General features: G+C 42.9%; 2 protein-coding genes across 6 annotated transcripts; both read left to right on the top strand.

Moving 5' to 3' along the window:
• The first annotated feature begins 28,090 nt into the window (after positions 1 to 28,090).
• Positions 28,091 to 54,715, top strand: LOC139171404 (phosphoglycerate kinase). Its single transcript, XM_070759625.1, has 11 exons — positions 28,091 to 28,421; positions 31,381 to 31,431; positions 33,803 to 33,958; positions 34,041 to 34,185; positions 39,815 to 39,918; positions 41,521 to 41,640; positions 46,467 to 46,581; positions 49,158 to 49,337; positions 49,432 to 49,609; positions 49,937 to 50,035; positions 54,276 to 54,715. The coding sequence occupies exons 1-11, from the start codon at positions 28,357 to 28,359 to the stop codon at positions 54,314 to 54,316; spliced, it is 1,254 nt and encodes a 417-aa protein (XP_070615726.1). The 5' UTR covers positions 28,091 to 28,356; the 3' UTR covers positions 54,317 to 54,715.
• Positions 54,716 to 55,710: 995 nt separating this feature from the next.
• On the top strand, positions 55,711 to 123,332 carry AMOT (angiomotin). 5 transcript variants are annotated; one of them, XM_070759618.1, is made up of 14 exons: positions 55,787 to 55,897; positions 56,348 to 56,443; positions 85,755 to 85,895; positions 87,618 to 88,500; positions 97,947 to 98,394; positions 99,729 to 99,873; positions 102,908 to 103,000; positions 105,460 to 105,605; positions 110,183 to 110,332; positions 112,548 to 112,741; positions 114,045 to 114,167; positions 115,382 to 115,614; positions 117,780 to 118,007; positions 122,221 to 123,332. In XM_070759618.1, exons 4-14 carry the CDS (start codon positions 87,674 to 87,676, stop codon positions 122,319 to 122,321), a joined length of 2,688 nt encoding a protein of 895 aa, XP_070615719.1. In that variant the 5' UTR covers positions 55,787 to 55,897; positions 56,348 to 56,443; positions 85,755 to 85,895; positions 87,618 to 87,673; the 3' UTR covers positions 122,322 to 123,332. The 5 variants fall into 5 exon arrangements, with proteins under 5 accessions (XP_070615718.1, XP_070615719.1, XP_070615720.1 ...); XM_070759619.1 differs by lacking the exon at positions 55,787 to 55,897 and adding an exon at positions 56,052 to 56,131; XM_070759617.1 differs by lacking the exon at positions 56,348 to 56,443 and having other exon boundaries at positions 55,711 to 55,897.
• The last annotated feature ends 5,395 nt before the right edge of the window (positions 123,333 to 128,727 follow it).

Below are 128,727 nucleotides of genomic sequence, written 5' to 3'. Positions count from 1 at the left end.
TGAAAGGGGAGAGTAAGAGAGGAATGAGTGAAGGGAGGGAGGGAGGGAAGAAGGTGGGAAGGAGAAAGAAAAGAAGAAATAGAGGAAGGGAAGGTAAAAGAGAGAAAGAAAAAGAGCAAGCAAGAAAGCAAGAAAGGGGGAAGGGACAGGAACAGAGGAAGGAAGCAAGGAAACCTATGAAAGGGGAGAGTAAGAGGAATGAGTGAAGGGAGGGAGGGAAGAAGGTGGGAAGGAGAAAGAAAAGAAGAAATAGAGGAAGGGAAGGTAAAAGAGAGAAAGAAAAAGAGCAAGCAAAGCAAGAAAGGGGGAAGGGACAGGAACAGAGGAAGGAAGCAAGGAAACCTATGAAAGGGGAGAGTAAGAGAGGAATGAGTGAAGGGAGGGAGGGTAGAAGGTGGGAAGGAGAAAGAAAAGAAATAGAGGAAGGGAAGGTAAAAGAGAGAAAGAAAAAGTAAGAAAGAAAGAAAGAAAGGCAACTTCAAAGAAAGGCTCACTGAGCATCTCTCTCTCTCTCTATCCCTCTTTCTCTTTCTCTCCCCCTCTTTCTCTCACTCTCTCTTTCTCACTTTCTCTCTATCTCAGTGTTTCCCAACCTTTTTTGAGCCGCGGCCGTTAGCCCGGCTGATTTTTCCCTGCTGCCGTTTTCGCGCAAAACTGTCCTGGATTCCCGGATCGCTCGCTTCTCCGGCATCGCGCCTTTTCAATGCCGTCAGAGGGGCGCGTCAGCGGCTTCCGGAGCACAGGGAAGGGCTTAAGCCGCCGTCTTTTCCCCGTGGGAGCGCCAGACCTCTTGTCTGCCCGGCCCGAGGCACGAAAACGCTGCTTATGCCAGGCGGCTCGCCTGGAACACAAGCAATGCCGCCTGGCATAAGCAGCGATTTCGTGCCTCGGGCCGGGCAGACAAGAGGTCTGGCGCGTCAGAGGGGCGCGTCAGCGGCGGGACCCGGCCGCCGCCCCCCCCCCCCCACGTAGAAGCCAAGCCCCCCCCAGCCGAGCCTGGTGGCAAGCTCGCCCCCAACCCCCGGAGATCGAGCGCACGAAGAGGCATCTCTCGCCTTCTGCCGCGGCGGAGGAACGCGAATGCGGCTTGGAAGCTGGGAGGGGGGCAGAAGAGCTTCCAAGCCGCATTCGCCTTCCTCCGCCGCGGCAGAAGGCGAGAGATGCCTCTTCGTGCGCTCGATCTCCGGGAGTTGGGGGCGAGCTTGCCACCAGGCTCGGCTGGGGGGGGCTTGGCTTCTACGTGGGGGGGGGGCGGCGGCCGGGTCCGGCTCCCGCCACTGACGCGCCCCTCTGACGGCATTTGGCGGCTTCCCCGTGGGAGCGCCAGACCTCTTGTCTGCCCGGCCCGAGGCACGAAACCGCTGTTTATGCCGGGCGGCTCGCCTGGAACACAAGCAATGCCGCCTGGCATAAGCAGCGATTTCGTGCCTCGGGCCGGGCAGACAAGAGGTCTGGTGTGTCAGAGGGGCGCGTCAGCGGCGGGAGCCGGACCCGGCCGCCCCCCCCCCCCACGTAGAAGCCAAGCCCCCCCCAGCCGAGCCTGGTGGCAAGCTTCCGCCCCCCTCCCAGCTTCCAAACCGCATTCGCCTTCCTCCGCCGCTGCTGGGCTGCGCGTGGCGGGAGAAGCCCAGACAACGCCGGAGCGCTTTCCCGTCGCGCCTTCCAAAGCAGCGCTGGGCGAAAGAGAGCCTTCCTCCGCCGCCGCCAGCCGCGGTTCCGAGTGGGGCTGCACCCTCTCTCTCTTCTTCCCCGCGACTGCCCCGATGGCGTGCGAGGGGAAAAAGGCGAGGGGAAGCCGGCAAGGTGGGGGGGGGGACTCGTGAAGCAGGAATCCACCCCCCGACCTCACCATCGCCTTTTCCCCCTCTCGCACGCCATCGGAGCAGTTGGCTGGCGCCTTTGCTGGAGCCAGGGAAGGGAAGGCACCTGCAAGAAGACTGAAGCTCCAGCTCTAAGAGCAAAGGCAAAGGGCTGGCGTCTTTGCTAGAGCTGGGGAGGAGGCAACTGCCCCACTCTTGCCACAGCCGCTTCGGTTGGAGCGCCCTTTGCCGCCGCACTTTGCCCTTTCCCACACCCACCCAAGCCAGCAATGTCTGACAGGCTCCCGCGGTGCACCCTCTTGTGGTGATCCGGCGCCCTCTTGTGGTGACCCGAGTATAAGCCGAGGTCGGGTTTTTCAGCCCATTTTTGGGGCTGAAAAACTCGGCTTATACTCGAGTATATACTGTAATTGGGCTACAGAAGCCTGGATCTTGCAAAATTTAGACCAATTAATGGAAATCACTGCAAAGTTTAATGGCTATCTGACTCACTTTTGATTCCCTTCTCCCTCTCTTCCTTTCCCCCCTTCTTTCCACTCCCTCTCTTTCTCCCACTTCCTTCCTCTGCCTTCCCCACTCTTTCTCCCTCTTCCTCCTTCTCTCCCCTTCCCTCTCTTTCTCTGCCTCTGCCTTTCTCCTTTCTCACCCTTCCTCTCTTTCTTTCTTTCTCTCTCCCTCCCTCTGTCTCCCCCTCTGTTTCTTTCTCTCCCTCCTCCTTCCCACTGTCTCTCATACAATTACTCTCCCTCATCCTCCCTCTCTCCCAAGATCTCACCCATTCTCATCTTTGTTTTCTACAACATTTATATCCCTTTTGCTTCAAACCTTGCATTTCTTTATTTCGTCCACGTCCATCCCACATTCCTGCAGGATCGAATTCAGCACCAATCCTGCAGCCTGGAAAATATTATTTTCCATGTTTGTCAGATCTTCAGTGGCTTTTAAGAACACTTCTGTTATCTGGAAGGGGCCGAGATGCTCACCAAAGGCCTATCAGAGACAAGGAGACCATGAAGAGATGCATCAAGGTTTTGATTCCTTTCCCTTGACAAGCCAGAGACTTTGACCCAGATTTGGTGACAGCACACCATGTAGAGAGGCAGGCCTTATTCCATGTCATCCATCACCTGACATTAGGATGTGGGTCACAGAAGCCAACAGGGCAGCTACAATTGCCTGCCGGTAAACATTGTGGGGGATTGATATCCAAGTTCCAGTCATTGGAGCATGCCGTCCTCACTGTTATATTGACTTTTTGTCAGGAGCGAAAGGAAGGCAAAATGCTGAACTAAAACGTATCTTAGTTATTTTGGGGAAAGGATCCCCTTTTGCGAACTTTATGACAAGCAAAGTCAATGGGGAATCCAGATTCACTTAACATCAGTGTTTCTAACTTGACAGCTGCAGTGATTCATTTAACAAATGTCATATCTTTTAAATGTCATTCCCATCTCTTCCTCTATCTCATGCTTTCCTTCAAAATACAAAGAAACCTAGTGTTTTATACCAATATGGGAAAACAACATACAATATTAAGGCGAAAAAAATCCATTCACTCGCTGTCTTTCTTCCTATTTACCCAACAATGTAGCCCACAGGCTGTCACCTTCCTGCCTCTTAATCAGCTCTCATCCAAAAACATTACTAGAAAAAAATGGGAAATGAAATTTTGTCTCAGGCACAAGCAATTTTAAAACCAGTTTACAATTGATATATGACGTTGTGACATAAAATAACATAAGCAACAGGCCCTAGTCTTAACATTAGGTAGAGTTTAAGGGTACTGATTGCTTACTTGATATTTGAAAACAGGCAGCACTAGAATTAAATGACATGAACTTAGAGTGACACCAAACTCCACAGCTCAGGTCAACCTTCCATAGAAGTCTCTGGAGACAAAAGACCACATTGAAGGATAGCAGAAGTCAATTCTCTTGCTATAGATATATATTCCCCAGCATCACTTTCTGGACATGTCCTAATAGGAAGGACCCCACAATCACCATAAAACAAGGCCTCCTGGGTGAGCCTTTGATTTTTACTAGTATATTTTTCTCCAGCTGCCCTTCTGCACATGGAGCCCTGAAAGAAGTTAAGAAGCTCCATAGAGCAAATTGTTCCTCTCTGTAATTATCACAATAGCAGACACTGAAACCTCTTGTAATTTCTCCAGTGGTTGCCTTTAATGTTAACATCAGACTGAAGCAACATGAAAGGGATCTTGTATCAGAAAAAATATAAATGCCTCGGATCACGCTCTGTGTGGCACAAGTTTTGGGACAGGCAGGGACTATGTTCTTCATTGTGCCTTTCTCTCCTTTTCAGGTGCAACTCAGTTGATCTCTGGCTGAATCAGGAAAGCCACTGGCATTTCCTTCTTTTGGGAGGGCTTTGAAATCTTCTAAATCTTGTTCATATTTAGAAACAGGACACGGATTGATTCCCCCCTATGAAATATGGCCCTCCTGCTTCTACTTCTGATGCTGCTGGCGTCCCTGCCAATTTCTGGGAAGCTTAGAAAGAAGTGCCCACCGAGTTTGGAGCACCAAAAAGAGAAAAAACCATGGAGCTTTTACAGGCCAGGAGACCACCTCATTGGTATTATCACCTCTGCAGCAACAATATTGCGTACAACATTGTCTTTCAACGCAACCCCTTATATTCAGTTTCATTTGTAAGTCATTCAGTGTGTTGGGGTTCAGTGTGATGGGGTTGCATTCCCTTTACTTGTTCTCCCCCCCCCCCTTTTATTTTACTTACCGTATTTTTCAGGGCAAGAAAAATATCTGGCAAGACACACCAGATAATAAGACACACCTTAGTTTTGGGGGAATAAAATAGGGACAAGAATCTACTTACCAGGTATTCATCTGGCTAGCATCCTTAGTCTTGTCAGCCTCAGCACATTATTTTATCCCCTGGTTAGGGCTTTAAAAAAAACCTTAGAGAGAGTAACAATGAAAGAGCTTGCAAGTCAGTAAGAGCTGGGAACATCATTAGCACCTGGAAAGAAACATTCAGAGCAAGTAGAACAATGGAAAAAACCCTGCAAAGGCCTAGGGCTTGAAAAACATTCTTCGCAGAGAGCTTGCAAGCTGGTAAGAGCTGGGAACATTGTTAGCATCTGTTTAAGGCTGGAAGAAACATTTGGAGCAAGTAGAACAATGAAAAAAAACCCTACGAAGACAGGGCTTGGAAAACATTTTTCACAGAGTAACAATGAAAGAACTTGCAAGCTAGTAAGAGCTGGGAACATCGTTAGCACCTGGTTAGGGCTGGAAAGAAATTTATTCGGAGCCAGAGCAATGAAAAAAAAGACTTATTTACTATTCATTTAACCTCACATTTAACTTCTATATTTTTTAATATATTCTTCTATATTCTCTTAGCATATACACCCACTATTGTACTACACTACCTTGTCGTATCTCCTGAAAACATCTGCGATCTCGCAGATTCCCCTTTCCCCATCCCTTACTTAGCTAACTTCTCTCTATTTATACTTCCTCTCCCTCAATATTTCCCCCTCTATTCTTCAATTTTTTCCCCTTCCTTTTGTTTTGTACAAACCAATCTTACTTACCTACCCCCAGGCAGTATTTATATATATTTTATCTTATTTGTTACAAAATGTAACCTGACTATAACATAACTATTTCAATGGGAAATACAACTTTTTGTACAGTTTAACACACACACAAAAAGAAGAAGAAGAAAAAAAACCTTAGGGCTCAAAAAACATTCTTCACAGAGTGAAACAATGAAAGAGCCTTCAAGGTAAGACCTGGGAAGATCATTAGCAACTAATTAGGGCTGGAGGGAAAAAAGCTACATTCAGAGTATAAGATGTACCCAAATTATCAGCATTTTTTTAGGGAGGAAAAAAGTGTGTCTTATACTCCGAAAAATACAGTACTTCTGTATTGCAGGATGTCTCTTAATTTCCATGGGTTCAGTTTTTGGTCTTATTCTGTGGAAGAGTGAAATCCAAATATAAGACTAAATAAAAACTGTAATACAGTAACTCCAAATTATTTTCCTTTCTCCATCCAAACTTGAATTCATCACTTGAATATTAACTTTCGTTTAAGGTAGTGAATGAAAAGGTTGTATTGTCCCTGCATAGCGCAGTTTCATTTTTTTTCCATATTTTTATAACTGCTCATTAGTATACAATTCCTGATCCTTGTTTAAACAATGATGTTTTTAAAACTGCAATTTTTTTACTTATCAAAAATCCTCTTCTTTTTTAAATTGTTCTACATTAATGATTGAATTAGTCAGGCTGTTTTCCAAAGCACCAGAAGGTCAGACAAGGAATAATGGATGGAAGCTGACCAAAGAGATTCAACCTGGAAATAAGTAGAAACTTTCTGACAGTGAGAGCGATCAACCAGTGGAACAGCTTGCCTGCAGAGGTTTTGAGAGCTCCCACACTTGAGACTTTCAAGGGGAGACTAGGCTGCCATTTCTCCTAAATGGTGTACGGACCCCTGCTTGAGCAGGCGGTTGGACTAGATGACCTACAAGGTCCCTTCCAACTCTAATTAATAAATAAATAATGCAATCCTTCTAAGTGAGCAGATAAAAATTAGTATTTGTACAAATGATGGTATATTTGTGATGCATAACCTTAGTGTAAGATTATCTCCATCCATCTTCTCAATACCCACAAATATTCAATGATGATTGAGGACTATCATTTGCCTCTGGTTTTTGTATCAGTATTGGCTTTAAGTAAATTGATACAAAGAATTAAATTGGGGAAAAAAATGTGTTTTTCACTCTGTGATGCTGATAATAATTTGAACACCTTTTTTTAACAGTAGGAATTCCCAAATATATATATATATTTATTTTATTTATTTATTTATTCTTTGTCCAATATACAATACATATCGAAGAGAATAGACATTAAGTAATATATATGACAATAGAAAGTAAAAAGAAGAGAATAGACATTAAGTAATATATATGACGATAGAAAGTAAAAAGAAGAGAAGTAGATGGGAGGGAGAGAGTATATATGATATAAGAGATAAGGAGAGAATATATATGATATATATATATAATAGATAGATAGATAGATAGATAGATAGATAGATAGATAGATAGATAGATAAGGAGAGAATATATATGACATATGAGATAAGGAAAGACAATTGGACAGGGAACGATAGGCACATCAGTGCACTTATATACGCCCCTTACTGGCCTCTTAGGCACCTGGAGAGGTCAATCGTGGAGAGTCTAAGGGAGAAGTGTTGGGGGTTGGGAGTTGACACTATTGAGTCCGGTAATGAGTTCCACGCTTCGACAACTCGATTGTTAAAGTCATATTTTTTACAGTCAAGTTTGGAGCGGTTAATATTAAGTTTGAATCTGTTGTGTGCTCTTGTGTTGTTGCGGTTGAAGCTGAAGTAGTCATTGACTGGAAGGACGTTGCAGCATATGATCTTGTGGGCAATACTTAAATCGTGTTTTAGGCGCCGCAGTTCTAAGCTTTCAAGACCCAGGATAGATAGTCTATTTTCGTAGGGTATTCTGTTTCGAGTGGAGGAGTGAAGGGCCCTTCTGGTGAAATATCTTTGGACGTTTTCGAGAGTGTTGATGTCTGAGATGTGGTATGGGTTCCAGACAGATGAGCTGTATTCGAGAATGGGTCTGGCATATGTTTTGTAGGCTCTAGTCAGTAGTGTGAGATTGCCAGAGCAGAAGCTACGTAGGATCAGATTAACAACTCTGGAAGCCTTTTTGGCGATATTGTTGCAGTGGGCTTTAGCACTTAGGTCGTTTGATATTAGTATTCCAAGGTCTTTTACTGAGTGTGGGTTGGCTGCGAGAATTTGTTTATTCAGTTCATATGTGAAGTTTGGATTCTTTTTGCCAATGTGGAGGGTAGAGCAGTTGTTGGTTGATATTGGAAGATGCCAGGTGTTAGACCAATCTGAAACAAAGTCAAGGTCTTTTTGGAGAGTGAGTGTGTTGTCAGTGGTGTTGAAAAGTTTCACATCGTCGGCAAAAAGCACACAGTTGCTTGCGATATTATCACAGAGGTCATTGATGTATAGGATGAAAAGAGTAGGACCTAGTACGCTGCCTTGGGGAACGCCGCTTTTGACAGGGACGGGGGTGGAAATGGCGCCTCCGATTTTGACAACTTGTTGCCTGTTTGACAGGAATGCAGTAATCCAGTTGTGGAGGAGTCCTGAGATGCCATAGGATTTGAGTTTTAGGAGAAGTTTGTCATGAACCACTGAGTCAAAGGCTTTGCAGAAGTCGATATAAATTGCATCAATGGATTTTCCTTGATCAAGGTGGGTAGTCCAGATGTTTTTGCAGTGAAGTGGTTGTAGATTGCAGGACAGTTTCTTTCTGAATCCAAATTGTTTTTTTGATAGTAGGTTATTAGATTCTAAGTAAAGGGTCATTGATCGATTTATAATTGATTCCATGATTTTACAAGGGACGCAGCATAGTGATATTGGTCTGTAGTTGTCAACTAGTGATGGGTCTCCTTTTTTGAAAATGGGGATGACTACTGCTTTTGACCACAGCTTGGGGAGAGTGCTGGTCCTGAAGGATTTTTGGAAGATAATGCTTAGGGGTTCAGCTATGGCAGAAGAAAGTTTTCTTAGGAAGTATGCACAAAGACCGTCTAGTCCGACAGATAGGGAAGGTTTGAGGTCACGGATTGCTTTTTCAACGTAGTCTATAGTGAAGATGATTTGGGTTAGGTTTTTTAATGAGTTTGGAATGCGATTTGCGAAGAGGGGGGATGAGCCATTACTGTTAACAAAAACGGAGCCAAAAAGGAGTTGAAGAGGTTAGCTTTGGATGGGTCATCGTGGTATTCTTTGTTGTTGGGTCCTACGAGAGGTGGAATAGGTCTGGAGTCGTTAAATTATCCTATATTTTTGCCTTTCAACTTGTCAACAAGAATCCCCAGCTCTTGCACAATCTTACATTGGTCTACAACATCCACAACAACTATTTCAACACACTGGGCACTTCAGATGCCTTGCTGGACATTTTCTCTACTGGAGAAGCCAATGTTCCCAACTACAGCTGTGGAAGGAAGGACAACATTTTGGCCCTGATTAATTCAGCTGGCCAGGACATCTCCATCCAGATGTCAACATTAGCCAACACCTACAAAATCCCACAGGTTTGTGTGTGTGCGTGTGTGTCTATATCTGGTAGACTGAGGTTCAAGTTCAAGTTTCAAGTTTAATTGGATTTGTATGCCACCCCTGTCCAAGGAGTTGAATTGTAAGAGTGAGTAATAGATCCAACCATATCTTCTGTATAGAATTCAAGAGCTGCTTTTCTCCATGGCTGTTGTAGATGTCATGGCTGGCAATTGGGAACCACAATGGGGAGCAGGAAGGATCAAAATAGACATATTTTATCAGGACACCAACCCTCTTGCTTTGAGGATTTTTTCCTGTACATTTGTGAAGCCATAAAACAACAGTGCATAGATGAACCATAGTTATTTTGTCTAGATGTGATTTACTAGGACTAATGAAAATTTCTGAAGTAAACATGCCTAAGAAACTGAATGACTCTTATACGCTGACAATATTTATTTATTTTGACAAGTACCTATTGGTAGTATACAAAGAAATAACACTGATTATATACATGTTATTTGTTAGTATGTCTAGGCATTAACCCTTCAAAACACTTTAAAAACAGAGTTTATGTAGGAATGTGGGCTAGTCAGACAATGAATCAGACTTAGTATCAATATATATAACAATATTATTATTTACAAGTGGAAAAATAAGCAATACACATATAATACTATTAATAGTTTACAAACCATGCACACAGCAACAATATAGCACACAGCAAATATATCTCTAACAAATAACTCCCCCCAAGAGGAACCGTGTTGGCTCCCCCTTATGGCCAACCTGCAAATGTTTCTTAAAGGTAGAGTCTTTACATTATACAAACTGACATTGTTAGTTCCTGTATGGCAACACCCAACCAGGTTATGTACAGTATATTAACAATATTGGTATTAATACAATATGATGTGATTATTGTCTCAAGCTACATTGGATATTTGCTGAGAAGAGTTGATTCCTGCTGTCATAATAATTCCCTGATTATTGATAAACCAATGTCAAAAGTCATGATCTTTGAAAAATGATATAGCCATAGATAGCTAGAGTGAATTAACTTCTTCCTTTATTTAGGTAGTTTTCTCTGGAATTGGAAGTTAGCTCCCTATTTATCAATGAAGTTTGTTTAAAGAAAAGGACAAAGTGAATTAGCTGCTTGATTTTTTTAATCCAGTTTCCCTATGTATTAAAATCTCTATTGCCAAGGTTAACCCCAAGTTCTTATATTAAACTGAAGTTTGGTACTTAAAATACATCCTTACTAAAACAAACCTAATCACAGCATCTGAAAAGCATCTTGGGGAAGAATAAGAGGACTTGCTTCTGCCTTCAGAGCTCATTTGGGAATGTATATGGGGGTTTTTCTATAAAATCAGGGCATATTATTATTGATCTGAAAATAATGCTATGGGAACAGAGAGGATACCAAAATTTAGTTGTACTAATAAAGGAGAATAGTTGTAGCTCAAGGGTGAACTGAGGGCTTCTTGATGTTCTCTGAACTTGATCATATTTCATGACCCAAACTAAGTAGCATCATCAGTGCCAGATTGTTGATGTTACTAGAGTAGTTTGGGTAATGAAAATTCTGTAAGAAAACAGCCAAGCTCAGAAAGAACCAAGCAATTTCAAAATTCATTTGGTTAGACCTATCTCCCTGTCTCTTGTATACTTGGAGAAGCAGCTCAAGTGATCGCTATAGAAACAATGTCAGGGAGCAAAGCAAAGAAAGATATAACCATGCTCAGTAAGGCTGGAAAACTAAAATGGATGAGATGCTACAGACAGACCTTTAAATTGCCAGGTTTTGCAGAAGTACAAAAACATCTTACAGTGGTATTTACATGAGTTGCATGTGGAAAATTTTACCAAATCCTTTACAATGAACAGACTTTTCTTTGTGCAGCCTCATAAATAGCAAATACTGTACAGTATATCACAGATATTATTTATTATTTTAATGTCAGTTGTATAAGAAAGAGATAGATCAGTATCTTGGTCTACGCATTAGACAAATGGGATCCTTATATGTATACAACATATGTTTTTTTGCTGAATTTGAAAATTAAGGGAGACTAGGATGGCTCTCTCTCTATATATATAGCCTCTTATTTGGGGAAAAAACACAATTCATCTGAAATCTGCATGTGTGAGTCTGATGGTGTTCAATTTTAGGGGTGGTATGGAAATATCATTTGTAGCCTTTATTCTTATTTTTTGCCTTAATTTTATTTATTTGTTTGTTTGTTTATTTTGTAATGGTGGTATACAAAGATATAATAATATTTATATACATACTAGTAAAAGAGAAACATTAGGACAGGGGATGGAAGGCACTCTGGTGCACTTATGCACGCCCCTTACTGACCTCTTAGGAATCGGGAGAGGTCAACAGTAGACAGTCTAAGGGTAAAGTTTTGTAGGTTTAGTGATGATACTACAGAGTCAGGTAGTGAGTTCCATGCATCAACTACTTGGTTACTAAAGTCATATTTCCTGCAGTCTTGTTTAGAGCGGTTTACTTTAAGTTTGTATCTGTTGTGTGCTTGAGTGTTGTTGTGGTTGAAACTGAAGTAGTCGCTGAAAGGAAGAATGTCGTAGCAGATGATTTTATGGGCTATGCTTAGGTTGTGTTTAAGGTGACGTAGTTCTAAGCTTTCTAAACCTAGTATTGTAAGTCTGTTGCGAGTAGAGGAGTGGAGGGCTTTTCTTGTAAAGTATCTTTTGCTAGAAGAATAAGTAAAAATACTAAACAGTATTTTTACTGTATTTGTATATATAGGTTGGAATACTACTAGGGTTGGAAGGGACCTTGCAGGTTATCTAGTCCAACCCCTTTCTCAAGCAGGAGTCCCTATACCATTTAAAACAAATGGCCGTCCAATCTCCTCTTGAAAGTCTCAAGTGCTCTCATAACCTCTGCAGGCAAGCTGTTCCACTGGTTGATCGCTCTCATTGTCAGAAAGTTCCTCCTTATTTGTAGGTTGAATCTATCTTTGGTCAGTTTCCATTCATTATTCCTTGTCTGGCCTTCTGGAGCCTTGGAAAACAGTCTGGCCCACTCCTCTGTGTGGCAGCCCCTCAAGTATTGTAACACTGCTATCATGTCTTCCCCAATCCTTCTCTTTGCCAGACTGTCCATGCTCAGTTCCTGCAACCTCTCTTCGTATGTTGTAGTCTCCAGTCTACTAATCATCCTGGTTGCTCTCTTCTGAACTTTCTCTAGAGTTCTCTTTTGTAGTGTGGTGACCAAAACTGGATGCAGTACTCTAGGTGTGGTCTAACTAAGGCTTTGTAGAGTGGTATTAGTCCTTCACTTGATCTAGATTGTATCCCTCTGTTAATGCAATTTAGGATTGCATTGGCTTTTTTGGCTGCCGCTGCATTGCTGGCTCATGTTTAGCAGGTTGTCTACGGTACTAAGATGTCAAGATCTCTCTCACAGTCACTGCTATTGAGTATGGTTTCACCCAGTTTATATATATATTTTTGGTTTTTCTTATCTAAGTGTAGGACTTTACTTTTCTCAGCATTGAATTTCATTTCATTAGATAGGGCCCAGTGTTCAAATCTGTTAAAACCATCTGGAGTTTGAGCTTCTGGAATGTTAGCTATTCCTACCAGCTTAGTATCATCTGCAAATTTGGTCAGTTCTCCTTCTATAGCCTCATCTAGGTCATTTATGAAGATGTTAAAGAATACTGGGTTAAAGAGTAAAAGGTGGAACCTTGTTGTTCCCCACAGCTTACTTCTTTCCATGTAGATTTAGACCCATTAAGGACTATTTGTATGTGTGTTTTTGTCAGTTTTATATTTATATATTTTATATTTAACGGCTAATCAACAATTATTGTAATATGTTCAGTAAAATAATTAGATTTATTAAAAACAAATATTTAGGACTTGATCTGACCCTAAATATAACACAAAATCTTTCACTGCTTTTTCAGATCAGAATTGAAACTGCTTCAGAAGCTCTGAGTGATAAAAGTCAATTGCCCTTTTTCTATAGGATGGTCCCCAAAGAAGGATTCCACTATGCAGGAATTGTCCAACTGCTCATCCATTTCAGATGGACCTTGATTGTTCTTTTTGCTTTAGACACAGCCAATGGAGAGAATTTCCTGAGAACTTTCACTCCTGTGCTTGTCAGGAATGGAATTTGTGTTGTTATAGCACAAGTGTTCTCAAAAACTGGTCATGCAGTCCTCAGGGATGCCCTCTCTAAGTGGAGACAAGTCAATGTTTTTCTTCACTTCACAGAAAATATTTCAATTAATAGTAGGCTCATTTTTTTCCATTCAACACTGGAAAAATTGCCAGGACCCATTGAAAGGAAAGTCTGGATCATAACAGGCTTGGGATTATATGATAAGAAAAAGGAGAAAGTTTTGAAATACATACACAGTTTTTGGAGCTTTCCTTTTCAAGTGAAAAAAGACCTAAGGACGATGCCTTTCAACACAGTTTTTATCTGAAACTCAGCTTCAATACTATTTTCACTGTTCTTTTTCAAAGCTCCTCTTTTCTGTCAAAGTCCGGAGAAGACGCATCCAGAAAGCCCCTCTGGGGACCCAAGAAAAATATAGAACCATTATTATCACAAGTGATGAGTCTACTTATAATGTCATTAAGACTCTGTCCTGTACCTTGAGTGCTGCATATTCCTCCCAATCCAGTAAGAGTGAAGAGAAGTTGGAGCCATGGCAGGTATGGGATCCCAACAAGGATCCATCTACCTAGTTCCTTTAGAAAAGGAATTCAAAGGAGAATGAAGGGAACCATCTCAATCTCCTTCTGCAAAAAAAAGTTTTAACCACTTGGGGCACCAATGGAAGAGCATCATGATGGATTTACTTTGATATTAAACATTGCTAATTTTAAAACTGTTGACACATTTTTAAATAAATTATAGGAGTTTGGAATAACCACCTTATAATTACAGGCAGATTAAATGTAAAAACATAAGATATTGCACAGCGATGAAATCTACTTACCTTTCCTACTGGTTCAGAAGTGCACACTTTGCATGTGAGGTTTTTCACCCTCTGAGCATGCACAAAACGCTTTGCGCATGCACAGAGGGTTAAGAACAGGAAAATGAGGCTGTCCAGGCAGGAGGGTGGAGACTCGCACTGCCGACATTATTGGTTCTCCAAATCAGCAGCTGCTGCTGCTACCAGTACGCCTGGACCAGGCTAAACCAGTAGCATTTCACCCCTGATATTTAAAGAAGTGTAAGATTTTGTTTTATTTGAAATAAAACATTAATTATTTTCACTTAGATAGTATGCAGAAGTCTAAGAAAATCATATGGATATGTTTCAAAATTGAAAATGCTTGAATGACTGTAATTTTTGTAGCTCCCCTTTCAGCTCAATAAATCTTGCTAAAGAGAACTGAGTGAAAGTCATTGAAATGGATTTGATCTTCAGCAACTGACAATAAAAGAACTTTTTAAGAATGATTTGAGCCATTATTCTTACTGACCGCTGTTAAAAGTGTATGCTTGTGAGAGGATAAGTAGGAAAAGAGATAAGATAGAAGCTGTGGGAACCAAGCTCCAACCATGTTGTTTGATAATTTTCATGGAAGCTATTGCCTACCCTATCAAGCCAGATAGGGTTGGTGCTTCCAGGTCCTCCTGCTTAGAGCTTCTCTTCCAATGAGACCTACTTAGCTCACTTTTCCCATAGCTGCCCTTAGCCTGTGAAAGAGGAATTTTTATGAGATACTCCTGAGGGTGAATCATACCACATTATGACCAGAGGAGGCTACCTGTGGCCCCTCTGTGTGAATAGTTGCAAGCAGGCGACTGAGTGTGTTGCAAACACCGTTAGAGAAATGAGTGGCTTGCTCCAAGGTGGAAAGCCCAGCAGTGACCTGATCTCATGAGTTCATCTGTGTCAAATCTTAGGGAGCCTTGCAGGCATCCTGGCTAAAAAGAAGAATGCGGGAGAAGATGAAAGGGCAATAAAGCTTTGTGTGTGCATGATAGGAAATCAGGAGCGGGGAATGACGGGAGAGGACCAGAGCAGGTGGATCCTGTTTGAACCAGTATCCCACAGCCAAGCACCCTGAGAAATATGCGGATTATTCCCCAAAATCTCAAGAGTTCGCAAACATCTTTGCAAACTCTAGTTGGCTGGAAATGGGCTGGTTGGGGGTGAGGGCTGGGCTGGCAGCAAACTTACGCTTTATTATTGTGTTCAGCAAACGAGGTACTTTCAGAGGTGGCTTGACTTTATTGCAACTGACACTTTTTAATTTTATTTATTCGACTTCTATACCATCCAATTCCAAAGGACTCAGGACGGCTAGTAATAAAAGGATTCAGGGTAGCTGGGTTATTTTTTAAGGGAGATTCAGGTTAATGTCAGAGTTCCAATTAGCATCCAAAATTAAATCAGCGTCTAAGGCAAAGTATTCCTCCAAGTTCCAATTTATTAATAGAGCCATGTTGGTACATCTGGGTTATACCCAAGTCTGAAGTCCCATGGATTTCTCCACCCAGTTGAAAGTTCAAATCCTTGCCCCCATCCCCACATATCCATCAAGTTGTCCAATCTTCACTTGCTATGCTGGCAGGGTGCGCTAATCTCCTTCCATGCAGGGGCAGAGGTGCAGAGACAAAGGATGATCTTGGCTTTCTAGAAAGAATTAGTAATGGCTACATACAAACGACCTCATACAATCCCCTCTCCCATTTTCCCACAGTAGAAAATGCATAGTAAAATAGTATGTGTGGCAGGCCAAAGATCCCAAATAAAATGGCTTTGGCCTGACACTTTAAATAAAAGTGATGAAGTCAATTTGAACGGAGAGAGGAAAATAATCTGGAATGTAGAGATTTTATTCCACCCCATCTTTGGATTTGAGTCTCTTCCACAAAATAAGAAAAAAGAGGAAAGCCATGGAAATTGAAACAATTCAGAAAATTAGACAGATCCTGCAATATAGAAGTGAAATAAGAGGAAAAGGAGAATGTTAGATGGGTGGAATACAACTCTATCCCATTGAATGATTTACAAGTTAAAGTTGCTGTATTGAAAATCAACATGCTATGTAATATTTTTGTTACAGTGAAGATCAAACTAATGAGCTCCGTCTTCTTGATGCTTGTTCTCCATCCTGATGCTCCAAACTCTTTAGGCACTTCATTCTAAGATTCACAGAGATTAGTGAGACCATCGGAAGCATCAGAAGCAGAAGGAAGAGGACTATCATTCATAGGGTGGAATCTATACGATTCCTATTCTAAACGTGAATAACAGGAAGAGTTGGAAGAATTCAAGGCATGTTCACAGGATGAAAATGTCATCCTCCAGGTCAAGGATTAGCTCAATCCTAGGTGATATTCCATTATGTTACCATATAAGGTAAAAGATGCATGTTAAACAGTAATGAATGCTGAGTCATAGGGTGTAAACTGCAATCTGATTGGGCCAGAACATTATAAAATGCAAAGCAACTTTACAATGATAGTTGGCTGTTTATGTTGACTGTTGGTGGTGGTAATGTTGTTAGATGGCTGGAGCAGTTTTGAGCATGAGTTAATTATTGAGTTAGAGCTGTAGTGTTGATATGGAGATATGGAGAAACCTGGATTGATTTAGTATATACATGTAAGTTAAACTTTACTGCATATAGTTAAAGCAAAGTTTGTTCCTGTAAATAGACAGAAGATATTTTGATTGCACTGAAGAGTAAAACTGTTTACTACTGTTTTTCTACAAAAGTGTCTTCGTTATTTCTCTGCACTGGTTCCTAAATTGCTGCATTATAAATTCTGCTATCTTGTCAAGTCCCACTGCGTACCTCTGTATATCCGGACATCCCCTCCTCACCTTAAGGATGTATCCCCACAGCTACCCCTTCAGTCACTCCCCATTTCAATCTTATAGTAAAGTGTCCATATTGATGTGTGTTCCCCCCCAAAAAATAATGGTACTAATACTAATACTAGAATTAAGATCATGGTATTAGTACCATTTTATAAAGCCTTGGTAAAACCACACTTAGAATAGTGCATCCAGTTTTGGTCACCATATTATAAAAAAGATGTTGAGATTCTGGAAAGACTTTAGAAAAGAGCAACAAAGATAATTAGGAGTCTGGAGGCTAAAATGTCTGAAGAATGGTTAGGTATGTCTAAATCTACTTTTAACATTAGGCAGGTTTCAAATGTAGGGATTGCTTCCTTGCTGTTAGAAGAGAGGCAGCAATAGGATTAAGTGTAACCCATCTACAGTGGCACCAAACCCCATAGCTCTGGGTGACCTTCTCCAGCAGTCTTTGGAAACAAGAGAGCACGTTGAAGGACCCAGAAGTCATTTCCCTTTCTGACAGGCAGCACCAAATTCCACATTTTGGGGACACAAGCCTTTTCTTCAAACAAGAGACCATGTTCTCATTGGCAGAAGCCAATTCCCTGGGTGTTTAATTATTTTCCTCCAGCATCACTTTCTGGACATGTCCCGACAGGAAAGACAATAATCACTAAAGAACAGTGGCCCAGGAGTATATCTGTGAACTTTTGCTAATATGTTTTTCTCCAGCTACCTCTCTTCACATAGGTCAGAAACTCCAGAGGACAAATTGTCTCTCACTGTTTTCACACCACTAGTTTTTGAGCTGCTACTTCTCCAGTGACGGCCTTTAATGCAAACATCAAACTGAAGCACGTGGAAGGATAAATGCTTCAGGTCTGTCCTGTCTCACACTGCAAACGAGCAGCAATTAACTTCCAATTAAGGCTCAAACACAGGGTGTTGAAATGAAATAGTTTATTATACAATTAGGTTTGTTGAAAAACACAAATTAGAACAAAGGAATGTTCTTCAGCTGCCAAACTTCAAAGCAAGTGGGATAAGCAAGATTTCAAAACACAGTTGCCAAAGCAAAATTACTCTCAAGCTTCTTAACACTATAATTGTTCAGAACTGCAGAAAGATATGTACGAAAGGCAAAAACTCTCAACGTGCTCTTTTCCTTCGAAGGATCAAACGTCGATTTTCTGCAAAGAGAACCTCACAATCTCCTCCCCTTTTATACACCCTAGGATTATAGCCTGCACACCCGCTGTACTCAAGTCCTTCTGAGTCTGCATAACTGTTCTTGCCTCCCCTGCATCCTTTGCACTCATGCATCCAGAATAGGATCCTTCGCCTTCTCTTCCTTATCAGACCCAGATGAAGCCCCAGTTGGGAGCTCTGTAGTCTCTGCAGGACTCTCGCACACAATTTCTCCCTCCTCACTGTCTGACTCCTCTGACAGCCACACAGGCCGACTAGACGGACCCAGTTCATCTGGCTTGAAGTCTGTTATCAAAGGGCCTGGCTGCGATCCAACCACAATACTATCCCCTCTCCGAAAGGCCCCTCCCCTGGGTCCTTCACAAGGACCTGGTTTGGCCAGATGCTGCAAATGGAAAGAACGGATCAAGTCAGGAGCATCTACATAACCAGCATCCACCCACGTGTAATTTTCTGGTCCCCCCTTGGTCTACTCCACAAGATATTGAAAGCAGTCCTGAAGCCAATGAGAATTCCAGATGGTGGCGATCTCCACTTCGGGTAGGTAGTTTCGGACACAGGACACAGGCGAGCCTGGAACAACAGGTCGAAGCAGACAATCGGGGCTGACCGTAACCAGCAGGCAACGATGAAAGACCAGATGGACCTTAAGGGAGGTGGGCAAAATCAAGTGATAAGCCACTGTGCTTATACTATGCATATACCGGGGTGGTGCAGCAGGTAGAGTGCTATACTGCAGGCCACTGAAGCTGATTGTAGATCTGTAGGTCAGCGGTTCAAATTTCATCACTGGCTCATGGTTGACTCAGCCTTCCATCCTCCCGAGGTGGATCAAATGAGGGCCCGGACTGTGGGGACAATATGCCAGCTCTGTTAAAAAGTGCTATTGCTAACATGTTGTAAGTCACCCTGATTCTAAGGAGAAGAGTGGCATAAAAATTGAACACACAAACAAACAACAGATTTTATTAAGTAGAAAAATGACAGCAATTCTATCTCTTGTGATTCACTAGAGATTTTACCTAACTGAAATACAGAGACTATATATCTAATAACCATTTCTATCTCTATTTTCCATGGATGGTGAATCATAACATATTTTCTCTGACATTCCTATTTTTTCTACTTAGTCTCTGCCTGAATCCAGATGTGTGGAAAAATGACATCCTGGATTTGTCAAGAGGGCTTGAGAAGGAGAATCAGTTTGCTGCTACAACTTCATTCCTTGTTCAGAGGGAACCATCTCCACTCAGGAAGGTGAATAACAGTAGAGAAAAAGAAGACCTTGTGGAAATGGATTTACATAGAGTATTTTCATGATAGTGCAAACTTTAAAAAAAGATTGAAGCACAACTTTTTTCTTGTTTATGCAAATTGCACAATTTCTTAGCACATCTACCAATATCATAGATCTTAGCAATATAGGCTTTAGAAAACAATGTTCTGATTTTATTCTGTAGAATAGTTAAGCTATGCATCTTGGAAAATGTTCCCATTTTCATCTGTTGTCCCAAGAAAGGATTTCTTGAAATATAAAAGGACAGAATAGGAAGGAATTGATTTTTGGTTTTCTCAGATATGCAAAAATGTACCAAGTGTCCAGATTATAATTATCCAAATGAGGACTGAGTCCAATGTATCCCCAAAGTTGTAACTTTCTTGTCTCATGAAGAACATCTGGGCATCATTCTGGTCTCTTTTGGCACAGGCCTTGTTTTAATCACCTTCATTAAATACCTAGAAATTCCCCTTGTCAATGCCAACAACCTGGACCTCTCCTACATCCTCCTGATCTTCCTCCTGCTTTGCTTCTTGTCTCCTTTTTTCTTCATTGGCCAACCAAGGAAAGCCACCTGCCTTCTCTGACAAATGGCTTTCAGCATCATCTTCTCAGTGGCCATTTCTTTGCTCTTGGCCAAAACCATCACAGTGGTCCTGGCTTTCCTGGCCACAAAACCAGGAAACTGGGTGGAGAAATCGTTGGGGAAAAGCTTGGCCAACTACACCATCCTTTCTTGTTCTGCTGTCCAAATTATCATCTGCTCCATCTGGCTGGGAGCTTTTCCCCAGTTCCCTGACTCTGACCTCCACTCCCAGCCTGGAGAGATAATTCTGCAATGTAACAAAGGGGCTGTTGTCGTATTCTACATCACCCTCAGCTATATGGGCTTCCTAGCTGCCATCTGCTTCACAGTGGCAAATCAAATTCACAACCTCCTGATTATGAGGCAAGAGCTCCATCTCTAGGCCACAATTGCCTCTATCTTACTTCTTGGCTATGACATAGTTGTATGTTCCAAGTATCCAGGAATTTTCAGTCTTCACATTCCCTTCTTGGGCCTGAATGAATATGAAGCATTTTAAGCTCATACCATACTCCACCACCAAGGTAAATGAGGTGATTTTTAGGAACAAGGTTCCTTCAATTCCTTCCTGTGAAAAGTCTTTGGATCATCTTTCTCTTGGCATCTTGTCCAGTCTTGCATTGAAAACTGATGTTTGGAGTAAGAAACAGGAAATTCTTTATCTACACATTATAAAATTGAAGCTGAAAAGACCTAAATGCTACTACATTTTGTTCTTACAAAGCAGAGCTGAACTGGAAAAAAAGATGAAAAGGTCACATTAACAATGTGCGACAGTCTGATCTTCTTTATGCCAGAGCAAGAAAAAAGTAAAATGATTATAAAGATGGAGGTTGTTAAGAAGAATCAGGTTCCCCTATTGCAGATAAAACACTCATCTGTTGTTTGCTAAGTCATTGCATCTCTTCCTATTGACCCGTTCAGGGTGGGAAATAGGCTACACATTATCATGTACGTTCCTGTAGGATTTTGTAGGTGGCCAATGTGGTGGCAATCTCAGAGGAGATGTCAGTCCCTTCAAGGTCAATGAAAATGTCCTACTGCCTTCCACAGCTGTAGTTGGGAACATTGGCCTCCCCAGCTGAGAGCAAGTCCAACATAGCATCCCAAGTCATTCTGGGGTTCCAATAATTGTTATGGAGATTGTAACACAGATGGATGTTTTGGAAGGAACTGGAAATCCTGGTTGATCATTTCAACAGAAAAAAAATAAGATATTTCCAGTAATGGGTAAATGCTCTTCCAGAAATATAGGAGCATCAGATATTCATCCTACATCTACTAGTTCAGGGGTATGCAAAGTTGGCTCATCTACGACACATAGAGTTCAACTCCCAGAATTCCTGAGCTAGCATAATTGGCTGAGGAATTCTGGGATTTGAAGTCCACAAGTTATAGAAGAGCCAACTTTGCCTACCCCTGGACTATCTATTTTATTTATTTATGTATTTATTTGTTTGTTTGTTTGTTTGTTTTATTTATTTTGTCCAATACACAATGAGGGTTTTAGTGGGTATATATATATACACATAGTAAAATACATGATGAAGGTTACAGAGGAGATACTCATAGTAAAATATATCTAAGAAAGAATAGAAAAGAAGATATAGTAATAGAATATATCAATGAAAGAATAGAAGAAGAGATATAGGAATAGAAGAAAGATATAGGAGATATAGGAGAGCAATAGGACAGGGGACAGAAGGCACTCTAGTGCACTTGTACTCGCCCCTTACTGACCTCTTAGGAATCTGGATAGGTCATCCATAGATAATCTAAGGATAAATTGTTGGGGGTTTGGTGATGACACTATGGAGTCCGGTAATGAGTTCCACACTTTGACAACTCGGTTACTGAAGTCATATTTTTTACAGTCAAGTTTGGAGCGATTAATATTAAGTTTAAATCTGTTGTGTGCTCTTGTGTTGTTGTGGTTGAAGCTGAAGTAGTCGTTGACAGGCAGGACATTGCAGCATATGATCTTGTGGGTAATACTTAGATCTTGTTTAAGGCGTCTTAGTTCTAGGCTTTCTAGGTCCAGGATTGAAAGTCTAGTCTCATAGGGTATTCTGTTTCGAGTGGAGGAGTGAAGGGCTCTTCTGGTGAAATATCTTTGGACATTTGGACTAGATAACATCCAAGGTCTCAACTCTGTTATTCAATTGGCAATAGCATGAAAGCAAATTTTACAGAGTCTGAAGGATGTGTGTATGTTCAGCCTAACACTGTTCTTCAAACAATGAAGAATAAATGGCAATTAAAAGCTCTTATCTTTCTTCTAATATGCACTCAATATGCATGTATCACAAAATTAATACAAAACTCAGACACCCCAGAATAAATGGTGGGGGTATTATTATTATTATTATTATTTATTCGATTTGTATGCCGCCCCTCTCCGAAGACTCGGGGCGGCTCACAACATGTAACAACAAATCATAAATAATCCAACAGTTTTTAAAATGTTTAAAGATTTAAAAGACCCCATATACTAACAGACATACACACACGCATACCATATATAAATTAAATATGCCCAGGGGGAGATGTTTCAATTCCCCCATGCCTGACGACAAAGGTGGGTTTTAAGGAGTTTACGGAAGGCAGGAAGAGTAGGGGCAATCCTAATCTCCGGGGGGAGTTGGTTCCATAGGGCCGGTGCCGCCACAGAGAAGGCTCTTCCCCTGGGGCCCGCCAACCGACATTGTTTAGTTGACGGGACCCGGAGAAGGCCCACTCTGTGGGACCTAATCGGTCGCTGGGATTCGTGCGGCAGTAGGCGGTCTCGGAGATATTCTGGTCCAGTGCCATGAAGGGCTTTAAAGGTCATAACCAACACTTTGAATTGTGACCGGAAATTGATCGGCAGCCAATGCAGACTGCGGAGTGATGGAGAAACATGGGCATACCTAGGTAAGCCCATGACTGCTCTCGCAGCTGCATTCTGCACGATCTGAAGTTTCCGAACACTTTTCAGAGGTAGCCCCATGTAGAGAGCATTACAGTAGTCGAACCTCGAGGTGATGAGGTATGTATGTGTAGCCTGCATTTCCCACAGATAGAAGTTCAACTTTGAAAAGGACAGACATGATTTTAGAACTTCACAATTCTCTTCATTAGCATTTAATATTGCTAATATTGATTACAAGAAAAAGGTATTGAGACAGTGTTATAATTGACTTCTAGATTGCAGGGACAAATTTCATCTGGAAAGTTGTGCCCAACAATATTTGTAGCCCATTTTCTAAACTTTATTATTCTTTTTCTCTCCAAAAACATTTCTAAAACTTCCTACTCTCTTCCTAAAGACCAAACTTTCCAAGCACTGTTGCCTTTTAGCCACCTGGAAATCAGCTCCTCCCTCCTGGGAATCCAGAGTACATTCCACCACAAACCAAAAGCCCAGACCTCTGATGTTCCATGACAAGTGAAGAATACCAAAACCTCACATTGCATGCCTGTCTCTGTTCAAAACTCAGGAAAGAAAACTCCAAACTCCATTGATTTAGAGAAGAGGTACTTTAATTAAGTTTGAAATAGCAACGAAAGCACGGCAAGATCAGATTTAAAATGTTTGAATGTTATACATTGAAAGCCACCCCAAATTCCCCACTCTGAGGGTCCAGCACTGAGAGTCCAATCAACATCTAGTATGATGTTACGGGAAAGCTCCTCTTCAGGTATTTCTCACATCTGGAGTCTCAAGACGCTTGGCCTTGATTGAGTATAAACCACTCAGCAGTGCCTTGGTGGCGCAGGGGTTAGAGTGTAGCACTGCAAATTCACCAGTTCAAATTTCACTAGGCTCAAAGGTGACTCAGCTTTCCATCCTTCCGAGGTGGGTAAAATGACCCAGATTGTTGGGGGCACCATTCCCCGAAAGCTGTGCACACACACGCCCCCGCTCCCCCGCGCACCCCCCGCGCACCCCCCCGCGCACCCTTTTTCACGGCTGCGTGCTCCCCATCCCCCTGCCAGCCCGCGTGGGGGGCATGGAGGCGCTGGCAGCAGAAGGGAAGGGAGCCGCGGCCGCCCCTGCCTCCCCACGGTGCCTCCGGCCCCCTCGGCCTTTCGGCGCTGCCGCCCGCCCAATCCACCCCCTCTGCTCCTCCGCTGCCTCCTGCCTTTGGGCGCGGCTCCTCCCGCACCCAGAACGCACGCCCTGCCCGTCTCACAGTCCCTTTGCCGAAAGCACTTTCGTCCCGGGCTCTCAGCAAGGGGATTGCAGGAGAGGCGGGGCAGGCGTTCTCTCAGCGGAGGCCGGCGAAGGTGATATTCAATGTCGGGGGCGCGCGGACGGTTGCGCGCGCTCCCTATCTCCATACCAGCCCACTCGGAACATTCAAAATAAGAAAAACCTTCGCCGGCGAAGGCTTTTCTTATTTTGAATGTTCCGAGTAGGCTGGTATGGAGATAGGGAGCGCGCGCAACCGCCCCCGCGCCCCCGACATTGAATATCACCTTCGCCAGCCTCCGCTGAGAACAACAGAGAGAGAACGAGAGTGAGTGAGAGCAACAGACAGCAAGATAGAGAGAAAGAGAGAGAGAGAGAGAGAAAGTGGGGAGAGAAAGAGATAGCAAGAGAGAGAGAACAAGGGAGAGAAAGTGTGTGAGAAAGAAAACAAGAGAGAAAGAGTGAGAGAGAGAGAGAAAGCAAGAGAGAGAAAGAAAACAAGGGAGAGAAAGAGAGAAAAAGAGAGAAAGAGAGAGAGAGAAAGAAAGAGAGATGAGAGAGGAAGGAAGAGAGTGAGAGAGGAAGAAAGCAAGAGGGAGAGAGACAGAGAAAGCAAGAGAGAGAGAGAAGAGTGGAAAGAAGAGATAGAGAGAAATGATAGAAAAAAGGGGAGAAAAGAGAAATGAGAAAATTATTGAGGCAGAGAATGACAGGAAAGAGAGAGAAACAGAAAGTGACTCTTGATTTAAAGCATATGGTAAAAGCACTTAAATAATAACAGAGAAAAAAACCCAGCCCTCACCTGTTTTTATTAATAGTTACCGTATGTTTTTGGTTTTGCTGGTTGATTTAGTTTTAATAGTAATGGATTTTGGGGTTTTTTAAATTATTAATTTCTTTTAATAAAAAAGAAGGGATTTTTTCTTATTTATTTATTTATTTATTTATTCTATGCCGCCCAGTCCCAAAGGGACTGTCGCTCAGACACTATACTTTCCTGCCCACACCGAAAAAAAATTAGAGGGTACATTGGTTGGGGGTGTTATGCTGACTCTGTAAATCGCTTAGAGAGGGCGGTAAAGCATTGTGAAGCAGTATATAAGTGCTATTGTTATTGCTATTGCTATAATTTATGAGTGCAAGCATCTCTTCCAGTTCTCAAGGGACTACTACACATCAGCTTGCTTCTCCACCCCAAATGTCCATGCCCCCCTCCCCGTTTCTAAAGCAGCCGATAGCAAGCACATTGAAGAAGCCCATGCTGGAGATCCAGCTGATGAATATTGAACAACCAGTCCACATTTCCCAATTTCCCATTGCCCAACTGGTCCACATCTCCTGCGTGCCAACAAATATTCTGCACCAAAGTGATGCACCCTATCTTCAACTTTTTCAGGCCTCCTTCCTTTCCTTAACTTATCCGTATCCATCCAAAAGGCAATTGGGAGGGATTGAAGAGGAGGAAGACTTGGAAGGACCAAAATGGCCAGGATTGGTTAATTTCAGGGAGGAATGTAGTTTAACAATGCCAATGGGGAATGTTGCCAAGATTTTAATAAGCCTTTCTTCAATATCTACACCATAAATCTCTTGGATTGCTTTAAGTCTCAAACAAAATACCTTTTCTCTTAATTCCAAAGAGCCAGATTTTCCACTTCTTTTCAACTCTGTCTATATTATTCTCTAAAATGTTCACTTTTTAAAATTTTTTAGAACTTATTTTTTACAACTTCAAATACTTGTTTTACACAATTTATCATCTTCTTTCATCTCCTTTTTTGCTTTTATGAGTCTTTCCATTCCTTTTTCAAAATGTATCAATTCAGTTAGAAGTATTTCTAATATATTGCCCATTTGCTCAAATAATAGTGAAGGAAATCTGGTATAATTTCTCTTTCCCCAGGTTCCTCTAGTGAGTCTTTCCTCCCCTCCATTCCTCAAGAATTTCTGATGCAATTTATACAGTCAATAGTATCAAACATATCTAGTCAATTAACCAAGTAAGTATATTGAGTTTGTCATAAAATATGCAATCTACTTCACGTTTCCAAATAAATACATTATTTAGATATGCATTATGATACTCCTTTTACATAACTAATTTTTCAAGTGATGGTTACCATATAAATTATTTCCTGACTATTTTCATGTATGGAATTCATTTCATCTTTTAAACATTTGATTGTAAGCAGTAATTGTATATACAAGTATTACTATCTAAACATCAAATGACATTCTAGAAAGCTACATTCTAGATACATCAAGATGTGAAAATTGGAAATATCTCAATTTTAATCAATATTTTCCTGGCAACTAGAGTGTAAATTTTCTCCAACAGATGAACTAGGAATATTTCTGGTCTACTGTCAGCAGCTACACTCATCTGAAACAGCAACAATCATTGCCACAAATTTGGACTTATAAGGCACATCCCATTACAGTGATGGGACTATGTTCCTCTTTTTACAGGTGAATATTTGTTTATTAAATTTATATGCCACCTTTTGATTATATCAAAGATAACCAAAGCAGTATGTTAGTAAAACTGAAACATGTGAGTCCATAAAATAAGCGGATGCAAGACAATCTAGAAACTGCTGCTAGTGGAACTCGGGTTACTCAAAGCAGGGGTTCCCAACACCCCAGGTTGTGGCCCAGTGTTCATAACTGGGTTGCAGAAATGGTGGCTGAATGCACGCACGCACATCCTCATTCGCGTGAGCAACATGCATGTGCCTGCTGCTTGCGCAAATGGGACTGGCCAGGGGGACACACTTGCCTACCACTTGCACAAAGCCATCAACCCCTTCCTACGGCTGGTCCACAAAGTGGGAAAGATTGGGGAACTCTGGCTCAGGAAGCTCAAACTGCCCAAGGAGCTGCTGATACAGTTCTACAGAGGAATCACTGAGTCTGTAATCTGCACCTTTATAACTGTCTGGTTTGGTGCTGCAACCCAACAAGACTGACACAGACTTCAGAGGATAATCAGAATTGCAGAAAAAACAATTGCTGCCAACCTGCCTTCCATTGAGGACCTGTATACTGCACGAGTCAAAAAGAGGGCGGGGAAAATATTGACTGACCCCTTGCATCCTGGACACAAACGGTTTCAACTTCTACCCTAAAAACGTCTCTACAGAGCACTGCACACCAAGACAGCTAGACACAAGAACAATTTTTCCCCAAATGCCATCACTTTGCTAAACAAATAACTCCCTCAACACTGTCAGACTTTTTACTAAATCTGCACTTCTATTTCTACTAGTTTTTCTCATCATTCCTATCATCCTTTTCCTCCCACTTAGGACTGTATGACTGTAACTTGTTGCTTGTATCCTAAGATTTTTATTAATATTGTTTCTTCGTTGCTTATTTGACCCCTATGACAATCATTAAGTGTTGTACCACATGATTCTTGACAAATGCATCTTTTTCTTTTATGGACACTGAGAGCATCTGCACCAAGACAAATTCCTTGTGTGTCCAATCACACCTGGCCAATAAAAATTCTATTCTATTCTATTCAAGACTTGGCTGTGCTTATTTCATTATGTCTGAAATTGAAGAGGGCATTTTAAAAGTGTGTTAAAAAATGCAAGCTATTTTAAAGGATGCTATGGCATTTAGCTGTGTGGAAAGCTTTACCCATTCACAAAACAGCTTCCATGAATTTATGGGCACAGATCATGCAAGTTCCTCTATCCCATTTTTATGAGTTGTTTTCACTATTTCTCTTTTTCCTCTCAAAACAAGGAAGAAAGGAGGAAGAAAATGAGAAAAAGGAAAGAAAAAAGGAAGGAAAGAAAGAAAGGGGAAGGAAAAGAGAAAAAGAAAAGAAGGGAGGAAAGAAAGAGAGAAAGAAAGAAAGAAAATGGAAAGAGAGAAGCACGCCCCTCAAAGGGACCCTACAAGACGCGCAGAACTTTCCCACCGCTGACCTCCAAAAGCAACTCTATTGACGAGGAAAACCGTCCAACCTGAACACACATCGCCCCTGAGGAACGCCGAGGGCGACCAATCGGCACTCGGCAAAAGGAGGGCGCGAGGCGGGTGGGAGGGGAAACGGAGCTTTCCGGCCAGACCAAACGCGACTTTCCGAATCGGCCAAGCAGCCCCTTTGCCCAAGATTGGCAGTCCGGCTCGGCTAATCGGCGCGAAACCCGGGAGGCGGGTCAGCCTATCCAGAGGAGGCAGAGGCGGGGCGGGGCCTCCCCGACCTTGCCAAAGAGCCCCGCCGCCTCCGGCGCTCTTTCTCTGCCTCGCTCGCTCCCTTGCTTGCTGCTGCTCAGCCGGAGGTCCGTCGCTTTGCCGGAGGTCGCCAAGATGTCGCTCTCCCACAAGCTCACCCTCGATAAAGTCGACGTGAAGGGCAAGCGCGTCGTCATGAGGTGACGCTCGAGTGGGGGGGGGGGAGGAAGGGGATTTCGGGGGGGGGGGGCGAGACCCGCGTGGGCTGCGCTGAGCCCGGAGGCGCTGCTCCCCTTCGCTGCGAGGGCCGCCGAGCCCCTTTGAGGTCGCCGCAAAGAGCCCCCCCACCTCAGTCGGAGAAAGGGGCTCTTTGCCAATCCAAGCGTGGAAAAGAACTTTGAGGCCCTCCAACCTTGGCCCCTTTAAGACTTGTGGACTTCAACTCCCAGAATTCCCCAGCTAGCAAAGCTGACTGATGGATTCTGGGTATTGAAGTCCACAAGTCCTTAAAGGGGCCAAGATTGGAGACCCTGATTTAGATGACCCTTCTGGCCTCTTCTAACTGATATTCATGGCTGGCTGAGGGATTCTGGGAATTGAAGTCCACGAGTCTGAAAGGGGCCAACGTTGTCGAGACCCCTGCGAGAAAACCATACAGCCCTTTCATGCAATCCGGCGGATTTAAAGGGCAAGAGCTTTGCAACCAGCGCCTCCCAAATAAAAGAGGGAAGTGTATAGTGTACATAGGGCGTAGGGACCTTCCCTCATCAATAAGCCCGCATAAGGGCGGTAAAAGAAAGAACCAGAAATGCCAAGATGGGGGCAGGTGAGGGTGGCTTGGCTGGGGAGAAAGGCCCCTGTTTTTTATATATACTGTTTTTTATGAGATTATTAATTTAAATTGGAACTGGATGGGTGGGCATTGGATTTGGTATTGTGTACTGTACTGTTTTTTATTATTGTTGTGAGCCGCCCCGAGTTTGCGGAGAGGGGCGGCATATAAATCCAATAAACCTAACCTAAACCTAACCCTTCCTTTAGGGCTAGAATGACCTGCAAAAATCTCTGTGCTAGAACTGGGGAGGGTCTGTGCAAATGGGGAAGGGGAATCATCTCTTGTCTGAGACTTTAATTCAGAGAGAGATTGATATATCGATTATCTGGTTTGGACAAAACTCAGCAGCCCTTTTTTGTGGGGCTGTTGATAAAAATAGGATCACCAAGGTCGGATAACGGATTGTGGCACAAGAAGATAATGATCCATCTGCCATTGAAAATTAAGGGTCTCGTTAGCAAAATAAGACTCAGATGAAGAACTAACTAACTGCTTAAAAATTGCGCCTGAAAAGGAAACCAACAACTGCAGTTTTGTGTGGAATGGAGATGGTCTTTTAAATAGTTTTTAAGACTAAGACCTTAAAATAAATGAAATGTTCTCAAGGTCATTGAGGACTAGTTTAGGATTTTGCATTACAGTATACCATTATTCTCTTGAAGCCATTTCCCTACTCATGATGTTTTGACTCCTAGGTAAAGAAAGAAAAGCTCTTTGGATTTACATCCACCTCAGTATTTTTCCTCGCCTTAAGGGCTGGATGTTTTTCCTGTTGCTTGCTACACATATAAAATGGATGTGCTGCCAGATTTTGCAGTATCACTGACAACATCTCTCAGTATGGAACAGACAAGCGCTGTCTGCTATGAGTTGCAGTTTAACCACATCCGAGCAACAACCCCTTCTAATGCGTTGCTGAAACTGGGTTGGAGATTTGTCATACAAACTGCAAACTTCATTCTGGAACCTGCTTTGATTTGCCCTCAGTACAGATCATAAATTAACCTCCTATGACTCATGAGAATCTGATTCACAAAGCTCTGGGTTTCATATTTCACATTTCTGATCCTGTGGAGTACTGGAGTCTTGATTCAGATGTCAAAGGTCAACACCTCTTCATTTAGCACCTTCTCCATCTCACTTACACCTACATTTATAGTTTAAATTACTATCCAATTAATATTTAAGTTTATTGTGAATTATTGGCTTTTTTTTACATGTTTCAGTTGTCTCACCAAATAATTATTTTTGTTTCATTTACTGTTTCCAATTTTTATTTAACTATTATATTACGTAAGTAATGCTTACATGCTAGTTAATTAAGTGAAACTAAGGTATGATATGCTGCTTCACTTGACTCTTTGAAAATATGGGGATTGTTATTTTGAGATCAAACATCCAGAGCCAAGACATCTCTGGTAATTGCTTTTTTTAAAATTGCTCAAGACACAATTCAACTTTACAACCTGTGTCTTTGTGCTTATACTGTTCAACATAATTTCCTGTTGCTTCCACTTTGAGACAAAAAGCATGGCTTTGTAAAAACTGACTCTGAGGCTCCTTCAAGCTTTGTAGAGCAGGAGTTCTAGCTGAGACTGAAGTAATTAATGGCCTTTAAAAGCTGGCCAGTAGGTTTGATCCACATATTTGCCCTTTGCTTTATGTATCTATTTGCCCTCTGCTTTATGCATCAAAAGACTGGTGATGTGGACATATGGGGGAGGTACAACAAATAGAAAATTTAAACAGCCAAGAAAATTAGAGTTTGCAACAGAAATGCAATTATAATGGTACATTAAACTTTGACCATAACAATTTACCTGAAGTCCAAAACCTATCCTTTAATCTATCCACGTTTACTCTAATTAAACTAATAAACTAATTAAGAAAACTGTCAGAGTAACTGTCTATAGAGATTCTCAGTCATTCAGGTCGTGTTTGTCCCAAAGGTACTTTTTCAAGAGGCAACTGGACTTTATTACTTCTCTTCTCTGAAGAGTTGAAGAAGCTTCTTGGATGAGAAGAGAAGCATCTTCCAAGATAAACCGGAAAGTCCAGTTGCCTCTTGAAAAAGCGCCTTTGGGACAAACACGACCTGAATGATTGAGAATCTCCATAGACAGTTACTCTACTGATAGTTTTCTTAATTAGTTTATAAGGTATCTAGGAATGGCACTGTTAACATGATGCAATATGTGGTCATTTTGTATCCAGATATAATCTGATGTAGGCGCCTCTTTAAAAAATCTTATAGGATTTTATTATTGCCAATGCAATGCTTCAATCTGCTTATAACAGTAACATTTTATCTTATTCTTTTTAAGGGTTGATTTCAATGTACCAATGAAGGATAACAAAATAACCAATAATCAAAGGTAAGTGGTTATTATTATTATTTTAATTCCTAAGAGTTCTGGGTAATTCTGTTTATTCCAATGGATTGCAGGTCAATATAAGACCATAGAGGGTTTTTTAAATTTTAGTTTTAAGATGAGTTTCAAGAAGAGACTGGACTGCTATCTGTCAACAGTGGTTTAGGGTCTCCTTGAGGGCATTGGACTAGTTGACCTATAAGGTCCCGTCCAACTCTGCTAATCTGTTAAAAAGTTCTATCAGTATTGTCTCCAAATCAGGCTTTTAAATATTTTGCTGGTTCTTTTGTTCTGTCAAGTTTGTCAGACTTGACAACAATTGATCTGGCTTCATATGAGACTTCTTGTTTCTGGCTAACTTTTAAGCATAAAGATGCATTCTGATCCATCAATTTTTTAAAAAATCATCATTAAGAAGAAGTCCCTTTCCTTTTAATATTAGGTATGCTGCGTTGTGCATTTTTCTGTTAGGCTGACAAAAGAAGACGAGGCAAGGTGGCTCCAAATATGCACCCAGAATTTCTCTGAGAGAGAGCATCTTTCTTTTAGCTTAAAGAATTGAATCCTGCCTGTGCTGCAGGATCCAAATATAGGGTGGTTAAATAAAGTTTGAGAGGAAATCTTTATTTATTGAGAGTTACCTTTTTAAGCAATAGTTTGAAAATGTCTTTTTGTAGAGTTACAGTCACAAGAATAAATGCATAGTGAACTTGCACTTGGTTTACGTGTGGCTGAAACTTCTGAATTAGATAGTACTGATCAAAGTCCTTCCAGTAGTTCAAGATGTACTAATTAGCAGGCAGAGGAAGATTTAGTAGATAGGATTTGATGGCAAGAGACCATGTGATGGTATAATGCAATGAACCTTTTTTTCCTCAGGTGCCAAAAGAACATGCACATGCCCTATTGCGCATGCATGAGTGCCCTCACCCATAATTTAATGCCTGGGGAGGGCGAAAAAAGGCGTTCCCTGCCCCTCCTGGAGGCCGGAAATGGCCTGTTTCCCAACTTCTGGTGGGCCCAGTAGGCTCATGTTTCACCCTCTCCAGGCTCCAAAGGCTTCCCTGGAGCTGGGGGAAGCTAAAAACTCCCCCCCCCCCCCCGAGGCTCTCTGGAAGCCAAAAATTCCCTCCTGGGGCCTCTGTGCAAACCAAAAATTAGCTGGCCGGCACAACAAGCATGTTGGAGCTGAGCTAGGGCAACAATTTGCGTGCCAGCAGATATGGCCCCCTGTGGCACCTGTGCCATAGGTTTGCCATCACTAGTATAATGTATAGCATAAATTGGTGGGCCTTAGATATTTTGGTTTATACTGGTAATCCTCGACATACAACCATTCATTTAGTGACCTTTCAAAGTTACAAAATGGCACTCAAAAAAGTGACCTGGCCGTTTTTCACACAACAACCATTGCATTATCCCTATGATCACGTGATCAGAAAATCGGATTCTTAGCAGCTGGCTTGTATTGGTGACGCTTGCTGTGTCCTGGGGTCACATGATCACCTTTTGTGACCTGATGTGCGAAGTCAGTGAGGAAGCCAGACTCATTTAACCACCGTGTTACTAACTTAGCAACTGCAGTGATTCACAATAACAGTGGCAAGGAAGTTGTAAAAGTCACTTAACTGTCTTGCTTAGCAGTGAAAATTTGGGCTCAATTGTGGTTGTAAATTGAGAATTGCCTGTAATTCGGTTACAAACAGGCGGGCATGCTGGCTGTTGTTTATGGAACTACAGTCCTAAGTGTTTGTAAGCTTCATTATCTATTCATGATCCACAGCATTAGCACATAGACCTATATGTCACTTCAGAGTGCTTTCCACTCCTCTCTAAACGGTTTACATAGTCAGCCTATTGTCCCCAACAATCTGGTCCGCATTTTACCAACCTTGGAAGTATGGAAGGCTGAATCAACCTTGATCCTGGTGAGATTTGAACTGTAGACAGTCAGCAGAAGTAGCCTGCAGTACTGCACACTGCGCCACATGGCTTAGACTGTTATATTGCAGGCAGGGCCGATACATATTAAATACACTTCTAAAAAAAATAAATAAATAAAGGAAACACTCAAAGAACACATCTTAGATCTGATGAATGAAATATTCTCATTGAATACTTTGTTCTGTACTAAGTTGAATGTGTTGACAACATGTGAAATTTATTGTCATTCAGTGTTGCTTCCTAAGTGGACAGTTTGATTTCACAGAAGTTTGATTTACTTGGAGTTATATTGTGTTATGTTTTCCCTTTATTTTTTGAGCAGTATATTTACCTGCACAGGAGATGTAGGTAAAGGTATAGGAAGCGCTTCATAGATGCTTCCAATGAAGATTGTAAATTAAACTTTCCCGTTTTTCTTCTGAATTCATAGAATCAAGGCAGCAGTCCCAAGCATCAAGCATTGTCTGGATAATGGCGCCAAATCTGTAGTATTGATGAGTCATCTGGGCCGGCCCGACGGAGTTCCAATGCCTAATAAATTCTCTTTGGAGCCAGTAGCAGCTGAACTCAAATCACTGCTTGGCAGGTAAGATATCAAGGCTGTAATAGAAATGCTATAAAATATTTTCAGCTTCAAAAACTGAGTCTAAATCTTGGATCACCTCTAGAGACGTCGTATTCCTGAAGGACTGTGTGGGTTCCGAGGTAGAGTCAGCTTGTGCCAATCCTGCAGTTGGCTCCGTTATTCTCTTGGAAAACCTCCGCTTCCATGTAGAAGAAGAAGGAAAAGGGAAGGATCCTTCAGGCAATAAGGTGAGATTGACAGCTGCAAGTGTCATATTGTGTGCCTCTCAAGGAAGTTAGAAAGGTAATTCAGCCATGTTTGATAATTTGTTAATACTTCATTCTTCCTGTTAATGTAACAGGGAGGGTAACTAGTTTCTCTGCGGCACAATTCTAAGTCAGCTTTCTCATTCAGTTGTGTTCTCCTTTGGACTTTGGGAAGGGTGAGAGGAGAGGGTCGGTACAGATTTCCCTTTATAGACTTGTTTTGTGCAGAATTATAGAGTTCTGTTTCCACATGGCAGTGACACAAAAAAACCTCACATTCCTGGGTAAGGACCATGGGGTAAGCATGCACTATGGGACAGCCCAGTTTGAAAACACCAATACACTTTCTTTACCAGAAAGGAAGCTAGCCATGGCTGCTGTTTGGCATTGCAACTTAAGGGTAAATAGAGCTCTTCAAACAGTGCATCCTCGCATCTACAGCACTTATTTTTAAGGTGGAAACATTAGGGCCAGTATGAAGTGTGTTGGTTCATTCATTTACTGCTGGCTCTTTCCTTGTTCCTTTACCAGTGGGAGAAAACCAAGCAGTCAGGTCCCCATCTTCTATCCCACCTGAAGCCTGATGTGATGGGAAAAGATTGCCTTGTCAGACCTCTTAGTTCTTATCCTTTCTAGTAATGGATACTAAAAATCGTGCATAGAGTTAACATAATCTGGCTTGGGGGTCCAGGAGGAGAACCTTCTCTGCTGTTCCTCTTGCCCTCTGGAACATCATCCCCCACCCCCAATGTGAAGTTGACCAGAACCTTCCTGTCTTTACGTAAGGCCCTAAAGATCTGTAGCCTCTGTGGGGGAACAGTGCAATGGAGGTGTTGTTTGAGTAATAACAGATCCCACCCTTCTCCCCCACGCTCTGCGCCCTCCTCCCCCAATCTGTCCTTAGTTTTAAGGTTTGATTTTAACATTGTATGTTTTAACTGTATATGTAACTGTAAGCCTGCCTGAGTTACCATATGATAAGAGGGGCAGCCAATAAATTTTACAAATTAAATAAATTTATTTGGATGAAATTATAGTATAGTGGATTTAAAATAGATAGAATTTGGATTAAAACAAAGAAAGGAGTCTAAATTAAAAGTAACCATGCAAGAAAAATTTGACAAAATGCTCTATTCTCTGATGAAGTTTTGTTTGCTTAGAGAAACCTTTGACTGGGATCTACATATTTTTCAGACAGCCATCTGGTGTCCATGCTATCTTGCACCGCTGACATTTTCTTGAAGGTCACTGAGAGAACTTGGTTCCAGTCAGTTTCTTTTCTTAGCATCTCTGACCCCATTAAGCCTCAGGTTCCCCTCAGTCTTGTACTATTTTGAGTTTAAAATACTGTTATACAGTATGATGCCCTTTCACAGGTTGGTAGAGACTAAACTTGTGCAAATGAACTCCTGAAGGCCACCTTAATTCCCACTTGAACTTCTTCCTGTATACTGTTGCTTGTTCTTTCATATGAAGTGGTTCTTTCACCTTATGTTTGATCCTTTGCTGCCGTCTTTTCTCCTTCAGTTCTGGTTTGAAAACTCTGTTAGGCATCAGCTTCAGAGGTCATGTTGCCTCTAAAGTACCATGCACACCGATGAGCCTGAGTAATGACCCTTCAGTGGACCAAAAACGCGCCTTGTCACAACACGCTATGAGTCCGCGAGTTCCTGGCCAAACACCAGGTGCCAACGCTGCCCCACCCACCCCTTAGAGTCCCGATGTAGCCCCAGCAGACTTCTTTTTGTTCCATCGGATTAACGCAGCCCTGAAAGGAACCCTGTGGCTAGGTGTGTTTTTTGTCCGTAGAAGAAATCCAATAAGCCATGACGAAGACCTTTAGAGAGGTCCCCAAAGACACCTTTCAGGGTGCGTACCAGTCATGGCAGAGTCGCTGAAAAACATGTGTAAATGCCCAAGGACAGTACTTTGAAGAATTTTAAGTGTTTGTGTAATTTGTTCAATAAATTACTTTAAAAAATTGCATTACTTTTGGAACGCACCCTGTATAAGAGACTAGACCAGTGATGGCGAACCTTTTTCTCCTTGGGTGCCGAAAGCACGTGTGTGTGTGTGTGCTATCGCGTATGCGCAAGCGCCCACACCCATAATTCAATGCCTGGGGACGGTGAAAATAGCCTTCCGGAAGCCCTCTGGAGGTCTTAAGCAACCCATTTCTTTACCTCTGGTGGGCCTTGTAGGCCTGTTTTTCGCCCTCCCAAGCTTCCAGATGCTTCTCTGGTGCCTAGGGAGGGCAAATATGCCCTCCCTCATCCTCCCCGGAGACTCTTCGGAAGCAAAAAATGCCCTCCTAGAGCCTCTAGGTGAGCTGAAAATCAGCTGGCCAGCACGCATATGCACATTGGAGCTGAGCTAGGGTAACTGCTTGCATGCTGGCAAATATGGCTCCACGTGCCACCTGTGGCACCCATGCCATAGGTTCGCCATCACTGATCTAGACTCTTCTTAAAAACTTCCAGGGATGGAGCACCTACAACTTCTGAAGCCAGGTTCTACTGGTTAATTGTCCTCAATGTTAGGAAGTTTCTCCTTAATTACAGGTTGCCTCTTTCCTTGATTTGTTTTCATTCATTGGTTCTTGTCCTGTGTTATGGTGCTTTGGAGAATAATTTGACCCCCCCTCTTCTTTGTGATAGCCCCTCAAGTACTGGGTGGAATACTGCTATTATGTGTTCTGTCGAGCTCTCTGGTAGAATCCTCCCAAAAATGCACAGATACCATTTCAGACACACACACGTTTGAAAATTCAAAACAAAGTTCTTTATAATGAAAATTCACTTAAACCAAGCCCTCTTTTGGTATAGCAAAGAGCACTTGTCTCCAAACTAACTGGTTATTTGTACAAGTCCCTTATCAGTTCTGTGATACTTAGCTTGCAGCTGTGAGGCAATTCACAGTCCTTCTTTTTTCACAAAGTGAAACACACTTTGCCCTGGTTTAGTTTCAAAACGGGGAAAAATCAGCACACAAAAGGTCAAAGTCAGTAAAGCAGTCACGAAACACGATCAGATAATCCTCCACAATGGCCAAACCCACAGGCTGCTCTTTATAGCAGCCTCACTAATTACCACAGCCCCACCCAACCACAGGTGGCCTTATTTTCTTTAATAATAATTTCTCAGTTGTTGTTGTCTATGCATCGCTCTCCACATGTGTGGCTGTATCATTAACTCTTGTTCTGAATCCAAGGAGGAGCTAGATAATTGATCTCCTTCTGAGCTGTCTGCCACACTCCTCCTCCCTGTCACTCATGTCTTCTTGGTCAGAGGAGCCTTCATCAGCAGATTCCACGGGGGGGGGGGGCAAAACAGGCCTGCAGCATGTGGATGTCTCCCCCACATCCACAGTCCTTGGGGCAGGAGCTGGGCCAGAGCTAACCACAACATTATGTCACCCCTAATTCTTGTTTTCTTTAGACTAGCCAAACCCAAATCCTACAGCCATTCTTCATATGTCTGTCTCTAGGCCTTTGATCATCTTAGTTGCTCTTCTCTGAACTTTTTCCATAGTCTCTCAACAACTTTTTTGTAGTGTAGTGACCAAAATTGGTTGCAGTATTCCAAGTGTGGTCTTACTAGGGTTTTGTAAATCTTGATTCTAATGCCTCAGTTTATACAATCCAGGATTTAGGAGAAGGGAGCACCTCAAGTGTTTCTTTAATCTTTTTTGTTTTGATCAGGGGCATGATGGGTGGCTAGGTCAAAAAGCCCAAAGTGAATATGTAATATACAGTGATCCCTCGAGTATCGCGAGGGTTACGTTCCAAGACCCCTCGCGATAATCGATTTTTCGCGATGTAGTGGCGCGGAAGTAAAAACACCATTTTTGGCTGCCCCCGCCCCTCAGCGCCTCCGGCGCCCTCGCTGCTACCGCCCGCCCGCCTGATCCACCATGTTCCCCGTAGGCACCCGCCGTTCGCCCGGCCGCTCGCTCACTTTTATTTCAGAGGTGGGTAGCAAGAGGGACGCTCCCGGCTGTCGGATAACCCGAGCTTGCGCGCGGCGCTGTCGGGGGAGGAAGGTGAAGGCACTGATGCCGGGAAGACCGAAACGGGGGAGAGAGAGACAGCCTGGCTTAGCCGGAGTTCTCCTTCTCCCGCCGCCTCCCCGTGAGGCAACTTGAGGGGCTCCGCACCCGAAAAGGGAGGGAGACAGGCACCCGAAAAGGGAGGGAGACAGGCGTCTGTCTGGTTGTCTGCTACTCCTTGAATGAGGGGCGTGCGGTTCCCTAGAGCAGGGGAAGGAAGAATGGGAAGGGGGCAGCGAAGAACTGATCCGAAGTTGGGCTTTAATAATGTCTTCTGCTTTCTCTTTAAACTAGAAGAAGGGGGCGTCTCGGCCGTTCGGCTCGAAGGGGGTGGGAGAAAGAAGAGGGGAGCCGCCTCGGGGAAACGGGGGTGTCGCTGGCAGGGAAAGAGTTGTGCCTCCTCCTCTCAGAGGAGGGTCGTTCCGTGCAGAAGAGATTTTAAGGGGGTGGCAGCTGAAAGCGCGCCCACCTCTCTCTCTCTCTCTCCACGCTTTCCTCAGGGAGCCCCCTCAGGCATCCCCAGGCGAGTGCCAGAGGGACCGAGCCTGGGGAGCCGCATTGCTGCTTCGTGTTGCCTGGCTGGGAGGGGACGGCGGTGGGAGTAGTAGTAGTAGCGGAGGTGGAGGCGGCTCCCCGCAGCGCCTCGGCTGCGCTGGCCTCTCCGCTGAGCGGCCTAAGCGGGCCGGGTTTCTTGGGCCCTCTGGGTTGATGGGAGGCTTCCCGGGCGCCTCGGCTTCGGAGCCACCCGGGTGTTCCGGCGCCTCCGTGCGTGCGCGGTTTAGGAAATGGCGCGCCGGAGGCTTCCCTCTTTTGCAGCCTCACGTTTAAAACTGAGGCAATTTCCCTCAACAAAACGCTTGTGCAATTCTGCCCCCGCTGATGAAGAATGTCAGCTCGCTCGCCGCTCGCCCGCCCTTCGCCCGGCCGCTCGCTCGCCGCTCGAGAGCAAGAGGGGGAGAGATAGAGAAAGAGAGAGAAGGAAAGAAAGAGATGAGAGAGGGAGGAAGAGAGTGTGAGAGAAGAAGAAGCAAGATAGAGAAAGAAAGATGAGAAAGGAAGGAAGAGAGTGACGTCATCGGGTGGGAAAAAATAGCAAAAAAACCCGTGGAGTATTTTTTAATTAATATTTTCTGAAAAATCGCGATATAGCGTTTCGCGAAGATCGAGATCGCGAAGATCGAGGGATCACTGTACCTGCTATCAATAATCCCTCTAACGCTAGAAAATGGCGTGCGGCAATTGGAAACTGCTGTGCACTGTTCTCTAGTCATGTCACAAGGCCTCTGATATTACAAAATGGCGTGCAGCAGTTGGAAACTGCCGCACACTATTCTCTTGTTACATGCACAGCTGCGCAGCCATGCAGCTTAGAGGGAACATTACCTGCTATGTACTTTTTCTCTCATCATCCTTTTCCTGGTGAAAGTTTCCCCTTTGCCACTCTGCGTAGCAGTGTTCTATTTCGGGACCTTTTTGGAAACCTTGATGCTGTGGTAAAGGGGGGGTAGGGGTGGGGCTTGAGGAATGAATATCAATTAACTTGTTCTTTTTTATTTTCTTCCAGATCAAGGCTGATTCTGCAAAAGTAGAAGCTTTCAGAGCATCACTTTCTAAATTAGGAGATGTTTACATTAATGATGCTTTTGGAACCGCACATAGAGCTCACAGGTGAGCCGTTGTTGTCACACTGGTTCCTGAATTAAAGTTTCTTTGTGGTATTAACCATTCTTCTAGGACAGCGGTGTCAATCTGGCAGGCCAGATGTGTCAGGCCAAGCACACCCCAGCTCCACAAGTGGGAAAAACGTTATGTGACTTCAATGTGAGGCAGCGAGTTTGACAAACCTCAATATGCTGGGAAGACTCTTTCTATAATACTTACTATAATAAACTCTATTTATAATGCTTTACATTTGAGAAAATATATGTCAACCATCCCATTTGGTTCATACAGTAAATAAAGTAATGACATTTCTTTTATCAACAAGTATAATTTACTAGACCTGGGGATGGCAAAGTTGGCTATTCTATGACTTGTGGAATTCAACTCTCAGAATTCCTGAGCCAGTCATGCTCTCAGGAATTCTGGGAGTTGAAGTCCACATGCCATAGAAGAGCCAACTTTGCCTACCCCTATGCTAGACCAACATGGCTACAGAAATAACAATGCCAATTTTCATATTTTCTCATTCAAATAGCATGATTAACTTTCCCTTGGCTTCTCACCATTATTAATTACTGTCCAATGAACTGCATTCATTTTGCTTGGAAAACGGACTCTTCGTTTCACAAACATTCCCAGCAAGTGACCTTGGGAGGCTTGCATTATCCCAGGCTGAGAGCTGGTGTCCTTTGCCTTCGTGTGCTCATCATGATCTGCCTGCCTTCTAACCCCTTCCCTCGCACTGTTGCTGTTGTCAGGCTGTGAGTGGGGATTGTGAAGCCAGCTGACTTGCAGCCATGACAATATAATTTAATCTTTTCAAACCTTTTGATTCACAGAGAGTATCTGTTAGGTTGAGTTTTCTTTAAAGGTCATTCTTCGTCAAGTGGACCAATTTTCAGAATCTTCCGTACTTGACCATCTTCAATTTCAATGAAACTTTGCACATATTTATTTATTTATTTATTTATTGGATTTGTATGCCGTCCCTCTCTGACTGACGTGAGGTATGCAAATTTTTAGGTCTATAAGGAATATATGTGCAAAGGTTTCATTGAAATTGAAGGTTGTCAAGTGGGGACACCTGGTCCACTTGACAAAGAATGACCCTTCATTGTATTAGCAATGGTTCAGCTCAGTAAAAACATTGCTGTAAGTGATATGCTGCTCTTGATATTAAAAAAGCTACTAGAAGAATTTTAGTAAGGTACTAGGAGTACCTAACTGTCTAGCATACATATTGTAAATGTTATCTTTGTGAAACAATATTTTTAGTATAATTTTTTTATTTGTGGAGGATTTTTTTAAAAAAAATTAAAACAATTTTTAGAAAATTAAAAAAAATATTTAACAAAAAGGATTCTTGAAAGTCTATTTTCTTGTATTTTAATTACATTTTAATCCATGCAAAATCTGCAAATCAAAAATATCATTATGTCTTTGGGTGGTTTTGCTGATATTTTAACTGAATACTTTCCCACTTGTTGGACTTGAATAGATTTGATTCAATTGAATGACCTTTGTAGAATCAAACAAATGGACACAGGTATCTGTATTGCAAGTTATTGATTCCCCCCCCCCCCCCCCCCCCCCCTGCTTTTGCAACAGTTCCATGGTTGGAGTCAATCTGTCTCAAAAAGCTGCTGGCTTTCTAATGAAGAAAGAGCTGGATTATTTTGCTAAAGCTCTAGAGAATCCAGAGCATCCCTTTTTGGCAATCCTTGGAGGGTAAGAACAAAATTGTGTTTTTTTGTTTTTTAGCAGTTTGTTTTCCTTCCCTTAAACTTAGAAAAAAAACCCTCTAATTATTTGTTTGTTGGGATTTATGATGTGGCCAAATATTTGTAATTAATATTTATGCCCGTGTTATCTTTTGGTGACTTCCCCCCCCCCCCCAAAAAAAATCTTGCCCCAGGCTTAGTATATGCTATTATAAGTTGGATCAATTAAAATAGTCCTATATATATTTGGCCTTACAAGCAGAGTTAGCGCATAGTCTGCCTGTTCAGCAGTTGTGTGTGTAAATTGAAACTTTTGCCATTATGCCAGGATGGTACTGTAACTGGACACACAATTCCCTACAGCGTTCAAGGGAAATATGTTGGGCTTTTTTTTTACAAGGGAATGTATCAAATAGCAGATTAATAGTTCTAATTCAAAGGAAATATGCTGAATTGCAGTATAAATTCAGATGGGGTTTTTCTTAGCTTATCAAAACATTTATTTAATTCTTTGTAGTAAATTTGGAATAAACATGACACAGAATCCAAACTTTAAAAACAGTCAGAAAACACTTTCATGGTCCTAAAGAACCAGAAATTCTTACTGGAATGTTCAATATTGAGCAATATTTTTTAGACCAAATAGTAATTCCTCATTTATTATATTACAGTAGCATTTTAGTGGTTTTATATCATAATCTGAATTCCATACACATGCAAGAATCTTCTGTACAGATAAATTCAGTTTTATTTGACGTTTCAGTAGATAAGAGAATATTAGACCAATGTTGCTAAGTAGAGCCAGATTTTGAAATTAGTTGCACAAAACTGAAAGGAAGGGAATGGAATTCAGTGGCAGAACGGAACACACTACAGCTACAAAGGGGGAGTCAGTCCAGTCCAGTCCAGCCCCTCTTCCAGCACCTGGCCTAGTATTTTCCACCTAGCTCCATTCCACAGCAAGGAGTTCTCTTAGGGGATGTGACCAGGACAATTTTTCATTTCAAAAATGATCGCTTGGAATCAAAAGAGTTTCTGATGTATAACTTCAACATGGAAGTTGATCTATCCCCAGAGCCCAGCTTTTCCTAGAAGTTTTCAAAGAGAAGTTTTCAACCAAGAGCAGAATCTGACTCAGCTTCCCTTAAGAGTTTGGCTCAAGGAACAGCTGAAGTGCAGGAACCATTTGGGCCTCCCTTCTCAAGACTGAGAAGTTCCACGGCTCATTATCTTTTCTCTCTCAGGCATCAGTTGAGCAATAGATGGAGAGACTCCACTGGATGGGCACATGGAGTCAACTTGCCCTAACAGGCTTCCCTAACAGAAATCACCGGTGCTCTTACTATTATTGCCCAAGAGCATTGGTGGCCATCTTAGTGCCATCTGGAAAGACTTTGTGCTGGTATTCTCTAGATCAGTGTTTCCCAACCTTGGCAACTTGAAGATATCTGGACTTCAACTCCCAGAATTCCCCACCCAGCGAATGCTGGCTGGGGAATTCTGGGAGTTGAAGTCCAGATATTTTCAAGTTGCCAAGGTTGGGAAACACTGCTCTAGATAAAGGGCATCCTGTACAATCAGTGTTGGTTTCTGAGCAAGCCGCCATTCTGTATATTTGGTCACTTGGATCTAGTTATCTGTACATCCTGTCCACCAACAGAGTCCATTGACATGTTCATCTTATCTGGCATCCCACAGTGTATAAAATAGCAACTGTGTAACTGACCCCAAAATATAGACCAGTTATAATTAACTGATTAAACTGAGTTGGAAGGAAACTTGTAGGTCCAACCCCTCACCCAAGCAGGAGATCCTACACCATTTTGGAACAGATGGTAGTCCAGTCTCTTCTTGAAGTCCTCCCGCGATGAAGCTCCCACAACTTCCGAAGGCAACTTCTGTTCCATTGGTTGATTGTTCTCACTGTCAGAAAATTGCTCCTTATTTCTAGGTTGAATTAAATAATAATACTAATAATACTAATAATAATTTATTAGATTTATATGCCGCCCCTCTCCGAAGACGCGGGGCGGCTCACAACAACAAAAAAACAGTACAAATCCAATAATTTAAACAGTTAAAAACCCTTAATATAAAAAACAATCATACATCTCATACAAATTTAATTAATTGGTAATAATAACTAAATTGACCCAGATTGTTGGGGGCAATATGCTGACTCTATAAACCGTTTAGAGAGTGCTGTAAATCATTGTGAAGTGGTATATAAATCTAAATGCTACTGCTATTGCTAAAGAAAATACAAGCCTGCATGTAGAGAATAAAATATAATAAAGAGGAGATTTTAAAAACTCACAGTAGTTAGAAATCAAAGGTACTATAGAGCATAGTATAGAGTCCTGTGGTTGTGCTTAAACCATTTGCCAACAGAGATATTAAGAATTTCTGATAGGAAACAACGTTATATTTTACTTTGGAAGAAAATAAATCCATAATTCTGGCTATCTGGACTAGATTTCCAGATTGGCTTTATTACAGGCAGTTTACTTATGAACAATGTTCCCTCTATTTTTTTTTCGGTGTGGGCAGAAAAGTATAATGTCTGAGCGGCACATTTTCATGCCTGAGCGTGGATCGGTTAGAAACATAAGGGGGCCACGTGACCTCAGGACACACAGCAAAGGTCATAAATATGAAATGGCAGCAAATTTTTTGATCCTGTGATAATTAGGCTGCTGCAAAGGTCCTAAGTGTGAAAAGGGTGCGTGAGTCACTTTTTCAGGGCCGTTGCGACTTTGGACGGTCAGTAAATGAACCATTGTAAGTCGAGGACAACCTGCTTTCCTGCCTAGATGTTTTCTGTGGAGCTTCAAAATGGACTCCTGATCTGCTGATCTGCTTCTAAAAGAGTGCACTGATCAGTCAGATAATCCTCGACTTCTGTTCTGACCCCAATGGAGGACAATGTTTCTATCTCCTGAGTAAGACGGTTATTAAGTTAGTTCTGCCTCACTTTACCACCTTTCTTGCCAGAGTCATTAAGTGAATTCCTGCAGTTGCTTGTCAGAAGATCCCAAAAGATGTTCACATAATCCAGGGATATTGCCACCATCATAACTAGGTTGTCAAGTGTCCGAAGTTTGATCCAATAACCCCTTTATTTTTCTAACAAAGGGAGAATAGAAAGAATAAAATGGAAAAGGGGGTTAAAAGGGGATACAAAAAAAGGGGAAAAAAGGGTTCCATTCAAAGTTCTGCTTAGATTAAAGAAATTGGAGTTTGAGAAGGATTGATTAAGTTTGGAGTATTGTTTTGTTTGCTCTTTTTTAACTTTAATTATTTTTCCTATTTAGATATATGAATTTAGGAATTGCTGATCTGTTTTAATAAAGTTAGAAGTATTGATTATAATAAGATATGTAGTAGGTGATACTGATTTGGATTAATGCATAAATGGGATTGCATTTAGAATTGTTGGGATTAATGATGTTAATGATTTTTAATGGAAAATTAGATGGTACACTGTATTGTTTGAATGTATGTTGATAGAGAAAAAATTAACACCCCCCCCCAAAAAAGTCCTTCCTTCCTCTTTCTTTCCATTCTTTTCATTCTTCCTTCTTCCTTGTTCCCTCCATTTTTCCTTCCTTCTTTCTTTCCTTCCTTTTTTGTTCCATTTCTCCTTCCTACCTTCCTTGTTCTCTCCATTTCTCCTTCCTTCCTCTCCACTTCTGTCTTTCCCTCCCTCTCTTTCCCTTTTATTTCTTTCTCTCCACTTTTCTCTCTCTCTCTTTTCCCTCTTTTCCTTCTCTCTCATTCTCTCCTTCCAGGTATCTCTCATTTCTGTGTCCTCTCCCTCTCTCTCCCCCATTTGTTTCTCTCTCCTCCCTTGTGTGTCCAAACACACTTGGCCCATAAAGAAATAAAGGAGGGATTGCTAGTTTGCTGTGAAGCTTAGAGGGAACATTGCTTGTGAGATCTACTTAGTCCAGATTTGGTCTTTGCAGCTGAAGAACCATGCACAGCTTCAGCTGCTAGTTACCAGAGTGAGATATTTGGGCAGGAGAGGGCAGCCTAGCACAGCTAAACAACTTTGGGAGAGGACATATTGGAGTCTTCCTTAAAAAAAAAAAAAGCCAACCTTTAATACATTTCTTCATCCAAAGAGCCACAGTATGAACCCATTTTGTAAAAGGGATTAGAACAATAGAGTTACGGTTTACCTACCTCAATACATTCTACAAGTATATACAAGTATAAATTATTTGTATTGATAATTCATAATACTGCATTTTGATTTTTTCAAACCAGAGTGGAGATCAGATATGTCAAATCAATTTAGAGCTTCAACCCTTTTGGCTTGAAAGAGAGCCAAGTGGAAACACATCTATGGATGTGTGTCTGTGCAATGCCTTTCTTTCTATTTTAAGCTTTGTTTATTTGTTTGTTTGTTTGTTTGGTTTGTATGCCGCCCCTCTCCGTAGACTTGGGGCGGTTAACAACAGTGATAAAAAAACAGCATATAACAATCCAATACTAAAACAACTAAAAAACCCTTATTATAAAACCAAACATACATACCAACATACCATGCATACATTGTAAAGGCCTGGGGGGAAAGAATATCTCAGTTCCCCCATGCCTGACGGCAAAGGTGGGTTTTAAGAAGATTACGAAAGCTTTATTTTACTATAATAAGTCAAAAGAGTAAATGAATTTACATATTTCTCCCATTAACAATAAAACATGAAATCATGATTTTCATACTGTTTCTTCAGTTTAATTAGCTGTTTTCTTTGTCAAACATTTTTATTTCAAATATTCCACAGAAACATTTAACAACTTGGATCTCTTTTTCTCCCTGCTCTTTAGAGCTAAGGTTCAGGATAAGATTCAGCTAATCAATAATATGCTGGATAAGGTCAATGAGATGATTATTGGTGGTGGAATGGCCTTCACTTTCCTCAAAGTACTCAACAATATGGAGGTACGGTATTTATTTAATTTCTACAGGTGCCCATCTCAAACAAGTGGCTCTGTGCTACAATGTTGTCTTTAATTGGAAAAAGTAAATATATAGGAACAATTCTTTGCATTAATCGGTGTTAAATATTTAGTAAATTGTTGACCATATGTTTAAACAAGAACATTTTCCCTGGTCTCCTTTTTTTCATAAAAGTTCATATTTGACTAATACTGCTTCTTTGACCAAGCTACTGTAACCCTTCTAATTTAGATCTGAACTTTTATAAGTCACGCTGAAAATAATTGTCTTCAGCATCTTACTTCCATCTGTTACCAACCAGTCACTTCATAGAAACATAGAAAACTGATGGCAGAAAATGTATTAAAATGATTTTTATTTTGAAATGACAACTTGACTGACTTTTGAAGAAAAACAAAATGTTGAAATCTTCATCAGTTGTATTGGATGCTGTGGGAGATAGAAGGACACTTCTTGACAGTTGAGATTTGCTGGTGGGACACAATGAGGATGGGGGGGGGGGTTGTTTTATTTTTTGCAGTCAACTGGTCTTAACATTCTCTGAAAGCCATTGGGGTTGTTTGAGGGTTTATCTGTGATTCAGGGTTACCTGAACCAAGTGTGGAAACTTGGAACAACCAAAAGGACTGCATTGTAAATTGGGGTAGGTGGTATCTTATCCTTCCTCTGTTGAGAGAGGGCTGCTCAGTATTAACTTCAATGGCCTCTTTGGCTCCTCTTTCAAACAAATGTTCCTCTCTATCCAAATGTAGACATGGCTATCTTCAAAAGAGTGACCCTTCTCTTTCAAATGCAGATGGACTGCTGAATCGTTCCCTGATGGGTTAAATCTCCCATGTTGTGCCATGTGCTTCTGAAGTGGTTGCTTTGTTTCACTAATGTACAGATCTTCACACATCTCACTGCATTGTACACTTTTTCAGATATTCCAGCAACATATGGGACAGTGTTGCTTTGTTTGTCACTCTCTTCCTTGTCTGTGGTAGAGGAGCTCAGGCTGGGTCCTTTTTTGGATTTGTTGAAGGCCCAGCTAGGATAGCAACAAGTTCTCGGGGATTCCTGGTTGTGTTTTCCCTCTTTACTGGCATAGGGTTCTGATCACTCCCAATTTCTGTTCTAATGGGTAGTGAGAATTAAAATACAAATACTGATCAGTGTATGTTGGTTTTGTGTAAACTTCAATATTAAGGCTTCTGTCTTTCTTAATATGTACAGCACAGTCCAAGAAAGCCAGACAGTTTTTCTTAACATCTTCCCAATGGTATCTGTCCACAGAGTGGATATGTTTGGTGAAGAATACCACTTCCTGTTTTAATCTTGACCCAAGAATCATCCACATACCTCTAGCAGTGAGTTGGTGAAATTCCTGGGAACAAGTTTAGTGCTTCAGTTTCTACCTCTTACATGTACAAATTTTCCACAGTGGATGGACATAGGTGACCCCATGGCACAACCGGGGTTTTTTTTGTAGAAACCCTCATTGTATTTAAAATAGGTAATGGTCAGGCAGAGGCCCAACATGGCACATATGTGATCTGGACAGATATTAATTTTTCTACCGCTTGTAGCAGGCATTTCTTCATTATGTGACAGCTTCAGTTGTTCAGAAAAGTGAGGTCACTCCATAAGAAACCATAGTTTCACCTGGATCCAATTTTAGTCTCCAAACCTTGTCCTGTGAATTGTTGATGTGATGGAGGGTGTTGCCAACCGAAGGAGCCAATAATTTAGATGTTTTGCAATGTTGTAGGTGATGAGTTGATGCTGCTGACAATTGGTGAGTGGATTTCCCTCTTTGTGAATTTGGGGGAGTCCATATATGCATGGAGTGGCTTTCCAAGGGTAAATGCAAAAATATTGTGGGTTGTCAGTTTCATTGTTGTTAAGTTTTGCAGGAAATTGGTGACCATTTCTTATGAAATATATAGGGAAAACTTTCCATTTCTCTCCACCACCACCACCCCATCTGTCAGAACCTACTAATTTGAACTGTCAATAAATGTCCTTCCATAGCATCTAGTACAACTGATGAAGCTTCCAGAATAGGTAGTGAAACATCTTGTTTTTCCAATTGCCTCCTCAAAATAAAAAAAACACTTGATACAACTATGACCTGGATAACTGAGAATCTTCATAGACATTTGATGGCAGAAAAAAATCCTAGTGATTCATCAAATCTGCATTTTGAGTTCAATTTTATTTTTTAAATTTTTGTTGTAGGACGGAGATGTTTATTCCAAGCATGTTTAAACTCAGTTACTGATGATTGACCCATCAGTTCCATTAGAAGTTTGTTCCAATCTTACACTACTCTCTGTGAAATAATACTTTCTAACATTGCTTTTGAACTTATTACAGTTTGAGGTTATGCACCAATATTATTTGTTTTTAGTTAAAATTGAAAATACTGCCTTCTAGATCATTAATGTATTTAAAGGTTTTGATCATAACCCCCCCTTTCCTTCATTCTTTACATATTTTCAAGGGTCTTAGTGATTTCATTGCAGCTGGCACCACTATTTATCTGCTACTGAACGTGTCATTTTTGTTTCTTCCAGATTGGCAACTCTTTGTTTGATGAAGAAGGATCAAAAATAGTCAAAGATCTGATGGCCAAAGCTGAGAAGAATGGTGTCCGGATCACTTTGCCTGTCGACTTTGTCACTGCAGACAAATTTGATGAGAATGCTAATACTGGGGTGGCTACATTGGCCTCTGGCATCCCTGCAGGCTGGATGGTGAGTGGAAGAAATCATTGCTAGGTGTTTTTTCTTCTTCTCTGCGCTTTCCGGAGTAAGGGCTGAATGGTCTCATTTGCTCCCTTCATTTTAGGGATTGGATTGTGGCCCTGAAAGCACCAAGCTCTTTGTCGAAGCTGTGGGCAGAGCCAAGCAAATTGTGTGGAACGGTCCAGTGGGTGTATTTGAGTGGGAGAAGTTTGCCAAAGGAACCAAAGCAGTGATGGATAAAGTAGTGGAAGTTACCAGCAAAGGCTGCATCACCATTATCGGTACAAATTTTTTTGTTGTTCTGCTGGGTACCAGTTTTTGATTATTGCATTTTTGATCGATTTGAACTATGTCTTTCACGGAGGGAACAGAGGGCATTTCCTTGCATTGGCAAATTCAATAATATCAATGCAATTTATCTCTGTTGCCCATATTTTGGGTTGTCCAACATATCCAACTGGCAAAGAATGTTTGGAATGGTACATGGAGAGAACCTCTGGCTGGAAGTGGGTGGCTCTGACTCTTCTTTTAAATGGTTTTATCAACAAACAACAAATTTTGATATCAGCCCAGTTGTATGTCCTTAAACAGTCCAAACTATTTTACAGGTGGAGGAGACACTGCTACCTGCTGTGCAAAATGGAACACAGAAGATAAAGTTAGCCACGTTAGTACAGGAGGTGGAGCCAGTCTGGAACTTCTAGAAGGTAATGGATTTCTTTTTTTTTTTCTTTTTAAATTACCCCTGATGAGAATTAATAGCTTGCTTTCAGCACTGCTTCTGCCATAGGATTTTTTGTTGTTCAGTTGAACCATGTCTTTAAAAAAAAAAAAATGTTTTTATTGATTATATAAATTAAAAAACAAGACAGAACATACATAACAAGAAAGGGGGTAAAAGGAAAGAAAACAACAAAAACAAAACATTAAATGGACATTTCCATAATGTAAATTATACATGGTACACATCATACAAGTAAAAAATATATATATTATGACTATAAGAGATTATTTTTATGATACATCGAGTTTGTTTCTAGTAACTTATCACTAAGTGCACTATATATGTATGGATATATATAGATATGGATTAATATAGTTTACATTTTCACTCTTTATTTCTTTCTGTTTAGGTCTCGTACAGTCTAGTTAAACTCCATAGATTTATGATGTTACCATCCGAAGCTTTTATAAGTACTACTAGTTTGTCAACTGTGTTGTTGACCCCTAGCTTGCAACTTTTAAGATTTAAATCAAGTTATTTCAAGCCTTTGAACCATGTCTTAGTCCCATGACCCCATGGACCATAGCACGACAGGCACCCTGTGCTCCACTATCGCTGGGAATTTGCCCAAATTCATGCTCATAGCAAAAATAACTCTAACTATCTTGTCTACTGCCGGCCCCTTCTCCTTTTTGCTTTTGGTTTTTCCCAATATCAGAGTCTTTTCCAACAAGTCCTCCCTTCTCGTTTGGTAGCCAAAGTATTTGAGCTTCAGCTTCACCATTTGTCCTTCCAAAGGGCAGTCAGGGTTGTCTTCCTTTAGAATTGACTGATTTGACCTCTTTGCAGCCCAAGGGAGTCTCCTCCACCACCACAGCTACCACACTTCCAAAGCATCAATTCTTTGGTTCTCACAGCCATACATAACTACTGGTATAACCATAACCAGACCTTTGTCACCAAGTTGATGTGTCTACTTTTTGATAGGCTGTTAGGTTTGCCATAGTTTCCCCTACAAGGAGCAAGCTTCTTAATTTCATGGCTCTAGTCACTGTCTGAAGTGAACTTGGAGCGCAAAGAAATAAAATCTGTCATTGCTGAAGCCTAACTGGTAAGGTTTTGAGCATGACCGTGCTAGTGTGTGGAATGAGAACAATTGTTTGGTAGTTTGAACATTTTTTGGCATTGCTCTTCTTTGGGATTAGAACGTAAACTGACCTTTTCCAGTCCTGTGGCCATTGTTTTCAAAATTTCCTGGCATGTTGAATCCAGCACTTTAATAGCATCATCTTTTAGGATTTTAAATAACTCAATTAAAATCTCAATAGCCACTTTACTTTTTTGCATTTCTTTTTTTTGGGGGGGATGGTTTTAATTTCTGCCTCCTATACAATGTTTCAAACATCCATTCAGGTACTCTGTCTATCGGGTTGAATCCCTTAAATCTATTAATCACCTTCTTTATATATTCATAAGGGATATGATTTAGGTCAAGCCTGAGCAGCCTAGTGCTGTTCCTACTTTCTTCAATTTAAGCCTGAATTTTGCAGTAAGAAGTTCATGATCAGAGTCACAGCCATTCATTTATGCGCCACTCACTCCAAACAGATTCTGAGCGGCTAACAATCTCCAGGCCTTGTTTTATTGACCATACAGAGCTCCTCTGTCTTTGGCTGCAAAGTCACCTTTTGGGTTGTTGCAAAAAAAAGGTTTGCTGTGATTGGTGTATTTTCTTGACCAAATTCTGTTAGCCTACACCCTGCTTCATTTTGTACTCCAAACGTGCCTGTAATTAAATTTGCCTTTTGACTTCCTACTTTAGCATTCCAATCCCTTATGATGAAAAGGACATCTTTTGTTGGTACTTGCTTTACAAGGTGTTGTAGGTCTTCATAGTATCAGTCAGTGTCAACCTCTTCATTAATAGTTGGATCACTGCAATGTTGAATGGTTTACCTTGGATTTGAAACTAAGACCACTCAGTTGTTTTGTGATTGTACCCCAGTACTGCTTTCCCTGCTCTTTTATTGGCAGTGAGAACTACTCCATTTCTTCTAGGGGTTCTTGGCCACATTAGTAGATACAAGGGCCACCTGAGTTAAATTCACCTATTCCCATCCACTTTAGTTCACTGATTCCCAAGAAGACAATGTTCAATCTTGCCATCTTATATTTGGCCACTTGTGTTAATTCGTAGATCTTACATTCCAGATTTTTACACATTTCTTTACGGCATCGGACTTTCCTTTTCCCACCAGACACATCCACAGCTGAGTGTCCTTTTGGTTTGGCCCAGTGGCTTCACTCTTTCTGGATCTACTTGTAATCTCCCAGTAGCATATTGATACCTTCTGCCCTGAGGGGCTCATATTCTGGCATCGTATCTTTTAGCTTTTGAAATTATCAATGGGGTTTTCCTGGATATTGTGTTAGCCTGACCTTTCCTTCTCCAGTGGGCCACATTTTATCAGAACTCTACTATCATACATCTGTTTTGGGTGGCCCTGCATGGCTTCTTTGAGCTGCGCAAGCCCCTTCGCCAAGACAAACCAGTGATCCATGAAGGGGCTGAAGGCTGCCAGAGCTCTTGTGGTCTAGACAGTTGATAGGAAGAACATATGTCCACAACAACTTTGTGCAGAAAATATTTTTTTATTTTCTTATAAGTGCTTAATTTAGGCATATATGCTTTGCCTAAGCAAGATGATAAAACTAGCTTCTTAAAAGTATACAGTTTTTGTGCAGTCACCGGGCCCGTTAATACAGCCCAGTCTAAAACATCTGAGCTTGGATTACTATTCACTATACTGCTGTGAAATTCTATCAATTAGTATTAATTAATTAATTAAAATAAGATACAATAAGTTGTGTATCATCTAAAACTACATTTTAAAGTGAAAATAATTTATAAGAAAAAGTATCTTTGTTGAACCTTAAACGTGAACAGAATTATTATGGAGTGAGTTTACATTGCTGTAGAGCATTTGCATCTGATGAATTGTATCCATGAAAATTTATGACAGAGTTAAATACTGTATATGACTTTTACGGTGCTACGGAATTCCTAGTTTGTTGGCAGACTAATGCGGTCACCTCTTGGGGGGGGGAAATTATAGTTGTATCTTTGTGGGATGCATTGTTCTGTGAGTGATTTTATTTCCTCTAGTAATTAAGCTGTTTCCCAATACATACACATTTTGTCTTTCTGTTGCTTTTACTTACTGTCTGAAAAATAAGCCAAACTTAAGTCTTCTGCAGCTATTATTACCAGAAATGTCATGCTGGACAGGCTCTTTGTCTCTGTTGCCTAGGAATTAACAATGAAGGGGAAAGAATGTGCACTTGTAGAGAGCGCCCATGAAAGTGAAATGTCCTTTTTAGTTTAGACTGTTAGCATTCAAAATGTAGGATTTCCTCAGTAGTTCTAAACATTGGTGGTGAAATATCCCCAGGATATAATGTAATACAATACAATAAATATATACATGAATATAAATATATTATATTACATTATGTTACATATTATATTATGTTATTATTATATTACATTATTATAAATTTTATTTAATGAAAAGTAAAGGTGTACATTACCTAAACTCTCTAAAATACATTATTAAAGAATATAAGAATTAGAGTATAATGGTTTAGAAATAGATTTCTCTTCATTTGTTATTTTAAAGTACATTTGCAAGTAATTTGTTCAATTTGGGTTACAAATTTCTGATTGATATCGCATCTGGTGGCCTGGATGAACTACTTCAGCGATAGGCAGTCTTTCCCTTGTTAAAAGCCACTTTCTCTGTGCGTTGTTACAAGGTACATATTAGACAGTGGGCAAGTCAAACCAAAAATAGATGACCACTGAAATGAATACACGGGCTGCTTCTGCGCTGCTCCACATGCATGGTTTTCCATGCAGGCGTTATCAATTGGAGCGGCTAATTCAAATTCTTGAGTTAATGTGTTTTCTAATCCTGGGTCATATAAGACATATGAATGAAAATCTATCATTGAAATGTACTTTTCATAGTTTTAGTTGTGCAGAAATCCTTGAAATTTTCTGCAATGGGCCCTATTCGTTCAGAATTTTAAACACTTCAGCAGGAGAAAGCAAAATCCTCTGGGAGGTAAAGGGTTGAGGGAGGACCTTTGACTCTGAGATGATGAAAGGAGCTGTGCTAAAGTTAATTACTCATGTTTGTATTTTTTTTAACCCTGTGCAGGTAAAGTTCTTCCAGGTGTCGATGCTCTGAGCAACGTGTAGAACGTGGGATAAAAAAATCACCTCTGACTGTTCCTCTGTGCCAGCATTTAAAGTAGATACTGCACCTCCTTATAACTGTTCAAGCAGCAGAGCACAGAGTGTACACTGGAAGCAAGCAGAATCAGGCTCTGTTCTGTAAAGATGACGGTTTACATGATGCTGATTTGTCCATTGTTATCTTATATGAATTACTGTATTGCTAAAACAGCTTCTGTTATTTGCACAGTGTACATATTCATATTTTAGCCTTTTAAAATAAGGTTCCCTGATGTCAGATTTTCAAAACCAGCTGTTTGCTTCTGTGATACTATAGCTGATTCACACAATTCACAAGCAAGCATAAAACATTTCAGGATATGAATATAAGCTTTCAAATAAATGTTTACGTGTGAGTAGAAATATTTCCTTTTGAGTGTATTTTTTTCTAAATTTTGCTACATAGTACAAAGTTTATACAATTATAACATCTCACAGAAATTGTTTTAAGGACTGACCAAGATAGTCTATCCTTAGCATGTCTAGGAAAAACTTTCAGATTATTTTCTCTGCTTTTCTCTGATGATTGCAGTAACTTCTATTTTTTGGATGGTAGGACAATCTTTATGGGAAGTATGTGCAACCTAATATGCAAGTTTTCTCCCAAGTCTACTGATGACTGCCACTGTTATTTTAAATATGAACTACAGTTGCTTTCTTTTCTTCATGGCAGATAAATTGTTGTGAAATCTAAAATGTCAGAAGCTTTTTAGCAACATCTGGTTTTATTTCTTACACAATGAGTAAAATTGCTTCAGTAGTTCAGTAAGTTGTTCTGTAAATTGGAGTGTTGTAACAACTTTAGCTCAATTTCATACCTTATTTGGTGAATAAAGCTCCAAAGCTATCAATTTCAAAAATGTAGGGAGTAGAATTGCCCTTTTAAATTATAGCATGACTGAAAATGAGGTTTCCCATTAAGTATATATTTGCCAAAAGAAAATGATTATCTTTGGAGTAAATAGTTGGGGTGACAATTTGGAGTGTTGGCATATGAAAGCTTTGTGGGAGTATGAAAGGACTTGGATGGTGGTCAAGTGGAAGCTACTCCTATCTACCAGGCCTCGCCATAAATAAAACTATATGCTGGAATACTGTTAAAAAAAACCCCGCACAGACCAGACTTAATCCTAAAAGTCATGAAAGAAAAATGCCTTCAAACAAAACGCAGGAGGCAAGAAGGCCCGCAAAACCACCGGGGGCTCAATTTTGCCAAAGCGCCTGGCTGACTCCGGGGCATCTTGCGCGGCCCTCCAGCTCCCCGCCCGGTCATACAGCCTGAGGGCTTTTCCAAACAAAGGCGCCGGGGAACCGAGAAGACCCCCGACTCTAAAACCACGCAAGGGAAAAGCCCTGGCGGGATAGCGGGGAACTCCATTTCCCGAAGGCCTTTGCGGGGCCCACCTGGCCTTGCGGGGCATGTCGGGAAGCCTCATTGAAAAGCGGGGTGGTGGTGTTGGAAGCAAGCGGAGGCGCCCCGCGGTGGACGCTCCTCCGCGTCTTCCGGGGAAGCGGGGGCCGCCGGAGCCCGGGAGGAACCGAGCGGTAAGAAGGCCCGGGAGGCGCGGAGCGGGGACGGGCCTGGGCTTTGCAGCTGCGGAAGGCCGCGGAGTCGCGAGTCCAGCGGGCGGGCGGACTTTGCTGCCCCGAGGGAAGATGCCGGGGATAGTCGCTCGTTGAGCGCGGCGGTAGGAGGGAGAGGAGCCGCGAAAAGGGGGGAATTTGCACCTGGAGGCCGGAAAGACCCGCGCAAGTCCCCTGCCTTTCTGCACCTGCCAGGTGAAATGGGGAAGGGGGCGGCGGTGCCTTGCCCGGGGACCCCTCCCCTCCAGGACGCCCCTGCCGGCTGGTCGGTGGAGGCTTGAAGCCCACCCGGTGGTGGGAGGGGGCATCTGGAAAAGGTCGTCCCGCGGCTGGCCGCGAAAGGGCCTTTGGGAGCAGAAAGCCGGGGGAGCAACGGAGCGCTTTCTCTTCGCTCCCTCCATTCCCCCTCAGGCCAGGACACTGAAGGTTACAACTTTTCTGCTGTGCCTTCCCTGTGATGGAGAAGTCTCTCACCGACGCTAAATACACCGCTCAAAAAAAATAAAGGTAACACTCAAAGAACACATCCTAGATCAGAATGAATGAAATATTCTCACTGAATGTTCTGTACAAAGTTGAATGCACAACAGCATGTGGAATGGGTTGTCAATCAGTGTTGCTTCCTAAGTGGACAGTTTGGTTTCCCAGAAGTTTGATTTACTTGGAGTTGTATTCTGTTATTGTTCCCTTTGTTTTTTTGAGCAGAATAGAATAGAATTCTTTATTGACCAAGTGTGATTGCACACAAGGAATTTGTCATTGGTGCAGATGCCCTCAGTGTACCTAAAAGAAAAAGATACATTTGTCAAGAATCATGAGGTATAATAATAATTGTCATAGGGGTCAAATAAACAATAAGGAAACAATATTAATAAAAATCTTAAGGATACAAGCCATAAGTTACAGTCATAAGTGGGAGGAAATGGGCGAGAGGAATGATGAGAAAAAAAGTAGTAGGAATAGTAGTGCAGACTTAGTAAATAATTTCACAGTGTTGAGGGAATTATTTGTTAAACAGAGTGATGGTGTTTGGGGAAAAACTGTTCGTGTGTCTAGTTGTCTTGGTGTGCAGTGCTCTGTAGCGACGTTTTGAGGCCGTGAAGGGCTACCAAAATTTTTACTACCACACTGTGGGCGTGGCTTATGCAGGGCACCCTGCATTTTCTTTCAACATCTTTCAATGCAAATTGTATGCTCTGGGGTGGAGCTCCATTTTTGATACCCTGCTGCATTCTTCTGCCCCCCCGTCCGGGCAATAGCCCACCTCTGTTTTGAGGGTTGGAGTTGAAATAGTTTGTGTCCAGGATGCGAGGGGTCAGTAAATATCTTCACATCCCTCTTTTTGACTCGTGCAGTATACAGGTCCTCAATGGAAGGTAGATTGGTGGCAATAGTTTTTTCTGCGGTTACGATTATCCACTGAAGTCTGTGTTGGTCTTGTTGGATTGCAGCACCAAACCAGACAGTTATAGAGGTGCAAATAACAGACTCAGTGATTCCTCTGTAGAACTGGATCAGCAGCTCCTTGGGCAGTTTGAGCTTCCTGAGCCAGAGTTCCCCAATCTTTCCCACTTTGTGGACCAGCCGTAGAAAGGGGTTGATGGCTTTGTGCGAGCAGTAGGCAAGTGTGTCCCCATGCCCAGTCCCATTTACGTAAGCAGCTTTTTTGTGCTTTTTTGATGATGTTTTTGATATTAGGTGACCATTTTAGGTCTTGAGATATCATAGAACCTAGAAATTTGAAGGTCTCTACTTTTGATCCTGTGTTGTCTAGTATTGTGAGAGGTGGTGGGATGGAAGGGTTTCTCCTAAATGAAGCAGTGGAGATAATGTGTCGGTGTATGGAGGCTGTCAGGGTTTGGATGGGCGTTACTAGGCTGAGACTCAACCCCAACAAAACAGAGTGGCTGTAGGTTTTGCCTCCCAGGGACAATTCCATCTGTCTGTCCCATCACCCTGGGGGGGTGAGTCCGTCTCAACCTGGGCATCCTTCTCAATCCACAGCTGAGTTTAGAAGACTACCTCTCGGCTGTGGCAAGGGAGGCATTCACACAGGTACGCCTTGTGCACCAGTTGCGGCCCTCTATGAGTCACTTCTCAGTCACTCATGCCCTAATCACCTCAAGGTTCGATTACTGCTATGCTTTCTACATGGGGCTGCCTTTGAAGAGTGTTCAAAAACTACAAATTGTGCAAAATGCAGCCATGCGAGCTATAGTAGGGCTACCAAGATCTGCCCACATCTCAACATCACTCCTAGAGCTGCACTGGCTGCTAGTTGGTCTCCGGGCGCAATTCAAAGTGCAATACAAAGCCCTACAGGGCGTAGGACCAGATTACCTTCGGGACCATCTTCTACCTCAAGTATCCCAGCGGCCGGTTAGGTCCCACAGGCAGTTCCTGACCTTGGAATAGTGCAAGATTTGAAAACGGCGAGAGACCAGGCCCATAAATCACCGTCTCAACAGAACAGATAATATCATCATCATCAATTCTCCGCTGTGGGTTTCTCTTTGTGTCAGATCCTAAATGGATTCTATTCAGCCTTTGTGGTTAAAAGTGGTCCTTTGATCCTGCCTTCAATGCCTTTGTCTAACAGCCACTGGAGCAATTCGGGTGGTCTAACGTTTGTGGCAATACCCTGTTTATGGTTGCTGATGCCTAGATAGCTGAGTTGAAGGTCAATCTGGTGATAAAACTTGGGCTGGTTTGTGGTGGATTAGCAGTAGTTTCTCCCCGTTTTAATAATATTAACAATTTACTGTTATCTTATCAGGCCCTTAAAATTAACAAAGTGAATGTTGATTTTTTTCAACTATTGATTTATTTTTCTGCAGTTTTTATCCAAAACCACGATTTGATTGATTTGGAACTCAAAGGTATTCTAGTTCTTTCCATTGGCAACCATAGTTCCCTCTAAGCTGAGCAGGTGAGCAATCGCTCACTTAAAAATCATCATCAACTCAGAGTTTTCCAAACCTGCCCAGAAGCCGAGAGGGAAATTTTATTATTATTTCTGTGTCGCCCAGTCCCGAAGGGACTGCCGCTCAGACACTATACTTTTCCGCCCACCCCAAAAAAAATTTAGAGAGAACACTGTTGGCAACCTTCAGTCTCGAAAGACCATGGTATCTAGTCCTTATTTCTGTGAATATCTACTCTCAAGCTTCCTTTATTTTGAAGTGGGTTTTGGAGGTTTTTAACAGAAAAGCTATCCTACACAAACCCCAGAACCTTATTGTTCACTTGGCATTAGAATTTATTTTGGGAAGCAAAGTGATTGGTCAGTCGTACCTGATGTTATAGCATTTTTGCCACAGGGTTAAGTGAGTCATTGCACTTGTTACACAAATCATGCAGTTGTTAGGCAAGTTTGGCTTCACTTGTGAGAAGTCAGTTTGGGGAGCTTGCGTGTGATCCCATGATTCTAGATGGGTGAATCTATTGCAAATAGTACAGTATATGCTGATATCTGAGCACTTTGCCTAATTGTACCAAGCATGTGAGGATATTTTGCAGCTCTGAATTTACCGAATTTTTTGGAGTATAAGATGTACCTCTTTCCTCCCTAAAAGAGGCTGAAAATTCAGATGCATCTTATATTCTGAATGTAGCTTTTTAAGAAGCTTTCCCCCCCCAGCCCTAACTAGGTGCTAACAATCTTCCCAGCTCTTACTTTGCAGGCTTTTTAATTGTTTCTCTCTGCAAAGAATGTTTTCCAAGCCCTGAGTCTTTGCAGGGTTTTTTCATTGCTCTAACTTGCTCCAAATAAGTTTCTTTCCAGCCCTAACCAGGTGCTAATTATGTTCCCAGTTCTTACTGGCTTGCAAGCTATTTCATTGTTACTCTCTCTGAATAAGTTTTTTAAAAAAAACCCTAACCAGGGGATAAAATAATGTGCTGAAGCTGACCAGACTAAGGATGCTAGCCAGATGAATACCTGGTAAGCAGATTTCCCCCCCTATTTTCCTCCCCCAAGACTAAGGTGTCTCTTATACTCTGGTGCATCTTAGTTTCCAAAAAATACGGTAAATATGTGTTTTGTAACTGAGACAAGTAATAGAGACTGTGGTTCATTAGGAACAAAGAAATGTCATAGATGGTAGTTGCGTGACCACCTGATACTGTAAATAGCTGTCTGGTTTCTGAGTGTCGGCAATGTTGTTACCTGATTGGGTGGGAGAAGCTGACCACCTGAACATTGAATCCAAGTCACAAGGTCACAAGTAGCCCTGGAAAGGTCTCTGGTCATTTTTAATGATCACTAAGTGAATGGTCATAAATTGAGGACTGACCTCTATTGGAGGGTCTCATGGATCCTCTTGGGTGAAATTTCTTTGCTTTCCTAGTTCTTCATTGTACAAAATATGTGCCCTGTTGCTTTGTGCCTAACCTTATAAAGCAGTGATGGCACAGAAGCCATATCTGCTGGCATGTGAGCTGTTGCTCTAGCTCTGCTCCAACGCGCATGTGTGCGCCAGCCACTTGATTTTTGGCTCACACAGAGGCCCTGGGAGGGTGTTTTTCGGCTTCTAGAGGATGTCTAGAGGGGTAGGGAGAACGTTTTTGCCCTCCTCGGGCTCCAGGGAAGTCTCTGGAGCCTGAGGAGGGCGAAAAACGAGCCTACTGGGCCTACCAGAAATTGGGAAATGGGCCTTTTCTGACCTGCAGAAGACCTCCGGGTGGGGTGGCAGGGGGAACTGTTTTCGCCCTCTGCAGGCATTGAATTATGGGTGTGGGCACTCATGCCTGTGTGATAGATAGCATGCTCACACGCGCTTTTGGCACCTGAGGAAAAAAAGGTTCACCATCACTGTTAGAGAGGAATTTGGTTGCCTCCCATCCTTTCCATTCTCTCCACTGCTCAGTTGGATGTACTGTGGGATTCAGAAACCCCCTCACATTTAGGCAACATTTCATATGTTCTTCATTAAGGTGCTGCAAGATTCAAGTCAATTTGGCTGCAAAAAAGCCAAAATAACATTTGCCCCTCTAGAAAATACTAGTAAAAGAGAAACATTAGGACAGGGGATGGAAGGCATGCTGGTGCACTTATGCACGCCCCTTACTGACCCCTTAGGGATCGGGAGAGGTCAACAGTGGGGAGTCTAAGGGTAAAGTTTTTGGGGTGAGGTGATGATACTATAGAGTCAGGTAGTGAGTTATAATATATAATATATAATTATACAATATTTATATACATGATACTAGTAAAAGAGAAACAGGCCAGGGGACAGAAGGCACTCTGGTGTACTTATGCACACCCCTTAATGACCTCTTAGGAATCGGGAGAGGTCAACAGTGAATAGTCTAAAAGGTAAAGTTTTGGGGGTTAGGTGATCATACTACGGAGTCTGGTAGTGAGTTCCATGTATCATCTACTCGGTTACTAAAGTTGTATTTACTGCAGTCGAGTTTAGAGTGGTTTAATTTGAGTTTGTGTTTGTTGTGTGCTCGTGTGTTGTTGTGGTTGAAGCTGAAGTAACCATTAACAGAAAATGCCGAAAAAGGTGAATCAGTGGGGCCCCTGTGCCGCTTTCCTTTGGGGTGCCTTTGCTCAGCCCCACCCCTCTTGGCCAGCCTCTCCCTAACCAGAGGTGTTTCTCTCCCAGCCGCATTCCTCCCAAGAGTGGCATCAGAAAGAAAAGGCCCTTTGGAGCCTCCTTGATTGATGGTTTCCAAAGCCATCCTTCTGTTTCTGCATTCTTTTCTCTCTGGATCCGAAGTATCCTTTTTTTGCTTCGTTGTGTAACTTGAAAAAAACCTGGCTGGAACGGAGTTGGTTTTCCAGGGTTCTTCCTGTGGCGTTTCCTGCATTCCGACACTGTAGCACGATCTGTTCGTGGAAAAATTGCAAACTTCCTTTCTCTAGCCGGCCCTTGGAGTACATGCCATGGCTTGGGAAGGCTGGAAGGGGGGGAGGACTTGGCGAAAGGCTCCTGGGATGTCCTGCTTTCTTCCTTTGCTCTTTCCCTGCTTGGCTCAAGCCCTCGGAGCAGGCTTTCTTGAGCAAAACCTTAAAGCATGCTTTTATTTCCTTCCGTTGAAAGGAAGATCATTGCCAACGCTGCTTCTCCCCCCCCCCCAACCATGGCTCAAACTGGAACTTTTTCTGTGCTTTATGAAAGAGACTCGGTGGGACGTTTCCGATTCCCTCCTTAGGATCAGGCAGTCCCCATTAAAAAAAGCATAAAAAGAAAATAGTGGCCATTTTGTGCTGGGTGAAAACAAACACATAACCAAGATTCATAATTTAGTTTAATTTCATGTATTTTATTTATATTTATTTATTTATTCCGAGGACATGGGGCAGCTCACAACATATCAAAACAATATGCAATACAGTGATCCCTCGTTTTTCGCGGGGGTGCGGTCCAAGACCACCCGTGAAAAATGAATTTCTGTGAAGTAGAGGAAAGATATTTTTAAATGTGTTTAACAAGTATTTGGACTTTTAAAACCCACCCTCTGCATTAAACAGTCATTTTCTAACGTTTCTCAGCTGGAACTACATGTGATATCCTACCAGTTTCTTTAATAGAGTACAGTAGTACTGTACTGTAGAAAAATTTTATGGATTTTTAATGGATTCAGAATTTTTAATGGATTTAAGCCCCCTTTGAAAACCTGTGAAACAGCGAATCCGCGAAAGATGAACCATGAAGTAGTGAGGAATTACTGTATACATATCTAAAAAATCCAATTAATATAGCTAAAAAAATTTAAAACTCTGATAACATTTAAAATCATTCACTCCCATTCACATAGCAAGACATACTTCACTCATTGGCCAGGGTGCTAGGGTCTAATGGCCCCAAACTTGGCAGCACAGATAGGTCTTTAAACTTTTATGGAAGGTGAGCAGGGTGGGGGCAATACGAATCTCTGGAGGGAGCTGATTCTAAAGGGCCGGGCCCCCACAGAGAAGGTTCTTTCCCTAGGTCCTGCCAAGCGACATTGTCTAGTTGACGGGATCTGGAGAAAGCTGACTGGGTCTCATCTGGCGGAAGGTGGTCCTGCAAGTAATCTGGCCCGGTGTCATGTAGGGCTTTACAGGTCATGACCAATACTTTGAATTGCGTCCGGAAACCAATCGGCAGCCAATGCAGTCCGCGGAGTGCTGGAAAAATATTGGCATGCCTTGGAAGGCCCATAACCACTCGCGCGGCTGCATTCTGGACAATTTGTAGTTTCCGAACACTCTTCAAAGGCAGCCCCATGTAGAGAGCATTGCAGTAGTCGAACCTCGAGGTGATAAGAGCATGAGTGACTGTGAGTAGAGACTCACTGTCCAGATATATGCCATCCAATCCCCTGGAATTATTTCATAGAAATTAACGCTATGAGAATTACTGCTTTACAAAATAGTTGCAAGCTTTTTGATTCTAATGGCCAAGGGAACTGTGTGTTGCAATAGGATGGGAAATAGTTCTGATTTTGGAAGCTGAAATGCCATAAATCCTTGAATTGTTCTTCTTTGGACCTAACACCCTCCTGCCAGTAATGGAGCCCCCACCACGCCAAGAGGCAGGCTCTCATAACACACACACCCCCAACGTGGAGTATATATGTCTTTCTGCTATTCCCTTTCTACGCAGGGGTTCTCAACCTTTCTAATGCCGCGGCCCCTTGATACATAAGTCTAGCGCCAATTCTCCCAACAGAGCTTTAAGATGATTGGCAGGAAAGTCAGAGGGACACCGTCCCTGTAAACGTCTGATTGGCCGGATTGTAAAATATGTGTTCCAAGGCACCCGAATAGAAGCTTTAGTTTCCTAACACCAGGGGAAATTTGTCTTTTGTGACCCCTGTGAAACAGTCATTTGATCCTCAAAGGGGTCCCGACCCCCAGGTTGAGAACCACTAATGTAAGCCGTCCCTGGTCAAGGCGCAGCTGGAAGATCACCCATGTTTTTCCCCTTCCCTTTTTCAGCATCTTTCTGTCTCACCCTGATGTGGAGGTTGAAAAGATACAACTATTTTGGAAAATGATTTGACCTAAAATAGGGTTGAGAAGTTATATCCAGGTTCCCCTGACTCTGATTTGCCCTTATCCTGGCCACTCCAGTTTGTTTGTTTGTTTGTTTGTTTGTTTGTTTGTTTGTTTGTTCGTTCGTTCATTCGACTTATATGCCGGCCAATCCCACAGGACTCAGGACAGCTTACAACAATAAAACAATTCAATAGAAAGTCCAAGTCAAATCTTAATAACAATAAAACCTCTTAAACTAATCAATATAATCATACCCTCCCATATACCAATCAATCAGCCGGGACAAGATGTTGGCTCTCGTGGCCCTCAGGCCTGTCGGCAGCGCCAGGTCTTCAAGGCTTTTCGAAAGGCCAGTAGAGTGGGGGAAGTATGAACCTCGAAGGGTAGTTGGTTCCAAAGGGCTGGGGCCGCCACAGAGAAGGCCCTCCACCACAGGACTGCCAACTGGCACTGCTTAGTCGATGGGACCCAGAGAAGGCCAACCCTGTGGGATCTTATTGGTCTCTGGGAGGTATGTGGCAGGAGACCGTCCGGTCCTAAGCCATATAGGGCTTTATAGGTGATAGCCAACACCTTGAATTGTGCCCAGAGACCAATTGGTAGGCGGCGCAGTACACGGTATGTTGATGTTATGTGGGTTTACCCACAACAGCTTGCACAGATGCATTCTGGACTAACTGCAGTGTTTGAACACTTTTCAAGGGTACCCCTATATAGAGCACATTTTAATATTGTGGCAAGGGGGGCGTTTGCCCAGGTTCACCTGGTGTACCAGTTGCGGCCCTATCTGGACAGGGAGTCTCTACTCAGTCACTCATCCCATTATCACCTTGACTTTTGACTACTGCAATGCTCTCTACATGGGGCTACCTTTGAAGAGTGTTCGAAAACTTCAAATTGTCCAGAATGCAGCCACATGAGTGGTTATGGGTCTTCCAAGGCATGGCAATATTTCTCCAGCACTCCGCGGACTGCATTGGCTGCCGATTGGTTTCTGGACTCAATTCAAAGTGTTGATTATGACCTATAAAGCCCTACATGGCATTGGACCAGATTACCTACGGGACTGCCTTCTGCCACATGAATCCCAGCCATCTCCAGGTCGGCCATCTCCAGGTCCCGTCAGCCAGACAATGTCGCTTGGCAGGGCCTAGGGGCCCCTCTGGAATCAGCTCCTCCCCCCCCCCCCCCCCCGAGATTCTTACTTCCCTCACCCTCCTCACCTTTTGTAAAAGTTTAAAGACCTATCTGTGCCGCCAAGCTGGGGGCCATTAGACCCTTGCCCACCAGCTGGTGAGTATGTCTTGCTGTGTGAATGGGAATTAATGATTTTAAATGTTTAGAGTTTTTAAAGTTTTTTAGCTATATTAATTGGATCTTTTAGATATGTATATTGTATATTGTTTTGATATGTTTGATATGATTGAGTCCTCAGAAAGGGGTGGCATACAAATCCAATCAATCAATCAATCAATCAATACATACATACATAAATAATCAAGACAAAAAGTGACGATCCACCATGGATCTTGTTCAGCAGAGCTCTAGGAACAGGCTCAGCCATTTTTGTCACTTTAAACAAGGGGCCTGCATACTTGTTCCAGGACCAAAATGTCCGGAAGGGATGATGTTTGCAAGAAGGAAACTAAGCCTCTTTCTGGGGGAAATGTTCTAATTGTGGCTTCTTGGGCTGGGAGGGTCCGGCCTCTGAGGAACCACTCCACTCTTCCCACCCTTGGCTTTGTTGTAGCAGGGGGGATGGTGAGGAGGGGCTAGAAAGAGCAGGGAAGAGTTGCAGTGCCCCCCCCCCTGGTCCTGCTTGCCTTGCAAATCCTTCTGCTCTTGGCGGAAAGCATCCGGGATTATGGGCGCTTGGGCTGGTTGGGAAAGAAAAATGCTGAAAGCATCTCAGCAAAGGCAGGGACTCCCTTGGTGAGGTAAGAGCCTAGTGGTTCCTACCGGTATTTGGGGCAGATGCTTGGAGGCTTCCTTCCTTCCTCTTCCTTCCTTCCTTCCTTCCTCTCTCGCCCACCCCTTCCAACTTTCCTTCGCTTCCCCTTCATTCTTTCCTTTATTTCTCTCTCCCCTCCCTCTCTCATCCCTTCCTTCCCTTCCTCTTCGTTCCTTCCTTTATTTCTCCCTCTCACCCTCTCCTTCCTTCCCCTTATTTCTCTTTCCCTCTCTCATTCCTCTCTCCCTCCCCTTCTCTTCCTCTTTGTTCCTTCCTTCCTTCCATTCCTAGGAGGCAAACGGGAGCGGGGGTCCCAACGAGAGTCCCCCCCCAGCAGTGCTTTTCACCAGGGCGACGGAGCAGCTGAGCTTTCTCGGATCCTGACAGGAACCCCCCCCCTCAAGGCTCCCCGGGGGCCCCATCCGCATACCTGCTGCCTTGTGGGGCAGGCGAGGGGGGGGATGCAGGCGCCCGGGCGGAACCCGGAGACCCAATGGGGCCCCGGCGGAGCGTGCCCTGCGCCTTTTGCCCCGGTGCGCGGTCTGCGGGGGGCGCCCGGGGCTCGGCTGCTCCTTCCCGCCGGGGACAATGAGCCCTTGTTTGGCTCCACGCACACTCACACACACAAACACACTAACTCCCCCCCACCCTCGCTGCTGCTGCTTTCTCGACGGGCGGGAGTGGCAGGCCGGGCGTCCAACCGGCGGCGGCGGCGGGGCGGGCGCGGGCCAGTGAAAGGGCGGCGGGTGGCGGCTCCGGGCATCCTTTCCTGCCCGCCCCGCTGGCGCCGCCGCTGCGAGCGGAGAAGCTTTGACCGCGGGGCGGCCAAGCTCGCCAACCTCCCGCCGCCGCCGCCAGCCCGCAAAGCCATGGCGCCCAGCTGAATACCTCGCCTCCGCCTCCTCCTCCTTCCTGCGGACGCGGCGGCGAGGATGGGCTTTTTCCCGGGGGCGGCGACGGAGGCTTCGGGGCTGCGCTCCCGCTGAGACAGCCGCCCGCCCGCTCTTGGGCTTGCAGAGGAAGGAGCGCCAACCGCTTGCCCGGTAAGGCTCGCTGAAGGCCGCGGCTCAGTCCCGAGGGGGGTGGGGGAGAGATTCGGAAGCAGAGCCCCCGCCCCGCCCCTGCAACAAGCGGCGTGCAACGGGGCGCCGACGCCGTCCAAGCCACGACGGTCGCCTCAGAACAAAGCCCAGGCGCTTCGGCTGTAGCCGGCCGGACCAGAAGCCCCGGAGTCGCGCAGTTCCCCTGACAGCCCGAGCGGGGGAGGGGGGAGGCTCTCCTCGAAGGGGGTCTCGGTGCGGAAACGTTGGGGAAGGCCACGAAACCTTTCGGCCCGCCGGGAGAAACGCAGCCGTCAGGCGAGCTGCGCGACTCCGGGGCTTCTGGCCCGGCCGGCTGCAGCTGAGGCGCCCGGGCTTTGTTCGGGGCGGCCTGTGGCGACCGTCGCGGTCGGTCAAACTTTGCCCTGGGCGACGCCGCCGTCCCGTCAAGTCAGGCGCTGAGGCGGCTTTCTTGGCCGATTGGCCCGAGAAGGGAAGGGCTGAGGGACCCTCCGTGCCTCCCCGGGCAGGTGGAAGAAGCAGGCAGGGTGGGGTAGGGTGGGCCGGAGTGGCTGAGGCGAGGACGGTGTCCTTGGCCTCTGGCCAGAGCAGGCATCTTGGGGCGAAGTAATGAATTGTTGGCTTGAGGTAAACCGAAGACCTTCGGATAGCAATAGCATTTAGACTTACAGTATGTACGGCTTCATTGTGCTTTTACTGCCCTCTCTAAGTGGTTTACAAATTCAGGATATTGTCCCCAATAATCTGGGTCCTCATTTGACCCACCTTGGAAGGAAGGAAGGGCAATAGCATTTAGACATATATGCCACTTCATAATGCTTTTCCAGCCCTCTCTAAGCAGTTTATAGAATCAGCATATTACTCCCAACAATCTGGGTCCTCATTTTACCCACCAAGGAAGAAAGGAAGGATGGAAGAGCAATAGCATTTAAACTTATATACCACTTTGTAGTGCTTTTACCGCCCTCTCTAAGTGGTTTACAAATTTAACGTATTGCCCCCAATAATCTGGGTCCTCATTTGACCCACCTCGGAAAGATGGAAGGCTGAGTCAACCTTGAACCAGTGGTGAGATTTGAACCGCTGAACTACAGCTAGCATTTAGCTGAAGGAGCCTGCAGAGCTGCACTCTAACCACTGTGCCACCAGCCCTCTTGGGAAGCGATGCCAACTGGGGCAGTGGCCGTGGGATGCCACCGGGAGACCGTTCATCGCTTAGTCCAGGATCTCCAATCTTGGCAACTTTAATAACGCTGGTGAATTTCAACGCCTAGAATTCCTCAGCCAGCAAAGCTCCTGGCTTCTGTTGCCAAGTTTGGGGACCTCTACCCTAGACTTCCCCATAAGTATCAGGAAGCTCCATCTTGGGTTATTCCCAAGCTGGGAGGCAGGGCAGGGAGAAGAGGAATGCTGTGGGCCAGGTGTGCTCCACCCCACAAGTGCCTTCTGAGTTCCCACAGTCGGGTGTGAACATCAGCCAGGCTCTTTCCACGGGGCCCTCCTTGAATTTTGGATAGCACAAGGCTGGGAAGGGTGCAAAGCGGTTCTGATGGGGAATCTAGCCTTCGCGACACATAGCTTCCACCCCAAAACCTTTGTTGCCATTACAGTGGCAAAGCCATTGTTTGGAGAAGTTTATTGGCGGAATGCTAGGTTGCAACAATGAATCACACCAAGGACTTCTTAGGATTAAAAATGAGCCACCAAGTTCATTAAGCAGCAACTTTTTTGGTAAAAAATAATTCGTTTTTAATAAAAGTGCTTCTTAAGAAAGACTGATGATGGGTACCATTTTAGCTGCTTTCCTTAGGATGATGTGCTGGACATTTGTATGCCCATAATCTTCCCCTAGCTCAGTGTTTCTCAATTATTTTCTGTTATGCCTCCCCCTAGGAAGAAGTAAACATTTCGTGCCCCCCCCCCAACTCTCCGCCAGGACGATTGTTTGCACGTTTTCGCTGAAAGTGATTGGGTGTATTGTTTTTAAGTGATGCCTTAATTTATTTGGCTTCATGCTATCCACTGCCAACATTTTTAGACACAGTAAACATATGGTCTTTCCTCGTCTTCCACCGTAGTCACAGTGAAGCCAAGCGCTACACACGCTTCGTCATATTTCCTCATCTTAGCTTTCGGGAGACTTACATTTGTCTCATTATCTTTGTCTCTCTCCTCCTTTCTTTTCATCCCTGTTTTAAATATTTTTCCATGGTGTCTCTTAAGGTTTGCTATATGCATTTCATATCTCCTACTGTGTGCCGTGTGCTATTGTTCAGTGCAAAATAAACCCTACTCCCTTGCTCATGTGGCAGACCTCCCCTCACATCTCATGGATGCTTAATAAATCAGCATAGGGAAAAAATATGCTGTAGAAAGTTTTGATTCTACTCAATATACAATTTTTGGATTTTATGAACCTCTGATACTAGTCGTCTAACAGGATAACGGGTGCGAAGAGTTCTTCCTAAGGATGGACACAGTTCTCTTTAAAATACATCCAATATTTGAAGGTTCAAATAAAGTCCTTGACTTACGACAGTTCACTTAGTGACAGGTTACAATGGCATTTAAAAAAAAACGACTGACCATTTTTCACACAAACAACTGTTGTAGCATCCCTCATTGCATTGCATTGGCATCCTTCAGTCTCAAAAGACCATGGTATCATGCTCTGGATTCCCCATTGTCACATGATTTATATTCAGATGCTTGACAAATTGATTGACATTTATGATGGATGCAGTGCGGCAGGGTCAAGCGTTCTCCTTTTTGCAAAGTGCATGGGGAAGCCAGATTCGTTTAACAACCAGATTATTAATTTCCACCACTGCAGCGATTCACTTAACAACTGTGTTGGGGAAAAGTTATAAAATGGGGCAAAAGTCACTTAACCAATTTCTCACTTAGCAACATAAATGTTGGGCTCTGTTGTGGTCATAAGTTGAGGCCCCACCTGTACATTTGCGCCTTCATAAGTAAAGAAGAGGGTAGTGTAGAATGCTGCCTAAAATTGGGGAGACATTTTCTTTCAGTTTTGCAATCACATTAAAAAAAAAGGTTTGCAATCTGCATATCTGCCATCTTGCTTATTCTCTATGATCAGTTAGTTGCACTTTTTTGTTCCTGACTAGCAAATGAGGAACTACCGTATTGTTATTATTGTTAGTATAAGACACACTTTTTTCCTCTCTAAAAGAGGTGAAAATTTGAGTGCATCTTATATTTCCAATGTAGCTTTTTTGAAGCTTTTTTCCCAGCCCTAACTAGGTGCTAACGATCTGCCCAGCTCTTACATTGCAGGCTCTTTCATTGTTACTTTCTCCAAATAAGGTTTTTATAAGCCCTAACCAGGGGATAAAATAATATGCTGAAGCTGACCTGACTAAGGATGCTAACCAGAGGAATACCTGGTAGGCAGATTTCCCCCCCATTTTCTTCCCCAAAAACTAAAGTTTAGTTTTATACTCCGGTGCGTCTTGTACTCCAAAAAATTACAGTACTCATTCCCAGAATACAAAATGTTTAAGCTATAGAGCGACTACTCTTATTTTTTTCTATCTGGCAAGTGACACTGCTCTTGACTCCAATCTCCTTCTTGAGTGAAGCTGGGTTTTAATAAGTGATATTTCCTTTCTACCTTCAAAACAAAGAAGCTGCCCTGGGGCCATTCCAGAGCCACCCTGATGGTTTAGAGAATTTGGTGCCTTTCTCCTACCATGAACTACCTTTTCCAGCTTTTCCAGGTGCTTGATGGAGATCCAGGGTGAAACCAGCCACCAATCAGTGGCAAGGAGTATGTGTGGGGAATTTAGCCTTATCCGAATTCTGTTCAAGGATTGCATCACCTCATTTTGGGGGAAATCCAAAGGAGAGACTGGTTTTTTTGGTGCTGTGGTTGCAAAAACAGAAAATTACTTGGCTGTAGTATAGTTTTGTGCTTCTGGAGATTTTGGTGTGAGTTAAATGCATGTTATCAATAATGGTAGACCTGGATGTGACACCTGCTGAATCTTTTCCAGGCCTCTTCACTTCCCCTGTAGAAGGTTGGGCATCCTGTGGTTGTCCAATTGCTCACACAATTCCCTTTGGCCACTCTCTCCCAGAAATTAGGCCATTGATGTCAGAGGCTCATTGCACAAGAGGTCACCACATCTGTTGTCCCTCCACAGTAAATGTCAACCTCATTTAGCATCATCAAAAACTAAAACAAAAACAATCCCTTTTTAAAAAGGCATTCCTGTGACATCATGTGTTCCTCTTTGCTTGTCAAAAATAATGTTCATTTTAAATGTCAATTTGAATAACGGTATGAATGTAGTGATTGGATTTAAGGGTTTTTGTCATTATGAAATATTTTAACTATTTTATTATTTTAATGTTGTAAGCTGCCCTGAGTCCTCAGGGAGAGGGCTGAATACAAATTTAAGGAGAGAGAAGGAAGGAAGGAAGGAAGGAAGGAAGGAAGGAAGGAAGGAAGGAAGGAAGGAGATCTTTCTTTAGCTAGGGCGCAGCTGCTGGCTTTAGAGCCAGACAAGGTTTTTAACTACCCTCCAAAAAGTAAAAAGTTAGATCAGGAAATAATTACCATGATTTCTTTTACATATATTCTTTAACTTTTATTTATTTTTATTTATTTATTTGTTTGTTTGTTTGGTTTTTCAAGTATGTATTGGTGGTATACAAAGATATAATAATATTTGTATACATGATACCGTACTATTAAAAAGAAACATTAGGACAGGGGACGGAAGGCACTCTGGTGCACTTATGCACCATCGTAGTATTTGATGATTTTAGAAATCATAGATTTCTATATACATCCCCATCATAGATTTCCCCCTTGTGTCACATTAACAAAGATGGTTTGATTAAAACATGAGGCAAGTCCCTGTGAAAGGTGTAAGCTTTGCGTCCTGTGCCAAAGATGCCCTATAAGATCACTGTTCACTGCACAGCAAAGGTCCTTCCAAGTTCTGTTGAAGTGACTCTCATGGACCACAAGAGGTGAGGGTGGAACTAGCCTTGGGCAGCTCCTGCTGTGTGTGAGTGTCTGCACGCCTTAATCTCTGATGATCTCCAGAGTCTCACCTTCCCAGGTGAGAAAGAGGCTGAGGGCTTATCAGAAACGGGTAATCAGGGCATTCTCTGAGCAGGTTGAACTTGATGAGTGGTTGAGAGAGAGGGGGGGGGGCTTTGGAAGAACCCCCGGGGCTATGGGTTAAACCGAAAAGCCAAAAAATAAAAAATAAAATCCCAGGAGAAGGGAACAACCAACGCATAATCAGCAGAAGCCAAGTTTGATTCCAGGCTGTTCTTGCACTTAATAACCGGACTTTTAAAAAGCCAATTTTCCAAGTTGTCCTACTGCATAGATTTTCCTCCAGGGAAAATTGAACTCTTAATAAAAGCTTGCTGTCATTATCTATTGTACATTACGAAGCAACAGAACAGAAAGCTGCTTTCCAGGATTTACAGGATGGATGGAGCAATTGTAGCTCTACCTCCCCCACCACCACACACCCGCTTTTTCCCTTCTGAGTTTTGCAAGCCCCCAAATCGGTCTTCCGGCCATTGCTGCTGGCATGCTTGCGTCCATCCAACTTCTGTTGATTGGCTAAATAAATGCTCATAATTTCTTTTTTAGTCCATTAAAGAAACAGTTAAGCACTCTTGCTATACTAAGGCTAATTTAGGGGAGGGAAATGTCTTTATCAGATAGGACCGAGTAAATCATAGAAGTGAAGTTTAAGATATAACATGGTTTATTGCTTTTAGCCAGAGGTGGGCTGCTAAGGTAGAATAGTGATATGTGCTTGCCCCCATGGCTCTGAGTGCTAGTGGAGTCCAGCGCAATTATGCTACTGCACCTGGGCAGGTAGCAAAATCGCACGTGGACATGCAGGTGCACCATGGGCCACTCAGAGCCACAGGGGGGAAACCTGCATATCCACGCACAATTTCCCTACCTGCCCAGGTGCAGTAGCATAATTGCGCTGGACTCCACTAGCAGAGCCAAGGGGCGAGCACACGTCACCATTCCACCTTAGCAGCCCACCTCTGCTTTTAGCTAGCTTTAGCTGTATAAACCCAACTTTATAGACTGCTGTTGCATTTTGGTCTGAACTTCACGGTCAAGGAAAGCTAACTTATAGTTTAAATGCATAACCTGGGATGAAACATAAAGCCAGAGTATTTCTCTGACCACCAACGGTCAGTCGACAAGGTGAAGTCATCCTGGCCTTTCTTACCATAAATTCCAGATCAACCATAAAGACCAGAAAAGTCCTCTTGTGTTATTTTTTTCCCCCAAGGGCATGTCCAGCGGAAGCAATTCAAGACCAGTTGCTCTCTTGAAAACCTTTCAGCTGAAGGAGGCTATAGAGAGAGGACCTGGCTTTTAAAAGGCTACTTGGTTGTGTTTTCACCCAAATTGCTATGTCAGGGTATTTTTTAGCTGCACGGAGCTGTTATGATTCGACTGAATGGAATTAAGGGCACACGGTGTGTTTGAGACTAAAAGCTCTTGATATAACCAGGTGGGGGTTCCACTTACCGGCCGATACCGGCGCGCACTCATGTACCGTCAGCATGAGATTTGGCTTCTGCACATGTGCAGATAGAAAAATCTCATGCGGGGATGCTCGTGTATGGGAAATTTCGCCGATTTTTGGCAATTTCTTTGCTTCTGTGCAGAAGCAAAAAAACCACCAAAAATTGGCGAAATCAGAGATGAGTGCGCATCTCAATTTCCGCTACTGGGACCCCAATCCCAGCCATACAGGCTGCATCCCATTACTGAATATAACCAGCTTCACCAAATTAATGGAGTTCTCTTTTAGAGCTATCTAAATGTTAATAGTGTTTGTCACCCTATCTTGCAGCCCTTCGGGGCAAACATGGCTTTTTCTGTCTTAGCCAATGGCACTGTTTGGATATTAAAAAGTCAATGACAAGACGGATCTTTTGGATCATCAAATGATCCATCAATAATCCCTTGGGGTGGGGGCTCCCTGGCTTGAGGATCCCAAAACGTGTTTCATGTCCAGTTCAAAAAGAATCCGGAGCCAGTGGCACCAAAAACAGGTGCTTATCCCAGCACAGGTAGGAACTCTCAAGTTTTTTCTGTGCTGGAAGTCATACTGCAGTGGTTGCATGGTTGCACTCAAAACATTTCATGGTCTGGGGTACATGGCTGGGATTGGCTGCAGCTTGCTGGACCAAGAGAAGATTATTGACAACGAGTGTACTTTTGGAAATGATGAGTGTTTGGGAGTTTTCTCTTTAGTGCTCCAAGAGTAACTTCCTTTATTTATTTACATTGAGGTTATGTCAGTCTTCCTCTGTTTTACTACAACTCCTGGTAGGGGTGGGTGGGGTGCAAAACCCTCTTCAACTGGCAAGATTTCTTCTTTGCTGGAGGGCACATAGCCCTTCTCGGTGGCGCAGCCTCGGTGGTGCAGTGGTTAGATTGCAGTACTGCAAGCTACTTCTGCTGATCACCAGTTGCCAGTAGTTTATCAGATCGAATCTCACCAGGTTTAAGGTTGACTCTGCCTTCCATCCTTCCAAGGTCGCTAAATGAGGACCTAGATTGTTGGGGGCAAGATGCTTACTTTCTGCGAACCATTGTGAAGTTGTATATAAGTCTAAATGTTATTGCTATTCTGCCTTCGACAGGAGTTTTCAGCCAGATGGTTTCTGTTTCAGGAAATGAGCACGTCTCCTATATTTTTAATATTTTTTAATCTTTCTGGACTACCTGCAGGAAAAGAAGAGGAAGATTGGGAATGAAGTGAATGGGTGGGGGGGCATAGCCCCCTGTCATCAAAACTAGTTGCAAAATGACAACTTTTGGCACTCATTTTACTTTAAAAATACTTTAAAAAATAACAAAATTTCAAAAACTCACGCCACATCTGTAGGTGAGGCAGCCTATGTATTTTGACTGAAAAAACAGAAGTGGGGCTGGATCACCAGGTCAGGATAAGGTGCCTTAACCCTAACGCAGGGGTGCCCAAACTTGGCAACTTGTGGACTTCAAATCCCAGAGTCAGCTATGCTGGCAGGGAGAATTCTGGGAATTGAAGTCCACAAGTCTTAAAGTCGCCAAATTTGAAGACCTGTGCCCTAAAGTAACATCAAATGCAGCTCTTGAGTTTAGGCACAGTTGCTTCTCAGTGGTCTGTTCCCACTCGGCTGTGAGCGATCCCAAGTCAGACCTTGTTTTGGCATAATTCAATTCCTGGGTTTCTTACAGGATTAAAAAAAAATCCTGTAGATCTAGAAGAGTGTTTTTCAACCTCAGCAAGTGGACTTCAAGCAGGACACTGAAGTAGAAGCTGTCTTGAGCTCCTGGATGAAGGGTGGGATATAACTTTATTGATTGAATTTACGAATAAAAGTCCAACCAATTTCACTAGTGGAGGCGGACTTCTGGATTTGTGCTTGAAACAAAGTCAACCAAGCCGGGGTTTGTTTGCTCATGGTGTATTCATTGAAGGAGATGCCATTGTGGCGAAGGGGGGGTGGGGTTGCCCAGGTTCGCACTGGAATCAGCTTCCCCTATAGATTCGTACTGCCCCCACCCTCCTCACCTTTTGTAAGAGCCTAAGGAGTCTTCTATGCTGCCAGGCTTGGGGTTATTAGATTCTGCCCCCTGGGCAATGAATGTATGGTGGATTTGTTGAATGGATATGTGTGCATTTTAATTGGTTTTCTGGTTTTTAGATTTAACTCTTAACTTTAATTAATTGGAGTTCGATGTACATTGTCTTTGTATATGTTGCAAGCAGCCCTGAGTTCTCGGAGAGGAGAGGAATATAAATCCAATAAATAAATAATAAATTAGTTGGATTCACACAGTAAGTCACAGTAAGTCACTCAGAAATGATAGTGCCTGGCATAGTTCCCTCTAAGCTGAGCAGTGAGCAATCGCTCACTTAAAAATCATCATCAACTCAGAGTTTTTCAAACCTGCCCAGAAGCCCAGAGGGAAAGAGTGAGAGGGAAGGAGAGAGAGAGGAAGAGAGAGAAACAGATAGAAAAAAGAGAGGAAGGAAAAGAGAAAGAAAAACAATGGGAGTAAGGAAGAGAGAAAGAAAATAAAAATCTAGTTTGAAACTAGCTCAACTATTTAAGTGGCATTTTGATATTGATAGAGTTGCCCTATTATGAGCTCACTGTTATAGACACACAGTACAGTATTTTATTTTGAAATTCTCTGAGGCAAAACAGGGTGGGTTATTTATTTATTTATTTATTTATTTATTTATTTAATATTTCTGTGCCGCCCAGTCCCGAAGGGACTGCCGCTCAGACACTATACTTCCCCCCCCCCCCAAATTAGAGAGAACACTGGTGCCTGGGTCCTTCATGTCCAAGAATTTCCATTACAGCTTTTTGTGTACATCCAGTCATAACAAGGGCCCCTGCACTGGAGCAGCTACAAATATGTAGTCCTCAACTTAACAACAATTCATTTAGTGACCATGGGACAGTACAGTACTGCTGGAAAAAAGTGACTTGGGAACGTATTTTACACTTAGTGACTATTGCAGCCTCCCCAGCGCCGGAAAATCAAAATTTGGGTGCTTGGCAACCGACTCATAGTTATGACGGTTGCAAGGTCATGCGGCCACCTTTTGCGACCTTCTGAGAAGCAAAGTCAATGGGGAAGTTTAACATCCATGTCATAACCGTAGCAACTTCAGTGATTCACTTAAGAACCAAAGCAAGAAAGGATGTAAAATAGGGCAAAACGCAGTTAGCGATGGAGATGTTGGGCTCAGTTGTGATGGTCTGTTAAGGGCTATGTGTATGCTCCTTTATAGATTGCTTCATAAATTTGTATTTAAACAGTGTAAGTTCTTGTCTGAAATATTTTAGGTCAGAACTTCTGACATCTGTAAAGCTGTTTTTAATGGTAAATCCAAGGAACCATGTCAACATCTGGATTTCATATAGGGAAGGAAAAACCCAGAGTAAATAAATGCCTGGCTAGAATATGTGTTATTTGATCTCCCCATGAAGCTTTAACACTTTTTCAATACTTTTTGTGCCAGTGAAAAAGATCAGAGTTTTTTTGTTGAAAGCATTTCTGTTTTTCTTGATGAATTTGGAGGAGAGCTTGGAGCGCTTGAAGGTTAGAGCATGATCTCATATGGTTTTCATTAATGATCAGCCCAGCGCATAGGTCTGGTCTAAATTAGCGAAGGAATGGCCAAACGGCTGGAAGAAATGAGAATGACGCCAATGCATTCTTGGGATGCTTGTGGGATGTGGCTGCTAACAAGCAAAGAAGAGTAGGGCCTAACTAAAATGCTGAAGAACGAAATAAAAGAACAGAGTCTAAACCAGTGATGGCAAACCTTTTGCAGCTCGGGTGCCAAAGGGGTGTGTTTATGTGCGCAATAGCATGGGCGTGCATGCCCACACCCATAATGCAGTGCCCTCACCCCATGCATGTGTGCACAAACTCCCCTGCACTGTTCCCCGCGCATGCGTGCAGGCCTCATGGAAGCCTCTGGACTTCCAGTTGGACCTTTGGGGTGTATTTCACGCTCCCCAGGTTTCAGGAAAGCCTCCAGAGCCTGTGGATGGCAAAAAACAAGCCCAATGGGCCTACCGGAACAACATTCTGGTAGGCCTATTGGGTCTGTTTTTCACCATCCACAGGCTCCGGTGGCTTTCTTGAAGCCTGGGGAGGGGGAAACGGCCTATCCCCACCCTCCAAAAGGCCAAAAATCAGCTGGCCAGTGCACACATGTGCGCTAAAGCTGACTTAGGCCATGCCTCATGTGGATTGGACTCTATGTGGGGAGGAATGGCTGTATTCCCTACGCACCACTTTTTGGAAGTTGGGATAAAATGTGGCACATTAGAACAGCATCCAGTAATGTTATGGAAATGTCAAGCACTATCAGGCCAACTTAAAGCATTTTGGGGTGTTCAAGCTCTGATATCCATTCTGATAGCTTAGAAAATACCTTGGCAGCATTACAGAATAGAATAGAATAGAATTGAATTGAATTCTTTATTGGCCAAGTGTGATTGCACATACAAGGAATTTGTCTTTGGTGCAGATGCTCTCCGTGTACTTAAAAGAAAAAGATACATTTGTCAAAAAGATACATAGAGGAATTGAGACATCTCCACCAGGCTTATATACTTTTATGTATGGTATGCTTGTGTTGTATGTTTTTAAAATAAGGGGTTTTTAGATATTTTTTTAAATATTAGATTTGTTTATTGTACACTCTTTTGTTGTTGTTGTTGTGAGCCGCCCCGAGTCTGTGGAGAGGGAGGGCATACAAATCAAATCAAATCAATAATTAAGTAAGTAAGTAAGTAAGTAAGTAAATAAATAAATAAATCACGAATCATGAGGTGCAACACTTAATGATTGTCATACGGGTCAAATAAACAATTAGGAAACAATCAATATTAATAAAAATCTTAGTATACAAGCAACACGCTACAGTCATACAGTCCTAAGTGGGAGGAAATGGGTGATAGGAATGATGAGAAGAAACTAGCAATAATTAGGAGTGGAGACCTAGCAAATAGTTTGACAATGTTGAGGGAATTATTTGTTTAGCAGAGTGATGGCGTTTGGGAAAAACTGTTCTTGTATCCAGTTGTCTTGGTGTGCAGTGCTCTGTAGTGACATTTTGAGGGTAGGAGTTGAAACAGTTTTTTTTCAGGATGCAAGGGGTCAGTAAATATTTTCACCGCCCTCTTTTTGACTCATGCAGTATACAGGTCCTCAATGGAAGGCAGGTTGGCAGCAATTGTTTGTTCTGCAGTTCTGATTCTCCTCTGAAGTCTGTGTCGGTCTTGTTGGGTTGCAGCACCAAACCAGACAGGTATAGAAGTGCAGATGACAGACTCAAAGCAGTGCAAAGTTTGACCTTTAACAACAAGGAACTCTTCAGTTATGGATTAAATTCAAGAGTCGCCCAGAAAGTAATGCAATATATTTTTTTTCTTCAACAATTATTTATTGAACACAGTGATACTTACGCCCAAGAAATAATGATGTTTCTTCTAGACTCCCTATTTTTCCATGTAATCTCCATCCCATTCTATGGCCTTCCTCCAGCAAGACACAATGGCACGTATGTCCTGTTGGTACCACTCCTTGTTCTGGCCACAAAGTCATTTCTGCATTGTAATGGCCTCACCCCCTGTTGCCAGCGACTAACCGTACTTCTGTCAACTGCAGATTCTCCATAAACTGTACACAAACATTTGTGAATGTTCCCAACCGTTTCTTTCTCCGCAGTGATAAATTCAACGCAAAATTTACACACACACTCCGGACAATTCAAATAATGTACAGTATATCTATAGTTTCGCATTCGTACCATTACTCTAGGCTGAGAAAATATTGTGGTGCATTACTTTCTGGGCGACCCTCGTGTCTCCAAATGATCATCTGGTTTTGGAACTTCCTTAACAGTTGGAAGTCAAGATCCCGCAGAAGGCCACCTCTTATTGCCAGTCGTCGTGCTGCCTGTTTCAAGTTAATGAGAGAAATCAGCCAAAGGAATGGAATGAGGATATAAAACCTGGCCTCCTTCCATGCACCTGCTGGTGCCACACCTGTATTTTCCTCTGAATCATAGTTGGCAGAGAGACCGAGAAATTGGGGAAGAAAGGAGAAGCCACATGTAAGATGAGAAGCCTACACCCCCTGGCACAACCCTTTGCCCTTCCAACTCCACTGTTGGCTTATTTGAAGATTTATTTATTTATTTATTTATTGGATTTGTATGCCACCCCTCTATGAAGACTCAGTGCAGCTCACAACATATACAGTGGTACCTCTACTTAAGAATGCCTCTACTTAAGAACTTTCCTAGATAGGAACCGGGTGTTCAAGATTTTTTCACCTCTTCTTAAGAACCATTTTCTACTTAAGAACCCAAGCCCGGAAAATTTCCCAGGAAATTTGAGAGTGGCACGAAGGCCCAGCCGGTTTCCTGCCATTCCCCCTTTAATCCTGGCCATCTCGGGCTTTTCTGGGCTGCCAGAGGAGCCTTTCAGTGGTGCTTAAGGAGGCTTTGGCAGTCCAGAGCGAACAAAGCATTTTCATTTCTCTGGGCCCTTGGAGAGGGAATATACCTCTGCCAGCGCCCAGAGAAAAAGAAATGCTCCCTTTGCTTTGGGAAGCAACTGTCCTCCACCTCTTCTTCTTCTTCCTCCTCCTCCCACCCAAATTCCGAGCTTTTACTTCTTTCCTAATGATAAGAAATTTCTCCCTAGTTCTAGGTCTCCTTGTTAAGTTTCTATCCATTATGTCTTGCCGTACCCTCAGGTGCTTTGAAGAATAGGTTGCCCCCTCTTCTGTGTGACAGTTGCTCAATTGCTGGATAACTTCTATTGCATCACTCCTGGTGTTTGTTTGTTTTGTTAGGTACGTATACAAAGATATAATAATATTTATATACATGATACTAGTAAAAGAGAAACGGGATGGAAGGCACTCTGGTGCACTTATGCACGCCCCTAACTGACCTCTTAGGAATCTGGAGAGGTCAACAGTGGAGAGTCTAAGGGTAAAGTTTTGATTATTAGGTGATGATACTACAGAGTCTGGTAGTGAGTTCCATGCATTAACTACTTGGTTACTAAAGTTGCATTTCCTGCAGTCAAATTTATAGTGGTTTACTTTAAGTTTGTATCTGTTGTGTGCTCGAGTGTTGTTGTGGTTGTAGCTGAAGTAGTCGTTGACAGGAAGGACATTGTAGCAGATGATTTTATGGGGTATGTTTAGGTCGTGTTTAAGGCAACATCATTCTAAGCTTTCTAAACCTAGGATTGTAAGTCTAGCTGCGTAGGGTATTCTGTTGCGAGTAGAGGAGTGGAGTAGAGAAGTTTGTCTTCTCTAACAAAGAGAAGAAGACTTAGAAGAGCCCTCTTGGTCTTCTTCTTATTGTTAGAGAAGACAAACTCTGTTTCTGCAACCATTCATCATATGCTTTAGCCCCCCGCCCCCTAATAATCTCCATTGCTCTTCCCTACACTCTTTCTAGAGCAGTGATGGCTAACCTTTTCCGGACTGAGGGGCCAAAGCGTGCACCCCAGCCCACAAAATGCAATGTGCCCCACCTCCAGCATTTTTGCATGGCACAGACCTAAAGACAGATGCCTGGCGGAAGCTGAACTTGGGCAAAATCTTGCATGCCCACAGAGAGGGCACTGTGTGCCACTTCTGGCAAACATGCCATAGGGTCACCACCACAGTCAACATCTTTTTTGTATGTGAGGACCAAAGCTGGACACATTGTTCTAAGTGTTACCAAGGCATTTACAAAGCGGTACAAACACTTTGCATGATCTTGACACCATCCTTCTGCTGAGGGGTGCATAGGACTGCACTGACTTTTGGCAGCTGCAGTACACGGCTGGTTCATACTTAAGTGCCCACTAGGACTCCTAGTTCCCTCTGATAGTATGGTGGCAATGTTTAGACAAGGATCTGCCTAGTTTCATATTTGGCTAGGATGACAGATGTCAGTCATTGACTAACAAAGAGACAGATGCTGCAGATACATCAGAGGAAATTCTGTGGGGTCTTCAGCAGATCCAGAATGCTGCAGATAGATATGTGGAGTATAGCCTGTCTTGTTGGAACAACTGCAATCTCAAGATACTGCTGGATCTAAGGCAAAATGATGAGTGTGGAATCCATGTTAGTTGTGGATCAGAATAGAACAAGACTGACTCTCAGTGGGAGCCTGATAGAATAGAGTAGAGAATAGAATAGAATTATTTTATTGGCCAAGTGTGATTGGACATACAAGGAATTTGTCTTTGGTGCAGGTGCTCTCAGTGTACATAAAAGAAAGTATAGATTTGTCAAGAATCATGAGGTAGAACACTTAATGATTGTCATAGTGGTCAAATAAGCAATGAAGAAACAATCAATATTAATAAAATCTTAAGCAACAAGTTACAGTCATACAGTCATAAGTGGGAGGAAATGGGTGATAGGAATGATGAGAAAACTTAGTAAATAGTTTGACAGTGTTGAGGGAATTATTTGTTTAGTAGAGTGATGGCACTTGGGAAAAAACTGTTCTTGTGTCTAGTTGTCTTGGTGTGCAGTGCTCTGTAGCAACGTTTTGAGGGTAGGAGTTGGAACAGTTTATGTCCAGGATGCGAGGGGTCCGTAAATATTTTCACTTCCCTCTTTTTTGCAGTATACTGTACAGGTCCTCGCTGGAAGGCAGGTTGTCAGCAATTTTTTTTTCTGCAGTTCTGATCACTCCTTTACAGATTTGGAATAAGTACTTTGCAAGCCACCAATGTTATTTTGAACATGTGATGCGACACCCAGAAAAATATCCTTCACTTAATCTTCCAGGGAAAGATTGAAGGCAAGTGAGGTCCAGGGAGAAGAACAACATCATGTCTTCAAAATCTAAAGGACTGGTTTGAGCAAAACTCAGCAGCACTTTTTGAGCTGTTGATAAAAATAGGATTGCCAACATGATCGCCAATGTCTAATGATGGATATGGCCCAAGAAGAAGAAGCCACCAAATTTGGGCTTTCATTTCAGGGGTCCTGAAGGCAGCTTGCCTTCAGTCATGGAGCTTCTTTTGTGAAGACCTGCCTTGGCTCTTTCCTAAGATGATCCTCTAGCACAGTGTTTTTCAACCAGTGTGCCGTGGCACACTAGTGTGCCGTGAGACATGGTCAGGTGTGCCGCGAAGCTCAGAGAGAGAAAGAAAACGAGAGAGAGAGAGAGAAAGCAAGAGAGAGAGAGAAAGAAAACGAGAGAGAGAAAGAAAGAGAGAGAGAAAGAGAAAAAAGCAAGAGAGAAAAAGAAAACAAGAGAGAGAAAGAAAGAAAGCAAGAGAGAGAAAGCGAGAGAGAAAGAAAGAAAGCAAGAGAGAGAAAAAGAGAACAAGAGAGAGAAAGAAAGCAAGGAAGAGAGCAAGAGAGAGAGAGCAAGAGAGAGGAGAAAAAAAGAAAGAGAGAGAGAGAACGAGAGGGAGGGAAGGTGGGAGAGAGAAAGACATAGAGGGAGGGAGGGAGGGAGAAAGAGAGCAAAAAAGAGGAAGGAAGGAAGAGAGAAAGAAAGAGGGATGGAGAGAGAGAGAAAAAGAAGGGAGAGAAAGGAGGGAGAGAAAAATAGAGCGAAAGGGAGGAAGAGAGAAAAAAAATTTGTCCAAACTTTTTTTAGCCGCCCCGCCCCCCTCAATGTGCTCCAGGGTTTTGTAAATGTAAAAAATGTGTCGTGGCTCAAAAAAGGTTGAAAATCACTGCTTAGCAGTCTTAACTATGTCTAGTTTTCTTACAAGCTTTTTATCCTCATGTTTCGGTTGGAATCTTTTCTCTCCTCTCTTTCATTCGTTTCATTCCTTTTGTTATTGTTTTGGTGTTATTGATTAGGACAAGTCCTACGAATAATTTTCAGGAATTGTAAAGTATCAGGGAGGAACTGGAGGGACTGTTGGCTTAAGTTCTACTTTGTTGTATTTTTAAAGACATTTTTCTCAACTTGCTTTTAACACTAGCATTCCTGTTCTCTCCTAGCCCTTTGAGGAGTGGTGTGTGTGTGTCCTTTAGTAGCTTAGGAACCAGTCAGAAGAAGATATGAGTTATCTCTCATTGTCTTCCTCTGTTTGGTCACATGAATTTTTCAGTCATTTGTATACAGTTGTAATCATAGTTAAGCTCTCTAGTCTAGATAAAATGTCCATTGTTATCACTACATCTCTTTGCTGCTTTCTAAAAGCATTCCATAACTTTACTCACTCTTCTTCCAATTCGCCCAACCCAACCAAAGCTATAATTCTGCTTAAATGCAGAGTTTTAGGTCTTCAATCCATTTAAATCTACTTTCTCTACTTTACATAAATCATTGAGAATCCCAAGCCAAAAACATGGCTGCTTGAATGGTCTTCGCTCCCAATTCAAAACAGTGTGTGCATAAACATTGCAATGATTTTTTTTATTGTTGTTAAATTTATTTCATTCCTTTTTCCAGGAATGAAGGAGACATGTTTTTTTTCTCTTGCCTCGTTTCTCCAGTTTTGCATATTCATTAACTGTTCAAAATATATATTTTTGGTGAAGGAATTAACTTATCTCAAGTAGAGACATCAAGCATGCAGTGCATGGATTTTAACCTGGGTCTTCATGTTCTGGCACTCTTATTATTGTCATTGCCTCATACAGTATTGACTCTTTGCATATTAGAATAGGAATGGGAATTGGGAATGGGAATAGAAAGGGAATGAAATAGAATAGAATAGAATAGAATTAGAAAGTAAGGAATGGAATAAAATAATAAATAAAGACATAGAATAGAGTAGAGTAGAATAGAATATAATAGAATTCTTTATTAACCAAATGTGATTGGACACACAAAGAATTTGTCTCAGGTGCATATGCTCTCAGTGTATATAAAAAGATAAGATATACTAATCAAGAATCATAAGGTATAATCAAAAGGTACAATATTAGAAATATTGTGAATATTTTCCTTTCATCCCCAAATGTCTAGAGGTTGATATTATTCCTTACAGTTTGATTCAAAGTAGAATAAAGAACATTTGATTGATTAGGAAACTCCATGCCCTTCTCCTTTTTTAAAACCAATCCAACCATATTTGATGCCAGGTCCAAGCAGTGGGGATCGCTGGTGGTGGTGAATATTCTCTCCCCTAACCCTTTAAAAAAAAATCCATGTCTTATCCTTTACCAGCACACCAAAACCTTGTCATCTTCACTCATTTGACACCTTTGCCTCAAACAGCAAATTCAATTTTCTGTTGCCTGAACCACGTCTCTGCTGGGCAAAGGGCTTGCCAAGCTCAGTTGCCCTAAAAGCCCACCCCCATAAGTATGGGGAGTCCATTCCCTTTGTCCTGTGGATAGTTTGGTCCTCAGATTAAAAGGTATGTCTACCTGAGGGAGACTGGCTGGGGATACATGGAGCACTCTGGGAACGACGCCCTCATACATTGTGCTTCCTAGTCTCACCTGCTTCGTTGCCTGTGGCTAGAATTATTTCTAATCTGGGTATCTCAGATTCTTAAGAGGTAGATCCAAGTCTGAAAACTTTTGCAGAGGTAGGTAATAAAAATTGGCCTCTGTTTCACCTCTTAAGTCATTGGATGCTTTAGTAGATACTTCAAGTTCTCAGGCAAGAACACAAAAACCTTGGAAGATTCCATAATTGTGTGTGCTTGTGTGTGTGAGCATCCCAATTAACATCCGAGAAATAAATCAAGAGTCCAAAGCTTAGTCTTCTTCCAAGTTCCAATTTATTAACAGCCATGCTGGATACGAACTGTAGTCAACCCAATACGAACTTTTCCTACAGTTCTTCCCCCAAGTTAAGGTTCATCCCTCGTCCCCACACCCACAAATTCATCACGTGGACCACTCCGGTTCTCCCAACATCTATGATCCTCCCCTGTATTTCTGGCTGGTGCAGAACAAAAGATGACCTTGAATCTCTGGAAGGAATTTGTTGTAGCTAGTATCTTTCCCTTTCATGCAACCTCCCCTCCCCAATTCCCCACCGTACTATTCTACTTGTGGCAGGCCAAAGTCTCCAACTCAAAACGATGGCTTCGGCCTGACAGTGTGTGTGTGTGTGTGTGTGTGTGTGTGTGTGTGTTGAAATAAAAGGATATTCCTCAGGTATTAACGATTTAACTAATATTGTTAAGGCCAGCTTTTGTGCTCAAAATTAAGAAAGAAACATGTTGGGGGATACACAAGCACACACACAGGGACACACACACACCTTTATATATAGAATTTTAATTTTCACCTTTTCCTGCTTTCAGATCTTTCTAAAGAGTGAAGAATTAATTGAGTAACTCCAATCAAAACAAGATCGTGAAGACCCTGTTCCTGCTTTTTCCAAAAAGGGCCAGCTTCTCCTCATGTTTCAGGACAGCTTCTCCTTCTGAGTCCCACCAATAGAAGTAAGTACTGTAGTGCTTGCCTTCAGAGATCCCTTGTCCTTTTCCACCCATGGCAACTGCCCACCACACTCTTTACATGTATCATATTTTGAGATGAGAAAGTGTAAATGAAAGACTTAACTATGGAGCAACTACAAAAAAGTTCCTTCCACAAATGGTGACTTGAGAAACTTTCTTCTCATATGTGTTATTCCATCCAGCACAGTGCTTGAGTTTATTATTGTACTATTTTTATATTGCTGTAAACCGCCCTGAATCCCATTGGGATTGGGCGGCATAGAAGTAGAAATATATTATATATATACTGTATATATATATATAAATGAGCCTCTGGAGTAGGAAGTTTACAGCACCGCCCCCTCCCTCACACCTTCTTGCGGCCTTTTCCAGGTCCCGTCTGACAAACAATGTTGGCTGGCGGGACCTCGGGGAAGAGCCTTCTCTGTGGTGGCTCCGACCCTGTGGAATCAACTGCCCCCAGAGATTCGCATGATCTTGCTACCAGTCTTCTGAAAAGCCGTTAAGACCTGGCTTTTCCAGCAGGCCTGGAATTAGGATTGAATGTATGTATGGTTTTTTTAAAATATATACATATATTGCTCAAAAAAATAAAGGGAACACATCCTAGATCTGAATGAATGAAAAATTCTCATTGAATACTTGTTCTGTACAAAGTTGAATGTGCTGACAACAAAATGAAATTGATTGTCAATCAGTGTGGACAGTTTGATTTCACAGAAGTTTGATTTACTTGGAGTTATATTCTGTTGTTTAAGTGTTCCCTTTATTTTTTGAGCAGTATATATAGTAATTTTTCTATTGTAAATTTTATTGTTGTGTTTATTGTTCTTTTTATTAGTATTATATTTATAATTGTTATTAGCTGCTCAGAGGCCATTTTGGAGTGAGCGGCAAATAAAGAAAGAAAGAGAAAAAGAAAGAAAGAAAAAGAAAGAAAGAAAGTCTGGGAGCTGCACTACAACTCATCTAGACCACTAGGCTTAAAGTTGCCAAAGTTGGAGACCCCTAGACTAGACCTGTGGGGGATGGAATCAGCATCCCAGATGTTTTTTGAAGCCATGTTTTTTTCACATGCTGTTGGGCACATTCAACTTTATACAGAACAAAGTATTCAAGGAGAATATTTCATTCATTCAGATCTAGGACGTGTTCTTTGAGTGTTTCCTTCATTTTTTTGAGCAGTATATATAAAAAGAAGAAAAAGTTAAGGAAAAAGCGAGGAAAGAAGAGAAAAAAGAAAGTGAAAGAAGACAAGATGTAAAGAGAGGAAGAAGAAGAAAGAAAAAAAAAGTTCATATCTGTAAATTTATCAAGTATCGCAGATCTGTGTCAACTTATCTGTTGACCTGATTATTCTACAGCTTTCAAGATCTTTACTGTCAGTATACATAAAAATTTGGAGTTTCTAAACTTAGGTTAGAGTTAAGATTTTTGTCATTTTGAGTTTTTTGTCCTTTTCCCTTAATTCCTGATGTTATTTTGTAGGTTCGTTGGATAGTTGTTTGGGTAGAAGTTGCAAAAATATTACCTTTTCCCCAGCCAAATATACCATTTATTTCATGCGTTGTAGAACTCTGATTCCTCTTTGTCCTCCTATTCTTTATTTATCTCTCCCAATTTTAAAGTTTCCTCCCCGTCTTCCTTTCCCCCTGCCCTTCCTCATCAGCTCCTCCACTAATCCACCTTCCTCTCCTCCTACAGGCCCAGGGCAACCACGGCCCCCTTTTGCGTTCCAACCAGGGGGCATCACAGTGGAGATGAGGAATTCAGAAGAGCAAACCACAACGACAGTTTTACAGCGTTTGCTGCAGGAGCAGCTCCGGTATGGGAATCCCAACGAGAGCCGCACCCTCCTTGCTTTGCACCAGCAGGCCACCCTGCCTTTTGCCAGCAACGGGAGCCCCGGGGCTCCCAACGAAGGACTGAGCAGCCAGGACCACCCCGTTGGGACCCATGTGGCTCGCCAAGAGCCCCAGGGCCAGGAGATTCAAATGGACAACTGTATCATGGAGAAGCAGCTCTTGCCAAGGCTCCAAACTGGTGAAGACCTCCCAACCTACGAAGAAGCCAAAGTCCAGTCTCAGTACTTCAGGGGTCAACCACATGCCAGCGTTGGCGCAGCATTTTATGTAACCGGTGTCTCCAACCAGAAGATGAGGACCGAAGGGCGCCCCACGGTGCAGCGGCTGAGCCCGGGGAAGGTCCACCAGGATGAAGGACTGAAGGACCTCAAGCAAGGGCACGTCCGCTCCCTGAGCGAGCGGCTGATGCAGCTTTCTTTGGCCACCAGCGGCGTAAAGGCCCATGCCCCTGTCACCAGCGCCCCACTCTCCCCACTCTCCTCCCTTCAGACCAATGACTTCTACAAGACCTCCGGGGCAGGCCCTCCGCAGCCTGGGGCGAAAGGCTTGGAGCACAGGGGGCCTCCTCCCGATTACCCGTACAAGAACATGTCCAGCCCATCCGTGGGCGGTAAGCAACTGGATCTCGGGCATTTCTATAGTGATCACCGCCTGCCCCAGCAAGGACGCTCTGACGGGCCCACCATGAGGTACCAGCATCCTCCTGAATATGGCTCATTCCGGTAAGCAGTTCGGCCTCCTTGTGGTCCTAATAGGATGTCCAGCAAAACAGGAAATCAAGGAATTATGATGGAAATTGGCAGTTTGGGAAATATCAGGGAATTATCAGGGAATTCCTGAAAAAAATGGAATAAATCAGGAAAAAAAGCTAAACTGTATTAAAGTGTTTAAAAGTCGGGGAAATCATGTAAAAAAAAAAACCCAGATCGCACTGCCTGGCAGAGTCAAGCAAAAATGAGCGTAACTATGGCAAGAACTTGCTTCCTCAGCTACCGATATTTCTCTACGGATTAACCATTTGGTATGATGTCATTGCAAGTTACAGGGAAATGTCAGGGAAATATCAGGGGATTTCATAATGCTTTCCCCCTGGACACCCTGTCCTAAGGGCCGAAGGTTTTGAAAGCTGCCTCTTAGGGTGCCATTTTGTCCTTTCTGTTGTCAGGTGTACTTGAATGGCCCTTGTCAAAGGTGGCGGGATTTGGGCTTGTCACAATTGGGCACCCGGGTGGTAGTGTTGGGTTGTGGGATTGGAGGCCCATCTTCTTTCAAACTGGGGGGGGGGGGAGCTTTTGTTGTGTGTCAGTGACACTGTACCACCTCCCAACTTTCCACCTTTTCCCTGACCCGCCACTCCCACTCTGTCTCTCTCTCTCTCTTTCTGTTTCTCTCTCCCTCCCTTTCTCCCTCCCTCTCTTCCTGTCTCTGTGTCCCTCTTTCTTCTTCTCCCCTTCTCTCTTTCTCTTTCTGTTTCTCTCTCCCCCCCCCCTCTCTCTCACACACACACATACACAGCCAGTCATTAGGGCAGCAAACGGGTTGTTTAAAAGTTTGCAGCCCACCACTGCTTGAGACCCTTCCTGCGATCTTCACCACATCTGCCCTCAGAGACCATAATTTTGTTTTTAAAAAACACCAGAGTGCCCCCAACATCCCGCTTGAAATAAACTTGCCCTGGACTCTAAGGGGACTCGCGGTGGATCCTCCTCAGAAGGTTCCAGGTGAGTTCTGGAGGGTGGTTTGCTTCTAGGTTGCCCTGATTTCTTTTCCTGTCCCAGGAGGTGAAACGTCAAGCTAATTCGGCCTTTTCCCCTGAACAATTTGATGATCCAGCAAGGAGTGGCTGCGTTTCCTTCACGGGACAGGAAATGTATGTCAGGCGCACCAAATGCCAAAGGTTCTGCAGGGATGCTTTGTTTTATTTATTTTTTTAATCCCCTGGCAAGAAAATTGTGTGAATTAGCAGTTGAGCCGCTGCCTGTCGAGTGCTTGGCAGAATGGTGCCCCAATATTTGGGGAATGGATGCTTTGCTGGTGTTTAGATCCTCGGTTTGTATGCATGAAAGGTCATGGAAAAGGTCTTTGATCTCCCTGAATAATGAGGGAAGAATGCCAGAACAGGCAGGTTACGGTGCCTTGTGAAAGGTTTCGGCAGATGTCGTTAGAAGAAGTTTCCGCTCAGAACTGAATTTTGTTCTCTGAGCCTTTTTTCAGTGGACTGTATTGTGCTGGACTCAGCAGTCCAACCATTTGCCTATTACAGTTTTAAACAGCCCAGTAAGCAAAGTTTACATAAGTCAAGTGGGGGGACGGATGGATCTTAGTGGAGTAAAGCTACTAGCACATCCAGACCATGTGAAGTGTTGTTGCTACCTCTTTATAATGCCTTGCTAAGACCACACTTGGAATCCAGCATCCAGTTCTGGTTGCCACGATGTAAAAAAGATGTGGAAAGAGTGCAGAGAAGAGCAGCAACGATGATTAGGGGACCAGAGGCTAAAACATATGAAGAATGGTTACAGAAATTGGATATGTAGGTCATTCTTTGTCAAGTGGACCAGGTGTCCACTTTACTGATTTTTGCAGCCTTATTTGAAAAGAAACCATCACAAAAGCAACACATATGACAGAAAAAAACGTGCTCTTTCTAATGAAATAAAAATGAAGATGATTGAAGGTGAGAAAACAGAGAGCTCTGTTTCATCACCTTCAATCATCTTCATTAGTACATTTTTTTTATCACTTTCTGTTTTCCCACCTTCAATCATTGTCATTTTAATTTCATTAGAAAGAGCACATTTTTTGTATCATATATGATGTTTTTGTCATGGTTTCTTTTCAAATAAGGCTTCAATTTCACCTGGGTTATTTGACAAAGAATGACCCATGTCTAGCCCAGTGATGGCGAATCTTTTTTGGTTCGCATGCCAAATGGATGTGTGGGAGTGTGCTAACATGCCTGCATGTGCCCACACCCCTTCCCTCCCCATGTGGACCCACCACGCTGCCCCCACCCCCACCCCTTGCATGCGCATAGGCAGGGGTCCCCAAACTTTTTACACAGGGGGCCAGTTCACTGTCCCTCAGACTGTTGGAGGGCCGGACTATAAAAAAAACTATGAACAAATCCCTATGCACACTGCACATACCTTATTTTAATGTAAAAAACAAAATGGGAACATACTATTTGGGGGGGGGAAAGAAGTCTGAGATTCATATATGTTTATGTTTTGTTTTTAATTTTCTTTTGTTAACATCTGATTGGTTATACAAGGTTTTCTTGGTTTATAGAAAAATATAGAAAAATATTTATAGAAAAATATATAAAGAAAGAAGAAAGCACTTTGGCATAATGGTTAAGTTAGAAATATAATTGGTGTTGTACTTTTAGAAGGAACATTAAGGAGGGAATTTAATTAAAAGAAAAGTATGTACCTGGATCACAACATTAGAAAAAAAAACTTTTGCAACTTTTTTGATGATTGATATTAGTTACTGACAAAATACTGCATTTTATTCAGGGAAAATTAGATGGTACATTGTATTGTTTGAATGTATGTTGAGAGAATTTTTTTTTAAAATTTACACCGCCCCCCAAAAAAAGTCCTTCCTTCCTCCACCCCTCAATTCATTTCATTCTTCCTTCCTTCCTTGTTCCCTCCATTTCTTCTTCTTTCCCTCCCTCCCTCCTTCCCTCCTTTCCACTTCTCTCTTCCCTCTCCCTTTTTTTCCTTCTGTCTCATTTGTTTTGTTTCTCTCTCCCTTGTTCTTTCCCTCCATCATTTTCTCATTTTTCTCTTTCTCTCTCTCACATTCCCTCCCCCTCTCACTTGTTTTCTCTCCCTCTCTCTCATGCTTTCCTTCTCTCTCTCTCCTTTTCTTCTCTCTCTCTTCCTTCCTCTCTTCTTTTTTTTTCTGCCCTGCAACGCGCCGCGAGCCAGTCGGCTGCAAGCAGAAGCTCCAAGACAGTGGCACCAACGTCGGGTCGCAGTACATTGCTGGCGCTGCGCTGGGCCTGGGCACAGGGCTGGCACTGGCCCGCTGGCTGGGCCGGGACGGAGGTGCCAGCCCCATGTCCAGCGCAGCGCCAGCAATGTACGTAACACATCAAGCCGCTGGCGCCGGTGCCTTGCAGCCAACCGCCCCACCGCCGCCTTACGGCTACTGCTTAGTGCCCCCCCCGCTCGACCCACATTTGGCGGCGCCACCTTCGCGGCTTGCCCTGCTGCCCCGCACCCGCCAGAGCTGCCCAGTGCAGCCGAAGCCCGGGGCGGAGTAGGCGGCGGTGGCTGCTTCAGGCCTGCCCCCAAGCTGAGCTTCCTTTGGCTTCCTTCGATGCAAAGCTGCAAAGCTCACCTGCCGCCTCGAAGGAAGCCAAAGGAAGCTCAGCTCAACGAGGACCGGGTGTTGGTCCCTTGAAGCTGCAGCCGCCGCCGCCCACCAAGGAGATCCCTTCGCCCGAAAGGAGGCGGCGGCGGCGAGCTCAAGGAACCAAGAGCCGGTCTTTCTCCGCGCTGAATTGTTGCAGCTTCTGAGGCCGCGTCCGCCTCCAGGCGAAGGGATCTCCTCGGTGGGCGGCCTCGGTCCGAAAAGGACCGGCTGTTGGTCCCTTGGCGGAGGCAGAGGCGGCCTCAGAGGCTGCAACAATTCAGCACCGAGAAAGACCGGCTGTTGGTCCCTTGAGCCCGCCGCCGCCACCTCCGTTCAGGCGAAGGGATCTCCTCGGTGGGCGGCGGCGGCAGCAGCTTCAAGGGACCAACAGCCGGCCCTCGTTGAGCTGAGCTTCCTTTGGCTTCCTTCCTTGCTCCACCAAGGAGATCCCTTCGCCCGAACAGAGGCGGCGGTGGCGGGCTCAAGGGACCAAGAGCCGGTCTTGTTTACTGCCCCCTCCAGACGCTCTTGCAGGGCTTCCAGGCTCCCCGCGGGCAGCGAAGAAGCAAAAAAGCAGCACTCTCCCGCTCTCTCTCTCCCTCTCTTTCTTGCGTTATTTCTCTCTCACACTCCCTTTCTATGTCTCCCTCTTTCTCTCTCTCTCTCTCTCCCTCTCCGCAGCAGACCCCCCACACGCCAAAAGTGCCCAAGCGCGCGCAAACCTCACCGGTGCAAAAAAAAAAAAAAGCAAAAAAGTGGCACTGGAGGGACAAAGACGGTCTGCAGCTGAGCGTCTGGAGGAGGAGGAGGCGGAAAGCCAGGGGGCAGGGAGGAAAGCAATTGGCCAATTTCTTTCTCAGAGGAACTGTTGCTGCTCTGCCATAGGGTGCTTTCCTCCCCGCCCTCCTGGCTTTCCTCTTCCTTGCCGCCACCAGACGCTCGGCAGCAGAGTGGAGATGACATTCGGAACTTAGTATATTATAGATGGTAAAATCTCGTACGCTGCCACGGGCCGGGTAAATGACCTCAGCGGGCCGTAGTTTGGGGACCGCTGCGCATAGGCCTTTCTGAAGCCTGGTAGGCAACGGTGGGTTCCTTCCACTGTGGTCCATAGAGCCTTACTGGTGTGAGTCCACTGATTTTTGGTGATATTTTTTTTTACAACGTCTCCATATGGGAGAAGCCCTCCCGCCCGCCCTTGTCTTAATGCTGGCCTTTATTCTTCGTCTGAAGATGCCAGAAAAAAAAATGTGGGTTCATACTGCTGCGGCTCTCTGGACCACACCAGTATGCAGAGGTGGGCTGTTAAGGGGAGCCGCAGGTGGGCCTGTGTTTCGGTGCGTTTTTTTGCACCTGCAGCTTCGTGTGCGATTTTGCTACCTGCCCAAGTGCAATAGCAGAGCCACAGGGGCAAGCGAGCACACGTCACCGTTCCACCTTGGCAGCCCACCTCTGCCAGTATAAACCAACCACTGCTGATAGGGTTTTTTTTAATCATTATTATTATTTATTAGATGTGTATGCTGCCCCTCTCCGAATACTTGTAGCAGCTCCAGTTAGGTGAAAAAAATGGCTAAACCGAAAGTGCATTTTCCCGAACGTCCGGTTTATCCGTTGGGGGATATATTTTTTTTGCCTCCAGGACCTCAGGGAGGAGGAAACTGCCTTTCCAAGGGCTGAAAATCAGCTGCCGCACACTGGAGCTAAGTCTGGCGTGCCCTCCCATATGGCTCCGCGTGCAATCTGTGGAATGCATGCCATAGGTTCAGCATCACGGGTCTAGTCTGATGAAAAGAAAAACTCAGGGTGACGTAATAGCAAGAACTAATGGATGGAAACTAAGCAAGGAGAGAAACAACCTAGAACTAAGGAGAAATTTCCTGACAGTGAGAACAATTAATCAGTGGAACAGCTTGCCCCCATTATGTTTGGATGCTCCAATATTGGAGTTTTTTATGAAGAGATTAGACAACCATTGTCTGAAATGACAATGAATTAGCAGAGAAGTCAATTTCCAGAAGCACAACAGATGACTTATTCCGCTGGATTCATGCTTTATAAACATTAGATACATAGATAGATAATTGTAAATATTGTAATTTTTACAATATTTGCAGTTATTTAACACTACACAGATCTAACAATATTAAACATTGAAAATACAGAAGTTTTACAAAAGCAGTTTTACAGAAGCTCTACAAAAACTTGTTTCCAATAAGACATAGGATAATCATGAATCTGCCCTTACAAGGCCTTACAAGCTTCTTTGGTAAGGTAACTTCCAATAAAATAGATTTAAATAAACCTGAGAATCCAGGTTTTATTGACTAGCTGTGGAGAATGTTGAAGCTGCAATATAAATATTTGATGTTTAGACACAAAAAAAACCCCCTAGTAATGTTGGATTAGGAAAAAGAATTTAAATACTACTCTTGATTCATGTTAAGTGTATTCATTCAAGAAAAACTCAAGGTAATTCAACTTAAGATAAACTAGTGAAATAGTATTGACATTTATTTATTTTATTTTATTTTATTTATTGGATTTATATGCCGCCCCTCTCCGAAGACTCGGGGCGGCTAACAAGCAATCATAGTCCCATAAGTGCTTTTTCAGGAGGCAGTTGGACCTTTTCTTTTGAAGACTTTTTCTTCTCATCTAAGAAGCTTCTTCAGCTCTGACAGAATAGTGGGGAATGAAAGTATTTACCTACTCCATGCAGATAGCTGGTTTATTGCATCCTTTTACACGGTTGTTGAGGCCACTTGAAGTTTATCTATGACCTTAGGGTCACTTGAGTGGTGCAAATAATTCCTGTGACAGTCCAGAATATCAATAGCACTTAGATGATGATTATTATTATTATTATTATTATTATTATTATTATTATTATTATTATTATGTCAATACAACACAGCAAATGAGATCACTATGCTGGATTTCGTATTATTATTATTATTATTATTATTATTATTATTATTATTACCATCATCATCATTATTATCAATACAACACAATAATAATATAAGTATATACAGTAATTGTTATTGTTATTCATTCATTCATTTATTTATTATTATTTATTGGATTTCTATGCCGCCCCTCTCCGAGGACTTGGGGCGGCTCAAAACATATAAAATATATAGTACACAACATCCTAAATCCAATTAACTAATTAAAAGAACTAACCCCCCCCCCCAAAAAAAAATCATAAAAATCATTCCATTCACTCCACATACCGCTTCATGGTGCTGTTACAGCCCTCTCTAACAGAATCAGCCTCTTGCCCCTAACAATCTGGCTCCTCATTTTGCCGACCTTGGAAGGATGGAAGACTGAGTCACCACCTTGAGCCGGTGGTGAGATTTGAACTGCTGAACTACAGCTAGCAGTCAGCTGAAGTAGCCTGCAGTGCTGCACTTTAACCACTGTGCCACCCCGGCTCAGAAGTGCCTCCTGAAAAAGCACTTTTGGGACAACCCTGACCTGGATGATGGAGAATCTCTACAGACCTTTATTGACACGATAGCTCTGCAGGTTAATTATGGTCCTATTTCTGTCATGTCAGAAATTACAGTTTAGCTGCAGCTGGTTTTAGAGGTACCGTACTTTGAGGGCTTGACCCCAGGCGATGGGGCTCCACCTGCAACTGCAGACTGGTCTCCTTGCCAGGAAATGGGTTAGCCAAGCTCTTGGTCGCCTCCGTCACTTTCAGCTGAAACGAAAGGTTTGTTCTCCCCCTTATGAAACACACTCCTTGAAGAACCAGCTCAGACTAGTCTCTCTGGAGATCCTCAGTCATCCAGTTGTCTCAAAGGTGTGTTTTCAAAAAGGCAACTGGATTGACTGGTTGGGTTTTTTTTCTTTTTTCCCTTGAGGAAGAAGAAGAAATAATAACAACAACAACAACAACAACAACCGAGTTGGAAGAGACCTTGGAGGTCTTCTAGTCCAACCACCTACTTCAGACAGATGGTTATCCAACATCTGCTTAAAAACCTCCGGTGTTGGGGCATTCACAACTTCTGGGGGCAAGCTGTTCCAATTGTTCTGACTGTCAGGAAATTTCTCCTTAGTTTTAAGTTGCTTCTCTCCTTGTTCAACTTCCACCCATTGCTTCTTGTTCTACCCCCAGGTGTTTTGGAGAATAGGTTGACTCCTTCTTCTTTGTGGCAACTCCTGAGATATTGAAACACTGCTATCAGGTTCATGGTCCTTCTTTTCAATAAACTAGCCATGCCCAGTTCCTTCACCGTTCTGCCTATGTTTTAGCCTCCAGTCCCCTAATCATCTTTGTCGCTCTTCTCTGCACTTTTTCTAGAGTCTCAACATCCTTTTTGCATCGTGGAGAGCAAAACTGAATGCAGGATTCCAAGTGTGGCCTTACCAAGGCCTTATAAAGTGGTAATAACACTTCACGCGATCTTGATTCTATCCCTCTGTTGAAAAACGGAAAAAGAAGCTTCATCAGTTGTGATTGGTGGTGGGTGGGTGGGGGATGGAAGGATAAATTAGGTACCAGGTACCTGAAAATGCACCTTTAAGATAGATCGGATAGCTGATGACCACAAGCACAACAGTCGCGGTAGAATCAGATGATGAATCAATAAGAGGTCCAACCAGTATTGGGTTGCTACAGGTACGGATCAGGACGGTGCACCAGTGATGGAAGTTGCATTGCATGCACAGCTTCTGTCATCCTATGTGTGCGCACACACGTCCCAGTGTGATTTTGCACGTGGGGAAGAAGCAAAGTCTTGCGAGGCGACGAGCGTGCACGTGAGATTTTGGTGATGTTTTGCTTCTGCGCCTGCACAAAAGCAAAAAAAATGCCAAAATCTCCACTGTGCATCCCATCACGAGATTTTGCTTTCTGCGCATACGCAGAACAAAAAACATGCTGAGATGAGCCCGCAGGAGAAGTGAAGCTGCCTGCGCAGCGCATCGGTAGCATCGGGAATGGGAATCCGCCCCTGGGTCCAACCTATTCAGATTTGAGACTTGTTGTGTTTTAATCCCTATTTTATTGTCTGGACAAAATGGCTGCTTCATTGGGATTGCCTTATCCATTTTTTCCACTTCTTCCTTTGTTTTTACAGCCCTTAACTGATCCTTTGTTAGCCACTGCAGCTCAGATTCACAGAAGAGCCACACTGGAGGCAAAACGATAGTTCGGATTTACAGTGCAATCTTGGTGTATGCCAGTGTTTCTCAATTATTTTCTGTTACGGCCCCCCCCTCAGGAAGAAGTAAACATTTTGCGCGCGCCCCCAACTCTCCACCGGAACAATTGTTTGCAATATTCAGCATGTTTTTGCTGAAAAAACTCAAGCGGCTTATCAGTGTGATTGGGGTGTAATGGGTTTAAGTGACACCTTAACTTATTTGGCTTCATGCTGTCCACTGCCAACATTTTTAGACACAGCAAACATACTGGTTTTTCCTTGTCTCCCACCATAGTCACAGTGAAGCCAAGCGCCATACGCTTCGTCATATTTCCTCATTTTAACTTTCGGGAGACTTACATTTGTCTCATTATTTCCGTCCCTCTCCTCCTTTCTTTTTATCACTGTTCAATATTTTTCCGTGGTGTCTCTTAAGGTTTGTTTTATGCACTTCATATCTCCTACTCTGTGTTATTGTTCGGTGCAAAAAAACCCTACTCTCTCTATTTCCCTATTTTCCTCTCCAAAAACTAAGATGCATCTTATACTCTGAAAAATACAGTAAGTAAATAAGTAAATTATGTAAATAGAAGTCTATAAGTCTTAAATGAATTGCTGGTTGTCCTTGACAGGCAAAACCCGGAGATTCAACTGCCATTCCAGCAACGTCCTCCCCACCACCACAGCCCAACCTCTTCACTGACCTCTTTGGGGTCTCTGACACTGTTGCAGTCGCTGCCGCCTTCCAGGCTGTCCCCGTCTCAACACCAGCCACCTCTGACCCCTAGCCAAGGAGACCCCTTCTCTCTGCCCCGGACGCAGCCGCTCTTTCTGCCCAACCAGATTCACCAGGGTGACCTGTACCGATTCTGCCAACCTCTTCCTGGACAGCAGCAAGCGGACTCTTACTCGGCCCTGCCCAGGCCCCCGCCGGCCCCTTCCCCCTACCAGCAAATGCCGGTGGACCCCTATGTCATTGTCTCACGGGCCCAGCAAATGGTGGAGATCCTCTCCGAGGAGAACAAGTCACTACGGCAGGAGCTGGACGGATGCTATGAGAAAGTAGCAAGGTTGCAAAAGGTAGGGGAGAAAAAATCATTTTTCTTTCCTCTCCTCCTCTTTCAAAAACCGCAAGAATGGTACTTTGGAGAAGCCGTAAAACGGGGCAAAATTCACTTAACATGTCACACTTAGCCGCATACATTTTGGGCTCAGTTGTGGGCGTAACCTGAGGACTACTTGTATTGTGTCTTAATTTTGGGCCACTTTAATAGATGCACCTGGGGACAAAGGTGGACTGCTAAGGTGGAACAGTGATGTGTGCTCACCCCCGTGGCTCTGAGTGCTAACAGAGTCCAGCGCAATTCTGCTACTGCACCTGGGCAGGTAGCAGAATTGCACACGGAGACGCAGGTGCGCCTGTGTTTAGGCACGGTTTTTTGCACCTGCCCAGGTGCAATAGCAGAATTGTGCTGGACTCCGCTAGCACTCAGAGCCACAGGGGCGAGCACACGTCACTGTTCCACCCTAACAGCCCACCTCTGCCTGGGGAGAAGCAGGCGCTCAGTGCCAGCGTTGGTGTGCAGAAAGCCAGCAGCTGAGGCCTTGACACTCCCAGGAAGGCTGAGGAAAGGCCCCTGGCTACTTGGCTGCAGACCGGGGTTTCCCAACCCTCCATGAACCATTGGCTCCCATCATTTCGAACCAGGCTGCTAGCAATTTTCTCTGGGAATGACGGGGGATGAAAACGGGGCCTAGGTTGAGGGAAAACTCCACCAGCCCATTCAGAGATAATGAGTCTCTAGTTTGGGGCAAGGGCTGAGTTCATATATTATGCTAAGCCATCTGTGCTGTTTGTCTGGTTCTTACTTAGCGTGAAATGCCAGCCTAGTCATTGCGCCCGTTCAAAACCTTTGAAGTGAATAATACCTTCGCTAACCCTGCAAATCAAGATTTTTGTCACGGTGTTGAAATTTCTCTGAGGTTGATTCGCAATTCCTTGGGAGACTGCAAGGGAGACACATTCCAGAGGGTGTTGATGCACGTTGTGTGACTTTGTAGGGTGACTCCCTGTGGCAGCATCACATCTGGCTCCCAGCTGGCCAAATGGAAAGGACTGCCTGGCTTGAGTGCATCCTCTTTGCACTATCCAAACCAGCCAGCAAGCCTTCTTGGAGGATGGCCCAAAATTAGACACAGTACAGGTAGTCCTCAGATTACACCCACAACTGAGCCCAAAATGTATGCAACATTTGCACAGAGCTTATTAGTAATATTTAATAATATTTAGTAATATTTATTAGTAATATTTATATGCTGCCCAATTCCAAATGGACTCTGGGCAGCCAGTTGAATACTGGAACACCCTACTGAATATTGTTTGTCTTTTATTGTCCTTTAATTATTTGTTATAGCTAGAAACAGAAATCCAACAAGTTTCAGAGGCCTATAAAAACCTGGAGAAGTCTTCTTCCAAGAGGGAATCTCTGGAAAAAACCATGAGAAACAAGCTGGAATGTGAAATCCGTAGACTCCATGATTTTAATCGTGATCTCAGAGGTAAGAGAAACATTAAGGTTCTTATTGCTGTTGAGTGATTTAAGATCAGGGATATATTCTGTAGCTCCTAAAAAAAAACACCCCAGAAAACACTATGCACCTCACTTTTTCTCCCTTTATATGTTCTACATTGTGAACATTCAGGCTCATAATTTGGGCTGGAGGTAGAAAGACTCCCTCTCCAAATGTCCGGGCGCAATTTCGCTACTTGTCCAGGTGCCGTAGCATAATTGCGCTGGACTCAGCTATCACTCAGAGCCACGGGGACGAGCACACGTCACTGTTCCACCTTAGCAGCCCACCTCTGATGACACCATGTGTCGTGTGTGAGGGCCAGGGTGACATCGCTATTAAAGATTCTGTACTAGGACCGGTGTTGTGACTCTGTGGGTCGTTGGTTTATGGAATTCACTTCCAGAAGAGGTCGTGACAGCTGTCAGCCTTGATAGCTTCGATGCAGGATTAGACAGATTCATGGATGCCAAGTGTATCAGTAGTTATTGAAACGGATGTCCATGTGCCACCTCTATGTGGGTTGAGGCAGGCAGGATTCCCTTGAGTACCATTTGTTGGGGGTCAGGGGAAAGGGAGGGGCTTGCTCACGATCTTCAAGGATAATTGGTGGGCCACTGTGTGACACAGAAAGCTGGACTCGATGGGCTTTGACCTGATTCAGCATGGCTCTTCTTATGTTCTTATGTTGCAGCTCTGGCAAAGACAAGGTTGCATTCTTCCGGTTCCAACCGCTTGTTCTGCATTCAAGGCACTCTGCCTTTGAAACAGTAGTGTGTGTTTTGCATTTAGGCAGCTGATAGGGAAAGTTTAGCAACACTGCCCCCTGCTAGCCAAAATAGGTGCAGCATGTTCCCTTCACAAGGAAGTCTTCTGGGATTATTTCATACTTTCTCTTTCCTGTCTCGGCGCTTCTTGTTACAAAGCACTGGCGGCCAAGAGAAGGGAAGTGAGGCCATTCCGGCCCTCCATCTTCTATGCAGAGAAGCCACATACACTGCAATCTCGACCCATCTGGTGGTATCAAAAGTAAGCAAGGCATCCAAAGATGATTACAAAGATAAAGATGATTAGGGGACCGGAGGCTAAAACATATGAAGAAAGGTTGCAGAAACTGGGCATAGTTAGTTTAATGAGAAGAAGGACCAGGGGAGACAGGATAGCAGCCTTCCAATATCTCAGAGGGTGCCACAAAGAAGAAGGAGTCAACCTATTCTCCAAGGTACCTGAGGATGGAACAAGAAAAAATGGGTGGAAATTAAACAAGGAGAGAAGTAACTTAGAACTAAGGAAAAATTTCCTGACAAATAAGAGAATAGAATAGAATTCTTTATTGGCCAAATGTAATTGCACACAGAAGGGATTTGTCTTTGGTGCAGATGCTCTCCGTGTACATAAAAGAAAAAGATACATTTGTCAATAATTATGAGGTACAACACTTAATGATTGTCATAGGGGTCAATTAAGCAATGAGGAAATAATATTCATAAAAATCTTAAGGATACAAGCAACAAATTATGGTCATACAGTCATACGCTGGAGGAAATGGGTGATAGGAATGATGGGGAAAATAGTAATAGTAGTGCAGACTTAGTAAATAGTTTGACAGTGTTGAGGGAATTATTTGTTTAGTAGAGTGATGGCGTTCGGGGAAAAAACTGTTCTTGTGTCTAGTTGTCTTGGTGTGCAGTGCTCTGTAGCGACGTTTTGAGAGTAGGAGTTGAAACAGTTTAAGTCCAGGATGTGAGGGGTCAGTAAATATTTTCCTCGCCCTCTTTTTGACTGGTGCAGTGTACAGGTCCTCAATGGAAGGCAGGTTGGCAGCTATATTGTTTTTTCTGCAATTCTGATTATCCTCTGTTTTCACTTTGTCATTAATGAGGGGGGGAAATGAATTCCAACAACTGTAGAATCTGGCTGCATCATAACAAAATTGATAAACGTGAAGGGGGTCTGACTACTTTTTGAATGCCCTGTATATTCATACATTCAAAGTGTGTGCCTATTCATGTGCTATTGCTTATTTTTTACAGTTTTACCTGAACTTGTAGCTTTTAATTAAGATTAGGTGGTCAAGTTGTATTGTCTCTGTTGAATGGCAAGAAAGGTTAACTGCTTGGATAGCTTTCTGTTGATTCACTGGGTTATGGATTAGCAACTCCAGGACAACCAGGAACACTACTTGTTGTATACTACTTGTTGTAAGTCATCCTAAGTCCCAGGGGAAGGGTGGCATAGAAATCAAATAAACAAACAAACAAATAACCATGTTCAAACCATGTTCAAACTTTAGCCAAGTTCACTTGGGCTGCAGTAACTTTATTTCTCCTCGGTGGTGCAGCGGTGAGAGAGCAGTACTGCCAGCTACTTCTGCTGATCACTGGCTGCCAGCAGTTTGGAAGATCGAATCTCAGTAGGCTCAAGGTTGACTCAGCCTTCCGTTCTTCCAAGGTCGATAAAATTAGGACCCAGATTGTTGGGGGCAGTATGCTTACTATATATTATATTATATATATTATAATATATTCGCACTGCCCCCTCCCCATCCTCACCTTCTGTAAGAGTTTAAAGAGCTATCTGTGCTGCCAGGCTTGGGACCATTAGACACTAGCCCCCTGGCCGATATGTGTAGTATGTCTTGCTGTGTGAATGGGAATGAATGATTTTAAATGTTATTAGAGTTTTAAGTTTTTTAGCTATATTAATTGGATTTTTTAGATATGTATATTGTATATTGTTTTGATATGTTGTGAGCCACCCCGAGTCCTCAGAGAGGGGCGGTATACAAATAAAATAAAATCAAAACAAACAAATACTCTCTGTAAACTGCTTAGAGAGAGGTGCAAAGCACTGTGAAGCGGTATATAAATCGAAAGGCTCTTGCTATTTCTCTCAGTCCAGCCTGCCTCACTAGGCAGTTATGCAAGGTGGCAGGAGGAATGATGCATGTGGGATAGCCTCTTAAGAGTTAGTTATTCAGCCCCAGCAGTTCCATTTCCCTGCATTTCTTCTTCCTTTGCAGATCGTATGGATACGGCCAATAAGCAACTTGCAGAGAAGGAATTTGAAGGCACTGAGGATAACAGGAAAACTATCTCCCAGCTCTTTGCACAAAGTGAGTACCAAGAACTCTGGTTAATTGTTCTGCAAAGTGCTGAAAGCAGAAGAAAGTGGGCTTGAGAAATACCCAGGAGACGTTGGAGAGACAGTCAGGAACAACCAGCCTTGGTCTCTTGCAAGTAAAAAAAAGGGGGGGGCAGATATATTGGGAAAACATAAGGTGTTCGGACCCAACTTCTTTCCCCCATCCTCAAACTGTGGTTCACCTGTTGGGCTAAAACCAGTGTCTCTTAAATAGTGGAGCGGGGCAGCTCCCCCTGGGGGGGAAAAAGCTATGCCGGGGGGAAGGGGGTGACTCCGGGGAACTTGCTTTTTTGCCGCAGGGAATAGGGGTTTTTTGCACCGACAAACAATAGTGCACAGAGCAGGACATGTGAAGTGCAGATAACAAATCCTTAAGAGACACCATGGAAAAATATTGAACAAGGATGAAAAGAAAGGAGGAGAGAGACGGAGATCATGAGACAAACGCAAGTCTCCTGCAAGCTAAGATGAGGAAATAGAATCAGGGGCCAAGGCTGCTGACCCACCCCCAAAGTTTTAATTGAACTCCCACACAATATTGGCTACGAAACAGTAGCTTTTAACTAAGAAGCAGGGAGTCTCTAAATGGTGGGGAGCAATACTAATAACATTTAATTAATTATATTTAAATGGAAGTTGTATCCAGGTTTGCTTTTTCTCTGACCCCCAATGGCTGCATTTTAGAGGATGGCCTCCATTATGTCATTCAAAGGCTCAGTAAAATCCTTGCCTGGAAAATAGTTGCACAACTTTATCCTAAGCCATGATTCCAAGTCGGAGGGGTTGGTGTCATACATTGCGCTGGCTGTGTGACACAGGAAGCCCCTCCTTCTCCTCCAATAGCTCTGAATCTGCAGGGTTCACACCAGGGGGTCTAAGGGATGTGTAGCATTGCATTCTTTTACAGCTCATGACCTATGCCAATGATGGCGAACCTTTTTTTCCTCAGGTGCCAAAGAGCATGTGTGCACATCGCGCATGCACGAGTGCCCACACCCTAATTCAATGGCTGGAGAGATAAAAACAGCTTCCCTTGCCCCCCGGAGGCCCTCTGGAGGCTGGAAACTGCCTGTTTCACAGCTTCTGATAGGCCCAGTATGCTCGTGTTTCGCCCTCCCAGAATCCAAAGGCTTATCTGGAGCAGTGGGAGGGTAAAAACGCCCTCCCCCATTCCCCCCGAGGCTCTCTGGAAGCCACAATACGCTCTCAGAGCCTCGTTGTGAGCCAAAAATCAGCTGGCTGGCACACAAATGCACGTTGGAGCTGAGTTAGGGCAATGGCTCGCATGCCAGCAGATATTGCTCCATGTGCCACCTTTGGAACCCTTGCCATAGGTTTGCCATCACTGACCTATGCCCTGGACTTTTAGTTAGTTAGTTAGTTAGTTAGTTAGTTAGTTAGTTAGTTAGTTAGTTAGTTAGTTAGTTAGTTAGTTAGTTAGTCTAACTACCCATCAGCTCACCAAAAGCAGCTCTGGGTGACATACAGCAAATAATTGAAGAATTACTGCTCAGGACAATCTTTTCTTTAAGGAGAAGATGTTCCTGCTGGATCTTGCCCATTTACAGCTTTGGGGATGAAAGTGGGGGGGGGAGCAGGGAGTGGAGAGAGCTGGATGGTTTGCATTTTACATCCCTTGGCCCTTCTCATATTCTGTTCCTCTCCCGGTCTTTTCCTGTAACTTGGCTGGCTTGGTTGAAAGTGTTGGGAGAAAGAATTCCTCTTCTCCAAAATCATCTCCTCTGTCGTTTGAACGAAAGTGGTTTCGAGATCAGACCCCTGTCTAGAGATGCTGATTGATGACAGTGGAAACCCGAATTCTATGCACCGAAGGATTCCAGTCTTCTGCATGAATGCTGGGGGACTTGGCGAGCTAAGCCGCCATCCTGGCAGCTCCACCCCACAAAGTGCATGGAAAGAGTTGCTAATGGACCTTGCCTCATTTTTTTGGAGGGACCTTCACTGCTCCCAGACCAGAGGTGGGCTGCTAAGGTGGAATGGTGACATGTGCTCGCTCCCGTGGCTCTGAGTGCTACCGGAGTCCAGCGCAATTCTGCTACTGTACCTGTGCAGGTAGCGAAATCATGTACGGACACGCAAGTGCCCCATTTCCTGAAATAAGAGATTTCTCAAATCATACATACGTGCACTGTACAAACATACACAACCACACACACACCACACACACACACACCACATACACACACACACAGAGTTTCTTTGTTTATTGCTTAATTTCCAAAACAACATAATTGAAGGAAATACAATTCATGCCATGCTATCACAATAAGAGTGTTGCAACTAATTATTTGGAAACTGCTTGAATCATGCTCCCCTCCAGCCGCAAAACTAATAGTTCACCCTTTGAGCTCTGCCCCCCAGCAACTCTCAAAGTCATATTTTTTCTCCCTTTGTACTTCACCCCCACAGATAAAGAAACCCAGAGGGAGAAGGAGAAACTGGAAGTGGAGCTAGCAGGGGTTCGCTCAACTAATGAGGAACAACGGAGGCACATTGAGATCCGGGACCAGGCCTTGAACAATGCACAGGCCAAGGTGGTGAAGCTGGAGGAAGAAGTAAGTCTTTCCATTTTGCTCTCGGACATCATTTATAATAACAACAACAACAATAACAACAACAACAGAGTTGGAAGGGACCTTGGAGGTCTTCTAGTCCAGGCCCCTGTTTAAGCAGGAAACCCTACACTACTTCAGACAGATGATTATCCAATATCTGCTTAAAAACTTCCAGTGTGGAGGCAAGCTGTTCCACTGACTAATTGTTCTGTCAGGAAATTTCTCCTTAGTTCTAAGTTGCTTCTCTCCTTGTTCAGCTTCCACCCATTGCTTCTTGTTCTACCCTCAGGTGATTTGCAGAATAGGTTGACTCCTTCTTTGTGGCAATCCCTGAGATATTGGAAGACTGCTATCCTGTTTCCCCTAGTCTTTCTTTTCATTAAACTAGCCAGGCCCAGTTCCTGCAACCGTTCTTCATATGTTTTATCCTCCAGTCCCCTAATCATCTTTGTCACTCTTCTCTGCACTTTTTCTAGAGTCTCAACATCCTTTTTGCATCGTGGCGACCAGAGCTTAATTAATTAATTAATTAATTAGATTTGTATGCCGCCCCTCTCCGTATTCCAAGTGTCGTCTTTCCAAGGCAATGAAGGCATTATAACGTATTAACACTTCACGTGATCTTGATTCTATTCCTCTGTTAATGCAGCCTAGAACTGTGTTTGCTTTTTTGGCAGCTGCTGCACACTGCTGGCAGCTGCTGGCAGCTGCTGCACACTGCTGGCTCATATATAAATGGTCGTCCACTAGGACTCCAAGATTTGAGTATGTTTTGTTTTGATTGACTCCTGAATGCAGTGTTTCTCAACATTGGTGACTTGGCAGAAAAGAATAATTTTCATGAGAAAAAAAGTTTAGCTGAAAGCATTGGCTTACTCCTCTGAAATCATGTATGAGAATCCACATGGCTTTTCTTTTGATTAAGAGAGACCAATTGGTACAGAAATCTATGTCTGTAATTTGACATTAAAGTACCATTACTATTATAGTCAGACTGGTGATCTACCCTGTTTTCCCCAAAATAAGATATCCCCTGACACCAATCGGGCTTTTGAGTGCATGGCAATAAAGCCAAGCGCTTATTTCAGGGTTCAAAAAAATATAAGACAGGGTCTTGTTTTTGGGGAAACACGGTAATATCTGGTGGAGTCCCAGGACTGACTTTAAGGCAGATTGGAGAGGAATTAACTCCAAGCATCTGGTTCTAGTAAGATCCTGTATGAGTTTGGCTCCCCTGTAAACATGGATAGGCATGCAGTCCTACATATTTATATTTTACTACTATGAGGGCTACAAACTTCAATTGCAAGACCTCCAGAAAGTTGAATGGTCTATAGATAACAGTGAAGCTCTCAGTGGTTGCTTAAGTTAGTAATAGGTTGGACTTTTACTAGTAAACAATACTTACCCCTACTGCAAAGAAATCTTGTTATACAGACTCAGAATTTTGGAATGCTGTCTCTGCCTTTCGTTCAGCTTTCATTCCCTTCTAGTGTTCCTAACCTTTGGATTATCCTGCACTTCTCATTCTTAGTTGATGTCTTCTGTCCCCATGGTTTGCAAGATTACCGTGATTTAAGTAATTTAAGACCAGGAACATAAAAGCCTTCCATTAACTAAAGCTCCCACTTCTTTAAATGGTGAAAATGTTCTTTGTTCATTTCTGCCTGCCTCATTTATAAGACGCATAAAATGTTTAGCTTGCTGACTCTTTATACCCTCTCAGGTTACAAAAAATATCTTCATAAAGCATCATCTTTGCTGTCCTAATATCAACAGAAAGTCCAAAAAGAATAGCCAAAAATTCAAAAAAAATGTTATTTATCTTGATCACATAAACCATAGTCCTTGCTTTCACTTCTAACAATCTTACCCTTTCATTCATTCAAATAGTGTTGTGGGATTTAATTTCTCTTCAATTCCTCTTTATTCCTTTGCACAGATTTCTTCAATTTGCTCATCTAATAAGAACACATTTTCCAGGTCATTCCCTTGGTTTATCATTGTATTTTAGGTTTAATTTTTAAAATTTCAATCAGTTTCTTTTGTATATCTAGTACAAGGTCCTTGACTTCCAACCATTCTTTTAATGACTGTTTATAGTTACATTGGAAAAAAGGAGTTTATGACCGTTTTTCTTACTTACGAACATTGCAGCGTCCTTGTGGTTATGTGATCAAAATTCAGACACTTGTCTGTTGGCATGTTTTTATGACGATTGCTGAGTTCCTTTTGCAACATTCTGACAACCAAAGTCAATGGGGACACCAGAATCACTTAACAACCTTGTTATTAATTTAATAACTGCAGTGATTCAGTTAACATCTGTGGCAAGAAAAGTTGTAAAATAGGGCAAATCCCAGTTCACTGTCTTGCTTTGCAATAAAACTTTTTGGGCTCAATTGTGGTCATAAATCAAGTACGTGTTATGGTTATAAGTAAAACTTCCTTCTTTTGGCCTTTCATTTATACTTCCACTTTTGGTACTTTCTCTGTCTTCTCAAATAAAATTTGTTCTACATCCATCATATTTTAGATCTAGTTTGTTGATTGAAGCAGACATCATTAGTGACAGTGTTGATATTATAAGTTACTAATTTCTGGCCCCCGTGTTCAGAGATCGCCTTTAATATTTGTGATGTTATGACATTTTTGTGTCATTTTATAAGTTCAAACATTGACTGGCATCAAGCCCAGGCTTGTATATTTTTTTCGTCTGCTTAAAATATTTGGTCCCTTTTAGTGTCCTGTTCAAAAAAATCAGCACTTATTTTTGTTATGACTTGCAGTAGTCAGGCTAGTCAAAATAAGTCTGTTTCCCACAGAATACCTTTTTTTTTAATAAAGTTTTTATTAGTTTTAAAAACATAGCCAAAACCATATATACATCTACACATTTACAAAACATAAAAAAGAAAGAAAGATACAAACCAAACCAAACCAAAACAAACAAAGAAATAATGATAATAATAATAGTAATTAATTAATTAAATAAATAAATACAATGAACAATATTAACAATAACAACAATAAACAAGTAACACAATGTATATCATTTGTATCCTTTTGTGAGGAGGAAAAAAAACAATTTCTAGTATCAAATTATTTTCTGGTGAAAAGCAATCGGTATTCACCGTTATACCTTTTGGTTATCAATGTCTTATTTGTTATTATTTTCTTAGCCACCTTCTGTACAATTTTAGTTAATTTAATTTCATAGAAATTTTGTTTTCACAAAGCACTGTATATATATATTATCTAATCTCTTATATCAAAAAAAAAGAAAAAACATATGTCTTAGCATATTGCTATTATTGTATTTTAATTTGAACTTTTATTTCTCCTTTTGAACCAATCATAAAAAGAGTTCCATGTTTTATAATACTACTACACTGTGTGCGTGGCTTAATTTGTGGGCATGGCTTGCCGGCCATGTGACCAGGTGGGACTGGCTTGACGATCATGTGACTGGGAGGTGGCTTAAAGGTCATGTTAGTAGCTTAAAGGTGACCAACTGGACATCATTCACGTCAACGATTTGGGTTAGGGTTAAGGTGCCTGGCCTCTCCTCACGTCAAAGACATACAATTTCCCTATCTATTTATTATTACTGAACATCCAAAATATACTATTTAATTACTTTTGAGACATTACCTCTTGAAACGCCAAACATTCGGGCACTTTCTGTTACACTAGCACCTGCCATTCGAGCACCAACAATTTGGCCTCTTTGAAAGTCTGAGAGGCCTGATATTTCTAGAAGGTTATAACCAATTTCCTTAAATTTCTGTTTTAAAAAAAGGTAGTTTAAAAAACATATCGAATAACAGAATTAAAAAAACATTAAAATATGTCAAGTTTTGATTGATTTGAACATGTTCAAACATGATGCCAAAAAGTCAAGTGTTTCCATTTTTTTGTCCACCTCCTGTATGTGTACATATTACACATTGGCACACACAAAAAATACTCTTCTAAAATCATACACATTCAGCCTCATTTACTGTGATAGGAAAAACATACCCAGAGCCCAGAAAGGGGGGGGGGGGTTCAAATTTTTTCTGCCGGTTCTGTGTACCTGACCCGTAGGAGCCCATCACTGCCCCAGAATTATCAAAGATGCACATGCACATAGGAAACACGGAGTTCTAACAGATATCCAGCAGATAGTCAGTAGATATGGATAATGTTTCAGTCATATAGTCAGATACATTAAAGTATATAAAATAGTATTTACTTTAGCAAATATCATGGTCAAGTTAAACAGTCCAGTCATGCACTGTCAAATCAGTCAATAGCCTTCAATACTTTAACAATGCTACAAGCCTTACTTGTTCAGCTTACAAACACATAAACTTTCATGGAAACACACAGTTCTTACTACAGTAGTCACAATGAATCAGTAGTACCAAATAGAGAAATAATGGCAATAGCAGAGAGAGCCATCATGATTCTGGCTCCCTCTTATGGCAATTTTCAACACTAACTCTTAAAGCTATAGTGTTCAGCTCATACAAGCATTCATTGTTAGCTTCTTTATATATTTATATCTTGTTTGTCTCCCTCCTTTGCTACAGCTGAAGAAGAAGCAGGTGTATGTGGAGAAGGTGGAGAAGATGCAGCAGGCGCTGGTTCAGTTACAGGCTGCTTGTGAGAAGCGAGAGCAGCTGGAGCATCGGCTGAGGACTCGGCTGGAAAGGGAACTCGAATCGCTCCGCATGCAGCAGGTAAACGTAGCTCTGCAACTTCTGCTCCACTCCAGCAAGATTTGGGAAGCATCCGAAAAGGATAGGGTCATTCTTGGTCATGTACCAGGTGTTCACTTGACTGATTTTTGCAGCGTTATTTGAAAAGAAGCCATCACAAAAACAACATATATGATAGAAAATGTGCTCTTTCTAATAAAATAAAAATGAGGATGATTGAAGGTGAGAAAACAGAGAGCTCTATTTCATCACCTTCAATCATCTTCCTTAGAAAGAGCATGTTTTTTTCTATCTCTCTGTTTTCTCATCATCTTCATTTTTATTTCATTAGAAAGAGCATGTTTTTTCTATCAAATATGTTATTTTTATGATGGTTTCTTTTCAAATAAGACTTCAGTTTTACCTGGTCCAACTTGACAAATAATGACCCTATATATGGAGAAGGAGTTGTTGATTAATCAAAATGATGTAGCCACCCATTTTACCCAAAGCGACTCCCAGCTGGCATACAATTGGAAAAAAGAGCCGTGGTGGCGCAGTGGTTAGAGTGCAGCCCTGCAGGCTCCTTCAGCTAACTTCTAGCTGTAGCTCAGCAGCTCAAATCTCACCACCAGCTCAAGGTTGACTCAGGCTTCCATCCTTCCGAGGTGGGTAAAATAAGGACCCAGGTTGTTGGGGGTGATATGCTGATTCTGTAAACCGCTTAGAGAGGGCTGTAAAAGCCTTGTGAAGCGGTATATAAATGCTATTGCTAAAAACCACAAATACAAAAATATTTTGAAATGTGACAATCTACATTAAGAAATAAATGGTATAAACAAATCTGCATCCCCTTAGTCAATGACAGGACTCTAAATGACCACCTTTCTCAAAGGGAGCCATCTTATTTCCTGGGCACCCTCAGGCCTGGTCATATGGCCAACTCTTGAGTAATGACAAAAGGGAGGGAAGGAATCTGATGTTCCATAAGGAGGAGGCCACCCCAGAGAAGGCCCAGCTCTTGGGGACCCCCAGATGCCATTCCCTAGCTGATCTCTCTCTGCCAGATTGGATGGAATTGGAGAGAGATGCTCCCTCAAATAAACTGACCCCACACCATGAATGTCTTTCAAGGGCAATATCAGCACTTCAAACTGGACCCAGAAGCTGCTTGGCAACCTTGTGGAGCAAACATGTTACATGTTTTTCTAGGCACACAACTAACCATCTTCTTTGCTGCATTTTGAGCCAACCAAAACTTCTTCAAGAGCAGCCCCATGTCGGGCGGGTTACATTAGTCCAGTCTGGGGAGACCTAAGGGCAGGAGTCGATGGGTCAAAGGGTCTTTTTCAGACAGAAGTGAAAAACCAAAAGTGGGCTGTAGTTTTTTTCTTCAGACTGGAAAAATCAGTGAAGAACCCCATGAAAGTTCCAGCTCTTGAGATAAGTTTGGCTATTCCCAGAAAGCTAAATGGGGCTGGACATTGTTGGAAGAGCATCAGCAATGCTCTGGGTTCTAGGCTGGAGTAGAGAGTTTAAAAAGAAAACACTTGCCAGAGAAGGCAGAGGCAAACCACTTCAAAATAGTGCTAAGAAACTTTCTTGATTTCACCCGAAGTCAGTCTGGAAGTTTTATTTTAATTGGAGGAGTTTCCAAATTCACATGCCATGTGCAATAAAAAATTAACAATGTTTACATTGTTAAAATAATTCTACCACTTGCAGGATAATCAAGTTTTTTGAACTTCCAGCAATCTCATCTCCATAGTGCAAGAATGAAAAGCTCCCACGATTTCAGAATTTCTTGCAACATTGGGGGTCCTTTTTTCCCCATTTATTTGTTTCACTGTAATTTTGCTTTATCTGGGGTGTGGCAGATGTTTTGTGGCTGGTCCCTAAATAGGAATATTGTTCCTGACTTGACAAGTGACATCCTTCATGCTTTTGTCACCAAGCAGGAGATTGGATTTTGACTGTTACAAGAGAGTTGCCACCACCTGGGGCACCTTGTAGTCAACCCCACCTTGGAGAATGTGAAGGGTTTAAATTTGTGGGCATGTGGAGAGAGCAAACTCACTCCCTGCTCAAGATAGAGTTCTGGAAGCATAAGGCTGGAATGGACCTTGGAGTCCTCGAGTCCCCCTGAGTCCAGCATCATTTGTGCTCCCCTCTCTCTCCATCTAAACTGTCTAAGGGGCTCCACCACATTTGTTGCTGTTCTGCTCAGTGAGTTTGTTCTCTTGCCTTTTCCCGCCAGCGCCAGGGATCCTCTCAGACGGCCAGCGCCTCCTCCGAGTACAACGCTGGTGCCCTGATGGAGCTCTTGCGCGAAAAGGAGGAGCGGATTCTGGCTCTCGAGGCGGACATGACGAAGTGGGAACAGAAGTATCTGGAAGAAAGTGTCATGCGTCAGTTTGCACTGGATGCGGCAGCCACTGTGGCTGCTCACCGGTAAGAGTGTGCGCACGGACACAGAAATGGACCGGGACACACACACATTGACACACACACATTGAGACACCATTGCAAAAGAATCATGTAAAATCTGACAGGAGAAATGTGCAGCTTGTGGTATGTTCACATAGCCAACAACATCCTGGCAGATCAACCCCAAAGAGAGTTAAGGAATATTGGTAGCTGGGGAAAATCCAGTTTCCAATTAATACGATATATTTTGACCATGTAATAGCAAAAGTATTTACCTAGATTCTTCCTTCCCACTTGCAACTTACTCTGTAACTTATTATGCTGACTCCAGTTTATATCTCTTTTCAAACATATATCCTCATTCATTCATTCACTCATTCACTCATTTATTGGACTTCTGTGCTGCCTCTTTCCAAGGGCTCGGGGCGGCTTACAACATATAAAAACAATACAACATCATAATCCAATTAATTTAAAAATAGTTAATCTAAAACCCCAATAATATTAAAATCAGTCATTTGGGGTAAATTTACACAAAGTGTCCACAATCTGGGATTTATGACTCTCGTGGAATTAAAATTTGTCAAATGGCATTCATTGTTTTGAAACAGAGGCATCATCTATAGAGCGGTTCTTCCAATAGGCAAACTGTCATGAATCAATTGTAAGGGGAAGGCATGAAATGATTATAGTCCTTTATCAATCACTCAAAATGGAAGTGAGTGCCACTGCATGATAATCATTAAGGCATGTGGTTATAGATTTTGGGGGCACCAGCACAATGATTGCAGTCTTAAAACATGATGGAACCATGAGATTGAAGATGTGGGTGAGAACGGTGGCCAGCTGGTCAGCACACTCCCTAAATACTCGCTCAGGGATATTATCAGGAGGACCCGCAGTGTTCTGAGTGTTGAGTTTGTGTAGGACCCTCCGAACGGTAGTTGTATCAAACCTGAGCGCCTGTTCAGAGGAAGGGGAAGAGGCTTCCATGCTGGAACATTGCTTGTGGCCTCAAACCCTCCCAAAAACATATTCAGCTTGTTTAAAAAATCTGTGTCGCCCTTACGTGTTAGGGAAGCTGAATAACCTGAATACCTTGCCACATTTAAACTAAAGACAAACATATTTTCTTGCATCTCAGAATCTAACCAACTGTTTTTGTTCTGCACATGAAGGAAATTGGATTATTCCCCCCCAGCTGCATTTTGCAGATCTGCTGATGATGGAACAAGTTGGGTTGTTCCATCTTGCCTGGTGAATGGGAAGCTTCTGTATCTAAAAGCCAAGCAGGGATCCCTGATTCTCCCCCCAACACTCTTTGCAGGGACACCACTGTGATCAGCCCTTCGCCCAACACCAGCTATGACACCTCCCTGGAAGCTCGCATCCAGAAGGAAGAGGAGGAGATCCTCCTGGCTAACCGGAGGTGCCTGGACATGGAGGGCAGGTAAGAGCAGCTGCTTCACCTTTTCTGCTCTGCATGGCATCCGACTCTGAAATCAGGAATTCTTGAATTACCCAGAAATCCATGAAGTTCTTGACTGCTCAGGAAGCGTCAGGCTCCCCAAACCAAGAAAGATACAGAGAGTTACTTCTAAGCAGTTTCTTTTATTGTTCCTCACCAATAGATGGAAATCTTGCCAAATTAAAGTAACTACTTGCCTCATTAAAGATGTGCTCTGTGAAGTTGGGGGTAGGGGGTGGGCTGTTTTGATCCTCTTCCTCCTCAATAAAGACAAGAGTTCCACACTCAAATCCACACAGCCTTTTCCTGCTTGAGTGTCACAGAGGTCCCAAAAAACCAAAACAGAATGCAAACCATGCTGCACAATCTTCTTTCTTACAAGACGCCAACGATAAACGCCCACGCCCAGCACTCCAACCTTCCCTTTTTTATCAGGGTTTCAGCAGCGTAATTAAACTCTGTACAGCTGCAGTCCATTATCTGTTTCTACGTTTGTGCAGCTGTTCCTGCCTTCCCAGGTTTCTGGGCACGCAGGGATTCAAGATAGGGTTATTAATGACGTCTTCCCCTTCTCAGTCCGAGGACCCTCTAGCTGGGGGGCTAGTTGGTAGGCTGGTTGCACCCATTCCCTTGTCTGTCTCTTCCTCCTTACCGCCTTCCTCTGCCTGTGATTCGGCTTCACTGTCTGAGATATCTGGCTGCACCCACACTAGTATTCTATAAAAAATGACTCCCACTGTTCCACATCAAAATCCCCAGCTACAGGAGCTGGCCTGAAGCCAACCACAACAATGGACAAACCAGAAGTTTGAAAACACATCTCCTGGTTTGCCAGTTGTGCTTTTTTTTTTTTTTTTTTTTGCACTCTGGAGCTTCAGAAAGCTTCTCTGAACCCTCCAGCATGCAAAAAAACAGCACAACGGCAAACTGGAAGTGCGTTTCCCGAAACTCCGGTGTGTCTAATGGGTGTTTCTTTTGCATTCCGGGGCTTCTGGAAGCTTCTGAGGGCAAAACTTCATTTCCCAAGGCCAAAAATCAGCTAGCCAGCGCACGCATATGCACTGGAGCTGACATAGGGCAAAGTCTCACATGCCCTGTCACGCGTGCCATAGGTTTGCCGTCATGCACCTATATAATCCTGAAAACGAGGAGTGGGGGAACTGAAATGAGGAGACTGTGCTTTTCTCCCCCCTCAGAATCAAGACTCTTCACGCTCAGATCATTGAGAAGGATGCCATGATCAAGGTCCTCCAGCAGCGCTCCCGGAAGGAGGCCAGCAAGACGGAGCAGCTGTCTTCCATGCGGCCAGCCAAGTCCCTCATCTCCATCTCCAATGCCGGCTCTGGCTTGCTCTCCCACTCCTCCACCCTCAGCAGCACTCCCATCCTGGAAGACAAGCGGGAGGACAAGAGCTGGAAAGGCAGCTTGGGTGACTGCTTAATTTCCTTTGAGTAGACAAGCCAAAGGGAAAAAGGATTATCAATAAGTAGAAATTGCAAGAGTTGTCCGGGGAGGGCTCTCCATATTATTATTATTATTATTATTATTATATTATTATCTTCAACATTATTATTATTATTATTATTATTATTATTATTATTATTATTATTATTATTATGGTTTTTATCCCACCCCTCTCTGAGGACTCAGGGCAGTTTACAGCACATGAAAAAATACAGTTCTGAAATTCAATAAAACTAAAACAAAACAGTCTAAAAACCCCCAATTTAATCTAAAAACAGTCATATTCAGTCCACCGACATACTTTCCATTCAGCATACATTCATTCATAGGCAGGGGCTTGAGGAAAGATGAACCAGAGAAGAGTTATTTTTAACAAAAAAGAAAAATAATTTTTTCATGCCTTCTTCAATCTTGCAGCTGAATGCCAATACCTTCACTATTTTATTATTTAAAAATCAATCTCCTTATATATTTGATCTTGGAGCACAAATAAAATGTGCTGAAAACATTAAGTAAATTTTTGGTTTCTAACTTCCATTATAATTATTTGCTATGAAATGGGGCACCGCTCCCACAAGGGGTCAGACTTTCCGTTTGTAACATACTGCAGCCAAAGGGGAGGATTACATGCTCTTATTTGACACAAATTACGGGATTTTGTGCCCATGTAGATTGAGTAAATTGTTCCAAATTTACACATAATTTTTTCCAATAAATGTTTATTTTTTAGCAATCAAATAAGAAAGCATAAAAAGAGAAATAATCTTATGTGTATAATTACATAGAGAGCAGAGCAATCTGTAATTCATCTGTTTTGCTGCTGACCTTTTTTTATTTATTTATTGGCTTTCCATGCCGCCCCTCCAAAAACTCGAGGTGGCTTACAACATATAATAAAAACAATAAAATACAATGGCAATTCCAATTTATTAACTAAATAACTGACCTTAAATCTCTAACATTTTAAAAATCAATCGTACACATTCAAACCTCAATCGTACATAACATTCATCAGCCAGAGGGCCGAAGATCTAATTGCCCCATGCCTGGAGACATAAGTGAGTCTTAAAGACTCTTACGGAAGGCGAAGAGGGGGGAAGTGTGAATCTCTGGGATTCCAGAGGGCCGGGGCCCCCACAAAGAAGGCTCTTCCCCTTGGCCCTGCCAAGCGACAGTGTCTGGTTGACGGGACCTGATGACCTATTCCCCATGATGTTTTTAATGTTGCTACTTGCAAGATTTACATTTTAACCAGGATTTTGAAAGTGGCTTCTGACAGTGGCGTCTGGAACATTAAAGATAAGTTGACAGACTATGAGGATAGACTTGAGGATTCAAGCCCACTTGACCAGCTGCCTGACTCCTTATAGGCTGCCAATGTGGAATTCAGTTCTGTTTGCCAGTTGCAATTTAACAGCAGGGACAAACCTGCTTCCTTTCTCAATACTGCAGATACTCGCTTGGTAAAGTGGGCTCGCTGAAGGGTGATTTATTAATCAGATTTATATGCCTCCCCTCTCCGAAGACTCAGGGTGGCTTATAGCATATGAAAAGACAATGTACATCAAAATCCAATTAATTAAGGTTAAGAGTTAGATCTAAAAACCAGAAAACCAATTAAAATGCACACATATCCATTAAGTCAACAAACCCACCATACATTCAGCGGCCAGGGGGCTGAGACCTAATCGCTCCAAGCCTGACGGCACAGATGAACCTTCAGACTCTTACGAAAGGCGAGGTGGGTGGGGGCAGTATGAATCTGGGGGGAGATGATTCCAGAGGGCCAGCCCCCCAACAGAGAAGGCTCTTCCCCAAGGTTCCGCCAAGCGATATTGTCTAATTGACGGGACCAGGAGAAGGCTAATTCTATGGGACCTCGCCGGTCGCTGGGATTCATGCAGCAGAAGGCGGTCCCATAAGTAATCTGGTCCAATGGCATGTGGAACCAATTGGCAGCCAGTGCAGACCGCAGGGTGATGGAGAGATATGGGTATGTCTGGCTAGGCCCATGACCGCTTGCGCAGCTGCATTCTGCACAATTTGTAGTTTCCGAACACTCTTCAAAGATAGCCCCATGTAGACAGCATTGCAGTAGTCAAGTAATCACCTGTCTGTCTTCCTGTCCAGGTGTTCTGCTGGGAACAGAATGCCGCTCAGAGTCCATCCCTTCCACCCCGTCGCCGGTTCTTCCCTCCACGCCGCTGCTCTCAGTTCACTCCAAAACGGGCAGCCGGGACTGTAGCACTCAGACGGACCGGGGCAGTGAGCAGAGCAAGGCCCCTGCTGCCTCCCCTGTGCCCCCCATGCCAGGGAGGCTCCCAATGGTGAATCTGGCCTATGGGGCAGAGAAATCAGGTATGGAAGGATGTTAATCTTAGTTGGGTCTCTAGCAATGGACACGGCAGAGGTCATTGGGTAGACGGCCAGTGTCTCCTCCTCTGCTGCTAGGTTCTGCAGCCCAAAACTGGCTGATGTCAGGTCCAGACTCAGTGAGAGGCACAAGGAGTTTCTTCTAAGCACTTTCTTTATTGTTCATCCCCTGTAAATGGAAAACTAATGCATTAAGTTCTACTCATTGAGTACTGTTTGTCAGCCAATTACAAATCCATCTGGTGGTGGTGAAGCTATCTGCCCCATTTTTCTAGCTTGCCAAGAAGTAGGCTGTGGTCTACTTTGTCAAATGCCTTGCAGAAATCTAAGTATACTATGTCCACAGCATTTCCATGTACTAATTTAGTCACTTTGTCAAAGAACGAAATAAGATTGGTTTGGCATGATCTGTTTTTAACAAACTTGTGCTGACTGCTAGTTATTACTTTACTCATTTCTAGATGTTGGCAGATCTGTTTTTTGATTACTTTTTCCAGTATCTTCCCAGGTATTGATGTTAGGCTGATTGGTTTGTAGTGTCCTTGTTGTGATTCAGTCTGAGGCTCCTCAGGGAACGGCTGGAACTCTGCCGGCTCCATGCTCAGAGGGGGAGGACGAGGAACAGGAGGAGGAGGAGGACCAGGCAGACGGGGAAGAGGAATGTCAGGACGAGGAGGAGGGAGAACAGCCTGAGACCCCTGGGGGGGAGCTCTCCCCAGCAAGTAGCCTGGAGTCATTAGATGAGAACGCACAAGCCATCATAGATATGAGGCAGAGAAGTGCAGCACAAAGAAGGGGACAATTAGCCAGGTATTCCCATCCCTAATAGGCAACAGCTGGGTTTGGGTGTGGTTCTCCTCAGAAAGGTTGAAAAGGCAGGCCCGCCCTTCCTGTATTGTAGAGAGTTATCTTTTGGGAGTCCTGTGACCTTGCTTCGATCCTTGGCATCTCTGATTCTGGCTTGTGGCCTCGAAGGCTGAAAACTTGGGGGAGGCGTGGGTTTTATTATCTACAGTGGTGTGTGTGCCAGCAAGAAGCCTGTTGTATTGTCTGGCCGCCGTGACACTTCTGTGAAGCTTCATAGCATTCCAGTTTGTAAGAACAGTTTTTGTTATCTGTGTTTGTTTTCAAAGATATAAAATGACTTTGCTTTTTACCAGCGTGTCTGGCTACCCTTTTTAGTTGGTGTTGACGTCTGGGGGAACCCAGACAGAACAGTCCTGGATCTGTTTTTCTCCTTTTTTGAAGATGGGAACCATAACAGCTCTTTTCCAGTCCTCTAGTAGTTCCCTCGCATTCTAGGGTTTTTAAAGATACGGTTCCCACCAACAAAGAGAATGCGGGAGGCTGTACAATGAGGAGGGGGCTGACACACTTGTGCCTGACCTCCAAGAAGGGCTTCAACACCAAAACAACAGGATGGACTGCCTGCCGCCTGAGGCTTGTGTGGCACATAGAAACATAGAAGATTGACGGCAGAAAAAGACCTCATGGTCCATCTAGTCTGCCCTTATACTATTTCCTGTATTTTATCTTAGGATGGATATATATTTATCCCAGGCATGTTTAAATTCAGTTACTGTGGATTTACAAACCACGTCTGCTGGATTCCAAATAATATTTTCTCATGATGCTTCTGATCTTTCCCCCAACTAACCTCAGATTGTGCCCCCTTGTTCTTGTGTTCACTTTCCTATTAAAAATACTTCCCTCCTGAACCTTGTTTAACCCTTTCACATATTTAAATGTTTCGATCGTGTCCCCTTTCCCTTCTGTCCTCCAGACTAGACAGATTGAGTTCATTAAGTCTTTCCTGATAAAGTTTTATGCTTAAGACTTTCCACCATTTTTGTAGCCCATCTTTGGACCCGTTAAATTTTGTCAATATCTTTTTTTAGGTGAGGTCTCCAGAACTGAGCACAGTATTCCAAATGTAGTCTCACCAGTGCTCTATAGGGCAGGATCACAATCTCCTTCCTGCTTGTTATACCTCTAGCTACGCAGCCAAGCATTCTACTTGCTTTCCCTACCGCCTGACTGCACTGTTCACCCATTTTGAGACTGTCAGAAATCACTACCCCTAAATCCTTCTCTTCTCAAGTTTTGGCTAACACAGAACTGCCAATACATTACTCAGATTGAGGATTCCTTTTCCCCAAGTGCATTATTTTACATGTTGAAACATTAAACTTAAGTTTCCATTGCTTTGACCATTTATCTAATAAAGCTAAATCGTTTGCCATATTACAGATGCCTCCAGGAATATCAACCCTATTGCACACTTTAGAGTCATCGGCAAATAGGCAAACCTTCCCTACCAAACCTTTCCCTATGTCACTCACAAATATATTAAAAAGAATAGGACCCAGAACAGACCCTTGTGGCACACCGCTTGTAACCTGTCTCTATGTTATGCCAGAGATGAGAAAGTAAGTTTGCAATCCATCCCCACATTTACAATCTTCTTAGGTCTACAAAGTAAAGGAAAACTGGAGTCCGATCATACACACAGATGTGCTTTCTCTTAGTGACCACCTTTGCTAAATGACCAAGTTGCTTTGTCTTAATTTTGCTTGCTAGGTGAAAATGACCTGCACAATTCCCAGGCAGAACCTAATGGTATTATATCTACATGGAGGGAAGTAAGCAGTGGCCTACCACGTGGCTACATCTTAGGCCCAGTACTCTTCAATGTCTTCATAAACAATTTTGATGAGGGAATAGAAGGGGAACTCATTAAATTTGCAGATGACAATAAGCTGGTAGGAATAGCCAACAGCCCAGAAGAAAAGCTCAGGATCAAAGAAGATCTTGACAGACTTGAACAATGGGCCCTATCCAACAACATGAAATTTAGTTAGTAAAGCCCTACATGGCATGGGACCGGATTACCTCTGGGACCGCCTCCTGCTGCATGAATCACAGCGACCGGTTAGGTCCCACAGAGTCGGCCTTCTACAGGTCCTGTCAACTAGACAGTGTCGCTAACATATCAGGAAAGACTTAATGAACTCATGATCGAAACATTTAAATAGGTTAAAGGGTTAAATAAGGTTCAGGAGGGAAGTGTTTTTAATAGGAAAATGAACACAAGAACAAGAGGGCACAATCTGAGGTCACTTGGGGGAAAGATCAGAAGCAACACGAGAAAATATTATTTTATTGAAAGAGTAGTAGATGCTTGAAACAAACTTCCAGCAGACGTGGTTGGTAAAGGCACAGTAACTGAATTTAAACATACCTGGGATAAACATCGATCCATCCTAAGATAAAATACAGGAAATAGTATAAGGGCAGACTAGATGGACCAGGAGGTCTTTTTCTGCCATCAGTCTTCCAGTTTTCTATAGATAGGTAGATAATGTGGAGAAAAGCAAGGTGTTACAACTAGGCAGGAATAACCAAATATAGATTAGGTGAAACCTGACTCAAAAACAGTAACCAAGAAGGACTTCGGAGGCCTAATGGATGATCACTGAAACGTGAACTAGCAGTGTGTGGCAGCAGCCAAAAAAGCTAATACACTCCTTGTATAAACAGAGGCATAGAATGAAACTTATGTGAAGTATTAGTAATGCTTTATAAAGGCTTAGTAAGGCCACATCTGGAATACTGCATCCATCTTTGGTCACCACATTAGAAAAAAGAAAAGCAACTAAGATGATTGGAGACAAAAACATTCAAAGGATTTGGGCATGGCCTGCCTAGAGAAACAAAGGACCAAGGGTGACTTGAGGGTTTGCCACAAAGAAGGGTGGGTCAACTTATTTTCCAAAGCACCTGAAGGTGAAGACGAGACAATGGATGGAAACTAATCAAGAGAGAGAAGCAACCTGGAATTAAGGAGAAACTTTCTAACAGGAGAATTAGCCAGTGGAACAGTTTGCCTTCAGAAGTTGTCACTGGAGGTTTTTAAGAAAAGACTGGACAGTCACCTATCTCAAATGGTATAAGGTCTCCTGCTTGGACTAGCACATCCCTTTCAGCTCTCTAATCTGATTGAACCTCAGACTAAGGGTGTCCAAGTAGAGCCACACCAATTTTGACCATCTCTTCCCAACATTTGGCATTCATGTTAAAAGGGTGTGTAACCTGGTCATAAATGACTAATGTTTTGCCCATTTATTTCAAGAGTACTTTTCTCACTATCCTTTTCACATTTAATCATAGTGACACTTTTGCCTTCCCTTATCTGCAGATGGCTCCATTTTCCATTCCAGCACCCTAGAAAGGAAAAACCCACCTCAGAATTTGGGGCAGGACCTCAAAGATGCAGAAATGGTGGAGTATCTTATCTGAAAAGAACAAGCCGAAGACACAGCAGATATGGCTTTTTTTAAAGATAGAAATTACAGTTACTGTCTCATAAAGGAATCTCTCTCTCTCTCTCTCTTTTATTTTGTAATTTGTGTATAAACTTTACTCTCAAAGTTATGAACAGCTTAACTTATAATTTGTTCCAAAATTATTAAACTAGATTAAGAATTGTTTTCCTTATTTTTTTTAATTACTGGATCTGATAGCAGCTGGATGAAAGTAAACCAAGGTCTTAAATGCACTACATTTTTAAAATTACAGTATTTTTAAAAGTTTGTATTTTAAGAGAAATTTGTTAGCTCTCTGGATATCCACAATGCCTTTCCAAGCCCAAGTCCACCCATTTTGCTGGAGACGGGCAATGGTGCTGCCACATTTTGAGTATTAAATTTCCCAAAGTTTCCAGTTTCCTTGAAATCTTTGAATCTCCAAGAGGTGGAAGGAAACTTTATCTCCATGTTTTCCTTCTAAGATGAATGTCCCATTTTTGTAAAACATTCCAGAACTGGAGAAAAAAAAAATCCAGACAAAAAGACTCTCACAATGTGCCTGCACTTAAGATTTTTTACTTTCCTTTAATGTTCCTGTCTTGTCTGATGAGGCATCTTGCAAAGTTTTAGGGGGTATCATTTTCATGCATCATGATAAAGAATAATATCCACTGTCGAGTTTTGGAGGGGAACGCCACATCATTCCACCAAACGAGAGGAGCCACTTCTGCATGGGTCCCGTTCAGTCCAGAGGAAGCCACGTCATTCCACCAAACGTGGCTCGATGGAGGATTTGAGGCCCTCCCTGGACACGGGAGAGATTGTGAAACCAGGCTAAAATGGCCTCTCTCTTTTTGTTGTCGTTCTCTTTTTCACTTTTTCATTCCCAAATGGTTTGACTGTATCTCTGAATCCTTGTATATTATGATTTAGTGCCTTAATCGAGGCAATATTTACAGCAGGGACAGTATTTTCAGAAATAATAAAAGGCGATTTTAAAACACTTGTAATTTTTTGAAATGCTCCTTTCCGCGCAATAAAATAAAAATGGTTATTAAACTTCAGGGTTTTCTGTTCCCCAGCCCATATTTCTAGCAACACAAGTATACTGTACTTTGGAAATTGAGTAAATCTTGTACAATGCAGCAATCAATGCCACAGAAGTATATTTTAGTGATTACATTTAGTTTCTAGTAGAAGTACATTTGTTTACATAATGATTGTCCAAATAAATCCCAGATTGATGATTATTGAATTGGGGGACTTAGCTGTGAAGTAAGGAGGTATAAATAGTCTGGAAGTATAGCTGATAGAGAGGTGTATAAAATGAGATAGAAGGAGGCGAAACAGATAATATATGCTGCTAAAGCCTCAAAAGAGGAAGAAATTGCCAAATCTGTAAAGAAGGGGGATAAAACCTTCTTCAGATATATTAGTGATAGGAAGAAGAAAAACTGCAGCATCACGAAGCTTAGTACCGGGAATAATACATGCATTGATGGGAATAAGGAGATCGCTGACCATTTCAATAGCTACTTCTGTTCAGTTTTCTCAAAAGACACCTTACAAAATAATACTATAGAGGGATATAGCATTGATTCCAGCTGTACGGATTCAGCTCCAGTGATCTTAGAAGCCGATGTCTTAGAAGAACTTGAACGATTAAAGATAAATAAGGCAATGGGTCCAGATGGCATCCACCCCAGAGTTCTTAAAGAACTCAGATCTGTCATTGCTACCCCCCTGACTGATTTGTTTAACCAATCCTTGTTAACAGGAGATGTTCCTGAGGATTGGAGAATGGCCAGTGTTGTGCCTATCCACAAGAAGGGCAGTAGAGAAGAAGCTGGTAACTACAGGCCAGTTAGTTTGACATCAGTGGTAGTTAAAATGATGGAGACTCTACTCAAAAAGAGGATAAATCAGCACCTAAAAAACAATAACTTATTGGACCCAAATCAGCATGGCTTTACTGAAGGCAAATCATGTCAGACTAATCTCATTGATTTCTTTGACTATGTCACAAAGGTGTTGGATCAAGGTGGTGCCGTGGATATTGCCTACCTGGACTTCAGCAAAGCCTTTGATACGGTTCCACATAAAGAGCTGATAGATAAATTAGTGAAGATTGGACTTAATCCCTGGATAGTTCAATGGATTTGCAGCTGGCTGAAGCGTAGACATCAGAGAGTTATTGTTAACGGCGAGTATTCTGAGCAGAGTCAGGTTACAAGCGGTGTGCCACAAGGGTCTGTTCTGGGTCCTATTCTTTTTAATATGTTTGTGAGTGACATAGGGGAAGGTTTGGTAGGGAAGGTTTGCCTATTTGCCGATGACTCTAAAGTGTGCAATAGGGTTGATATTCCTGGAGGCGTCTGTAATATGGTAAATGGTTTAGCTTTACTAGATAAATGGTCAAAGCAATGGAAACTGCAGTTTAATGTTTCCAAATGTAAAATAATGCACTTGGGGAAAAGGAATCCTCAATCTGAGTATTGTATTGGCAGTTCTGTGTTAGCAAATACTTCAGAAGAAAAGGATTTAGGGGTAGTGATTTCTGACAGTCTCAAAATGGGTGAACAGTGCAGTCAGGCGGTAGGGAAAGCAAGTAGGATGCTTGGCTGCATAGCTAGAGGTATAACAAGCAGGAAGAGGGAGATTATGATCCCGCTATATAGAATGCTGGTGAGACCACATTTGGAATACTGTGTTCAGTTCTGGAGACCTCACCTACAAAAAGATATTGACAAAATTGAACGGGTCCAAAGACGGACTACAAGAATGGTGGAAGGTCTTAAGCATAAAACGTATCAGGAAAGACTTAATGAACTCAATCTGTATAGTCTGGAGGACAGAAGGAAAAGGGGGGACATGATTGAAACATTTAAATATATTAAAGGGTTAAATAAGGTCCAGGAGGGAAGTGTTTTTAATAGGAAAGTGAACACAAGAACAAGGGGACACAATCTGAAGTTAGTTGGGGGAAAGATCAAAAGCAACGTGAGAAAATATTATTTCACTGAAAGAGTAGTAGATCCTTGGAACAAACTTCCAGCAGACGTGGTTGGTAAATCCACAGTAACTGAATTTAAACATGCCTGGGATAAACATACTGTATATCCATTGTAAGATAAAATACAGGAAATAGTATAAGGGCAGACTCGATGGGCCATGAGGTCTTTTTCTGCCGTCAGTCTTCTATGTTTCTATGTAAAGAGTATGTTTTGCACACCTGGATGAAGCCAAAGGTGCTTTGACTGAGCTTTTGGTCTCTTCCCCTTGAGAAGGAGCCTTTGAATGGCTGGCCTGTTGCATTAGATGCTTTTCTCGGAATCCCCTCCGTAGTCAGAAAGGGGGAAGGGGATCATGTCCTGCTAAGTACCCCCACATTTCTGGATTTATATTAGAGCGGAATCGGGGAGGGGAGGTAATTCTTAAATTAGCAGACATCTTTCCCCCCCCAGTACTCACTGAATATTAATTTGGATAAGGCCAAAGCACATGACAGCCTGCAACTCTTGTTAGCATTTGAAATTTGTTCTCTTCCTCTGGAGAAGTGCCTTAAGCATCCAAGATTTGGTATGTTCTAAGAAAACAGAGCTTTTGCTTTGCTTGCTAGAAGCCGCAATCTTTTACGTACAATCATTCTTGGCTATCAGGGGGCCTAGAGGCCATGTAGCTGTGCCTTCTGGGGACTTTTCAAGAAGATTGCTTAACCTGGTAAGAGATTATACAGGACCCTTGAAGGAGTTGGGATGCACCCACCATTTCTTCCCCTCTGCGGAGCTAAACTGGGAATGAAAAAGGGTCAAGGCAGGAGGCGGTCTCCCTCGGCTGCAACCAAAATTTAGACTCAGTGCTTAACACAAACCGGGGTAACAAAAACAAGGACATACAAAGCTGCATAATGGAAAGCTATGTAGTTTCCCCCCTGCAGTTTTTATTCAATGGGAGACAATGCTGTGAGCCTGGAGGTGCCAGAATGCCAAGTTGTTTGGGATATTTCTTCGCTCATGAACCTGTGGAATCTGGAGATGTGACTGAGGTTTAAACCTGTTGAATGTTTTATTTTTCTTCTAATTTTTTGCTTGCTGCAACTATATATTTCCTCTGTACCTGTTGTGGTTAGCTTGCAAGCCAGGCTCATTGGCCACGGACTTTGAGCCTGATGAGCCGGGGCCATCTGAGCACAGCCAGCCTGTGTGGATGCTGGAGAGTGAGCCAGAGGAAGATGGAGAGTCTGGATATGAGAAGCCTACAGTGGCTGTAGATTCCCCAACTGGGGATGTGCAGGCCCCAACTGGGGCTTTGCCAGGATCTGAGGACGAGAAATGGGGACCTGATCCTGAATGCTCAGGTGAGGATAAGGGGCTGGCAGGAGCAGTTGAGAAAGATCAGAAGGAAGAAGTGAGCACAGCTGTGCCTAGTCACCACTCCCCGAGAGTATTTGAGGAGTTTGGAGAGTGCTCTTTGCAAGAAGTCAACATTCGTGCCTCCGGAGGAGAAAAGCCTGAAAAGAGTGCTTTTGCCTGATAAACCTGGATTCAATACTGGACATTTATAGGTTTAATCTTGTGAGTAGACTTTTGGCTGGGAAGCAAGTGTGTGCCGTTATCTTATCAATATGGCCTCACCCCCCAGACTTTGACAGGGAGAAAGACATTGTTTTGATTTGCGTGTGTGAAGTAACAAATGTCTCACAAAGAACTCTGGTTTTATTTGCAAACTGGGGAAAATCACCATTAGATAGACTTGCACAGTATACTTGTTCACAAAACATGACTCAAGATGATGTGCAAACTTGGTCATTTGTAGAATTAAAGTAACTGCTGCTAAATTAGTTACTGGATGATTTCAGTTTCCAAAAGATGCATTCAGAAAGCCAGTCATCATTGGTGATCCCTCCTCTCCCTCCTTCCGCATTTAAATTGAGTGTGCTCTTCCAGAGTTGATCGCTGTGAACAATTCCCAAATGCAGGCAGATCTAATCATCCAGATCCTATCAAATGTAATAGAATTCATGCCCATGGAGGCTATTTTCGTTCCATTGGTGCCACTACACTCAATGAGGCCAGGAATTTGGATTCTTAAGTCACCCAAACAGTTCTTTAAGGCGTCTCCCTTCCCTGTTTGTATATTGGGAAGTCTGGATGGACTGGACCATTAAGTTTTGTTGACCACACCAGCAAGAACCTGACTTGCCACCTGTCGGTCCTACTCTCAGGCTTGCAAATAACCTGCGACCTAAATGTGAGACTTATCTTCAAGCCAAGGAGGGACATGGTAACCACTTTGGAGAGACTGACTGCATTGAAATTGTGTGGCAACACAGAACACATCAGAACACAGTATATTAACTTGGAATATATCGTTTTAGAAGGGAAAACTAAGAGCTTTCCAAATCATTGTAAATAATGTTTTCTTGATTAAGCCACAGTTGGGCACTCAAGACACAGTATATGAAAACTAAACCTGCTACAATTTCTTTATGCATTAGCCTGGATTCTATCAAATGTCTTCCATGTTTTGCTATTTTAAGAAATTCAGGTATGTGAATAGGAAGAGCTAATAGCATTGGATAAATTGTCGTGTGCAAGTGATAGCACTAGCACTTAAGACTTATAATGCTTCCCAGTATTTTACAGCCCCCTCTAAGTGGTTTACAGTGTCAGTTTCTTACACCCAACAATCTGGGTCCTCAGTTTACCCACCTCGGAAGGATATAAGTCTGAGTCAACCTTGAGGTGTTGACATCCTAAAAGCCAAATTGCACGCAAACCAGCAGTCAGCAGAAATAGCCTGCAGTACTGCGCTCTAACCACTGCGTCACCACAGATGATTGAAGTCTAGCTTAAACTCTGAATTGAGGAGATGATTTTCAATCCTCCTTAATTCTGTGAAAGGAGACGGTATTCAAGAATGCAATAAATAAATGACAGAAGAGAATATTTCACTGCCTTATATTTTTCTAAGCTGAAAGTATCATTAAAAGAAACATTCAATACATTATTTAAAGTTCCAGCATCATAACATTTATAGAAGTGAAGGCACATTCTTGAGAAGATCATGACATATGCTCCACGTAAACCAATATTGCACACGATTGCTTAAAGTTCTTTTTAGCCTTCTTTCGACGACCTTGGAGTGTTTCCTGAAAACGGAATCAGATGATCTGGGACTTCAGCTTTTGACAGCAGGAAGCAAAAGAGGCTCAGGGAGGCAAAAACAGTTCTAGCCTTTTCAAAACAACAACATGCAGTTAATTTTTCAAAGTGGAGAAAAAGGGAAAGACACTTGCCTTCGTTTGTGAAAGAGAATTCTTTCACAAAGGATCTGAAGAACAAATCTGTTTTCTCAACTTACCCAAAATGTTTGGTCAACTGGTGTCTGTCTCAGAT

This window comes from Erythrolamprus reginae, chromosome 8 (assembly GCF_031021105.1).
Source record: "Erythrolamprus reginae isolate rEryReg1 chromosome 8, rEryReg1.hap1, whole genome shotgun sequence".
NCBI classification, from domain to species: domain Eukaryota; kingdom Metazoa; phylum Chordata; class Lepidosauria; order Squamata; family Dipsadidae; genus Erythrolamprus; species Erythrolamprus reginae.
Note: the sequence above shows the minus strand (reverse complement) of the source record. Positions and strands in the feature narration are given on the sequence as shown.

Excerpts from the sequence above, each read along its gene's own strand:
- LOC139171404 (XM_070759625.1), top strand. The coding sequence starts at position 28,357 with ATGTCGCTCTCCCACAAGCTCACCCTCGATAAAGTCGACGTGAAGGGC. Across the intron at positions 33,959-34,040 it reads CTCAAATCACTGCTTGGCAG|AGACGTCGTATTCCTGAAGG; the intron begins GTAAGATATCAA and ends GATCACCTCTAG. Across the intron at positions 46,582-49,157 it reads AAGTACTCAACAATATGGAG|ATTGGCAACTCTTTGTTTGA; the intron begins GTACGGTATTTA and ends TGTTTCTTCCAG.
- AMOT (XM_070759617.1), top strand. The coding sequence starts at position 87,674 with ATGAGGAATTCAGAAGAGCAAACCACAACGACAGTTTTACAGCGTTTG. Across the intron at positions 110,333-112,547 it reads AATCGCTCCGCATGCAGCAG|CGCCAGGGATCCTCTCAGAC; the intron begins GTAAACGTAGCT and ends TTTTCCCGCCAG. Across the intron at positions 112,742-114,044 it reads GCCACTGTGGCTGCTCACCG|GGACACCACTGTGATCAGCC; the intron begins GTAAGAGTGTGC and ends CACTCTTTGCAG.